This window comes from Myotis daubentonii, chromosome 2 (assembly GCF_963259705.1).
Source record: "Myotis daubentonii chromosome 2, mMyoDau2.1, whole genome shotgun sequence".
Lineage (NCBI taxonomy): Eukaryota > Metazoa > Chordata > Mammalia > Chiroptera > Vespertilionidae > Myotis > Myotis daubentonii.
In genome coordinates this window covers 197944338-198071293 of record NC_081841.1, presented here as the reverse complement: position 1 = coordinate 198071293, position 126956 = coordinate 197944338, and the positions used below count along the sequence as shown (strand labels likewise).

General features: G+C 39.4%; 1 protein-coding gene and 1 pseudogene across 1 annotated transcript; one reads left to right on the top strand and one right to left on the bottom strand.

Moving 5' to 3' along the window:
- Positions 1 to 7510: 7510 nt before the first annotated feature.
- LOC132228623 (A disintegrin and metallopeptidase domain 3-like) lies at positions 7511 to 125015 on the top strand. The gene is given in 19 exon segments (XM_059685343.1): positions 7511 to 7613; positions 8156 to 8238; positions 19376 to 19431; positions 26062 to 26140; positions 40236 to 40312; positions 41013 to 41190; positions 46906 to 46971; positions 64811 to 64882; positions 65349 to 65515; positions 67325 to 67406; positions 75401 to 75537; positions 79031 to 79217; positions 83790 to 83888; positions 90397 to 90592; positions 91082 to 91172; positions 91442 to 91631; positions 102021 to 102107; positions 105389 to 105506; positions 124846 to 125015. Coding segments are annotated over 19 exon segments (2238 nt in total).
- On the bottom strand, positions 21376 to 23493 carry LOC132225925 (hsc70-interacting protein-like; annotated as a pseudogene).
- Positions 125016 to 126956: the final 1941 nt, after the last annotated feature.

Genomic DNA, 126956 nt, shown 5'->3' with positions numbered 1-126956 from the left:
TTAACTATCTTGCTTAGTTTTACATTCTGCCCCCCCCCCTTTTCTTTTCACAGTATTTACCTGCATCAATACTTTATGGTCACATTAAGATCTTGCCTCAAAAATTTGAAATAGGTTTAGTAGCCAGTCCATTAGCAATGGACGTATTTCATAAGTTGATCATATGGTATATTGAAAGTGATTAATCAAATGGGAAATATTAGGGCAATAGGGGTAACTGGAAAAGTTGATGTGGATGAAGGAATTTGATAGCAATTTTTAAAAATATGGTTGACTAAGAAGGTCCTATTGAGCAAGTGATATGTAAGCAAAGAATTGAAGGAGGTGAAAATACCCAGTTTAGATGTTTGAAAGAACATCTCATGGACTCATATGGTCACCTCACATAAGGCTTTTATTTAAATGCAAAGGACACAACACAGCAAGAGAGAGTGCAGGCAGTAATGGAAGTCAGAGAGACACCTCATGTACAAGGACTCAAGGTTCCTTTTAAAAAAATTTAAGTAGATGATCTCACTGCCCTTATCTTGGCAAAATGTGAAAGCAGGCATCTAGCCTTTCCCAGAATTAAAGATAGAGCTTCACCTTTTCTCCCATAATTCAATGCTGTCTTACACAGAAATTCAGCTGGCAGAGTTATACTTGCATATATCTGGGCAGGAACTTTCCTAACACAGGAATGATCCAATGAAGAAAAAATAGAAATCAGGAATGTTTGCTAAATAACAGTGGTATCAGTCTATCTGGAGAGAATTGAAAGTAACAAGGACAGAGTGTAAAAGTGGAGAAACCAGTTAGTAGAGTTTTTAACCCAAGAGAAAACAGGATGGTACCTAAGACCAGCAATAGTAAAAACAGGTTTAGGAATAAATTTTTAAGAAGAACTAACAAAATGAATTGATAGCTTGGATGTAGAGTAAGAAAAAGTACATAAATAATGTTTATTTATGTTCCTGATATAAAGCAGGAAGATAGGAAGGCTAAAATGTAAACCCAAACCTGTTTCTAAATTTATACTCAATACATTTTAAATTTTATTTTAATAGTTATGAACATTGAGAGGTAAAATCTACATAGGTAATCATGAGCCAAGACAATTGTCTGGTGTGCCCTGGTAAGGAGTTTACATTTTCTCATATATGAATGGAAGCATGGGGGAGTATTTTTGAAATAGTACTTGAGGGATTTGACATTGTATGGTTTGCTAGAATGAAGCAGGGGAAAAGTCAGTCAGATTCAGCCAGAACTGGAGATGCAGGAAACAGCTAGGAGAGTACGGAATACACAGGCAAGTTGTGATGAGGGCAGGTTTAGAAGAGAAGGCATGATCAAAAGATTTTGTGAGATAGAATTGAGGTAGTGTTAATGAAGTGGTCAGTGATGGATATATTTGGTGTAGAATAACAAAGAATTATGAAGACTAAAACATTTCTGACAAAATCAAAAATGACACCTTTTACTAATGACGTATTGTAGAGTAGGCTAGAAGCAGTTTGGTGCTGGAAGGATGATGCACAGGGGAGTGAAGTGTGAGCTCTGTTTTGAACGTGTGTACGTAGGACACCTATTGAATACACACAGAGAGCTCTTGGAAGTACTCCTCTTCAGTAAACAAAAAATAGACCAATTAATCAAAATTATTATTTATTTCTTCCCATTTTTTTTTCTTTTCCTCACTGCTTCCTTGCTGATGATTTTCTTTTACCCATGTAAAGCATAGAGACTGTGTAAGAGAGATATTTATAAATGCCAATTTATGATATATTTTTAATGTGGCTATCACAAAAGGTTCAAGAAAAAGAAATGGGTTTACAAATTTCATGGAACACAGGCACAGATTGTGACAGTATAACCAGTGTTTTATTATACTATTTAAATGCTATACCTGTAGATGCATAGTAAAATTAGACAGTTTTATTAAGTAAAAATTTAACCTTTCTGTTTTCTATATTTCTTTCACAGCAGTAACTGGGCAATAATGTCAAAAAAGCCATAGGTTGGAGAAAAGATATTACCAAGAAATTCACTTGATCCAAAAATGAATAAACATCTGCTTTTTTCTCCTTTTGTTATGGATTAAAGCTTTCAGTTTCACAAACCAAAATAAATCCTGTGTGTGAAAGTATATAGGCTTGGGTCCGCTGATTCTTTTACCTGCTGGGATCCTTGAGCGGAAAATAAGTGGTTTTGCGTCTTTTGAATGTGGGAGGCTATTACATCCCAAGGAGGACATTCCTTCATCCACTGCAGCTGCCTGCCTTCAGATACCCAAGGCCATGCTAACTGCTCCCATTTCAACAGAGGACACCTACAGTCCACATCTCTCCAATACCTTGTGATTCCCTTCCCCATCCATTCCAGGCTTGGGATTTGAAGGGTTGCTAAGTAAGCCCAGCCCCAAGCCCTCAAAGAGTCACTAGCATCCCATCCATCTTCAAAGAATTGCTCCATCTCAGTTGCTGGTCATAGGTAATTGTTCTCCCTCCAGATGATACTTTCTTGATGTACTGGAAATTGAGATCTAGGCTATATCTTTGTTCTTTGGGGGCCCCCAGGTTTGCTACTAATTATTTTTTTTTGTTTTTCAATATCTTTAAGCAGCTTCACTTTTGCATGGCTAATAGACTTTTATGTAAAAAAAAAAAATCTCTGTTATTGAGAGTATTGTTGACATCCTCTTTTATTCCCCCAATTGTCCCCCTCCACCCAGTTCCTGCCTCTGACTCTAGTTTATTTTGGTTATTAGATTTATTATTTGTTTATTTTTAGATTTAATTGTTGACAGATATATCTTTATTGCTATTTTCTTCTTCTTCTTCTTCTTCTTCTTCTTCTTCTTCTTCTTCTTCTTCTTCTTCTTCTTCTTCTTCTTCTTCTTTTTCTCCTCCTCCTTCTCTCCTCCTCCTCCTCCTCCTCCTCCTCCTTCTTTGTCTTCATATTCTCAAGAATACCCATCAATATTTCATCAAATACCAGTTTGTTGGTGATGAACCCCTTTAGCTTTTTCTTGTCTATGGACGCTTCATGTGACCTTTAATTCTAAATGATAGATAGGTTTGCTGAGTAAAGTAATCTTGGTTCTACCTCTTGCTATTCATCACTTTTAATATTTCATAATTCTTGCCAATCCCTTCTTGCATGCAAAGTTTCTGTTGAGAAATCAGTTGATAGTTGTACGGATGCTCCCTTGTAGATGACTAACTGCTTTTCTCTTGCTGCTTTTAAGATTCTCTCTTGGTCTTTAACCCTTGGCATTTTAATTATGATGTGTCTTGGTATGGTTCTCTTTGGGTTCCTCTTGTTGGGACTCTCTGTGCGTCCTAGACTTCTAAGTCTATTTCTTTTGCCAGGAAGGGGAACTTATATGTCATTATTTCTTCAAATAGGTTTTCAATATCTTGCTCTCTCTCTCTCTCTCTCTTCTCCTTCTGGCACCCCCATAATGGGAATGTTGGTTCACTTGAAGTTGTCCCAAAGGCTCCTTACACTACCTTCATATTTTTTGGATTCTTTTTTCTTTTTACTCTTCTGATTGCGTGCTTTTTGATTCCTCATATTCCAAATCATTGATTTGATTTTTGGAATCCTCTATTCTACTTATGAATCCCTATAAATTATTTTTTTACTTTAGGTAGTTTATGCTTCATTTCTGACTGGTTCTTTTTCATGTCTTTGACATTCTCACTAAGATCCTTGAATGTCTCACTAAGTCCCTTAGAGCTCTCATTATTATCCTTAAGTTAACCTTATAACCATTGTTTTGAACTCTGTATCCAATAGTTTGCTTAAGTTTCTTTGATTGTAACATTGTTTTTTTTTTGTCTCCACATTTTGGCTACTTCCCCATGCTTGTTTCCAGGTAGAGCTGCTATGTCTCCTGGAATTGGTAGAGTAGCCTTGTGTAGTAGGTGTCCTGTAGGGTCCAGTGGCTCAGCATCCCAAATCACCTGAGCTGGGCACTCTAGGTGCACCCCTGTGTGGGCTGTGTGCATAGTCTTCTTGTAGTTGAGCTTTGATTGCTGTTGGCATCACTGGGAGGAATTAAGCTCCAGACAAATTGGCTGTGAGGACCATCTATAATGGAAGAGCTGCTAGACAGGAGACCATGGAGCAGGACATGCTTCAGAGGGCTTTGTGCTCACTGAGTCAGTCCCTTGAGTGTGTCACTTGTGAATGTATAGAGTTGTAATCTCTTGTGGTCTGAAGCTGTACACCAGGTGAATTGGCTCTGGAACCTCCTGGGAGGTGGAAAGTCAGCCACTGCCGGGAGCCACCTCATAGGAGCTACATAGAGATATGCAGATGGCTGCTACTTATATTGGGCTATAAAGTGCCCAGACAAGGCCCAGCTCTAAAGCAAGGCAGGCTGGTATTAGTGTCAGGTCTTGAGCCTTTTAATAATAGGTTTGAAGCATGCTGGCTCCAGCTGCTGCTTATTTAAGATATTTTAGCAAAGTCTGAAGCTTGACCCAGGACAGACCATAAATATTGAAAAGCTTGGGTGGAGCTGAAAATTGGATAGGGTGTGTCTTAGGAAATCACCAGGATAGAATGAATAGGGTGGGCTAAGCTGATAGAAACTCAGATATGGCTGCAAGTCAGATCTACCACTGGGGACTGGAGAGGTCCTAACACAGGCACAATGTCCCCTGCAAGTACCCCTGTCTGGGAGAAAGCTGCCCCAAGTTCCTGCTCCGATGCCAAACAGTCCAGTTCCTCCCTATATGCCCCTGAACTCCCCCAATGCCAGCAGTGGTGCTGGAGCTCAGAGGAAGTAGGACCATGTAAATTTTGTGCATGGGCCCTTCAAGAGGAACACCTGGGACTCCAGCAGCCTCTGTGTCATTCACATAATCCCAGATGGATTTTACACCGCAAAGTTATGAGGACTTCCTTCCCCAGCTCTGGAACCCTGGGCTTGGGGTCTGCTGTGGGGCTGGGACTTCCTGCTTCTTATGGGAGGCCTTGAAGATATCCCTCCTGATTAAAAAAAAAAAAAAAAAAAAAAAAGTCACACATGGGTTTTGGACAAGCCCGTTCCTCGCCTGCACTTCTCCTATCAGTCTCAATGTGGTTTGTTCTTCTCTAGTTGTAACACTTCCATTCATCAAGGTTTCAGGTGGTTCCTAATGATGGGTCTTCTGTATTTTAGTTGTAATTTTGATGTGATTGTGGGAGGGGGCAAGTACCTATGTTTACCTACCCCACTATCTCAGTTCCTCTCAAATATCTTTACTATTTTATCCCCTTCCCCAACTCTTTATTCCTGAGTATGTAGATAATACTGATCTAACTTATTGAAAATTAAGTTATTACTTCCAGTCTTCACCATTCTAATCCCATCACTCCATACTATTACAAGTTATCATTCTAACACAAAAATCATTCATTTGCATATAAAGTTTTTATATAATTTAAAAATATTTAAGTAAAATGTTCTAAAATGCATCAATGTCCATACAAGTTATTCACTCATCTAAGTATAGTTCACATCAAATGTCACAGCTACTCTTTAGCTTCAATTGATATCTGTATAGAAAACAAAATCATCTTGGCTGTGCTCCCAGAGAACTTTGAACATCCCTCTAACAAGGATTTTTACTTCTAACTGTGGCTTCTACATATCTAGTTTTCTGTTAATCTCTGATGTACTTGGAAATAGTCATAGTGTTACATGTATGTTAATAGCCTATTTTCAGGCTTGTAGTAAACTTGTAAAAAATAATCGTTGTTATAAACACAAATAATTTGAATGGCTATAAGACACACATTTAAAAATGAGCAGTTATTACAAATCATGGAAATTAAGTAATGAATTTATTTATTTATTTTTTTTTTTTTATTTTTTATTTTTTTTATTTTTTTTTTTTTTAAATATATTTTATTGATTTTTCACAGAGAGGAAAGGAGAGAGACAGAGAGTTAGAAACATCGATGAGAGAGAGACATCGATCAGCTGCCTCCTGCACATCTCCTACTGGGGATGTGCCCGCAACCCAGGTACATGCCCTTGACCGGAATCGAACCTGGGACCTCTCAGTCCGCAGGCCGACGCTCTATCCACTGAGCCAAACCGGATTCGGCAAGTAATGAATTTAAACAATGCATACTTACTTCACCTTTTGGTTACTTAACTGAACAACAGAGAATTTTAGTAGAACCATGAATAACCTTTTAATATTCATCATGCCATAACATTCAGTCATGTAGTAAACTTCAAAAAAATGATCAGGTTTTAGTAAATCAGAAAGGCATTTTATCTTAAGATCAGCATAACTAATACTGATATACTGTATTAATAGTCGCATAATTTGGCAAAAGATAAAAATGCTAATTTTTATAGTATATAAAAGTCTTCAAATAAGTGAGTATGATGTATAACATGCATCACAACAAAACTAAATAATAGGGCTATAAATATGTTAGTGAAATACTATATACAGAACTGCCTATTTAGAAATAGATTTTTTTGTTTTATTATTTGGTACAAGTATATACATTTTTTTGATAAATCACACTTTAAGAAACTCATGAAAAAGGATATATATTTTAAAAAGGCTACCCTTATTCATTGTTTTATTTTTGCTTCAGTTTACACATAGGGAAAACACAATTATTTGATTTTGTGTATAAGTATTGCATGTAAGGAATGCAAGCATAAGCATTCCATGGAAGAACAATTTAAGTAAAAACTGCCTGGTTAAAAAAAAATCTTTGCAAAATTAAAATTTTGCAAGACACTAACTTGCATGTTAAGCCATCAAATGAAAGATCTTTTCAAGTTAATTCCATGCCTTTCCACATGTGAACTCCACACCTATGTGGGGAAAAATTTATATTTAACTTGTATTAGTCTGCTTAGACATTACTCTTCTTATACAGAAGAAATAATGAGAATGTAAAGTTGTTTTCATTGGGTCACTTCATACTTGTGATATCATTTTTCAGCCTGACACTGAAATTGTCACTCCATACTGTGGGATTCAAACAAATACATGCACACATTTCATTTTTAGTGTTTCACTTAGTTTGCTTGACCAAAAAATTTTCTAAGAAACAAACTGGCAATTGAGATTTATATTTGTTTTTTCACAACGTCTCTTTATGTTCATGGGTGTGTCTGTATTTGTTAGACCTAAGACATAGTAGAAATCTGGCAGTATCTATGATTAAAACAGGCAGTTGTCCACTACTAAGTATTGTGTAAATTTCTATTGCCTTTTCCCTTCACTATAGTAATTCAGCTATTGTACCAGAAAGCTATGATGTGAACTCTTCATATTGCCAAGAACTTCACCACCAATAGCTGCTTCCAGAGGAGAAAGTGACTTTATAACGGAACTTCAGCTTTGGGGAAATAAAGCACAGGCAGCAAATAGGCGCCCCTGAGCTCCTGTGCTCAGCTGGCCCGTGGGCGGGGTCGTCAGTGGTGGGCGGGGCCGAGCAGTCTCACATTCCATCCTCCTGGCCCAGAACTCAACCCCCTGAGCATGCGCGAGACCCCTCAGTTATGCCACCAACTGCCTGCACTGTGGCGAGGGTCACCTGACTCGCAATGCTGTTTCTCTTGCTGATCCTCTCAGGCCTCGGCAGGTTGACCTTCGCAGACCATTGTAAGTGGGGGAACCTGCGCCATAGGAGGGCCGCCCAGCACAGTGTCCCCGGGCGAGGCCAGTGTCTCCCTTCTTGCTCCAGATCCCAGGGCCAGGCTGGGGGTCCCCAGTCCTGCTGTCAGAGCCACCTAGTTTCAGGGTCCTGCTGAGCCTGGTGGTTGGAGAGCTCAGAGCAGGCCTGGGGCAGTTGGCCCTCACTTACCTGAGTCTGCAGGGGCAGGAGAGGGCGCCCTGCTGCTGGGGCGGTGGGGCCCTAGAGAGCCTGGATGGGGTCCTGAGACCAGCACTTCCTCCCCCAGTCAGGATTGAGGTCAGCGAGTCCTAGGCTCTCTGGACAGTGGTAGGGCAACACTCTCACATGAGATGGACCTCTTCCTGGAGTCACACAATGTGTGTCTGTGTGTGTGTGTGTGTGTGTGTGTGTGTGTGTGTGTGTGTGTTGGGACATGGAATTTCAGAGTGACATGGCAGGAGAGGACAAATAAATGAAGATGAAAGATGCTACACCCTGGGAATGCTCACACATGTTTGTCTTACTGCAGACTCAGAAACAACACATCTGCAGATTACAGTGCCACAGAAGCTTGGAACCACCACCAATGATGTCGATGTTTCAGAAACACAAGTAATTAAGAAATCACTTTATAAAAATGTTTTATTTTTACTGAACTGCATGGCTCAAGTTAATTCATGAGTATCCCTTTGTGAAATGTGGTGTTCTAATTAATGTATCTAAGAGTCATTTTATCTGAATGAGAACAAGTGTTTTGATAGTTTTAATTTCTTGAGTGATATATGAACATTATGAAGTTATAAAGGTACTTACTAATGTGATAGGAATCCAAGGATTGGAACCTCAGTGGCAGGGCCAGAGAGGAGCATGAATTGCCAATTGAAAAACTATTAGACACTGAGGCAGGTTTTACAGACTGAATGGTCTGACTGTCTCACTTTATGGCACTCCCCCCAAAATCCAGTGATTATGAGTTTCTAAAATCTGTAATTCCAAAAACTTAAGTATCCCAAGAGGTCAAAAATCTTAGAAGAGTTTAACACATACCAGGATAATGGGAACAAAACGAAAAGAAGAATGTCCACAAGAACAGCAGAAAAAGAAAGGAAAGCGTTTAGTACACTCAAGCACAATACACACACTCAACATACCGAACATTATGAAGGGTAAGCATTTTTAAATATTCAGTTCACTAGGCACATTTAACAATTATAAATTTGTAAAACTTTGATAAGTGCCTTAAGCGCATTCTATATAATAAAAGGCTATTATGCATATTATCCCCTCAACCAGGAATTCGACCAGGAGGTCAATGAGGAGTTTGACCAGGGTGCGGGGCCAGCCAGCCAACCGCCCGTGGGCCCTCCCCCTAGTAGCCCCACCCTGATCTCCCCACCTGTGCATGAATTCATGCACCAGGCCTCTAGTGTAAAATAAAATCTTATAGCACTAAAGGGAAAAATTTTCAAATTCATTTTCATAGTGAGTCTAAAAAATTATTTCTTCTAAGCATAATACCCTCTAAATCCATCCATATTGTTGCAAATGGTAAGATTTCATTTCTTTTAGTGGCCACGTAATATTCTATTACATATAGTATGTGCCACATCTTCTTTATCCATTTGTCTATCAGTGGAAACTTCGGTTGCTGCCATATCTTGACTATTGTGAATAATACTACAAAGACAAATACCATATGATTTCACTTATATGTGGGATCTAAAGAACAAAATAAATGAAGAAATAAACAGACTCATAGATACAGAGAACAAACTGGTGGTTGTCAGATATAAGGGGGGTTGAGAGGAAGCTGGGTGACAATGGTGAAGGTATTAAGAAACACAAATTGGCTCTTACAACATAGTCATGGGCACGTAAACTACATGTAAAGTACAGAATACGGAATATAGTCAATAATATCATAGTAATTATGTATGCTGCCAAGTGGGGACCAGAATTATTCGGGGCATCACTTCCTAAATTATATAAATATGTAACCACCATGGTGTACACCTGGGACTAATATAATATTGAATATCAACTGTAATTAAAAAATAAAAATTGAGAGAAAAAACATTTTTTTTCAAATGGTGGTGGACAAATCATAAAGATATAAAGAATACTTGAAAAACAAAAATAAACATTTTATTCAGTGGATATATATTAATTGAATGATCCCACGGAGTAAATGCACTGGTTTCCCCTTTCTGCTATTTGTTAGGACTCACTAGACCCCACAGTGTATCACACATGAGGCTTTTTAAGGGCAAAGCACCTGGTGCAGCAGGACAAAGAGAATTCGGGCAAATATCAGGATCCAAGAAACATCCACAGTCAGCTCCTCATGAACCCAGTCTGCTCCTGAAACATGCTGAGTCTCTGGTTTGGAATAACAAGACCTGGGGGAGGAACTTTTGCCTTGAGAGCCTACTCCTCACAAAGCTTCAGTCACTAGGAAGCCAAGCCAGCCCTGTCTAGATAGGGAGGGCAACTAAGGAAGCTAACTTTAGCCAGGGAAGTTTTGTTCCCTAAGTGTGCATGACAAGTCTCACAGTCCTTTTGACTAAGAGTCAGACACATTCAGGCTGGAGGCATCCCCAGAAATAAAGGCAGAGCTTTGCTGATCCTGCTGTAAATCCGCTCTGTCTCCACAGTAATTAATGCTTCTTAAGAATGTACAGGTGGCCCTAACCGGTTTGGCTCAGTGGATAGAGCGTCAGCTTGCGGACTCAAGGGTCCCAGGTTTGATTCCGGTCAAGGGCATGTACCTTGGATGTGGGCACATCCCCAGTAGGGAGTGTTCATGAGGCAGCTGATCGATGTTTCTCTCTCATTGATGTTTCTAACTCTCTATCCCTCTCTTTTCCTCTCTGTAAAAAATCAATAAAATATATTTAAAAAAAAAAGGAATATACAGGTGATTCAACAAAATTGACAAGAGCATGTTAAAGAATTAAAAATCAATCACAGTACAAATCTCCTTATATGGTCACAATTTAAAATTTATCAAAAAGACTGAAATCTCTATTTGTAATTTAAAAATACACATGTATGTCCATCATTCATGAATTGAAGAAGATATCATACATTACAATGGATATTAGATAACTAATGTTTAAGAATTAAAAAACTACAAACCAAAATACTTTACCTTGAGTCATGCTCTTAAGATGATATAGGGAATAATTTATAATTACAAATACCTGCAAAGCAAAAAAAGTTTTGAATATTAGAACTTAAAATTAATTATAACCTTAAATTTTAAAGATATGGCTAAAATTAAGATGTAGAAGTAATGAAAGAGAGAGTTAAACTAGAATAGTCTGGATCCACAGTGTCAAAAGATTATTTCTGATAGAAATGTAGGACATATTTTGGTGAGGTAGACTAAGGAAAATGGAAATGAGAGTAAAAAATATATCACATTTTCCCTAACCGGTTTGGCTCAGTGGATGGAGCATCAGCCTGTGGACTGAAAGGTCCCAGTTTCGATTCCGGTCAAGGGCATGTACCTTGGTTGCAGGCACATCCCCAGTAGGAGGTGTGCAGGAGGCAGCTGATCGATGTTTCTCTCTCATCGATGTTTCTAACTCTATCCCTCTCCCTTCCTCTTTGTAAAAAAATCAATAAAATATATATATTTTTAAAAGTCACATTAGGAATGAGAAATATATAAATGGGTAAATAAATTATCAAACATATATGCATCTATATTTTTTTAAATAGTTAAATTCATAAAAAATATAATAGAGCTGACCTAAGATAAAACAGACAGCACTGATACTTTTTTCCTTTTGAGAAACTAACACATCTTTAAAATCATATGACACCACCCTTCCCACAATCCCAGGATACACTGATTCCATGGTAGGATAAAGAAGATGTGATGTGTACATAGTACTCAACCATAAGAAAAGAGGAAATACTACCATTTGTGAGAACATGAATGGATATTGAGAATACCATGCTAAGCAGAATAAGTCAGAAATAGTTAACAATCTTCTGATTTCACTCATATGTGGGATATAAAACCAAAAGCAACAAATGAACAAATAAGAAAAACAAACAAATACTCGTAGAATTAGACAACAAGCTGTATAGTGGTTACCAGAGGGAAGCAGGGTGGAGGAGGTAGTAGAGGGTAAGGGGTGTCAAATATATGGTGAGGGAAGATGATTTAACTGTGGATGATTTGAAAATACAATATGAAGATCATATATCATAGAAATGTACACTTGTAAGGTATATAATCTTATAATCAAACTAGAGGCCCAGTGCATGAAATTTGTGCACAGGGGGGCATCCCCTCAGCCCAGTCTGAATCCTCTCCAATCCAGGACTCCTTGGGGGATGTCCGATCCTTGGGATCGGGCCTAAACCAGCAGTCGGACATCCCTCTCACAATCCTGGACCACTGGCTCCTAATTGCTCACCTGCCTGCCTGCCTGGTTGCCCCTAACTGCCCTCCCTACCCCGCTGGCCTTATTGCCCCTCACTGCCTCTATGTACCAACCTAATCGCCCCTAACTGCCCCCCCCCCCCATGGCCTGGTTGCCCCTAACTGCCCTCCACTCCTGGCCAGGTCGCCTCCAACTTCCCCCTCCCTGCCAGCCTAGTCACTCCTAACTGCCCCCTCCTCCAGCCTGGTCACCCCTTACTGCCCCCCCTGCCAGCCTGGTTGCCCCTAACTGACCCCACCCCCTGCTGGTCTGGTTGCCCCCAACTGCCCTACCACTGGCCTAGTTGCCCCTCACTCTCCCCCCTGCAAGTCTAATTGCCCCTAACTGCCCTCCCCATGCTGGCCTGGTCACCTCCAACTGTCCCCACTGCTGGCCTGGTCGCTCCTATGGCCCCCACTCTGGCTTCGTCTCCCCATGCAGCCTGCTGTTCAGTTGTTTGATCATTCCACTTTTAATTTGGGGGGAAACTCGGTATGTTTCTACAGTGGCTGCATTCCCACCATCAGTGCACTAGGATTTCCTTTTCTCCACATCCTTGCCAACACTTGTTATTTGTTGGTTTATTGGTGGTAGATAGCCATTCTGGCAGGTGTTAGATTTCCACTAGCAGGGTATGAGTTTCTGTTATTCCACATTCTTACTAATACTTGGCATTTTCAATATTTGTTGTTTGCAATTTTGCTACTTTTATTCCCTTTTCCTATCCTTTTTTATTTATTTGTCATCCCACAAATAATGATGATGAGTGACATGTAGAATATTAATAGGCCAATTGGATATGAATTGCAAGTATCAATCTGTAGTCTGGGGATTGCCTTTTAACATTCTTAATTGTTTCTTTAGATCAGCGGTTCTCAACCTGATATGCAAATTAGGCATATTGACCCCTTTCACAGGGATCGCCTAAGACCATCAGAAAACACATATATAATAACATATTATTTTGTGATTAATCACTATGCTTTAATTATGTTCAATTTGTAACGATGAAATTGGGGGTCACCACAACATGAGGAACTGTATTAAAGGGTTGTGGCATTAGGAAGGTTGAGAACCACTGCTTTTGATGCACAACAGCTTTTAATTTTGATGGTGTTTAATTAATTAACTATTTATTTTATGGCCATTCTTTTTTTGTCTATTTAATAATTATTGACTAACACAAGGTCATGGAAATATTCTCCTATAGTTTCTTCTCAAAACATTATAATATTAGTTTTGACATATCTGTGAACATTTCTAAGATACTTTTATCATATGGAAAGGTGTCAAAAGTAATTTTTTCCTATGGCCTTCATGTAAGTCAATAGATACTCATAGGAAAAATATTATTTTTCCTTTAATTTAAATAGGCACCTCTGTCCCCCCCAAAAAATTATCTTTTGTGGATTTATTCTAAACTCATTTTTTTTTCTAGGTGATATAATTGTTTTTAAACAAATGGCCCACTATCTTAATTACTGTAGCTTTATAGTAAGTCTTGAAATTTAGTATTTAAAGTCTTTCTGTTTTTGCCATGGCTACTGTGGCTCAGTTGTTTGAGCTTTGTCTCATGTACCCAAAGTTTGCTGGTTTGATTCCTCTTAGGGCACATGCCCAGGTTGCAGGCTTGGATCCCCAGTAGGGGGCGTGCAAGAGGCAGCACCCATTGATATTGCTCTCTCACATTTATGTTTGTCTCTCTCTCTTCTCTCCCTCCCTCTCCCTTCATCTTTCTCTCTAAAATCAGTTAAATAAATAAATATATGTCTTTCTACATTTTGCTTTTCTTCAGAATTTTGTCTATTTAAAGTCTCTTGTTTTTATATATATACTTGAAATTATCTTGCCAAAATTTTACAAATAAGTTGTTGGATAACATTCAAACTACAATTAAATTTTGATTGTAATAAAAACTTAATATCAATATTTCCAATTCATGGTATTGATACATCATTTTCTTAGCTCTTATTTAATTTTCTTTTTTATAGTTTGTAGTTTTATGTTGAGGTATGCATATGTTTTTATTCTGATGCTTTCGTAAATGGTATTAATAACATTTATCTTTCCAATATTTTATCTCTAACATTATAGAAATAAAATTGATTCTTATATATTTAACTATATCAATATTTGCAAATAATAAATCACTGTCATAAATAATAGTTTTCTGTTGTTTCTTTTGGCTTTTCTATTTGTTGCATTCATATCAGTTGCAGAAAAGCACAGTTTTTCCCCCAAATCTCTATGCCTTTTTTTTTTTTTTTTACTGTCTAGGAATCCCCTATGATGTTGAGTAGCAGGTAATAGTTCATTTAGTTTATTGATGCTTTTGTGTTTGTTTTGCTTTTATTGTAGGAAGAAGCTATCAATATTTTAAAAATAACTATGACATTTGCTGTAGGTATTTTGCAGTTGTCTTATTGCAATATCTGGTTGATACTGCTTCATTTAAGTAGTTGGGAAGTGTTCTGACTATATTTCATGCATTTTTATAAGGTTAGTATTTTTCCTTATTCAAATGTGTAGTGCAGTTCACCACTGAATGAATATCTCTGGACTTGGAGATTCTTAAAATTTAATTCTTGATAGAGTGGATTTAAACCTATTGATTTTTATTATCTTTGTATGTTCTTTGTTTCTGTTACATTTTTCACTTCTTACCATATTTTCTTTTTCATTGTTTAATCTATTTTTAATTACATTTTAGCTATTTTTTCAATTTATGCACCTGTTTCCTATCAGTAGGGAGAGGAAAATGGTGTTTAGAAGTCAATCTCTATGTTTGGTATGCTAATTATGACAGGGATTTCACTGTTTATATGTAATTCAGTGGCTTATGTCAGAAAATATGTGTGTGTTATGCACAAACATGATATAAGGTGTGTGTGTGCACATGTGTTGGGGTGTGTATAAATATGCATGTGTGTTTATATTAAAACCTTGTTTATATTGATATATCCAATTTCAGTAAAGAAAAATGGGGGGGGGGCAAACATATATGGCAAAAGTAAACAACAACATATTTGCTTTATACTCTAATATACAAATTTCTTTAAAAGTAATAAGTGTAAACTTTCCAACTACATCAGAGATGGCCACTTTGGGCGAAAAAATTAAATGCTATCTGTAAGAAATACTCTTTAAATATAAGACAAATAGATTAAAAGAAAAGAATGTAAAAAATTTAAACTGAAACCTAAATCCATAGTAAATGTAAGTTGATAAATTGATATAAAAGAAGTAGCCTGCAGGACAAGGCTATTAATAGGATAAGTAATTGCATGTCCTAATATTTATCTTAATGATAAATATCTTCCTTTATCAAGAAGGCATAATAATCTTAAAAATATTTGCATCTACTAAGAGTGTATCAAAACATGACTCAAAAATATGTAGTAGTAAAATAGTTGACAAATCCACAATTACATTAGAGATTTTAAAATGATTCTCCCAGTAAATTAAAAAAAATACACCTTAACAGTGATATGGAAAAATTAAAGTGGTAATAGTCTCCTTAATTTTAATTGACATGTGTAGAAGACAGGCAGTGGGTATTGAACTCATATAAAATTAATTTTCTGTAATTATTGATAAGGTTTGTTATAAAACTATCATCTTGATATCTGTTTTCCCCCAAATAGGTTTCTTTTGACTAAAGTAGAAATGCAATATCTGATTATAGATTATACTTACAATCATGAAAACATTTTTATTAATAAACTAGAGGCCTGGTGCATGAATTCATGCATGGGTGGGGTCCCTCAGCCTGGCCAGTGATGGGGAACAATCGGGGAAGTGGGGGTGTGGTTGGCTGGGGGGAAGGACTGTGGGAGGTTGGCTGGCCGTGGGAGGTTGACTGTGGGAGCACACTGACCACCAGGGGGCAGCTCCTGCGTTGAGCATCTGCCCCCTGGTGGTCAGTGCATATCATAGCAACTGGTTGACCAGTTGTTCAGTCGTTTGTTTGATTGCTTAGGCTTTTATAAAGGGTGTCCCAAAATTCACGCAAGAAGTAATTTTGATAGAAAACACGGGTTTATAATTAAAAATTGTAATTTTGTTATTGATTCATAAAGTACACAGTATAAGGTTATGTATGAAATAGCATATCGGGCAAAATATCCACAACGTGTCACTGTTTGGTGCGGATTTTGGGCTGGAGGCATCATCGGACCATTCTTCTTCAAAAATGCGGCTGCTCAGGCAATAAGAGTTAATGGTGCTCGCTACCACAACATGATAATCCAGTTTTTTGTGTCTAAATTGCAAGATATGGATGTGGATGACATGTGGTTTCAACAAGACGGTGCCACATGCCATACAGCCCGTGAAACAATTCAATTACTGCATGAGTCATTTCCCGGTCGTGTAATTTCCCGTTTTGGTGACCAGAATTGGCCGCCCAGATCATGCTATTTAACGCTGTTGGACCTTTTTCTTTGGGGTTTTTTGAAGTCTAAGATTTATGCCAACAAGCCCACTACCACCCATGCCTTGAAGGAGGATATTGAGCACTGCATCAACGAAATTCAGCCACTTATGCAAAACAGTCATGGAAAATTTCAACAAAAGAATGTGTATGTGCCAGCAAAGCCTTGGATACCATTTACCCAATATGCTATTCCATACATAACCCTATACTGTATACTTTATGAATCAATAAAAAATTTACAATTTTTAATTATAAAACTATGTTTTTCTGTCAAAATTACTTTTTGCGTGAATTTTGGCACACCCTTTATATATCGATAGATTTAAATAAGTTGCCCACAAAATTCTACTAGTCAAAAGGCTTTAAGGCTTCAGGCAATATTTAAGAAAAGATAAGTATCTTTTTCAGAGAATAGAACATAAATCAATCCTTCAGAATTTTAATCATTTTAAGAGGCTAATGTAACGTTGTTACATAGCAGACAAATAAAGTGGGAGAAAAGAAAGTTATAGGTTCTTATACTTGCAGAATATTTAAAATTGAAATTAGCAAATAACTGTGAAACATTATGACCAAGTAGCTTTATTCTCTGTGGAAGGATCTCTTAATATTAGAAATATATATTCAATAAACTCACCACACTAACATATTGAGAAAAATAATGACTATATCCAGAAAGAATATTTCAGAAAATTATTCACACATTTGCACACACATACTCACCAAATACTCACACAGTATCTCACTTTAGAAGAGAACAGACTCAATGAGATTTACATGAATCTAAGTAAAACAATAGCACCAAGAGGAAACTGTAACAAGTGTCAAGCTTAATGTTATGAACAGTAAGGCATTTTATTTTAGGGCCAGAGTAAGGCAGAATTTTTATTATTCCCATTTTATTCAATAATTTATTATATAAAAATCAGGGAACAGAAATGTAGAACATGTAGGGTTTAGATACAGGGGTGGGCAAACTTTTTGACTCGAGGGCCACAATGGGTTCTTAAACTGGACCAGAGGGCCAGAACAAAAGCATGGATGGACTGTTTGTGTGAACTAATATAAATCTAAAGTATACATCATTATATAAAAGGGTATGGTCTTTTTTTTTTTTTAGTTTTATTCATTTCAAATGGGCCAGATCCGGCCCGTGGCCTGTAGTTTGCCCACGGCTGGTTTAGAAGGTAAGACAGAGACCAACTATTGCATAGATCAGGCTTCTGCCTTCAATAACTGGATATTTGATCATGCCATTATTTGATTTCCACAATGTAGAAGAGAAATTATACAGATTTATTCTCAAACAATAGAATAAAGATAGGATACTAAAAGAAGTAGTACTCAAAACTATTCTTTTTCTACATACTTTGTGTAGATATAAAAAGAAAGTTACAAAACACATCATGAAATTTGTAAGATTTGGGAGTCATCTTTATATGTACAATACCCTGGAAATTGCTACTTGTTATTATCTTTCAGATGCATCTCTAAATTATAAATAAATATGTAAAATTTAAAAACTACTTCTCTCTATATAAAAGCCTAAGTGACCATTATGAACAGATAACCGGATGACCAGCTGGTAGCTATGATGCACACTGACCAACAGGGGGCAGATGCTCAATGCAGGAGCTACCCTTGGTGGTCATTGTGCTCCCATAGACAACCTCCCACTGCTGGCCAACATCCCACAGTCCCTCCCCCCATGCAGGCCAGCTCTGATTGCCCGATCGCCAGCTGTGCACAAATTTGTGCACCAGGCCTCTAGTATTACATAAAATGGATCAAAAGTTAAAGTAAAATAGTTAAAACATCAACAGTAGATTGGTGTAACTATACTAATATCAGAGTAGAATTTGAAGAAATACTTTCAGAAATAAATGCTACCTTATTATTGATAAAGTGCTCAATTTATCCTGAAGATATCAACATACTAAATCTGTTCGCACTCAACAACATAGCTCCAAAATGATGCAGGGCATAAAACCCTCAGATTGAAAGGAGAAAGAAACAAGTCACGATAAACTTGGAAATGCCAACGCACCTTTTTCAATAGACTGCAGATCACTGAACACTACAGAGTTGAAAATGACAACACAGAAAATTGCATCCAATGACAAAATTCACATTCTTTGCAAACATGGAACCTTTACCAGAATTAACTACTTGCTACCCCATAAGAAATGGATATGCTCGATGCTGATGCTCCAGAGTGTGTTCTCTGAGCTGCAATCTCTGAGGGGATTTCTGTAAATTAGGGTTTGCCCTTGTGTTGAGCATTGTGGGAGGGGAGGGAAATAAAAATAGGAATGGGGAGAGCATCAACTGAGTCTCAACAAGAGGGAAGCTGCATGACCCATGGAAAGATCTGGAGTTGGGGTGAGGGGACTTCTTATTAAACGTGGACTGTCCCTGAACGCTGTGAGGCAAATCCTGGAGAGAGCAGCAAGGTGAAAGGCTGAGTGCAGGCGTTGCTTCTGGCAGTTATGGCTACTCCCTTTCACCTGCATTATAGTCCTCGGATTTTCCATGTATCTGTGCTAGAAGCTGAAAAGTAGAAAAGAAGATAATAAAATTAAAGTTTCTTCAAAGGTTCCTCAGCATTTCTAAACGTAATCATTGTAAATTACATTGATTATGATACGTAATAAATGCCAATGACTAATTCTCTTAATTTGAAATAGATTTAGACTCCTTGAGTTTCTGTCATACATCCTGTGATTAAAGAAAGATAGCAATATACTTCTATATATGAATATAATTTTGGCATACGCATGATATAATCTTAGTTTACATTTTAAAGAAGTATGTCTTTGGTTTGAAGAATTTCACATTTTTAATGATTACTTTCTCTCTGAATACTCTGTTGTAGGTCATTTATGCCATCCAAATTAACAGGAAAACATACTCTCTCCATCTTAAAAAACAGTAAGTGAACATTCTTTTTTCATATAGTTTTTAGTGTCTTAAAATTGTATAGTCAGTACCCTAAATTGTGACTAAAAAAAAAAAACATGAATATTTCACTGTTTAACATGTTATATCTTCTTCATGAATCATGTAAGACTAGAATTTCAGCCTTGATTTTGAGATTTGAAACTTAATTTTCAAGCCAAATTCTAATTTAATGATATCAATATTAGGCATGTTAGATAGATTAAGATTACTCTGTGTAGCTCCTTAAAATGCAACTACAATTGTAACAATTAAGGGTATAATTTTATTTGACTACTAGAGGCCCGGTGCACAAAAATTTGTGCACTCAGGGGTAGCGGGTCCCTCAGTTGGGCCTGTGCCTTCTCGCAGTCTGGAACCCCTTGGGGGATGACCACCTGCTGGCTTAGGCCTGCTCCCCGGGGGATTGGGCCTAATATGGCAATCAGACATCCCTCTGGCAGCCCGGCAGCCCTCAGGGGATGTCCATTTGCCAGCGGGGAGCAGACCTAACCTGCAGTCAGACATCCTTAGCGCTGCTGAGGAGGCAGGAGAGGCTCCCACCACCACTGCTGTACTGGTAGCCATCAGCCTGGCTTGTGGCTGAGCAGAGCTCCCCCCTGTGAGAGCACATGACCACCAGGGGACAGCTCCTGCATTGAGCGTCTTCCCCCTGGTGGTCAGTGTGTGTCATAGTGACCAGTCATTCCCAGTCTTTCTGATGTTAGGGTCAGTTTGCATATTACCCTTTTATTATATAGGATAGAGGCCTGGTGCACAGGTGGGGGCCTGCTGGTTTGCCCTGAAGTGTGTCCCGGATCAGGGTGGGGGTCCCGCTTGCGTGCCTGGCCAGCCTGGGTGAGGGGCTGATGGCTGTTTGCAGCTGGTCACACCCTCTTCGGGGTGGGGGTCCTGCTTGGGTGCCTGGCCAGCCTGGATTACCGGCTGGTGGCTGTTTGCAGCTGGTCACACCTCCTTCAGGGTGGGGGTACCCACTGGGGTGCCTGGCCAGTCTGGGTGAGGGACCGAGGGCCATTTTCAGGCTGGTGGGTGACTAAAGCTCCCAGCCTCTTTTTTTATTATTATTATTTTTTTTTATTCTGGGATTTATTTACCTTCTATAGCTGTCACTGGAGCTGAGAGCCGGCTCCAGCTCTGAGGCTGTGGCTGGCTGAAAGCAGGTATCTGGGTTTGTTTAGCTTCTATAATTGAAACTCTGTTGCCATTACTGGCCACTCTAAGCTCTGAGCCCGCTGGCGGCTGAAAGCAGGTTTCTGGGTTTGTTTAGCTTCTATAATTGCAACATTGTTGCATATGGAGCTCAGAGCTGGGCTGCGGCAGGCGGGGGACCTTGGCTTCCTCTGTAACTGGAGCAAGCAAGCCTCATGTTCGCTTCAGCTTCCTGGCTGCTGGCCGCCATCTTGGTTGGCAGCTAATTTGCATATCCTGCTGATTAGCCAATGGGAAGGGTAGCGAAGTTATGGTTAATTACCATATTTCTCTATTATTAGATAGGATGTTTAGCTTTTTTTGTCTTCTTGTTATTTCACATATATGTACGTAATTTTAAGAACTGTACTTGACATTCTAGAATATTTTTTCTCATTTTGTATGTACTTTTAGCATATTAAGTATTCTGTTTTCTATCTTCACTCTAGGAAATCAATATTAATAACTTTGTGCGTACTTGTCCCAATGTTCTATTTATATTTCATTTTTCTATTAAATAAAACCTACCCACAATTTTGTTTTTATGAAAGTGGAAATAGGGTGTTATTACTGACAGGTATTATTGAGTAATGGTGCTTATTTCCTTGCTCTTTATGTAGTTCATAACTCATCCTTCAATAGATAACATTTAACAGTATGGTTTATATACATATATGAAGGATTTAACACACCCTTTCAATTTGTTTTTAAATATTTTTAAGGTTTAAATATTTTTAAGGTTTAATTTCCAGTAGGAAAACATTATCTGAATGCATACCATAATGGCAAACCACTGTGAAATGTTACAGCTGCATTTGTGGCAGAGGGGTTGGGATTCTCTTCAAGCACCCCAGCTTTTGTCATGAGAAGGTCAGAGGTACACTGGTTTGTATTATTGCGACATCCATTGGGCGATCCAAGTTGTTTTTCCTTCAGCAAGGGCTTTATCTGTCACAAGGGCATTATGCTGGCCCTCCAAATTTGGCTGACAATTTACTGATGAGATTCATAACCTTTGGGTTGCTCTGATATTTTGACATATTTTCTGGGTTCTGAGCCACATCCTGGAAGGCCACCATAACTTCTGGATTCTGCATGGCTGAAAGAACCTCTGGATCACTAAGAATTTTATTGAGCTCAGGCATTCCTGCCATTCCAGGCATGCCTCCTCCCATTCCAGGCATGCCTCCAGGAAAATTACCAGGCATTCCCCCAGGAAAGCCCCCTGGAAAAGAGCCATACTGAGCTCCTGATTGACTTCTGGCTTCTTCCTCTCTCTGGGCTTTCTCATGTTCTCCCTGAGCCTTCTTAACCCTTTCCATTCTTTCTTTGATCTCTTGCTCTTCCCATTTCCACTCATACTTTCTCCAATGTTCTGCAATTTTCTGGGCCTTTGGTTGAACTTCTTTCAGCATTGCAACAGCATCTTCATTATAATCCAACTTACATGCAAGGGCAAGATCACGGGCTGCTTCTTCCCAGTGGCCCAGAAGTCTGTGTGCTTTCCCTCACCACTTGCCAGGCTGAGCTGAATCAGGATTTTTCAATAGCTCTGTCACAGTCTCGATGGCAGCATTTGGCTTCTGTAATTTGATGAAGACACTGGCTCTCTTGGCATACAGAATGGCCAAATGAGGATTCAGCTTGATGGCATCTGGACCCCTCAGGGGATGTTGGAGAGCTGATTTTGCCCGATGGTAGAATTACCAGTCCCTATGATGTTCACTGACCACAAGGGGGCAGACGCTCAATGCAGGAGCTGCCCTTGGTGGTCAGTGAGCTCCCATAGTGGGAACGCCACTCAGCCAGAAGCTGGGCTCATGGCTGGTGAGTGCAGCGGAGGTGGCAGGAGCCTCTCCCGCCTTCGAGGCAGTGCTAAGGATGTTCCACTACCAGCTTATGCTTGCCCCCTGTGGGGAGTGGGCCTAAGCCATCAGTTGGATCCCCTCCCAAATGCATGAACTTCGTGCACTAGGCCTCTAGTATTGTTATAATTGATTACCTAAATCCACACATCATTACAACCCAAAGTCCATAATTTATATTAGATCAATATTTTATGCCTTTTTTTTCTTTTGAATGATAAAAAAGAAATGGATAATTCTGAGAATAATTTAAACAATTAGTGACAGACATGGAAGTATTGTGCCTACACTATTTAAATTGAAGTGTATTGCCCATGGATGGTAATAGTGAAATTTGTTATTTCCTTACCCAGATCTATTTCTCTTACTCCCCAGTGCCAATCACAATTACAATAATGGCAATATTCTTCTGTTTTATCTTCATTCATTTATGTCTAGAGATCAATAAGAATCCTGATGTTTTGAGTGTTTCTTAATAAATGTAATGACTTAATACCATATATTCCATCAATTTATTTATATTAATATGGTGCACCACAAAAGTACACCCAAAACTACCTTTTCCTATATCTTCACTCTTTGCCATATAATTAACTGTGTGACTATCATCAAGAGATGGGATAAATACATTTCCATCAGCCCCCCCACTACCCAGCCCTTGAATCTGAATTCACTTATGCAAGGCCAAATTCATGATGTGTGGTGCCTCAGGGCCTTATGGTTAGAAGGGCCCTGTATTTGGCTTAATGTTCCAGTGTTGCTGTCTGAGATTATTAATAGTTTTAGACAAGAGGCTTCTCATCATTTTTACCTCGGACCCCACACTTATATAGACTATTTGATTTCTTTGGCCAAAATGTTATTACCTGACTTGATTCAAACAGAGGCTTGAGAAGCTCTCATGCTTTTCTGCTTTCTTTCCTGTTTGTCTGCCATCCTCGTGACAATATGCATAGGCCAGCATGCTGAAAGCTAGATACATGTGGACTACAGCCAAGGTGCCCTAATCATTCCTAAATATGGCTGAATCCAGTACCATAGATCAAGCCTGGCCAATTAGCAGAACTTCCATGGCCAGCCACATGTGACAAAGAAGTGTGAGCAATAGATACGTATTCTGTTGTATGTGGTTGTGGTTTTGTGGTTGTTTATTATACAACATTTTACATAATGTTACTTTTCTGAGATTCATATTGCTCTGTGCCAAATGAGTTTATTTTTACTAAGCATACAGCCTTCAAATGAATATTTCTCATTTATTAATTATCCACCCATTATTTATAGCAAGGAAAGCTTTACTATGGATATCTCTAGACATGACTTCCTGGGCACCAGTGAAATTGATGGGTAATAAATAAGAAAATTCTCATTGCCAAATTTTTACTTCAAAGAATTATACCAGTTTTCACTCACACCAACAATTCAAATGCATCCCTATACTCTACATTGCCAACAAAATGAGTATCTTTACTCATTTATTTTGTTAACCAATGGATAAGAACTACTACTTTATTGTTGTTTTAATATGCACTTCACTGCTTCTTAATATCATATAGTATCTTTTCAAATGTTTACTGACCATTCTAATTGAATTGCCTCTCCCAAGATTTTGTTTTTTCTTTTGGGTTTTTATTTTTATTCATGTGTCTTCATTATTTATTTTCAATCTGTGCCTTGTCATTCTGCTTTTCTTTCTTATTTTCTATAATCAGATTTAGAGAATTTTTGTTACTACAGAGCAGTGGTTCTCAACCTTCCTAATGCCGCGACCCTTTAATATAGTTCCTCATGTTGTGGTGACCCCCAATTTCATTGTTACAAATTGAACATAATTAAAGCATAGTAATTAATCACAAAACAATATGTAATTATATATTTGTTTTCCAATGGTCTTAGATGACTCCTGTGAAAGGGTCGTTCGACCCCCAAAGGGGTCGCGACCCACAGGTTGAGAACCACTGCTATAGAGCTTAGCCCTTTATCTGTTCTATATGTTGCAAATATGCCACCCTATTGATTGTCTTCTTACTTTCTTTGTGGAATTTATTGATACAAAATAAAATTTTATCATCATTATATTTTTATTTTCCTTTCTAGGTCCTCAGATTCCTCTCTTGTGCCTCTTACATCTAAATTTATATCGTAATATTGTTACTTTATTTTTTAAATTCTTACATTTAAGATGTAAATCCAGTGCTTTCAGTTACTTAAATGTCTTGTATTTTTCAAATTTTATCACTGTTTTGTATTTTTTTTCTGTTGTAATTTTATGTTAACTCAGATATTGTTCCTGTAGAATACTTTCACATTATATTCTTTAGAGAGAATATGCAGATGGCATGCTTTCTGAATCTGCATATCTGCAAATGTCCCTTTTGTTTTCCTAATTGAGTAACTTGGCAATGTGTAGAATCTGTGAGTCTTATTCTTTTGCTATAAATTCTTGCAATTTGATAGAGTCCATTTGATAGGTTGAATTTTCCAGTATGTTGTCTGTGTGGATGGTTTTATATTAATTCTCCCTGATATATTATTTTCCCCAGATACTTGCACCTGAACCAGCCCAGGCCATTCAGAGATTTTTCCATAAGAGTGTATATAAAATGTGAACTGATCAATATCTGTTTTTCTCAGGGGATCTCTCTAGTTTTGTTATGTGACTTGAGGAAAAGGAAAGGTTATGAGGAATGAGAGACAACGAAGAGGACTGAGAGTTCGTGGTGACTGAAAGTACCCTGCGAATGCTCTAGTCCTCTCAATTCTGGCCTTGAAATGCCTTTTGGTGTTTGGCATCCTTGAAAAAGTCCAGTCCCCCTACAATAAATAATGTTGTTAGATTGTTCCATGATGACCACTTTCTTCCAGGAGAAAGACTTAACTTCTGAAGCATGTTTATATTGGGTTTGTCTACAGAGATCCTTTAGGTTGGCTTATGAACTGTGAGCAGGACACTAGTATCCCGCCTCTAAACAAAGGCTTTGAGAACTATGCTGTGCTTCTACAATTTTTTTTCTCTTTCTGCTAAAAAGAAAGTTGTTTTCCAAGGAGGGGCCAGGCCTTTTCCTGGGTCCCAGAATGAAGGTAGCATTAGCCCAACCTGCAGTAAATGTGTGAACATCCATTGCTGTTTTAAGGCAATGAGAACAATGGGGTTGTTTTAATGGCAAAATAACTGCATAAAAACTAATAATAAAAGCATGTTTTTTGCCTTTATCAACTAATGGCTACTTGTTTGTAAATATTGACTGGCATTAGATGTATTGATGGTTAAATCTACAAGAGAGCTTCGCGGTGGAAATCTAGAAGCTCTGGTTTTGACTACAGGTGAAGCTGTGTCATTGCAGCTTCCATACTGGAATCTGGTTATTCTGCTTATTTTTTCTCTTATGCACACATTATGCTATTAGATCATGGAAATATGAGTACATTTAATTGTTTAGATATCTGAGTTTATATAATTGAAAGTAAATTTGTTTAATTTTATGATTCTGGAAGTTTCTTTTATTGATTAAATTCATACAATGAAGTGTCATTATCTTGGTTGAATTAGGTCATTTTTAGACCCTCATTTCCTGGTATATACATACAACAAGTCAGGAACGTTATATCCACATTCTTCATTTAAAAAGGTAAGCTTTCCTTTTATTCTGTGTAGATTCTATTTTTTACCTGCCATTAGTGAGAAGAAAAAGATTGTTATATACTCCACAGAATTATTGGGCAAACAAATAAAAAATCCAAGTATAATATAGCAATTACAATAAAATCATATAGGATAGAACAACTACTTTTTAAGTTTAAAATTTAGGAGTCACTTATCCAAAAAGGTCATTTAATATCTAGAAGTATTAGTAGGAGTTTGAGAAGAAACAAACAAACAAAAAATAGATGAAGGAGCTAAAAAAGCTAAAAAAAACAAAACAACAACCCCAAACACATTGAGTAGTTTGCATTGATATATCCTAGTCTCTGAGCAGGGAGGTAATGGTGGAAATTGTAGATTGACCACTGAGAAAATGAGGACACAAAAGCATATTAGGTACAGAAACTGAATGTGTTCAGTATGAAACATTGGAATTTCAATTGTATCCTAAAATGCTGGTAGGAGTGAAGAAATTTTTCAGAGTATGTGAGAAAGTTAGCTTTAGTCTGCAAGGTTCTCATTTTGCCAGAATATATGATTTGGAAGAAACCAATATTGACAAATTATTGGTCAAATTCTATTTCCTTATTGTAATTGAGAGAGTAATATAAATCCATATAGGCTCAGCCCATGGACACAGACAATAGTGAGATGAAGGCCTGGGAGAGGGGGGATGGGAGTCAGATAGAGAGGACTTGGGGTGGGGGGGCGAAACGGAGGTCATCTGTAATACTCTCAACAATAAAAATGAATTAAAAACAAAATAAATTGAAAAATGGTATCTGGCATAGCATGTTAAACTCATTATCTACAAGTAGAAAGCACAATAAAATATTGTACATGAGGTACCTGTTTTTAGACATCTGGCAATAGGCAGAGCAGAAGATTTCTCACTGAGAGACAAATCACCTAGAAGGTGAGTCTCAAATTTAACTTGACTCTCTGACTAGGAATAATGTCTTAACCACAGCATAAGGAAGTGGAACCAAGCAGCCACTAAGAGATTGGAGTTCAGGGATGCTGAAGCAGTTGGAACTTGAAGGAGACAGGAACAGAGATGAACAGAGCCTATCAGATATATGTATTTGGGGGGAGGGTAGCTGCCTTAATGTCCTTGATTGAGGATTAGGCTACATATTTGCTGGGTAAGACTCTACTAAAGGGTAGAGAGTCAAATGGAGATAATGCTATAGGTTAGTGATTTTTTAAAATATATTTTTATTAATTTCAGATAGGAAGAGGTAGAGAGAGAGAAAGAGAGAGAGAGAGAAACATTAATGATGAGTTAGAATGATTGATCAGCTACTTCCAACATGCCCCCTACTGGGAGTCGACCCCACAATCTTGGCATGTTCCCTGACTAGGAATTGAATAGTGATATCCTGGTTCATAGGTCAATGCTCAACGTCTGAGTCATGCTGGCTGGGCTAGGTCAATGATTTTTTTGTTTTACCTTTATTGTCTGATGGTACACATAAACTAATTACAAAAATTCTGTGTCACACCCGAAAAAATGTACAGGTATAATTTTGATTCACTGACACTGCATGGATATTGTTGTGTTTGCTGTTGTCATTTTTTTTTTTCCACTTGACAATGTAAGGGAAAAGATGCCTCTGTCCCCAACTAAATAATCCGGTATTACATGTTTTAAAAATTCTTGCAGTACACTGGTTGAAAATCGTTCTTCTGGGTCAAACAGTGTTGGAAGATAATGGATTGTTCAGCCCAGGCAGCATAGTGTGAGCAGGCATTCAGCTGAGACCAGAAAGGCTAATTCTTAGGAGAAGGCATCTAGAGTGATGGTATTTTTATCACCCCATTCTTCATCCCATGGCCTGAAGCACAGCAATGAGCAGAGTAAGGAGGTTACCATTAAATTAATTACCTTCCTCTACAAAATGCAGTGCTCTAGCCCTAGCTGGTTTGGCTCAGTGGATATAGTGGTGGCCTGCAGTCCTAGGTTTGATTCCAGTCAAGGGTAAGTACCTTGGTTGCAGACTCCTCCTGGGCCTGAGTCCTGGTCAGGGCTCATGCAGCAGGCAACCAATTGATGTGTTTCTCTCACATCAGTGTTTCTCTCTGTCTTTCCCTCTCTCTTCCAGTCTTCCTAAAAAAAAAAAAATCAATGGAAAAATGTCCTCAGATGAGGATTAACAAAATGAAATACCCTATAAGGGTTCCAACATTGTAGTGGAAGGCAATAATGCACATAAAAGCAGAAATAAATGATACATATACATGAAAAAGAAAGCATTAAAGCCCAGAAATTAGTTCTTAAATTACTAAAAATTAATAATCCTGTTAAGACTTCTGCGGAATAAGAACTAATTCCATCAATATCAGGGATAAAAAGAGATTTTATTAGTAACAGAGAAAAATAAACATTTGGGAGTATTTTAAAAGCTTTACACCAGTCTGTTCAATGCATCTATGACTCTGATTCTATTTTTGTTCTTCAGTTTATATTGTTCATTATATTCCACAAATGAGTGAGATCATGTGATATTTATCTTTCTCTGATTGATTTATTTCCCTTAGCATAATGCTCTCCAGTTCCTAAGGCAGGGGGTGAGGGGGTAAGAGATCAACCAAAGGACTTGTATGCATGCGTATGAACATATGGGGAGGTGAGGGCCTGTGCTGGGGGGTGGGAGCAGCCAGGGAGAAGTCAATGGAGGAAAAAGGAGACTTATGTAATACTTTAAACAATAAAGAATCTAAATTGGAAAAGTAGCTTTGCACCAATAAATCTAATAGTTTAGATGAAATGCAAATTTTTATTTCTCTGGAACACATACCCAGGTATATGATTGGCAGGCCATATTGTAAGTGTATTTTTATATTTTAAAAGGAATTAATAAAAGGACATAAGCAGGGGAGGAACGGTGGGTTGGAAGAGATCAACCAATGAACTCATATCACATATGCATAACCCATGGACACAGACAAAAGAACGGTGAAGGCCTGGGTTGGGGGGTGGGGCCAGGGTGGTAGAGGTCAAGGGAGGAAACAGGGGACATATGTAATACTTTCAACAATCAAGATTTTTGTAAAAAAGGAATTACCAAAATATTTTCCAGGGTGTTGTACTATCTTACATTTCCACTGGCAATGTATGAGAGATGAGTGTCTGCATTCCGGAGATGGTGATCACAATTCAGTATTAAAATTAATAGACCTTCTTATAGATATGGAGTGATATCTCCTGTGATTCTGACTTGCATTTCCCAGTAACTAATGATGTAGAACATATTTTCAAGTACTTATTTGTTCCCTTTTTGTGAAATATCCCTTAAATGTCTTTTCCCATTTTCTAGTTTGATTTGTTTTTTAATAAATTTTTGAACAACATATACATTCAAAATAGAGATATCTATTATGTGAATATGTATTATGCCAGATATGTGGTATGCAAATATATTCTCCATTTTAGTAATCTGTCTACATTATTTTCAAAAGGACATTGATCAGACATTTTTGCATTGTTCTCTTGGGCTCAGTGAGCATGTTCAGGAGAGTTCATTTTAATTCTCTGTCAGGTAAATCATGTAACTTCATTTCACTAGGGTCAGTTTTGGAGATTTATCTTATTCTTTTGTGTGAGACATCTTTTCCTGATTCTTTATTTTATTAATTCTGTTTCGTTGTCTGCTTCCTAGAAGGCTCTCTCAGCCTTCACTTTGGGGGAGTACAGAAGAGGATCCCACAAAACATCCTGGAAGAGATTTGGGGGCCTCCACTAGCATTTTACCATCTTCTGGGAAAAGCAGGCATCTATTTATTCCTGCGTTCTCTGTGCTGCTCAGCAGAAAGGACCAGTGGCATTTACCATCCCGAGCTTCTGCCTCTGTTCTTTCCCTGACAACCAGAGTGTGCGGGACTCATCAGGGCTCCAGGATTGGTGAGACAGATGCTAGTTCCTTGGGCAATTGTGGTGAAGTGGGAGGCACTGCATGCTTGGATTAACTCTTTCCTATCCCAGGAGGAAGCACTGAGCTGGGATTTTCCATCCACTCACTCTGGGCAGATTTGGGGTGGGGATGAATCAACAGTGGCTGGTAGCCACCGCCTTTATTGCTGCCTGGGTGGCTAGACTGTGCTGAACCCATCAGATCTCTGTGAGAATAAACAAGTCATCTTTTCTGTCGAGGAACAGTTTAGACAGCCACCATTTTGGACTGCATGACTTGGCAGCTGCTATGTTGGCCGCATGGCTTGCAGCTCCCTGGGGGGCCGCCATCTTGAAATAGCAAAGGTCAACCCCTTCCTTTGAATTAGCCAATCATAAAAGAATGTGCACCTGAGCTCCAATCAAGAGCAAGGGACAGGTCATCTGTGTCAGGGATTATAAAGCGGAGCAGCCCACCTGCTAGGTGTGCATGCACTTCCAGACCATGTGTGCACATCCTTCTATGTAGAAGTAAAGATGTTTGCCTTGCTGTCTGGCTCCCAAGTATGTTTTGTATTGTACCAGAACCCCTGACTAGGGTGGCTCTCCTTACATATAACAGTTTGGGGGTGCGTCCGGGATACCATCCATTGCCACAAGGAAAATAGACTCCTCTGCTGAGGAGGTGCACCCCGCTGCCAAGTTGTGGCGGCCTCGGTGAGGGGGCAGAGCCATTACCCTTGGGCCAACTGCAAGCTCAGAATCAAGAGTCAGCCAGCAACGCAGGAAGGGCCCAAGCAAGACCCACAGCAATCAGGTAACCTCATGTATGAGCCAAGGTAGGAAATGGACTGAGTACTACTTTGGTGATTGGGTGTCCTCCGAAGTAGGGCATATGTGACTGGGATGTGTCTTGGACATACAGCGAGTGCGGAGATCTGATCTGTGGTTCTGTTCTCCTGTGAGGGAAGTGGCCAGAGAGGGACGAAGCAGATCTTGGAAAGTATGAGAAACCTCCAACATGGGAGGTTAAGTACATAGTCACAAGCGGCCTGCTGAGGATGAGAAACAGAAATGCTAGGCCTAGGGAATATATTCCACTGAAATAGCCCATTGGGAGTATGCTGAGGTGATGCAGAGGCAAGTTCCCGGACCGGGACAGAGACATTGCTCTTGGTGTAAACTTTTAGTGTTGCGCGTGCCTGTATGAGAATGTGTGTTGATGTTTTATGTCTGTTTTTGTTTGTTTGTTTAATTTGTTTACTTAGCTAGTGAAATTTCTGTCTGTGATGCAACTTTGGCTAACTTTTAGGTACTTTAATTTGCTCTTCCCTGATTTATGATTTTGCTGTGCTGGGTTAAAATTTTAAGATTCGAAGATTGATTTAAAAGTGTAAAATTTGTAAAGATTACAATCCAGGGTAGTTTAAAACAAAGGCCAGGCAGTTCCAAGACTGTTTGTTGTTAACAAAACATTATCTTCTCCACCTGAGGCAAAGCAGGAAGGGAAAGAAAAAAAAAAAGCCAGAGGTTTCCAAGTGGCAGAATGGAAGATGGCACTTGGGTGCTTGCTGAACTGGGAAGGGCGGAGAAATTTGCAAAACCCCACCCAGCATCACCTCCATTAAACATCCAGTTGTCAGTGTTGGTATTAACCAGAAGAGGCTCAGAATGGGACCAGAATGGGACCGGGATGGAAGCGAGTGGCCCGAGATGGGAAGCAGGTGGCCCGCTCCTTCTTGTGATGTCACAAACCTGCACAGGCCAGCCGAGCCAGAACTAAGGCTGACCTTGGGGGCACGCAGCAAGAGAATGGGCAGTTCTTGAATGGGATGGACCACATTCCAAGGGTGGTCCTGGGGGCATAGGACTCCCAGCCAGCTTAGCGTGTCCTTTCTTTGAACAGAAGGGGCAATCATAGTTAACAGCATAATTCAAATCCCTGTTACAAAATTAGTCAAGAAAATGCTTTAGGTAATAATTGGCTTTAAAAACCTCAAAGTTGTTAAGATATAAAGCTTTTCAGTAAAAACCTAAAAATCTAAAAGTGATCCCAGACAAATGGGATCCCTTGAGTTGCCTCGCCCCTCCCAATGCCAGGAGACAACCTGAGGAAACATCCAAGATGGCCGATTTACAATCCCAGTCAGGCCCTTTGGCCATCATGCTACCAGAAAGAAGCTTTTCTAGGCAGCGAAGGAAGTTGGAGCAGTAAAGAAAAGAAAACAGAAAAAGAAAAGAGTTAAAGCCTCTACTGGAAGACCCACAGGGTGTAGCTGGCCAATTAGATCAAGTATATACAAGTATATTCGTGGACAAAGTTAATGTCCATTTTAGGAATCCTATTCTCGGGAGAAGAGAGAGCAGTGATTCGAAGGTCAGCTATGGTGGTCTGCGAGTGAGAGTACCCAACTAGCCCTGGGGCACTTAAAGCAGAGGTAAATTTTTCAAACCAAGAGCCCCAGTGGGACCATAGAGGTCACATGAGAGACCTTAGGGAGCTAATCATTAAAGAAATTAGGGAAGCAGTTCCCTGGTCTCAGAACCTAAATAAAGCCTTTAATATTCAACCAGGCAAAGAAAGGTCTTCCAAATTTACCAAGACTGCTCTGACCGGTTTGGCTCAGTGGATAGAGCGTCGGCCTGCAGACTCAAGGGTCCCAGGTTCTATTCCAGTCAAGGGCATGTACCTTGGTTGTGAGCACATCCCCAGTTAGGGGGTGTGCAGGGGGCAGCTGATAGATATTTCTGACTCTCTATCCCTCTCCCTTCCTCTCTATAAAAAATCAATAAAATATATTTTAAAATTTTTTTACCAAGACTAAAAGATCAAATGAGAAAGTACTCTGGCCAGACTCAGAAGACCTGTTGGGCCAAGAGATACTATAAATTACATTTTGCCACCAATAGTTGGCCTGACATCTCAAGAAAGTGGCCTAGGGAAGGGCTGGCCTGGAAGGCCAGAAACAGGAGCGGCAGCACTAACCTTAGGTAATGTATCTCTAAGGAATAATGTAGCAGTTTATACATAATTTTCCATAGTCTTTGGTAACTTAAAACTTTGGAGTTTGCTGAATTAAATATTGAAATTATTAAATATCTAGGTATTTTAAAATGAAATATTAAGCTGAGTTTGCCTTGTATGAAATATCTGGAGAAAAAATGCATAAAGTATAGAAATTCATTTTTGAGAAAAATAATTCTTTTATTTTCTCTGGAAAAATTAGTAGTTCAAAATATATTATAATCTTTATGTGTAATATGTGTGGTAAAATTTCACCTAAGATATAATATTTTATTGGCCTGATTCAAAAAGGATTAATTGGTCCAAACCAAATTTTTAATATTAAAACTGTTTTAAATTTAAGTAATGTCTTTTAGAATAACTACAAAAAGTGTGTTGATAAATGTTAATCTAAGAAACGCTGACTGTTTACTTTTTAGTAAATTATTGAAAAATTAAGGTTTCTAAGAATGAAGAATTCTAATACATTAAAAAAAAAGAAAAGGTCTGTACAAATTGCTGATGGTGTAACAAAGAGAAAGAATATTGGAATGGAGATGTTTCTGGCCTTCCGGGCCAGCCCTTCCCTAGGCCACTTTCTTGAGATGTCAGGCCAGCTATTGGTGGCAAAATGTAATTTATAGTATTTTTTGGCCCAACAGGTCTTCTGGGTCTGGCCAGAGTACCTTCTCATTTGATCTTTTAGTCTTGGTAAAATTTTTTTAAAATATATTTTATTGATTTTTTTATAGAGAGGAAGGGAGAGGGATAGAGAGTCAGAAACATCTATCAGCTTAATGGAAGGACTGAGGCATGGCTATGCATTTTGAAGGAAAAAGAGGTGGTTATTTCTGGAAATTGTAAAAATGATTTTGGAAGCTGTAAGAATGTTAGTGGAAATTATAATCTATAACAATAAAAGCATAATATGGTAATTAGACCAGACGTCCTTCCAGACAACCTCTGGATGAAGCCAGGGCTGTGAGGGAAGCCAGGGTCCCGGGTGCCGGAGAGAAGCTGGTGCCGGCAGCCAAGGGAAGGAAGGCCTACTCTTGCACGATTTTCGTGCATCAGGCCTCTAGTAAGTTTATAAAAAAGAAATGTTAAAAGGAAATTGATTAAATGATACAGGCCAGTAAGCCAGGACAGAGCAGGGAAATTGAAATATTAAAACAGCAGTTTGCAACCATCTAGAAAACTCTGTCTTCCCTAAACCAAGGACACTTAAAAGTCAGTAATTTACATTTTGCCTCCCTAAACAGAGGGTAAATAGTTTATGCCAAGGTTCTTAGGAAGACTGACGGGAGGAATCCAATTAATGTCATTTGCTGTCCACAACCAAGGACAAATGAAGTTAGAAAATAAGCCTTATTTTGGTCAGTTCTTTTCTAGTAAAATAATTATATTAATCAGGCATTTAATAAAAAGATCATCTTTCAATCATAGGAACTGAAGTTTGCTGGCCTATGTTCCTGTCTAATACACTTTAATATATAATCTTTTGGTAAAATCAAGTTTGACAACTTTGTAGGATTTGAATTTTAAGAAAAGTTTTTTTGTTTTTGTTTTTACCTGGAGTTGACTATAGGTGATTCCAAGAGGCCCTTGAATGCCTCAAGATCTTCCTACCATGGAAAGTAAGGACCACTTTCTTAAGAACTGTGTACTGGGTATCTCTTCTATTTTAATCACTCTCAGGTTAGAAGGCCTCCTGACCCAAGGCCCTCTTGAGTTTCCGGTTCATCACCATCGGCTGGAAAACTACATTTGTTCTAATCAAGATTTGGAAGGGAAGCAAGTTGGAACCCTCCTGGGAAGGACCTTACCTGTCTTGCTTACCTTAGAGACTGCTGTTTGGACTGCAGAGCGAGGTTGGACCCATCACACATGGGTTGAGGGTGGACACACCTCAACTTGGACAGCCATACCAGGACATGTCCCCTTGAAACTGACTCTAAAAACTGTGAGCTGTCTTAATAACCATCATGTACTGGGCTCTATTTGCTTAAGGAATCTGGAAAATTGCAGGGGCTTACAATGTGGGCTGGAGAAATGTGTACAATCTGGATCATGCTTACCCAGTTAAGTTATTGGTTATAGATAACTTGAATGACTTGGATATTTCAGGTCAAAAGATTGGCTAGGTCTAGATTTAGGAGTAGATGTCACAGGACAAGATCCCCTAGACCCGTGGTTGGCAAACTGAGGCTCTTGAGCCACATGCGGCTCTTTGGCCCCTTGAGTGTGGCTCTTCCACAAAATACCATGTGCGGGCACGAGAACAGTGTGATTGAAACTTCATGGCCCAGGCACAGAAGTCGGTTTTTGGCCTGGGCAAGTCTATTTTGAAGACGTACTGTTGATATTTGGCTCTGTTGACTAATGAGTTTGCCGATCACTGCCCTAGACCACTGTCACCACTATGCAAATAGAAGTAGGATATAAGAGAACGAATGCCCAGCTGGAATGGATTAAATATTCTGCACACGCCCTGAGTAAAAGCGATTATTACGCTTGTGTGGCAGGAAGGCTAGAGGCCCAAGGGGTCCCATTCCCATTCGGATGGACCTCAGACAGTAACGGGATGGAATGTGTGCTTGCCTTGTACCAGAAGGAAACCACCTGGGGAAACGCTTCCTGTAAGACTCTCGCCTTGTTGTTCCCATCCACAGAAGTAAAGATCTAGGGCCCCCCAAAACGATCTGGCCCGTCCTCCAAAGTAAACTCTGCCTCTCAAAGGGGGGAACAGTGCTCGGAGTTTATGAGAAGTTTATCCAGATGTGCAAATAGCCAAGCATCCGCCTAAGCCCATCGTGCTGCACTGTGGATACCCCTGCTGATGTCGGGTGGTGTCATGGGGGACCCTGACTTCTGGCCTTGCCCAGCAGTTGGAGTGGAACTTGTGCTCTGATTGGTTATCCCTTTCACGTTGGCATATCGTAAACCTTTTTCAATGGACAGACTAGGAAGAGGAGAGAGAGTCTAGGGGGCTCCTTTGATCCCCATATACACACAGATCCCCTTGGGGTTCCAGGAGGAGTGCCAGGGAGTTTAAGGGTAGAAGTCTGTCCTGTGCTGGTGGTCACTGTGAACAAGAATCTGGTGGATTAATTATATTTACTACCACCAGCAAAGGCTTCTTAACTACACTGGAGACACAGTTAAAGGGATAGTGAAGAGCTAGATGCCAGCAGCAGGGTGACCTGGGGGAACAAGCAGAAAAAGGAGGAAGATGTGTAATGTTGGGGTCAGTGCTGTACACGCATCCCTGACAACACAGCAGACAGACGTCACTGAGGCCCTAATGCATCAACAGTTTTAGTGAGGAGAGAGCCAGAACCGGGGATCGAGGGTCCTTTCTTTAATGCACTAGGGTGATGGTGTCCACATCACCCCTTGGATTAGGAGCTACAGTGATGGGATGTTACATCATCCCATGTATGGGGGGGTCTTACCCAAGGGTTAATTGAAACGGCATTGACCCAACAGCAAATTAGTCTCCTCTAGACACTGCAGAGCATGAAAGTCAATGAATGTTAGCCGAGTTTGAAGACAAGAGTTTAAATAAAGTATAGGGGGGAATTGTGAGCATAAACAGGTCATCTTTTCTGTCGAGAACAGTTTAGACAGCTCCCATTTTGGACTGCGTGCCTTGGCAGTGGCCATGTTGGCTGCAGGGCTTGCAGCGCCCCTGGAGGCGCCATCGGAAATAACAAAGGCCAAACCCTCCCTTTGGATTAGCCAATCTCAAAGACTGTGCGCCGGAGCTCCAATCAAGAGCAAGGGAGAGGTCACGTGCATCAGGGGTTATAAAGCCGAGCAGCCCGCCTGCTCAGTGTGCATGCACTTCCAGACCGCGTGTGCGCACCTTTCTACATAGAAGTGAAGATGTTTGCCTTGCTGCCTGGCTCCCGAGTAGGTTTTGTATTCTACCAGAACCCCTGGATTAGGGGGCTCACCTTATTTCTAACATCTCCAGGACTCCTGACACAGATACTAGTTCTTTGGGTCGGCCCCTCAGAAACGTTAGGGCTCTGGACTTGTGAGCAAACTGCTTCCCACCCATCAGTAGGACGGTAACTAGAGGATGTCTTTCTGATCATATGGCAGTGCTCTGGGGCAGAGTTTTGGTGAAAATGTCTCCCAATCCTCCCTACTGGCTTTGGTAACTGATTTTCCACTCTTCTGTGATATGCAGGAGGCTTTCTATTCGTTTCTGGTTTCTCACAAAGGGAAATTGTCTGTGAAGTGTTGCTGAATTGGTGTGTTTGTTGGGGGATGGAGGAGCCAGGGCTTCTTACTCCACCATGGAATTTAATTTCGATGTTCATTGTAACACATTTTCATAGCTTTTTAAGAATCTTTGTGTGATACTTTCCATACGTGCCTCATGTCAATATTAGTATCAGTGGTTATGTTTTCCCGTTTTTGCTGTGATTTCCTTGTTTGTTGATATAGGGTGTGATTTCCAGTTGCATTCTTTTTTATGTTATTATTTTTTTTTATTGTCCAAAGTTTTACATATGTCTCCTTTTCCCCCTATTGATCGCCCCCAGCCATGCTGCCCCCCTCCCCTCCCCTCCCCCCTAAAGCTCCCACTGCCCCAGTGTCTGTGTCCATTGGTTATGCTAATATGCATGCATACAGTACTTTGGTTGCTTTCTTCATGTTTAAATAATATAGATTTGAAAGCGGTCACCCTGGTTAAGTATAGGTTTAGTGTTTTCTATTGTTCCAATGACAGTTGGCCTTCTTGGGTCCTTTGATGTTATATGGTTGTGCTCTGCTGGAGCTCCTGCTGGAGCTCTGCCTGTGCAGCCTGTAGGGGTAAAAGGCACGTTGCTGTGCCAACCTGTATTGCCAGGTGGGGTTGGATGGTGAAGAACCCATGGGAGGGAGAGCATTTCCTCTGACTTCTCCAGCCACAGGATAACAGTTGTTTCTGCGTTAACTTTTATATATATATATATATATATATATATATATATATATATATATATATATATATATTATTTATTTTTTACAGAGAGGAAGGGAGAGGGATAGAGAGTTAGAAACATCCATCAGCTGCCCCCTGCACACACCCCCACTGGGGATGTGCCAGCAAACAAGGTACATGCCCTTGACCAGAATCTAACATGGGACCGTTCAGTCCGCAGGCCGACGCTCTATCCACTGAGCCAAACTGGTTAGGGCATCTGCGTTAACTTTGCTAGTGTCTCTTGGTTAAGGAAGATCCTAAGTGGGAAATCTCTCATGAGGATCATTTTCTCTAACTGGGTGCAGGGCCAGGAGCTGAGAGTCTGAATTGCCCCCTGCTGCTGTGTAGAGTTTGGGAAACCTTATACTTTATGAAGGGCTTGTATCTACAATGGCTGCTGGCACCAGGGCTGGTGGAGGTAGCTGCAACTGTTGCTTGGCATGGAGCAGGGTGTGTTCAGCTGCTGGTAGTGGGGGGGGGGGTTCAGCTTAGTTTTGGAAAAATCAAATGGTTACTGATGGAGATGTATGAATGGGAACTTAAAATGCATAAGCAAATACATAGAAGAGAATGGGATGCTTCTAAAGTTTTAATAGCACAGGATTAACAAAGGAATAGGACTGATTCTAGATTTCACTAGACTTTTAAGGGAAGAGAAGGAAGTATTTGCTGAAAGAGAATATTGGGGGAGCTTCTGAGAAGACTATTGCTATGAAAGTAAATGGGAAAAAAAGAAATGAAAGTCCATGGGGATGAGAGTTTGAACTAAAGATGATCAATAAGGTGAAATATTAAGGACAAAAATATGAAGAAATTAAGGTACTTTTGGGTAACTTTGAAAAATAAGTGAGATGTTCACAATTGAAGTCAAATGAATGTTGTTAATTGGATGAGTCGGCAGTTACACATCATATACTTAAGAAATGCAGCTGAGAAAAGAAAGATAAGAAAGCTTCCATGAATTACTTATTAATTCATTTATTTATTCATTCATTTATTACTTATTTAGACAAGTATGGTATAAGCACTTGTGTACAAATTTTTTTTAGAAAACCTGTTTTCAATTTCTCATATATATGCTTAGAAATGAAATTTCTGGATCATTAGGATTACTCTACATTTAACTTTATGAAGCCTCCAAACTGTTTTCCAAACCAGCTGCAGGTTTTCACATTCCTATCAGCAAGGTACAAGAGTTCCAAGTTCTCGAGATGGGGATGTGGCTTGGAGGACTGGGTGAAAAATGGGAGGGATTAAGAAGTACAAGTTGGCATTTACAGAATATTCACAGGAATGTAGAGTACAACATAGAAATTATAGTCAATGATATTGCAAAAAGTATTTATGGTGCCAGGTGGGTACTAAAAATATCAAGGGAAACACATTGTAAATTATCTAATATGAAATAATATTAATGTAAACTGTAATTAAAAAATAAAATTTAAATAAGTAAATGAAATGAAATATATGTACTATGAATCATTTCATCTAGGTCATAGCTTGCCTTTTTATTTCCTCAATAATATCTTTTTAAAAGTTAATACACCTTTTTTCCCCCAGCATATTGAGCTTTAAGAGAAAAAGTGGAAAGCACAGAAAATTTCCCTGCATCCTCCCAAATTAGTTACCCTATTATTAACATCTTGGGTAAGAATGTTATTTGGGTTACCATTTATGAGCCAATATTAATATATTACTATTTATTAAATCTTACAGCTTACATTAGGATTTATTCTTTTTTTCTGTTTCTGTTTTGCTTGTTTATTTTATTTTTTTAGATTCAATTATTCATATATATTTATTGCCATTTTATTGTTCATATATTTATCGTTATCTTTTTCTTCCTATTATTCTTGAGGAAGTATTACATTAAAGTATTACACTTCATATAATACTGGTTTGGAGGTGATAAACTCCTTAAGATTTTTTTTTTTTGTCTGGGAAGCTACATGTCCTTCTATTTTAAAAGGTTCTTTCAAAATTATAGAATTCTTTATTATAGCAAGGATTTTCTTTAGTGGGATTTATAGGCAGACAAGTGTTAAGAGGAAGAAATTATAGGTAGATCAAAAGGCAATGGGATATCTTGTAAATAATATTGGTTAATTGGATAAATCTCTACATTTCATAATGTCTAGAAAGTAAGTATAAAACTACTTTAAGTACAGATCATTCATGAATGTACCTTTATGTACTCCTGTTAGAGGCATTGCTTTTACCAAGGATATGCCGCAGAGATTCCAAATTCAGTCGTGACACTAAGCACCTGTTCTGGACTCAGGTAATGGCAACTTCCAGAGATGTGCATGATTGACAATTTTGTGTAACACTTTAATTTTTCCAAATTCCTTGAGTGGTAGAGTGAAAGCAAAGAAAATATGGGCTTTGGTTGTGTTTCTTCTCATATGTTTTCTTTTCCTTGTCCTCCTCTTATATTTTCTATTTTTTAAAAAAATAATTTTATTGATTTTTTACAAAGAGGAAAGGACAGGATAGAGAGTTCGAAACATCGATGAGAGAGAAGCATCGATCAGCTGCCTCCTGCACACCCCTTACTGGGGATGTGCCTGCAACCAAGGTACATGCCCTTGACCGGAATCGAACCTGGGACCCTTCGGTCCCTAGGCCGACGCTCTATCCAGTGAGCCAAACCAGCTAGGGCATTTTCTATTTTTTGTTGTCTCTATCCTAAGCATACAGCCATAAAGTTTATTCAGAAAAAGTCTACTAGTACAAAGGCTATTCATATGGATTAGCTCTACAAGAACCACAGGGACTTGTAGATGACATAACAGACAGATGGTATAAAATTAGGTCAAAAATTAATTTGCGTAAAATAGGATGATTCCTAGATTTAATTAGACCATAAGAATAACTATCAAAATTTGTATAAAAGTTTTTATTTATTTATTATTTACATTTCTCAAAAGGAAAACCTATATTAATTACTTTTATGTTTTTTTATGTATTTAAATATTCAGGGGACTATTGCAGTTGGTGAATGACAGTTATGGAATTGAACCATTGGAATCCTCAGCTATGTTTGAGCATATGCTTTATCAAATAAAGAATAATAAAGCTGATTTTCTCCCCTTACAAGACAATTATCCTATGATCCAATTGGGAGATCAGGCCTACAGGATTCTGGTGAAGTCAGAAGTAAGCCACCATATTCTGAAATTTTCATTTTGCTACGTTTGATAAACTTATCCTCATAGAAATTTGATACATATAGAAAACAAATTTAAACATATTAATTATATTGAAATCTTCTAAGATATTTAAGTATTTTATGAATATATGAATAAGAATATGTTTAGTCATATATAATTTGGAAGTATTCCTTGCCCCAATTTCAAGTTTTATATATATATATATAATATGAAAGCATAGTATGCTAATTAGAGCAGAAGTTCTTCCAGACTTCCTTCTGGTACATAGCTGGGTCTGCAGCTGCGGGATCGAGCCAGGAATTCAGGCAGAGTGGGAGGGATTGAAGCTGCTGCAACTGGGAAGGCTTACTCTTGCAAGAATTTCATGCATCGGGCCTCTTATATATGCATACAGTTGCATTGTTATTGAATTTGCATCCTACTAATGCAATGATACCCAGATTTGCTGATTATTATTTTGTCCATATTTTCCTTGCCAATACATATTCTAACTTTGTATAAAAGTATTATTTTGTTAGAAAATTTAAGAGTAGAAAAATTCAAGATGTTGTCCCAAATATCATCAACAGATAGTGTTCTTAGAATTTTGGAATACTTGGTCTAATTTTTACAATATATCCTATCTAATAAAGAGAGAATATGCTAATTGTCCCTCAAGCCATTACAAAGATGGTGGTGCCCACAGCCAATAAAGAGGGAATATGCTAATTGACTGCCCTTCCCTCAAAGATGGTGGCACCCACAGACACAAGATGGCTGGCATGGGAGGGCAGTTATGGGCAATTAGGCCAGCAGGGGAGGGCAGTTAGGGGTGACCAGGCCAGCAGGGGAAGGCAGTTGGGTGCAACCAGGCTTGCAAGGGAGGGAAGTGGGGTGGGACCTGGCCTGTAGGGGAGGGCAGTTAGGGGTGACCAGGCCAGCAGGGGAGGAAAGTTGGGGGCAACTGGGCTGGCAGGGGAGGGCATTTAGGGGTGATCGGGCCAGCCGGGGTGGGCAGTTGGGAGTGATCAGGCTGACAGGGGAGCAGTTAGGCATCGATCAGGCTGGCAGGCAGAAGCGGTTAGGGGCAATCAGGCAGTCAGTCAGGTGAGCATTTGGGAGCCAGCAGTCCTGGATTGTGAGAGGGATGTCAGGCCTAAACTGGCACTCGGACATCCCCCGAGGGGTCCCAGATTGGAGAGGGTGCAGGCTGGTCTGAGGAACACCCGCTCAATGCACAATTTTCATGCACCAGGCCTCTAGTCTTATAAACGTGGATTTATAAATTTATAAATTCTTTTTTAAACAAAAATTGATCTAACCATTCATGTTTCTTTGAAATTCTTTTTTTGCTCTTCAGAGGACAATGCATTCTTTCAGTTATTAAATTACTAGTGCCCTGGTGCATGGATTCTAAACATTGAAAGGAAATTAATTACAAGGTGGTCAGCAAAGTGGGACTGGGTGAAACCAGCCGCACATGCCCTGGAGCCAACCTCCCCTGGTCCCTCCCTAGCCGGCCACACCTGGGGTGGTGCCACGGATCGAAGGGCATCTTTGGAGTGAGTGGGGTATCTCTGGCAGGTGGGATCCCTCTGCCTGGCCTGCGTGGATTGGGCCAAAACGGGCTCTCCAACATCCCCAAGTGTCCTGGATTGTGAGATTGTGGTTCTCGGGTGACACACTCCAGAATCAGGCTCCCTCTTCTCTGGTTCTAGGGTGCGTCACCCAAGAACCACCTCTGCCAAGTCACAGCAGCTCAGCAGCTCCTGTGTTGAGTGTCTGCACCCTGGTGGTCAGTGTGAGTCATATGGACCAACCAACCAGCCAGTGAGAAAGTCGCTTAGCCTTTTATATATAGAGATTTTATGTGTCTTATTTTAAGTAATATTCGTTAACATTGATTAACATATTATATATATGTAAAAATTGCCACTTAATTCTTGTTAAAATGCAGCATGATCAAATGACTTTAGGAAAAAATCTGGCACTTTTATTTTTCCACAAGGAAACACAGACATGAAAATTTATTGCAGTCACTTAACACATTGGTGTTAATATTTCCCAACAGAAAAGAAAAACACATCTGGACTGTCTCCAGTTTGCCCTCACAGAAAAACCATAATGTACAGTTATCAGAAACTAGTTGGTAAATTAAAATATTGTAACAACTTTCCAGAATCTTCTTTTTCATGATACTCATTAGAGCATCATCTCCATGTCAAAGGATTCACTCTGGGGCTGCTTAAACCTGGTTGAATGACCTCACCATCTTGTGAAGAACCTCCTGGGCCTCCTGGTTGTGTTGCTATGCTCTTCCAGGGTGAGGGGGGACAGGGTGTGAGGACTCCTGTGGCATTCATTCCGGGGGAAGGGGAACAGGAAGGGGCCTGCAGTCTGTCCCTTACAGAGGGAGCACAGTGGCCAGAGACCCAGGGTGCGAGCAGCAGGGGACCATAGGGTCAGCACTTTGTGAGCCTCCAGAGGGCAAGGCATGGAGGGGCTCTCAGCCTTCACATGCTGCATCTGCTTTCTCCACTGCTCCACCACCTCAGCCTCACCTTTGGCAGGGCATAGAAGGAAGGGACCCCACCTGCTATGGGCCCCAGCCTGTTGGAGGGCCCAGCCTGCTGGGAGCAGTGGCTACACCAGGCTGCTCAACTCATGCCCTGCTCCAGCAATCTGGCTCTTTCCTACCACTTTGCACCCCCACAATTACTGTATGACCCAGGAATTCCATTTCTAAATACGACAGAAAAAAGGAAAGAAAAAAATTGCACAAAGACCTGTACATTAATATTTATAGTAGCTTTATTTATAAAAGCTGAAATGGCTACAAATCATCAACAGGTAAATGTACAAGTAAGTTGCAATGGATATTTTCAATGGCACACTACTTAGGAAGATACTAATGAATTACTAATAATCACAAGACGGATGAATCCTGAATGAAAGAAACCAGATAGAAATGAGTACATGCCATATGAGTCCATTAATATGAAATTCTAGAATAGATCATTGTAACCTATGTTGAAAAACAAACAGTAGATCATTGGTTTCCTTGAGCTGTGTGGCTGTTGACTTGGAAGAGGGTAATGAGAACATTCTTGGTCTTACTTATGGAAATGGTTACATGGCTGTATATATTAATAGCAACAATGTAACTGTATACTTAAAATGGATGAATTTTCCAGGGTTTAAGCCACAATGAAGTCAATATAAATACCTAAAAGTATAAAAATGATGAGAGGCAATGTTTGTGGGAAAGTTGATGGGACTTTGTTAGCTTGAAGGTTGGAGCAGGATTTTGGAGGAAGGTTTTGAGAGAAAGGAAATATGGCTTCTCCCTCATTGCAACAACAATTTTTTTGAATATTGTAATTATAAAAAATATAAAGTAAAAGCTTCTGATTGGTGCCTAAAATATTTGTTTGGAATCTCACCTGCTTATTTACTTAGTCGGCATGCATTCTCTTATTTTCCTATTATCTGTATTTTTATGTGTCAACAAGAGGCCCGGTGCATGAAACTGTGCACTGGGGGGGGGGGGGGGGAGTGTCCCTCAGCCCAGCCTGCACACCTCTCGCAGTCCGGGACCCCTCAGGTGATGACTGTCTGCTGGCTTAGACCCAACAGTTGGAAATCCCACTCGCAGTCAGGAACCCCTCGCTCCTTACTGCCTGCCTGCTTGCTGATCCTTACCACTGCTGAGAAATTTGGATTCCTTCCTCTGTGGTCATACAACTGTCACACACCAGGCAGTCACTCAGAAATAAATTGGCATCAATCAACTTATGGAATTCTCCCTTCTCTCCATTCTACTGAGGCGCACTCCAGGAGTTGACTTCGGCATTCTCTTGGTCATTACTTTTTTTCCAAAACGTTACAAAGTTTATCCTATACTAATAAAAGACAAACATGCAAATTGACCATACTTTCACTATACCTTAAGCCATGCCCATTAGCCAATCAGAGCGACTATATGCAAAGTAACCCAACCAAGATGGCGGCCAGCAGCCATGGAGCTGGATCGAGCAGGAGGCTTGCTTGCTCCAGTGATGGAGGAAGGCAAGGTTCCCCACCTGTCGCAGCCCGGCTCTAAGCTCCACTGAAAGCAACAAAGTTTCAATTATAGAAAGTAAACAAACCCCAGATACCTACTTTCAGCCAGCAGTGGCCACGGAGCTGTAGTGAGCTGGAGTGGGTTGTCCCTGGTGATGGAGGAAGCCAAGCTTTCCTCACGCCTCCGCTAAAGGCAACAAACTTTCAATTATAGAAGGTAAATAAATCCCAGAATAAAAAAGAAAAAAGTAAAAAAGGAGAGGCTGGGAGCTTACATCGCCAGGGTGCTTGGCCAGCCTGAAAATGGCCCTCAGCCCCTCATTCAGACTGGCCAGGCACCCCAGTGGGGACCCCCCACCCTAAAGGGGGTGTGGCCAGCCTGAAAACAGCCATCATCCCCTCACCCAGGCTGGCCAAACCTCCATGGGGTGAGGGTCCCCACTGGGGTGGACATCCTCTGAGGGGTCCCACACTGCAAGAGGGCATAGGCCAGGCTGAGGGACCGCCCGAGTGCACAAATTTTTGTGCACTGGGCATCTAGTATGAACATAACATACAGAGATTCAGCCTCCTTTGTAGAAACAGGGAAGGAAGGGTGGTTAAGTAAGGCACAGGGAGCTGCAGCAAGCACCAGCTGTGGGGGGGGGGGGGGGGCAAAGGGGACAGGGAGAGGAGGTTGGCTCTGGGGCTGAGGCCCTAGAGACATTGCTCGGAAAGTAGGAATCTTCTCTGAGTGCCATATTCTGAAGCTGAACTTATTGGTCAAGCTGAGGCAGAGGTGAGTGGCCATATCAGCCATTTTTGGTGCTGTTTACCCTTTCCCACCCCAGCTCTTTTGTAAAACCTAGATCCCTGTATTTGAAAGGTCCCATCCAGAGCAGAGGCCCTGGAAGGGGGTGAGAGGAAGTGAGCAGGGCAAGTTTGAAAGCAGATATGCCTGTGTTCTGAGGATGGCTGGACACAGTGGTGAGAGGTAGCAGAGGAAGGGCTCTCATACATACCCTTCAGGCCACAGGTGAAGAAGGCCAGGGGAGTAGGGTAGGGATGGGGCAACATGGCCCCAGCCTCTTAGGTATCCATGTCTGTCCTCTGCGGTGTAAATGGAGGAAAGGGTTGCCTCTGAGGAGGGGCCAGGTCAGGCCAGGTGACCATCATGAGTTCTGGCTGAGGTGATGGTCCTCACCTTGAGATGCCATCTAACTGGTGATAGCAGAGGGCCCAGTGCCTCTTAACTTCTTGAAGAACATGTAGTCAATGAGGAATGTGGCTTCCAGCAGTACAGCCTTCACTCTCACATCCAGATCCAGCGGGAACTGCAGGCCAAAGTCATCTGCATCTGTGCGGGCTTCTTGGATCAGCCCGGCCCTCAGATCAGAGTCTGAGGGCCGGGAGGAGGGATGAAGAGGTCTGCATTTCAGCCGCTTTCCAGTCACTGCTCGCTAGTCACCGCTGCCACTGATTGATCAGCTCCAGCTCCCTCAGCTCCCTAGCCTGGCATTCGGTTGACCTTTGGTTGTTTTGGATGTTATGGATCCTGGGTTTTTATATATGAGGATATTTATTTATCTATATCTCTGTGTGAACATATATAATGCACATAGTTATAAACCATATAAGAATTTAAAAATGTTTTATTTATCTCATGTCCTCTGTTTCACAGACAAAATCGGATATTGCACTATTAACAAGAACTCTGAAAATACAAATCATTATGGAAAAAGCCTTGGTATGCATTATTGATACATTTCATCATATCTTTGTTTTGTGTTTAAATTCAAAAGGAATAAGAAACATCCTTTCTTTGTAGTGCAGATATAATGTAAAGTGTTCAAAATATGTATTTCAATACAGCAGGGCATAAATATATGTCAATTGCTGCCGGGAACCGGTCCATCCTTGCTGTTTCAAGGGACCTGGCATATATGGCATACTGTTCTTAATATGTTTGCTCCCCTTAGCGCTGTGTGTTTTAACCAAGGTCACCTCTCCGAGAAAGGTTGTTTCCCCAGGTAGGGATTTTTCCTTAAGTTAGGGAGGGAATAAAAATTCTTAACTCATTGCCAGGCTCCTAATTAATCACTTTAACTACAAACAATCATGCTTAAGCTACATAATCTTTACTCCCTGGAATGGAGATAAGAAACGCCCTAACCTTTGTAATAGAGATTGATAGGATTGAATCAACTGGTATAAATACAGATGTAACAAGACAGAAAGACTCAGAACTTAGGAGACAGAACTTAGAAGACAGAACCAAGAGAGACAGAACCTAGGCACAGAACCTACAAAGAACGTTCTCTAGAGACAAAAGAACTTCGCTGGAGAGAACATGGCAAAAGATCCTGGACTGAACTACAGAAATTGGCAAGAGAACCTGACTAGAACCTGGTGACTGAACCTGGCTGGAGAACCTGGACAGAACCTGGCAGGAGAACCTAGCGAGGGAACATGGCTACAGAACCTGGCTGGAGAACCTGGAGAACCTAGCAAGAGAACATGGGCACAGAACCTGGCTGGAGAACCTATTGAGGGAACATGGCTACAGAACCTGGCTGGAGAACCTGGAGAACCTAGCAAGAGAACATGGACACAGAACCTGGCTGGAGATCCTAAGCAGAACCTCTCTGGAGATCCAGACCAGAACTTGGCTGGAGATCCTGGCTGGAGATCCTGGCTAGGCTGCTGATCAACTGCACACTGTCTCCGTGTCCTTCATTCTTCGCTGACTCCGTCTACGCCTTTGGGAACCCCTGGACCTGCTGGGGTTGGACCCCGGCAAATTGCCTCTTCATTTTAATGCGCAGACCAGTAATTATGGTATTGATATCTAAATCAGTATGCAATTCCTGTAACAATGTGTAACTTTGTATGTGTGGGAGGCTTCTACTACACTATAATACATTGGATTATAACTAACAGCAGTTGTTTCCAATCCACCCCAAATTGTGGTGGTGGTGAAATTTTCTGTCTTAAAGTGATTTCCATTTTAAAACAAGTATTTCTTCTATTACTCAATTGGTGATTTCTGTTATTGAGTATTTTCTTTCATAAGATTATTTTATGCTTTTTTAATAAATACTTGTGATGCCTGGTGGAAGTTATATATATATATATATATATATATATATATATATATAAAATTATATATATATTTTTATATATAATTTTATTTATATATAAAGTTTTATATATAAATATATATAAAATTAATAATGGGAAGAATTATTCATTGTAATGTTCATGTAGTTATGGGAATTCTTAACAAAGCCATATAGATTGGAAGTTAAAAAGTTTAATTTGTCTGTTATCACTGATATTTTTACATCAGTCTCTCAATGACTGCCATAATGTTCTATTTTTTTTCTTTTTAGGTTCTTTATTGTTTGAAGTATTACATATGAATACCCCCCTCCCCATTTTCCTCTCCCCACTCATTCCCACCACCCTTCTGCAAATGCCCTCACCCCACCTACTGACTGCCCATGGATTATATTTATATGCATGCATACAAGTCCTTTGGTTAATCTCCCCCCACCCCCCACTTCTTGTCTCTTCCCTCAGAGGTTGGATGGTCTGTTTAATGCTTCTGTATCTCTGGATCTATTTTAGTTCATCAGTTTATTTTGTTCACTATATTCCACATATGCGTTAGATCTTGTTATATTTATCTTTCTCCTAGGGGCTTATTTAGCTTAGCATAATGCTCTCCAGGCCCATCCATGCTGTTGCAATGGTAGGAGTTCCTTCTTTATTACAGCAGCATAGTATTCTATTGTGTAGATGTACCACAGTTTTTAATCTACTCATCTGGTGATAGGCACTTAGGCTGTTCCCAAATCTTAGCTATTGTAAGTTGTGCTGCTATGAACATAGGGGTGCATATGTCCTTTCTGATTGGTGTTTCTCCTATCTTGGGATTATATTCCTATATGTGGGAATACTGGGTCAAATGAGAGATATATTTTTAATTTTTTGAGGAAACTCCATACTGTTTTCCACCATGGCTACACCAATTTACATACCCACCAGCAGTGCACAAGTGTTCTTGATTCTCCACATCCTACCCAGGAATTGTCGTTTGTTGATTTGTTGATGATAGTTATTCGGACAGCTGTGAGATGGTCATTCGGACAGCAGTGAGGTTGTCCTTTTGATTTACATCTCTAGGATGATTATTGACTTTGAGCATCTATACTAATAAAAGGGTAATATGCTAATTAGACCAGATATCTTCCAGATGACCTGCCAGATGTCCTTCCTGACAAAGCCAGGCCAGGTGAAGCTGCCCGCCTACAGTCCCAGGTGCCAGCAGCTCTAGCTGCGGCCCGGGTGAAGCCGAAGCTGCCCGCCTGAGGTCCCAGGTGCCAGCGGCTGTGGCTGTGGTCGGGAAAAGGAGAAGCCGCCCATCTGCCCGCGGTCCCAGGTGCCAGAGGCTGTGGCCAGCCCAGGCAAATCTGGCCCGGGTCCCCGGTGCCTTGGGCCGGCCAAAGGGAGGGAAGCCCGGGTCCCGGGTGCTTGAGGCCGTCTGGATGAGGGAATCCTGGGTCATGGGTGTGGGGTGATCAGGCCAGCAGGGAAGCAGTTAGGTGCAATCAGGCAGGCAGGCATGTGAGCAGTTAAGGAGCCATCAGTCCTGGATTGTGAGAGGGAAGTCTGACTGCCTGTTTAGGCCCGATCCCAGGACATATCCCGAGGGGTTCTGGATTGGAGAGGGTGCAGGCCGGGCTGAGCCCACCCCACACTGTGTACGAATTTTGTGCAATGGGCCACTAGTGTTTTCATATGTCTCTTGGCTTTCTATGTCCTCTTTTGTAAGGGGTCTCTTTAGGTCCTTTGCCCATTTTTGGATGGATTGTTTATCTTCCTTTTGTTAAGTTGTATGAATTCTGGAGGGACGCACATGGATCGGTGAGGGAGGAGCGGGACACCCGCCTAGCCAGCCAGATCAGCCGAATCAACCCTGGCGATCAATGGGGTGACAGATGTCGCAGCCAGATCGCTCTCACATCCAAGTTGTATGAATTCTTATAAATTTTGGAGAGAGATTAAACCCTTATCAAATATAACATTGACAAATATGATCTCCCATGAAGTGGGCTTTCTTGTTGTTTTGTTGATGGTTTGTTTTGATGTACAGAAGCTTTTTGTTTTAATGTAGTCCCATTTGTTTATTTTCTCCATAGTTTCCATTGTCCTAGGAGCTGTATCAGTAAAAATATTTCTACAACATATGTCTGCTATTTTGCTGCCTATGGATTCTTCTAAGATTTTTATGGTTTCTTGTCTCACATTTAAGTCCTTTATACATTTTGAGTTTATTTTTGTGAATGGTGTTAGTGGTAATCTAGTTTCATTTTTTTGCATGTATCTGTCCAATTTTCTCACACCATTTATTGAAGAGACTGTATTGTCTCCATCATATGCTCTTGTGTCCTTTGTCAAATATTAATTGAGCATAATGGCTTGGGTCAATCTCTGAGTTGTCTGTTCTGTTCCATTTGTCTATATGCCTGTTCTTGTGCCAATACCAGGCAGTTTTGAGAACTGTGGCTTTTTAATATAACATGATATCTGGAATTGTGATCCCTCCAACTTTGTTCTTCTTTCTCAGGATAGCTGCAGCTATTTGGGGACTTTTTATATTCCATATAATTTTTTTTTTTGGAGCATTTGTTCTAGATCTGTGAAGTATGTCATTGGTACTTTAATGGGGATTGAATTGAATCTATGGACATTTTAATGATGTTGATTGTACTGATTCATGAGTATGGTATATTCTTCCATTTGTCTATGTCTTCTTCTATCTTTTTTTTCAGTGTCTTATAGTTTTCAGAGTACAGATCTTTTACCTGTTTAGCTAAGTTTATTACTAGGTACCTTAATTTTTTTTTTTGTAATGATAAATGAGGTTGTGTTTGTAGTTTCTCTTTCTGTGCTTCATTGTTAGTGTATAAAAAAGCAATAGATTTCTGAGTGTTAATTTTATATCCTGCTACATTGCCAAATTCATTTATTAAGTCTAATAGTTATTTATGGTATTTTGTGGTTTTCTATGTACAATATCATGTCATCTGCAAATAATGATAATTTTACTTATTCTTTTCTAATTTTGATGCCTTTTATTCCTTCTTTTTTTAAAAATATATATCTTTATTGACTTCATAGAGGAAAGGAAAGGGAGAGAGAGATAGAACATCAATGATGGGAATCATTGATGGGCTACCTCCTGCACTCCCCCTACTGGGAATCAAGCTTACAACCCAGGCATGTGTCCTTGACCAGAATCAAACCCAGGATCCTTCAGCCTATAGACCAACACTCTATCCACTGAGCCAAACCTACTAGGGCTATTCCTTCTTGTCTGATTGCTATGGCTAGCACTTCCAGTACTATATTGAACAGAAGTGGCAAAAGTGGACATCACTGTCTTGTTCCTGTTCTTAGGGGAAATTGTTTTAGTTTTTGCCCATTGAGTGTGGTGTTGGCCATAGGTTTGTCATGTAAGGCTTTTATTATGTTGAGGTATGATTCCTCTATTCCCACTTTTCTGAGAGTTTTATTAAGAAAGGGTGTTGGATTTTTGTCAAATGTTTTTCTACATCAGTTGATATGATTATGTGATTTTTGTCTTCAATTTGTTTATGTGATGTATCACCTTTATTGATTTTCAGATATTGTAACAGCCTTTCATCACCAGAATAAATCTCACTTGGTCGTGGTGTATAATTTTTCTAATGTAATGCTGGATACAATTTGCTAAAATTTTGTTGAGGATGTTAGCAGCTATGTTCATTGGAGATATTATCCTATAATTCTCTTTATTTGTAGTGTCTTTATCTGATTTTGGGATTAGGGTAATGCTGGCTTCATAAAAAGAGCTTGGAAGTGTTTCTTCCTCTTGAATTTTTTTGGAATAGTCTGAGGAGGATAGGTTTTAGTTCTTCTTTGAATGTTTGGTAAAACTCTCCTGTGAAGCCATCCAGACTAGGGCTTTTGTTTGCTGGAAGTTTTTTTTTTTTATGACTGCTTCAATTTCTTCAGTAGTTATGTGCCTATTTAGGTGTTTTGATGTTTCCTGATTGAGTTTTGAAATATTGTATTTTTCTAGAAATATGTCCATTTTGTATAGGTTGTCCATTTTGTTGGTGTAGAGTTGTTTGTAGAATTTTTTTACAATCCTTTGTGTGTCTGTGGGGTCAGTTGTTACTTCACCTCTTTCATTTCTGATTTTGTTAATTTGGGTCCTCTCTCTTTGGTTCTTGGTGAGCCTGGATATAGGTTCATCAATCTTGTTTATCCTTTCAAAGAACCAGCCCTTGGTTTCATTGATCTTTTGTAGTTTTGTTTTGTTTGGTCTCTATGTCATTTATTTCTGCTCTAATCTTTATTATTTCCTTCCTTCTGCTGGGCCTGTTGCTCTCTTTCTAATACTTTAAGTTGCAGGGTTAGATAATTTATTACCAGTTTTACTTGTTTTTTAAGGTAGGCCTGTAGAGCTATGAACTGCCTACTCAAGGCTGCTTTCACTTGTCCCATAGATTTTGGATTGTTGTGTTTTCATTGTCATTTGTTTCTGGAATGCTTTTATTTCTTCTTTGATTTCTTTGGTAACCCAGTCATTAATTAATAGCATGCTATTTAGCCTCCATGTGCTTGATTTTTTAAAATTGTGTTTATTTTAGTTGATTTCTAATTTTATGCCATTGTGTTCTCAGAAGATGCTTGTTATGATTGCTACCTTCTTGAATTTGAAGAGAATTAGCCTGTGTCCCAATATTTGGTCTATCTTTGAAAATGTCCCATATGCATCTGAGAAGAATGTGTAATCTGTTGCTTAGGGATGAAATGTTCTGAAAATGTCAATTAATTCCATCTGATGTAGTGAGTCATATAACATTGTTGTTTCTTTGATGACTACTTGTTTAGGGATTTATCCAGTGGTGTCAATGGGGTATTAAAGTCCCCTACTATGATTGTATTGCTGTTGGTCTCTCCCTTGACATCTTCCAGAAGCTTTTTTTAATGTATTTGTGTGCTTCTGTGTTGTATGCATATACAGTGGGGCCTTGACTCACGAGTGTCCAGACTACCGAGTTTTTTGAGATACCAGCTGTCTCTCAACTGATTTTTTGCATTGAGTTGTTAGAGTAATTTACGTTAACGAGTTCCTTAATGAGCTGCTTAACGAGCTCGGTCTCAGAACGAACTAAACTCGTAAGTCAAGGCCCCACTGTATGTTTACCAGTTATATCCTCATGTTGAATTGCTACCTGTAGTATTATGAAGTGGCCCTCCTTTTCTCTTCATGGCCTTCTTATGGTCTATCTCGTGGGGCCTAGTCTATTTTGTCACATATAAGTATTGCTACCTCTATTTCTTCTCATTTTCATTTGCCTGAAAAATGTTTTTCCCATTCCTTCACTATCAGTCTGTGTGAGTCCTTTGTTGTGAAGTCGGTCTCTTGTATACAGTGGATATATGGGTCATGTTTTCTTATCTGCTCAGCTACCCTATGTCTTTTTTTTTTTTTTTTTGAGCATTTAGTTCATTTAAATTTAAGGTTATTATTGATAGGTACTTGTTTATAGCCATTTTTATTCTTTATTCTTGTGTTCCTTCTTCCCTATTTATTTCTTCTTTTTAGAGAAGTCCCTTTAGCATTTCTTGCATTGCTGGCTTTGTGTTAATAAGCTCCTTTAGTCTTTCTTTTTGTCTCTGAAGCTCCTGATTAGACCTTCAATTTTGAATGATAGTCTTGCTGGGTATAGTATTCTTGGATTCAGTCCCTTGCTTGCATTACATTATATATTTCATTCCATTCCCTTCTGGCCTGATCTGTTTTTGTTGAGAAATCAGTTGATTGTCTAATGGAAGACCCATGTAGGTATCTTTCTGTCTTTCTCTGGCAGCCTTTAAGTTTCTTACTTTGTTTTTGATGTTGCCAATTTAATTATGATGTGTCTTGGTGTGGGTCTTCTTGAGTTCATCTTGTTTGGGACTCTGTGTGATTCTTGGACTTGTGTGGCCTTTTTCTTCCCAACATCAGGGACATTTTCTGTCATTATTTCTTCAAACAGGTTTTCTATTCCTTGCTCACTTTCCTTACATTCTGAAACCCCTATTATGCTAATGTTGTTTTATTTTGTGTTGTCCCAGAGCTCCCTGAGGAGCTTCTCCTGCTTTTTAAGGTTTTTTTTTCTTTTTTTTCCTGTTGCTACTCTACTTGGGTGTTTTTATCTACCTTGTCTTCTAACTTGCAGATGCGTTCCTCAGCTTCTTCTAGTCTATTGTTGAAGCCTTCCATTGTGTTCTTTATTGGAGCTATGTCATTCTTCATTTTCTCTTGATTCCTTTTCATGTTGGTGACATTCTTATTCATCTCCTTATAAATTCCATTGAATTATGTGTATTTGTCACCCAGATGTTTGAGCATCCTTATTACCATTACTCTGAATTATTTCTCTGACAAGTTACTTGCCTCCATTTCATATCATTCCTCTTCTGGTGATTCCTATTTTTCTTACTTTTGGGAATTGTATTTTTGCCTCCCTATTTTTTGCTGTAATGTTTAATTGTTTCTATGTCTTAGGTCCAACTGCTTTGCTACTCAGCTTCTTTTGTGGGTGGTGCTATGTAGTTGGTGATTTTGGGGACTCAGTGGTGCAGTCTCTCAGATCTCCTGAGCTTTGTGATGTAGTGGATCCCCCTACTTGAGCTATTTGTGTTCTCTTGATGTGGTTGGGTCTTGAATGTTAGTTTCTCATTTGTGCATAAAGTCTCATCACGAATTGTCTGGCAATGTGACTCATCCCTGTCCTTGTTATACAAGTTGTTGTAGATGTGATAATGACTCCAGCTCTTATGAAAAGGGTTGCCTGATGTCTCGCTGGTATGTGCTCACTGTGATATCCTGGAGTCCACAGCCTGGGATGAAAGGGTCTTGGGGCCTGAACCTCAGGTACTGTGACTTTGGCCAATGTTCTGTGAGTCTTGCTGGGGTATCGTCGCTCTCCACTCACTACAAGTGTCCTGGATCCTGTGACGGTGGGAGGCAGCTATAGTCTGCGGTTTTGGCAGTGCGACTCTGACCAGAGTGATTTCCCTCTGTTAATCACGAGGGTGTCCAGAAGCCAGAAGCTGGGGAAGTGGGAATCTCAGAGTCTGTGGCTGAAACAGCATGACCTTGTCCAGGGAGTCGAGTCCTCAGTAACTCACCAAGTTGTCCAGAAGCAGGCAGCAAGAGGGGGAAGTCGCAGATCCTGTTGAGGGAGCCATGCGCCCTTGGTTGGAGAGGCACGTGCCCAGTGGCAGCTCACAGAGGGGCCCAGGAGCTGTCTGCCGGGGCTGTGGGCTCATGGATCACATGCTGGAGCAGCGCTATTGTGGCGTCCTGATGCCAGCTGCCAGGGAGGGTAGAGTCAGAGTTTCTTTTTCAGGAAGTGCCTTTTGGGAGCATTTAGATTTTTATTGCTGTTCTTACATGGGAATGATACTATATGGCCCAAAACTAGGACCATAAGCATTCAAATTATCCTATACCACAACCACCCCCATGAAGTTGTTAAAATTAAATCTAGAAAGTTTACTTTCCTCTCTCGAGTTACTATATGCCTTCTTATTGTTCCAATAACAACAGAAGGCATTTTCAATGCAAATATCATCATACAAAGAAAACCTCCAAAGATATTTTTAATAATATTCCCCTTTTGTGTTCAATTTCTCTGTCTTAAATTTTAAAGTATGACTCCATAAACAGTATATTGATAGGTATTTTTTTCTATTCTATCAGATAATTCTTGTCTTTTCGTCAGAAGTTTTAGTTGGTTTATGTTTATCAAAAGTTCCAATTAGTGTTCTATTTGTTCCATCAATTATTTGCTACTTTTTTTCAACATTGCTATACTAGGATCAGTGGGTTATTTTAGCATTTGTTAGCTCATATGTTCTTTTTTTCTGCTATATCCCTCATTCCAGTGGTTTCTCTAAAGGTTCTAAATAAAATTCCTTACTTATTATGATCTAGAATTAATGTTATATCCTCCATATATGATGCAACAGCTCATAACAGTAACATTTCATTAAAAATCTTTGTGATGCTATACTATGTTTTATTCCTCCATGTGCTATGTACCCCAAAATAAAGTTTTTAAATTAAAATTTCAATTTTTGCATAAAGAACTTATGGAAAGTTGAAAAGGAGTTCAGTTTTTATCATTTCCAAAGCTCTTTATATATATGTATATTTTTTGTAGATCTATGCTTCTAATATTTCTATTTAGCGTGTTGCATTCTCTTCATCTTTTGTTCATCTAAGTTAGCTTTATTTCATCTGTACTTTTAAATATTTTAACAAATTATTTGAAAGTATTTTGAAACTTTCAAAGAAGTTTTAAGAATTCGAATGATACAAAGAACACAACTATATTCTCTTTACCTAGATTTATAAATATTGTATCTTATTATTACTTGTGCTTTCTTCATTTGAAAGTTAGTTGTAAATTGTATCATGGAGCTTTTCTTTTCTAGTGTGAATTTATGTAGAAGAAGATTATTAGCTTATATAACCACAATCAAGTTATCCATCTAAGGAAAAATAAAATTGTCAAAATAACTTTTATCAAGTCTAATATAACTTTACTGCATTGTGGTGGATAATATAATATATGTGCTACTATGTTTTATATCCTAAGAACTATTTTTTGTCCTAATATGAGTCAAGAGATATAAACCTTTCATGTATATTTGAAAAATATACATATTCCATTGGTGAATATAAGATTTTATATATGTATATTATTTCAAACTTTGCTTGAGTTTTCCAATTACAGTTAACTGCTGGGGCTTACCAGCAGACACTGAGCGAAGGATGAATGATTACTCTGACACATGTTTCTGTGAAAGAGAGGGCTAATGGACTGCTTGGCTATAGGAACCAAACAGCCACATTCGCCTGTCTCCTCAGGCTTTTATTGTAACAACAGCTTGAACTAAAATCAACTATTAGATACTCTCAGTAGGGTAAGCATCCTTGACAAGACATATGCATAGTATCCTCTAAGCAAGGACGTTTTCAAGTCTAAATATAAAGATTCCAATAAAACACCCGGGGGCTCAGACTTGTTTGGAAAAGCCAAGGCAGGGTCTGCTGCCTTCGGCAAGGGCCCCTAGAAGCCTTTGACCTTTTGGAGATTCCTCTTTACACACTTTCCAAACAAGTTCTGTGCTTCCCCACAGTTAACCTACAGTTTAACCTATTTTTCCCATGTTCTGTGCTCTGCTGCCTGCTGCCGACACCCACCATGTTCTGTGTGTGGCCCCTGGTGGTCAGTGCATGTCATAACGACCGGTTGTTTGGTTGTTTGGTTGTTCCGCTGTTCGGTCTATTTACATATTAGGGTTTTATATATATAGATTATGGACTGTATTTCTGCTGGTGTACAACATAGTGATTAGTCATTTATGTAACTTGCTAAGCAATCCCCTCAATAAATCTATTATCCATGTGAACCATACATAATTATTACAAGACTAGGGCCCCAGTGCATGAATTCGTGCACCTTGAAAGGAACTGTGAGCCGTGAGGGTGTGGTGGGCACAGGGACATCCTCCGTGCCCCTGCCCAACCCCTCCTGCCATGGCCTCTGGTCCCTTGCCTGCCTGCAGCCCCCTCCAGCTGCCACCACTTGCATGCACTGATGGTGCAGGCCTGCTTGCACCTGCTGACCGCACGGAGTGATTGGGGCCAATGCTGTCAGGAGGCGTGAATGGTGGCTGCTGCCCCAATTGCCCATTAAGAGCAGGGAGAGGTGGAGAAGTCCTCCTTGGGGCCAGCAGCTGCCACTCACAACCGCTGATGGTGCCGAGTGATTGGGACCAGCACTGGGCACCAGCAGTGGGTACAAGCGGTGGCTCCGGTACCAGCTGTGGGTGTGAGCATGGCCAGCACCAGCAGTGTTGTGTGAGTGACGGCTCTGGCGCCAGCAGCGTGTGTTAGTGAGGCTGGTGCGGGCATGAGTGCCAAGTGGGACTGCAGCATGCGGGAGCAACGAATTTTCAGTAACCACCTGAGGCTTGCCCCAATGACAGTGACCGGCGCCCTGCCGTGGTCTGCTGTCCCAGCTCACCTGCTCCACCATCCCACTGTGGCCAATGCCCACCATGTTCCGTGCTCTGCTGCCTGCTGCTGACACCTGCCATGATCTGCATGTGGCCCCTGGTGGTCAGCGCACATCATAGCAACTGCTTGTTCGGTTGTTCTGCTGTTTGGTCTATTTGCATACTAGGGTTTTATATATATAGGTTATGGACTGTATTTCCTATGTCAACCAGTGGTTGTTGGTGCCTATTCAACACCAACCAGAATCCCCAATTTGGGGTGTGGTGAAGATGAAAACTTTATTCAGAGCCAAAGAGGTCAATGGTCATAGAGCACAGCTGTAAAAACAGCACAATGTGAGGCAGGCCTGGGCTAGACAGCTCTGCTCTGCTCCTTGCCAGTCTGCATTGCACTGCACTGGTCTGCTCTCCTGGGCTTTGATATGCTCGGTTCTGTGCCTGTCTGCTCTGGCCTGCTCTGGTCAATTGCAGGAAGGGACCTTATGTTTTTTAGCTCAGCCAGGTAAACACAGTCTTCAGTGTTTGGTTGAAGGGGAAAGTGTGCTCCAGGATCCAGAGGGCAGCTGGCTTGTGTAGACAGAAATACATGCTCCTTGTTTCCCGATTATCTCATTCTAGACTCCAATTCCTTGCAGTTTGGCCCAAAAGGCATTGTTCTGATTAGTCGGAATAGAGCTGCTCTGGTTTGTCAGAGTTACACAGCTCTGATTGAATGGGGAAAGCCTCAGTCCTGCCTGTTGAAAGAGGATTCCAGGGACTCCTTTATAAGGACTGGCTCAGATGGCAGAATCACAGTGCATGCTAGTGATTAAGTGCAGGCTTCTCTCTGAAGTGCAGTTTGCATGAGAGGCTCCTGTGTAGAAATGGATGCTACCCTAATTTTTTTAATAATTTGAGCCCTGTAGCCACCATGAGCCCTTTTTAGTAGGTGTCCTCTTTCTCAAGATTCACAGCTATGCAATACAAATTGACAGGTGTTTTTTTAAAAAAAAAAAAAACTGGCAAATTATACATCTTAATCCTACTTCCCATTTTATGCATTCTCCCTTTCCTTTCAACTGTCAACAATCAATTTGTTCTCTGTATCTAGCAGTTTGTTTTTGTTTTGTTGTTTGTTTGTGTATGTATGTATGTATGTATATTACACATGTAAGTGAAATCATATGGAATTTTATTTAAATTATTCACTAATTTTTTCTTTTCTTTCTTTATTATTTTTTAATTAAAAATTTCACTGTTTACATTATTGCAGCTGTTCCCCTCTGCAACCCCCTTTTACCTACCTCCTTCTCCCTTGGTCAACAACAAACTATTGTCTCTGTCCATGCAGTATGCATATGCGTTTTTTAGCTAATCCCTTCACCTCCTTTATTCATAGTCACCCCTTCCCCTTGGGCATCTGCCAGTCTCTCTTATACTCTGTAGGTCCATCCATGCTGCAGCAAATGGCAAGATTTTCATTTTTTTTTATGGCTGAGTAATATTCCATAGCATATATAACACAACCTTAAGCATTCATCTATCAATGGACACATAGGTTGCTTCCATATTCTGGTTTTGTAAATAATGTTGAATTGAATGTATCTTTTCAAATTATAGTACTGTTTTGGATTTATTTGGATAAATATACCTAGAATTGGAATTGATGGCTCATATGGTAGTTCTAGTTTTTTTTTCCAATTAATTTATTGGGGTAACATTGGTTAATAAAATTATATAGGTTTCAAGTGTGCAATTCTATGATAAATTATCTGTATATTGCATTGTGTGCCAGACACCTAAAGTCAAATCATTTTATCACTATACATTTGACCCCGTTTACTCTATACCCCCTTTCCTGTGGTAGCAACCATACTGTTGTTCCTGTCTATGAATTTTTATTTGCTTGCTTTTTTAATTTTTTTGAGGAACTCTCAAATTGTTTTCCATAGTGACTGTTGATCTATTGATGATAGTCATTCTGACAGGTGTGAGTTAATATCTCACTATAGTTTTAATTTGCATCTCTCTGATGATTAGTGACATATCTTTTCATGTGCCTGTTGACCTTCTGTATGTCTTCTTTGAAGAAGTCCTATGCCCATTTTTAAGTCAGGCTTTTGTTTGTTTGTTTGTTCATTTGTTTTTGATGTTATAAGTTGTACGAATTTCTTATATTGTTAGGATATTGACCCTTTATCAGATATATCATTGGCAAATGTCTTCTTACATTTAGAAGGTTGATTTTCATTCTTCGATGGCTTTATTGCTGTGCAAAGCTCTTTAGTTTGATGTAGACCCATTTGTTTATTTATTTTTTTGTTTCCTTTGCTTGAGGGGACATTTCCAAAATTATATTACTCAGAGTGAAGTCAAATAGTTTACTGCCTATGTTTTCTTCTAAGAGTTTTAGGTTTGGGGTCTAAAATTTCAGCCTTTAACCATTCTGAGTTTATCCTTGTACCTTTTTGCAACAAGGAAATGATATAGTTTCATTGTTTTCATGTGTCTGTCCATTATTTGGAGATCATTTATTGAAGATACTGCCTTTACCCCATTGCATATTCTTGCCTCAGTTGTCATACATTAATTACCCATATAGGTGTGAATTTGTTTCTGGGCTCTCTGTTAAGGTCCATTGATCTATGTGTCATGGAGTACCATGCTGTTTTTATTACAATAGCTGCATAGTATAGTTTAATCTCAGGTAACCTGATATTTCCAACTTTGTTCTTTCTTAAGATTACTTTGGCTATTAAGGGTCTTTTTGGTTCCATATATATTTTGGGATTATTCTAGTTCTGTAAAAATGCCATTGGTATTTTGGTAGGAATCTCATTAGATTTTTAGATGCAGTGAGTGGTATGCATATTTTAAGATATCAATTCTTTCTATGGATGAACAGGATATAACCTTCCATTTATCCATATCTTCTTCAATTTCTTTCTTTAATGACATAGTTTTCCAAGTACAGTTGTTTCAACTTCTTGGTAAAATTTAATCCCAAGGTACTTTATTCTTTTAGATTTAATTGTAAATGGGATTGTTTTATTTTTCTTATTTCTCTTTCTGTTAGTTTGTTCTTGGTGTATAAAAATACAAATGATTTCTGAATAATCAATATTGTACTTTGCTACTTTACTGAATTCATTTATTAGTTTTAAACATTTTTGGTTGATTATAGTATCATTTCATCTGCAAATAACAGTTTCACTTCTTCCTTTCCAATTTGGATGCCCTTTATTTATCTTTCTTGTCTGCTGTGGCTATGTCTTCCAATACTATATCTACACTAATAAAAGCCGAGGTGGCCCTCGTGCCCAATCACGACGCCCTCACATCATCACAAGATGGCCACCCCCATGTTGTCACAAGATGGCCTCCTCATGTCATCACAAGATGGCCGCCACAAGATGTATGGCAGCTGAGGGCAGTTGGGGGTGACTAGGCCAGCAGGGAAGGGCAGTTGTGGGCAATCGGACCAGCAGGGGAGGGCATGAATTCCATGCACTGGGCTTCTAGTTTATAATAAAAACTGTCAGAAAAGTGGGGATAGACTAAAAAGACCTCATCATAATAAAGGCCATATCTGAAAAACAACTAATATGCTCAACCATGGAAAGCTGAAAGTTGTTTCTTTAAGATCAGTAACAAGACAAAGTTGTCCACTTTCACCCATTTTATTCAACACCATATGCCCGGTGCACAAATTCGTGCATAAGGGTGGGGTCCCTCAGCCTGGCCTGTACTCTCTTCAATCCGGGACCCTTCAGAGGATGTCTGACTGCTGGTTTAGGCCCTATCCCTCTTGCAATCTGGACTGCTGAGTCCTAACGCTCACCTGCCTGCCTGCCTGATTGCCCCTAACCCCTCTACCTGCTTGCCTGATCGCCCCTAACTGCCCTCCCCTGCCAGCCTGATCGCCCCTTACTGATACCCCCTGCTGGCCTGATTGCCCGTAACTGCTCCCCCCTGCTGGCCTGATCGCCCCTAACCAACTCTGTCTCTGCCCCTGCCACCATGGCTTTGTCCTGAAGGAAGGCAGGGTGACTAGAAGATATCAGGTCAACCCAGTCTAACTAGCATATTACCCTTTTATTAGTATAGATTTATGTTGGATTTTGTCCAATGCTTTTCCTTCATTTATTGATATGATGAGATTTTTTTCCTTCATTTTACTTATATAGTGTATCACATTAATTGAACTAGCCTTGCATCCCATGAAAAAATCCCACTTGATCATGGTATATGACCTTTTTAATGTAGCACTGAATTCATTTTGCTAATATTTTGTTGAGGAATTTTACATTGATGTTCTTCAGAGACAGTGACCTGCATTTTTATTATATTTTGTAACATCTTTGGTTTTGTTATCAGGTTAATGCTGGCATTGTAAAATGAGTTTGGGAGCCTTCTTCCCTCCTCATTTTTTTGGAATATTTGAGAAGACTAGGTATTCATTATTTAATGTTTGGTAAATTCACCTGTGAAGCCATCTCGTCCAAGTCTTTCGTTTGTTGCTGCTTTGATTTTATTAGCAGTTTGTTGTTGTTGTTGTTTTCAGATTTTCTGTTTTTTCCTGATTCAGACTTGGAAGATTGTATTTTCCCAGGAATTTGTCTGTTTCTTCCAGGTAGTCCACTTTGTGGCATATAATTGATCATACTATTTTTATATAATCTTTTGCATTTATGTGGTACCAGTTTTCACTTCTCTTTCATTTCCAATATTTTTTATTTGAAACTTCTCTTTTTTGTGATGATTTTGAGTAAATGTCCATCAAATTTGTTTATCTTTTCAAAGATCCTGATCTTGGTTCCATTAATCTTTCCTATTGTTTTTGTTCAGACTATACTTTGTTTATTTTCACTGTGATCTTTATTATTTTCTTCATTTTACTGACTTTGGTTTTTGTTTGTTCTTTTTCTACTTTCTTGAGGTGTAGTTATAGTGTTTACTTGCGATTGTGCTTGCTTTGTGAGTTATGCCTCTCTTGCTATAAATTTTCCTCCTCGCAGTACTTTGGCTGTGTGCCATAGATTATGGATGATTGTGTTTTCATTTATCTCAAGGTATCTTTTTAATTTTTTATATTATTGTTAATTCATTTCTTGTCCAGTAGCATGATATTTATTCTTTATGTGCTTTTTATTTTTCACTTTTCTTCTGGTAAGTTATTTTTTGTTTCATAGAGTTGTGATTAGAGAAGATGCTTGATGTGATTTAAATCTTTACAGTTTTTTTTAATATCTACACCAGATGATAATTTCTTACTGATTTTTGAGAGAGAGGGAGAGAGAGAGACAGAGACAGAGAGAGAGAGAGAGAGAGAGAGAGAGAGAGAGAGAGAGAGACCCATGTAAGAGAGAAATATTGGGCAGTTGCCTCTTATATGCACCCTGACCAGGGATCAAACCTACAATATGTGCATGTGCACTGATCAGGATATGAGTCCCAAACCCTTTGGTGTACAGGACAACATTCCTATGAACTGAAAGACACATTCCAGGGCCAGTCTTCTCAAATTTATTGAGACTTATTTCTGGCCTAACATGTGGTTTCTCCTACCAAATTATGCATGTCCACATTAGGCAAAATGTCCTGCAGTTGGTCAAAATGTCCTAAAAGTCTCAATTGAATTCATCTGCTTCTCAGGGGTACCTCCTTAGCTTAGATAACCCTCTCCTTGCATAACTGCCACACTGTTGGTATGGGACCAGCCTGTTCAGAGTTTCTGTTTCTCTTCTCCATTTTGCCAGGGCTTCCTCTTTCTGTCCTGAGTTGTGGGCCTTGTGCTCAGCTAGTCTTCAGCAGGTTCCCTTTGATGGCTGTTCTGTAATTTAGTTGTAATTTTTATGTCATTGTGGGAAAATGGGAAAAGGCAAGCAAAGCACTTACCTATCCTGCCATCATGACAGTAAGGTAGCTCAGATTTATTAATAATTAAGGAAACTATGTAAAATCCATTACTATGATACTTTCTATTTATAATTCTGTTAAAGTTTATTTTATACATTTTGTTGTTGGGGGGGCTTAAGTTTTTATAGTAATGTAATGATTATGTTAATTAATATAACTATCATATTATATGACATGCTTTTTGTCTAGTAACTTCCTGGTATATAATTTCATATTTTTAATATTTCTATGTCTTCATAAAGTAGGTGTTTTAATTTTAATTTGCTCATGGTATCTTTTTTTTAGGCTTTGCTATAAAAAAGTATTTATACATTCTTGGAATGTTAAATTTTGATGCTTAATTTTTGCATGTGTGAACAGGAAGATGTCATAATCTCATAATTTTCATATTATTTATTAATATGTAAAGTCTGTATGTTTATTAAGCATTTGATAGATCTTCATCTGATTTTGTCTTTCACTTAGTCACTTATTATAGTATTTCATATCTATTGAAATGTGGTAACTTAGTAATTTTCACTAGTGATTAAGAAATAAAACTTGTCTTTCAGTATGATTATATGGGTTCTGAAGTGGCCATTGCAACTGAGAAAATTGTCCATATCTTTGGCCTCATCAACACTGTAAGTGTTTATGCTTTGTATTCTAAATAAGAAGCATTCTCACCCTGACCAGTTTGGCTCACCGGATATAGCGTTGGCCTGTGGATTCAAGGGTCCCAGGTTCGATTCCAATCAAGGGCATGTACCTTGGTTGCGGGCACATCCCCAATGGGGAGTGTGCAAGGGGCAGCTGATCGATGTTTCTCTCTCATTGATATTTCTAACTCTCTACCCTTCTCCCTTCCTCTCTGAAAAGAATCAATAACATATATATATTTTAAAAAGAAGCATTCTCAATTATGCAATAACATTATTTGTATGAATAGAGTTAACAGTTTTATAAAAGTATAGTCCTACCAACCTGTGTCATTTCCAATGGGTTTCATCTTCAAATTACAGTAAATTGAATATACTAGCATTCTGTTTAGAGATGTAATGTTATATTTGTGATTGTCTAAACTATATATCATGCATCTTCTGTTTTCAGATGTTTTCCCAGCTGAAACTGACTGTTATGTTAACATCTTTGGAGATCTGGTCAGATCAAAATAAGATTTTATGTACTGGGCATGCTAGTGAACTACTACAAAGATTTGTGTCATGGAAAGAAAATAATTTGTTTCAGAGGTCCCATGATATGGCATTGTTGTTGATGTAAGTTCCTTATTGCATTGTTTATAAAATTATTTGATATTTTAGCTATCAAACTACATACAAATGGTAAGTATAATGACAAAAAAGAGTGTATGAGTACAATGTTGGCAAAGTACAAAATGAAAACATCAGACAACAAGGTAGCATAAAAAATCATGGTAGGCCATTATTCTCAGAGTGGACTATTTACCTGTGAAAATATAATGAACTGGAAAATATAGGAAGTCTTGGGATATACATGGGCCTCTGAGGTTTTAAAGATTTTCTTAGATGCAAATACCTGAAACCATCATTTTCACATTAAATAAAATATAATAAGTTAAGAGAATGCAATAATCCTATATAATAAAGAGGTAATATGCAAATTAACCCTCATGCCCTCACAAGATGGCTCCCTATGACCAGGTTGGCAAGGATGTTAGTGAGGGATGACCAAACAACTAAACAAGCAGGCTGAGTGGGGTGATCAGGCTGGCAGGGGTTTAGTGAGGGGTGACCAAATGACTGAACAATCAGGCTGAGTGGGGCAACCAAGCCATCAGGGGGGTTAGTGAGGGATGACCAAATGACTGAACAGCAGGCTGTGTGGGGTGACCAGGCTGGCAGGGGGGGCAGTTGGGGGCGATTAGGCTGGCAGGGGGGGCAGTTGGGGGCAACCAGGCCAGCAGTGGGGGGGCAGTTAGGGGAGACTAGGTAGGCAGAAGGGGACAGTTGGGGGCGACCAGGCTGGCAGTGGGTCAGTAAGGGGTGACCAGGCTGGCGCTGGGGGTGGGGGGGAGCAGTTACGAGCAACAAGGCCAGCAGGAAGGGGAACAGTTAGGGGCGACCTGGCTGGCAGTGAGGGTATTTAGGGGTGATCAGGCTGGCGGGGCATGGCAGTTAGGGGCAACCAGGCAGGCAGGCAGGTGAGTGATTAGGAGCCAGTGGTCCAGGATTGTGAGAGGGATGTCCGACTGCCGTTTTAGGTCCAATCCTGCAGTCGGACATCCCTCGCGGGGTCCCGGATTGGAGAGGCTGCAGGTTGGGCTGAGGGGACCCCCTGTCGGGGACAAATTTTGTGCACCGGGCTTCTAGTTGTATATAAACCTGGTTGCAATTCACCAGGTTAAAATGGTAATGTGCTTACCTATGGTATTCCTGTATTGACCTGAGTTGTAGCTATTTAATTACTTGCAGTATACCTTTCAAGGGATTATGCATAGATTTTTATTTTAATAATTAAATTATTTTAGATTTAAAAAACTCATAATATTGAAGTCAGAAAGAATTATAGAATAAACTTATAAATATTTTGGTGTATCCTGTAGAATCTAAGGTGAGGTTTGGGAATTTAGGAGCAACTTTAAGAACTAAAACGAATGAGTACAGTTTGTACATCCTATTTCTCTTTTTCTTAGTGAATCTGCTGCATATTCTGTCTCTCTATTTGTGCTCCAAGCCAATATTTTTATATACATTAAAGGTTTTGCTATGTGAAAATCATGGCAGTATGCTATCCTGACTGTTACAACCTAGAATTATATCCACCCAGAACTGACAACAGTGTTGATTAAATATTTGGAAGGATCAGACGCTGCTATGTTCTGGGATGTGTATCAAATAATGTTGAAGTGTTTCTTGGAACTTAACTTTGTAGAAACTATATATGGTTACCCAAATACAAAAATGATTAAATGCATTGGAGTTAATATGTAATATTTGCATTTTAATGAAAACATAGCTTCATTGAGGAATCCAATTTCTTTAAAAGTTATTAAATTATTAATCATTTAAAATGCACTTATCCTCATGAAAATTTTAATTATTTAGTTATAGAGATCATCCAATTTACGTGGGAGCAACATATCATGGAAGGGCATGCGATCCAAAGCTTGCTGCAGGAATTGCTCTGGTATGCATTTTATCCCCATCTCTTCAGTAGTTATGTACCCTGTTGAAAGTTAATATGCACTTCAAGGGGGAAAAGTACATATAGTGTATCTACCACACTGTTTTGACAAAATTTTAGAAAGTGTTTTTTTATAGATTATGGAAACTCAAATGGTGTAATACTAAAAAGGGTATTTATTATGGTAAAATACATGTAAGATGTAGTATCTTAACTACTTTTAAGTACACAGTGCAGTAGTGTTAAGTTTATTTACATTGTGTTAAGCTTATCTGCAGAGCTTTTCATCTTTCATAACTGAAACTTTGTACCCTTGAGCAACATGGCCCTATTTTCCAAACCTTCTAGCCCCTGATAACCACCATTCTACTCTCTGCTTCGCTGAGTATGACATTTTTACATTCCATGTATAAGGAAAATTATGTAATATTTGTCTTTTCCTAACTTATTTCACTTAGGATTGTATTACCCTGCTACATCCATGTTTTTGCAAAGACAGGATTTTATTATTTTTATGGCTGAATAATATTTCATTTTGAGTTACCTTTTCATATCCTATATAATAAGAGCCTCATATGCAAATTGACCCAACATGGAATGACTGGTCGGCGGGGGGTGGGGCTGGCAAGTGGGTGCCAGCGGAGGTGTTGGAGGGGCAACTGGGGGAGGAGCCAGCCACTCACTGGCTGGTGCCATCCCCTGCAGGTTGCCTCCCACAGAGGGAGGCCAGACTGCAGCTTAGGCCCGCTCCCCTTGCCAGTCGGATATCCCCTAAGGGCTCCTGGTCTATGAGAGGCGCAGGCTGGGCTGAGAGATCCCCAACTCCCAGAGTGTATGAATTTTCATGCACCAGGCCTCTAGTCTCCATAAGTAAAAGCATAATATGCAAATTGGCCAGACAGCATAACAACTGGTCGCTATGATGTGCACTGACCACCAGGGGGCGGGCACTCAATTCAGGAGCTGCCCCTAGCCCTCAGGCCCAAATTGCCCTATCAGGGGCCTGCTGGAAAACCTCTTTGTCCCTTCTCCCGGCCGGCAGGCTCTTATCGCCTGATGGGAAACAGGGAACCAGGGGTGGGTGGCAGTGGATGTGGGCGGTGCCAGGCCAAGACAGGTGCAAGTGAATGGGGCCCGATCACCCTATTAGTCGCCCCACACACAGAGGGTGACTGGCGTTGGTGGTGGGGAGTGGGGCCAGGTGCAGGCAGCCATGGAAGATTGGCCCTGATCACAGGCAGACCTAGAGGCCCTACCCATGCAGAATTTTGTGTGCTGGGCCTCTACTGGTATAATATACGGGTATATAATTATGCCTATGTGTCTGCGTATGTAATTGTGTGTGTGTGTGTGTGTAATATTTTCTTTATCCATTCATCTGGCAATAGACACTTAGGCTGTTTCCATATCTTGGCTATTCAGAATAATGCTGCAATGAAAGGGCAATGCAGATATCTCTTCTTTTTCAAATATGTTTGATACATACTCAGAAGTTGGTTTGTGGTATCATATGGTAATTCTATTTTAATAATTTAATTACTGCTTACAATAGTTTATAATCAGTAGTTTACAGTGCATCATGAAACATCACCAACACTCATTATTTTCTGTTTGTTTTTTATCCTCACATGACCCGATGACATGTTTAGTTTATTGATTTTACAGAAGAAGAAAGGAAGTGAAAGAGAGAGAGAGAGGGAGGAGAGAGAGAGAGAGAGAGAGAGAGAGAGAGAGAGAGAGAGAGAGAGAGAGAGAAATAGAAATAGATGTGAGAGAAAAACATTGATTGCTTGCTGCCTCTAACCTGAAATCTTGCTATGTTCCCTGACTGGGAATCTAACCTGCAACCCTTTGGTGTATGCGTTGATGCTCCAATCAACTGATCCACTCAGCCAGGGCATTTTTCTGGATTTTTAAATAGCAGTCATCCTAACTGATATGAAGTGATAGCTCATTGTCGTTTTGATTTGAATTCCTATGATTATTAGTGATGCTGAGCATCTTTTCATATGCCTTTTCGATTTTTGTATATCATCTCTGGAGAAAGGTCTGTTCAAACCCTTAGTACATATTTAAACTGAGCTATTTGATTTTTTGTTGCTAAATGGCAGATGTTATTTGTATAATGGTTGTTAACCCCTTACAAGATACATGATTTGCAGATATTTACTCCCATTCTGTACGTTGCTTTTCCACTGCATTGATTTTGGTTTTAGAAACACAAAACGTGCAAGCTGGGTGGAGTACAATTTGCCTATTTTTGCTCTTGTTGCCTGTGCTCTTGGCATTATATCCAAGAAATTAGCGTCAATCTCAATGTCATGAAGATTTTCCTCTATGTTTTATTCCATTTGTTTTGCAGTTTTGGGTCTTACCTTTAGATTTTAATCCATTTAGAGTTATCTATTGCATATGGTATAATATAAGGGTTCAAGTTTATTCTTTTCTATATGGGTATTTATTTTCCCATTGACATTTATTGAAGAGACTTATCTTTTTTCCACTAAGTATTCTGTTGAACAAATTATCTTTTTCTCATTCTGTGGTCCTGGTAACCTTCTCGTAGATAATTTGAACATATATGTGAGGGTTAATTTCTAGGCTCTCTATTCTATTTCAGTGATTTATAGATTTATCTTTAAGTCATTACCACACTGTTTTTATTATGTGTGCTTGGTACTATACTTTGAAATCTGTAAATGTGGTTGTTCTACTTTGTTCTTCTTTTTTAATATTATTATGGTCATTCACTGTCCCTTGAGATTCCATATGAATTTTGAGCTTATTTTTCTTTCACTTCTACCAGCAAATGCTGTTTGGATTGTTGTGGGGATTGCATTGAATATTAAGATTGGTTTTGTTATTAATGACATCTTAACAATATTATGTTTTCCATCCATGGATGGACACTTTTCATTTAATTGTGTTTTCTGTAATTTCTTTCAGAAATAGTTTTCAGTGTTCCATCTACATTTCTTTCACCTCCTTGTTTAACTTTGTTTCTAAGTATTTCTTTCTTTTTTATGATATTATAACTCCATTACTTTCTTTTTAAAAACAGAAAATGATTATGTTTTTGTATACAACATTTGTACAACCAAAAAGAAAAACAATGAAATACTACAATAAAATAATGAAAAAACATGGTATATCATTCACACTGCATGACCAATTGTTGACATCTTTAGTCTTAAAGAGCTTCTAGGAACCAGTAACAAAAACATTAATAATCAAGGAACTGGAAAAAATGACATTATACAAATGACAATTAAAGAATAAAAATGTATGATGATTCAGATGAACAATGACAGAAGAATAATTTGTCTGTAATATCACACTGTCAAAGAATAAAAACATTACCTAATATTTTTTAGTTTTGAAAAGTTTTGTACACTTTCAACACTCTTAAGCAATAACTGAAAGACCAATTGATGAGGAATATCTACAATTAGTGGAAAAGCTACAGTTTTGATTCAAAATATAAATTCAGGATATCCTCAACCATAGGATATCCAATTAATTGAAATTTTTTTAATCAGATGGACAATTTCAAAATGAGTTGTATAGTAGCCAATGTATTGCCCGAAAACACTAATTGGCTATCAATCTGTTTGTCAGCACAACCCAAAAGGATGTGCACAAAAATCCATTAAGAGTAGATGACAGCATAGGGAATCTAGTCCTTGCAATTATGACTGTGTCTGGTGTCAGGTGGGTACTAGAAGTATCGGGTGGAACACTTTGTCAAGTATCTGGTTGTCTAATCACTATTCTGTACACCTGAAACTAATCTTACCTAATAATAGACAAACATGTAAATTGACCGTCCCTAGCTATGCTCACAAGCCAATCAGGAGAGTATGCAAATTAACCCAACAAAGATGGCGGTTAATTGTATACTTAGGGGCGAAGCAGCAGAGCGAAGACTGAAGGCTCCATCCGGAGCAAAGGCCTGGGTCCCGGGTGCCGGAGGAAAACTGGTGCCGGCAGCCAGGGGAACAGAAGGCCTTTTGCACAAATCTTTTGTGCAACGGGCCTCTAGTACAATATAATACTGAAAAAAACAAAAAAACAGTATATAATACGGGGAATAAAATTAAAAGAAAAAAAGTAGAACTATATACTTAACAAATTTCTATATCCTCTAAAATTTCAAAAAGATGATTTTTAATGAATATATATGAATATGTTATAAATTTACCCTATCATAAGTGAAATTAGGAACATGTGCACTTAGTACTCCTGGGAGCACTAGAGTAAGGCCTTGCATGACAAGTCGAAGGCTTCTCTGTAATTATGTCTCCCCCATTCCCTCTCCTGGGATTTAGTCCAACAGCAGCAATGAAAACAGTCATCATAACAGTACAATTCTCTCCATGACACCCTTTAGGTCACTTTCAAACATGTGGTTTCTTAGTCTCATGCTTCTGATCTGCACGGAATGTCCACTGCTTTCAGATTATTCATTTTAAGTGTTATGGATACACAGTAAAGTTTTGATTTTATATCCTGCCATTCATTTATTAGTTCTAAGAGTCTTTTATGTGGGATCTTTTGTGTTTCCTACATATAGGATCATGTCAGCTCTGAACATGGATAATTTTACTTCTTCCTTTCCAAGTTAAAAGTCATATATTTTATTGCTTAATTGCTCTGGGTAAGTTTTTGAATATTAAATAGAAGTGGTGAGAGAGAGAACATCCTGCCTTATTTATTATATTGAGGTAGATGTCTCATATTCCAATTTTCTTGAGGGTTGCTTATCACAAAAAGGTATCGAGTCTTGTGAAATGCATCTTCTGCCTTAGGTGAGATGATCATATGGATTTTACCCTCATTCTGTGAAATTGGTATATTACATTGACAGATTTTTCCTATGTTAAATAATCCTTGTATTTCAGCAGAAAACAATCTCACTTAGTCATGGTGTATGATTCTCCTAATATGATATTGAATTCAGGTTGCTAGTATTTTTGTATCAATGTTATCAGGGATATTGGCCTTTAATTTTTTTCTTGTTGAACATGTTGTTATCAGGGTACTGCTGACCTCATAAAATGAGATTGGGAATATCCCTTCTTTGATTCTGTGGAAGAGTTTGAGAAGGATTGGCATTACATCTTTGTAAAATGTTTGGTAGATATTGCCAGTAAAGCCATAAGTTCCTGGGGTTTTGTTGTTGTTGTTGTTGTTGTTATTCTTGTTGTAAAGTCTTTGAATTCTGTTTCAGTCTCCTTACTAGTTATTTGTCTCTTCATATTTTGTTTCTTCTTGACTCAGTCTTGAACAGTTGTGTGTATCCTTCCCCTCTAGCTTATTAATAACCTGAATGTAGTAAGGTATTGAGCTTTGTCTCAAATGTAATGAATACAGTCATGCACCACATAATGTTATTTAGGTCAACAAGGGACTGCTTCTATGATTTTGGTCACAGAAGATTATAGTGGAGCTGACAAATTACCATCACATAGTCAGGTCATAGCCGTCATAACGTCATAGCACAACACATTAGTCATGTGTTTGTGGTGATGCTGGTGTAAACATAGTTACACCAGCACTTCCGGTTGTATAAGAGTATAGCAGTACAATTATGTACAGTACATAATACTTGATAATGATAATAAATGACTATGTTACTGGTATATGTACTTACTATTTGTACTTTAACATTATATTAGAGGGTACTGTTTCTACTTATAAAAATAAATTTGCTGTGAAACATTATGCCATTTTATACCACTAGCATCCTCCTACATCTTGTGTTACTGCATCTCTTGATTGCATCATTTTCTTTTGTGCTTGACCTAATCTCATCTTTTATTGCTCATCATGGCCCCTGAGTATACGAAATCACTGTTGCTTGTAAGCACCCACTTTGAATAATTGATCTGGTAACAAAATTAAGAGTGATTAAGTACTACAAAGGAGAAAACCAGGGATTATTATGGCTTGCCAGTCAGGCACATTTCATTCTACCATAGCCAGATCTTGAAGAACAAGAACAAAGTGACAGAATCTGTGAAAGGATGGAAGGCAGCAAAACTAACAAAAGAAACTTCCAATGACCTGTAATGAAGACCAGACCAAAATCATAGAAGCTGTCCCTTGTTGACCTAAATAACAGTATGTGGTAAATGACTGTATTCATTACATTTGAGAGAAAGCTCAATACCTTACTATATTCAGGTTATTAATAAGCTAGAAGGGAAGGATACACACAACTGTTCAAGACTGAGTCATGAAGAAACAAAATCTGAAGAGACCAATAACTACAGAAGTGTATCTCTCTCTGCACCACGGTGATCATGGCCAAAACAAAAAGTTTGTTTGTGATGCTAAACAGAATTGGGCCCAATTACAATGTTGGATTTACTGTCAGCTCTATGTGGTTTCCATAATCGTTATTCACTATATAATAATCAAGTAAGTGGTGAGGATGCCAGAGCTGATAGGAAGACAGATGAAGAATTCTTGGAAACTGATTGCCATAGAAAATATTCAAAATTAATAAGACCTCCCTACTCTGGAATAGATGCTTGAAAGGACTTTTATTCATAAAGAGCCAAAGTCAATGCCAGGTTTGAAGACTTTTAAGGATAGAATAATAGTGTTGCTTGGGGCAATGTCACAGGCTACAAATGGAAATCCTTTGTAATCTGGAAAAGTGAGAACCCCTGGTCTTGTAAGCAAATCAATGAGCATGCACAGCCTTGCACTCCAGAAGCAATAAGAAGTCCTGGATGACTCAGCTCCTCTTGCAGGGTGCCCTCCTGAATTGCTGTGCCAGCAAAATGGAGTACTGTTTGGAGAAAAATAAAACACCTTTTGAGATTTTGGTGTTTGTTGATAATGCTCCCAGACATGCTCTTTTAATTGGTGATCTTTATCTTAATGTTAAAGTGGTGTTTCTCCCTCCAAACACCACCTCTTTGATTCTTCCAATGAGTCACAGATTTATAGCAGATGTTAAGGCCTGCTATCTAAGGAAGTCCTTTGCCAAATTATTGCTGCAAGCAAAGGAGCCACTGAGAAGACACTGATGCCATTATGGAAGATTACAGCATATATGACCAAATCAAGAACCTAGCTTGGGCTTGGGGTGATGTCATGAAGGAATGTATGTGTGATATAGGGAAGAAAACACTCAAGAGGTTCCTCCAGCCTTAACCAGTTTGGCTCAGTGGATAGAGCGCTGGCCTGCGGACTGAAGGGTCCCGGGTTTGATTCTGGTCAAGGGCATGTATGTTGGTTGTGAGCACATCCCCAGTAGGAGGTGTGCAGGAGGCAGCTGATCGATGTTTCTCTCTCATGGAGAGGTGGGGTGCACAGGAGGGGGCTGGTGCCCGGGGTTGGGGCCTGTGGGCGGAGATCTGCCTCCCCCGCAGAGTGTGAGGTTCTGTATCAGCCACAAGACATGGGCCCATGGGTCAGCCTGGCTGGGAACAAGGGGCGATGGCTGCTGGTGTGGAAGGATGCCCGCTTGGAGGGGCACGGACCCGCCTTCCAGAGGCCGGGGTTGAGGGGTGGCGCCACCTTGTGGAGGGACACCGCGCTGCTGGGTACCCCCCCCCCCCCCCCCGAGGTGGCCCTAGCCCTGGTGGCTCTTGCCCCTCCTGGCGAAGGCCGCTTCACCACTCACCTTTCTGCTCCTTGGCCAGACCAGTGACTGCCCGGCGCCTGCGCACTTGAGTATTCACTGGAAAAATAATAGTGACTAAACCATGTTTATTCTCAAAAAACATTATTTGGATTTCAAACACTAACGTAATAAAACCACAAAAATCGCGCTAATTTTCTCTGTTTCTTGTCAATTCCATTTGGACTAAAAATACCATTTCTTAAAAAACTAAAACACATCACAATTTACCAATTTTTTATGCTATTTTCTTAAATTTATATTTGCATTTAGGCAGTATGCCCCCAAATTATTAATTGCAATGATCAAAAGGATGGAGAAATAATTTAAGCAATACTTTTTTTTTTTTTTTTGTATTTAGTATCCAAAGAGGATATCTTTAGAGGCTTTTTCAGTTGTGATGGCACAGCTGCTTGGAGTTAATCTGGGATTAAGATATGATGACATCAATAATTGTTACTGTCCAGGAGCTGCATGCATTATGAATCCTCAAGCAATGTAAGGTGTTGTTTCTATAAACTCTATGTAGTTTTTGGTGGAATGTTTGTAGTAGTCTTTGATGTATAATTGCTTGCAATACAACTTATGAGTAAAAGAGATTTTTATGAAATACATATGTTATTTAAAGACTATTAATTACAACCAGGATTCGATATTGTAGAAAACGTACTTACTATTTCTATATTCAATGTTACAGTCTACAGAGAAAGAATTTGTTGTTAGTGACTTTCTGGTGCTTGCTATAGTCTTGAAGTGAAATTGATTGATTCATTTTGAAAATGTAATGGGCATTGACTGTGTTGCAGGGTTGTGTGCTTGCCTTACCAATGGTTAACAAGGTAAGTAAGTCCTAAATATCTAATATTAGTGCATTAGGGACAGGAAGAAAAAGTGTCCATACAATAAACAAAATATAAACATCTAATAATAGGTGCTCAGAAGGAGTAAATAGGGAATTCATAGGGAGAGGAAATTTTCTAATAGTAGTAATGTGGCCTAGGAAATAATTCTGTAGCGACCTGAAGAGAAGGAATGAATCTATTCATCTAGAGAATGTATTGAATACCATTGAGGGAGGGCAGGCGAGTGAATGGCAGCAAGCTTGAGAAACTCAACGGACTATTAAGAGGAGGTTGAGGGGTTAAGGGGATGACAATGAAAAGCAAGAGACATGGCTTGGACTATAAGGACATATATAGAAGGCATATGAAAAATAGAGTAAACTGCAAGGAGGCTAAAGAACAATCAGTCAGGGGAAGAAGTCCAGGAGTAACTAACATGGGGTATGTAGGAAAGAGCCTGATTGTGTAATCATGATGTGAGAGGTGGGATTTTATGATCAATGTAGTAAACCACATTTTAAATTGATTTATACAGTATGGATAATAAAAATTATCTTAAAAATGAATAAAAAATACACAGAGGGAAATCATTATAATAATATTGGGGAGATGATTATCATAATTACATCAATTTATTAAGATTGAGAGAAGTGGAGATGGCAAGAATTATTTGTAGATTTTTGGATATCACAAGTTAATTAAAAGGCAAATGTTTAGTGAAAAAGACAAATGTTTTCGGAAAGGAGAAATTGGGAAATCTTGAGGCAGTTTTAAATGCTATATCGGGGGCCCTGAGTCATTTATGAGTTAAGTGCACAGTTAGGATCTCTGAGGACAAGGGATCTAGAATATGTGAGCCATCTGCATATTGATGGGAATTAAAACCATGGACAGCTCATTTAGAAAGAAGTTGAAACTAGTGAAAGAGGTGCTCTAAGATGTAGCTTTGCGGGCTTGTCATAGAAAGGAAGACAATATTAGAATTAGAGAGGATGGTTCCATACCTAGGGAGGACTATGTTTTAAGAAAAGGGAGAAGATGGAAGTCAGATGGTAATTTAGTCCCCACAAGTTTCTGACAAAATAAAGAGTAAAAGTAGGAAAACAAACAAAAAACCAAAGCATAATCTATGTTTCCCAAACTGGAACACACCAAAGTTACCAGCAGGTGGGTTCAATTCACTGACAAAATAAGACCCGCATGAAGTTAGTAGCTGTGCACGAGGAAATAAAATGAACACAATGATGTCACTCATTTGTGGAATATAATGAACAACATAAACTGATGAATAAAAACAGATCTAGAGACAGAGAAGCATCGATCAGACCCTCAAACCTCAGAGGGAAGTGAGGGGGGTTGGAGGAAGGGGGAGAGATCAACCAAAAGACTAGTATGCGTGCATATAAGCCTAACCAATGGACACAGACAGTAGCGGGGTGAGGGCAAGAGCGGGGGTTGGCAGTGGGGGGGATAAGCACACATATGTAATACCTTAATCCAGTGGTCAGGAAACTGAGGCTCGCGAGCCACATGTGGCTCTTTGGCCCTTTGAGTGTAGCTCTTCAACAAAATACCATGTGCGGGCGTACACGTACAGTGAGATTGAAACTTCGTGGCCCATGCACAGAAGTCAGTATTTTGTGGAAGAGCCACACTCAAGGGGCCAAAGAGCCACATGTGGCTCGTGAGCCACAGTTTGCTGACCACTGCCTTAATCAATACAGAATTAAAATAAATTAACACAGTGGGACCTCTAAAAATCTCACTGACCTGGGCGCTCAGAAATCTTTGACTCATCCACTTAAATAGAACTTTTGTGTGTCAAGCACTGTTGTGTTTTAATATATTCCTAACTCATGTCACTTTAACTTCCTCTACTTACTAGAATTCTATTATATTAAATTACTAGGGCCCCGGTGCATGAAATTCGTGCACTGGGTGTGTGTGGGGAGGGGAGTGTCCCTCAGCCCAGCCTGCCCCCTCTCACACACTGGGAGCCCTCAGGCGTTGACCCCCATCACCCTCCAATAGCAGGATCGGCCCCTTGCCCAGGCCTGACGCCTCCGCCAGAGGTGTCAGGCTTGGACAGGAGACCCCCATCTCCCCCTGATCACTGGCTCTAGACCCCGCCCAGGCATGAGGCCTCTGGCGCAGGAATCATGCCTGGGCAGGGGACCCCCATCTCCCTCTGATCGCTTGCTCCACCCCCCGCCCAAGCCTGACGCCTCTGACCCAGGCTTCAGGCCTGGGCAAGGGGACCATCCTATCCCCCCAATCCCCGGCTCAGCCCCCCGCCCAGGCCTGATGCCTCGGCCAGAGGAGTTGACCCTCATCACCCTCCGATCACCAATCAACGGATCGGCCCCTTGACCAGGCCTGAGGCCTCTGGCAGAGGTGTCAGGCCGGGGCAGGGGACCCCCAGCTCCCCACGGTTGCAGGCTCCGCCCCTGCCCAGGCCTAACGCCTCTGGCTGAGGCGACGGGCCCGAGCAGCGGGGACCCGCAGCTGCAGTGGCCCCGTGATCATGGGCTCCGCTTTAGGCCCAGGCAAGGGACCCCTAGCTCCCGCAACTGCCAGCTTTGACCGTGCCAGCTCCCATCGCTGGCTCCACCCCTACTTCTTGCTATCACTGGCCAGGGCTGCAAAGGCACTTGATTCTCTGATCATGGCTGGGGGACAGGGCAAAGGCGGCCCCAGGGCCGCCTTTGCCCTGCCCCCCATCTCTTAGCTCCCCCCTGGGTTTCCGATCACTGTCAGTGGCAGGGGGCTTCTGCCTGCTTTCCCTTTTGCCTCCCTGCATTGTGCCTACATATGCAAATTAACCGCCATCTTGTTGGCAGTTAACTGCCAATCTTAGTTGGCAGTTAACTGCCAATCATAGTTGGCAGTTAATTTGCATATAGCCCTGATTAGCCAATGAAAAGGGTATCGTCGTACGCCAATTACCATTTTTCTCTTTTATTAGATAGGATAATATAAATGAACTCGTTGCTCACATTTTCTGACTTGTATTAAAAATCAAAGCATTCTCCCCTCCTTGTTTTTCTCTGTCTGAAGTTGTACAGAATTAATATGTAGTGCCATATTGAAGAGTGTTAGTTTGATAGTGATTTTACTCCATTTATCTGAAGAATATAATTTAATTTTAGACGTTTCCATGGTGTAAAGCTGTTTAGCAGTTGCAGCGTGAATGAATTTAAACGTGTAGTTTCACAGCCTGAATTTGAATGTCTTCAAAATCAAACCATTTCAAAAGTGGTTGTCCAAGGAAGAGCATCAGAATGCGGCAATGGAATTGTGGAAGAGGAAGAGCAATGTGATTGTGGCCCTCCAGAGGTTAGTGTCAATCATTAATGAGTAGCTAAAGACTTGTTTTTCTGCTTATAAGATTGTGATACAACAGGGAAGGGCTTTTTGTCAAATGCTGCACCATTTCAACAACTATCTAAGACATGGAGATATTGGGCATGTGAGAACGGACACATTCTGAATTTGAAACATTTGAAGAATTTAAGTATAGAGTAAGTACAGGTAAGTGAAGCATGGATTCAATACGATTTTCTTCATTGTGAAACCATTAACAGCAACACTCACCTTTCTGTATCATAAAAATTAGCACCCTCACACAAGTGAGTACTGGTTCCCAAAGTTATACAATGTGTGTTGTTTACCCCCTCATCTCTTAATTTCCGTCCTTGCATCTGCGGAACTTCATTTATTTTAACTTGGTTGAACAGAATTGAATAAATCATAATGCATCATTCACTATTGTTATATTTATTTTTTGCTATTATTTTTTTTCAGTTGTGCTTGGTAAGATAATTAATTAATCACTGAATTTTGTTGTGACTGTCCTCATATACTTATTCATTGTGATGTCGTGAATGATATAGATTTTCTAGAAAATATGAAGGCTTTCTAATTATTAGGGAAAAAATTCCGTATAACTTGATTACATTACAATTGTAAGTGAATGACTCAAAACCTCTGTATTTTTATTAATTTTGATTTTTTGACCTCTCAGCGCTTGAGAAATTATATTGATACCTCCAATGATACAGTTATATTTGCATCCTCCTCACTAGAATTTACTCAATTCATTCTTTATATTTTAAAGCTGTTTTACATGGTGCAAACTTACAATAGTTATACCTTCCAAGATACTAACTTTGTATCATCAAATAGTGAGTCATCTTATCTCTAATGCTGCTTTCAGTTTTAAAGTCAGACATATCTACCTCTATCTCCATTACTATCTCTGTCTCTCTATCTCTCTGTCTCTGTCTCTATCGGTATGCACACACCAGCTTCCTTTCATTTAGCATGTCCCCAATATTTCTCTATTATCATTTAGTTTTTCTGTACTATTACCTTCAATATCTACATTGTTTTCACTTATTATTTAATCTGTATTTGATTTATAAGATTATCACCTTAGACATTATTGTGATTATTATTTCTATTATGTTTTCATTTTTACCATGCTTATTTAATGTTTAACAATATCTGGGCTACCTTCTCCAAAATAACCGTGTTTCTGACTCAACTAGTTTATCTACAATGTTTGTTAATATTTCATTTCTGTCACCTCACACTTTATAGTAAAAAGTACATTGAAGACTTTATTAAAACATAGTTACCTTATTTTACCTACCATTCCTTTAGTTTTTTATATGTCAAAGATTCCTTCTAAAATTATTTCCTTAAACTATATTTTAGGACAACAGTACTCTTGAAAGGCAGTACTCTACCTATGATTGTTTAGCAATAAAAATTTTCATTCTCATTATTTCCTTGTGATATATAACACACATGAGGTATATACATGAAATATGGATGGAGAGTGTAATGAATTATAAGCACCCGAATAATTTGCACTTAGGCCAAAACAAATTTTACCGATGCCAAAGTTCTTTGTGTGTCTTCTCTCAATAACATGCCTCTTCCCACAAACCAACATATAGTATTAGATGGTAATTGTTTCAGTACTTTGCTGCTCATCATAGTTTTACATCTTATTTTTTGCATCTTCATGCAACTTGGTTTGGTTGACTGTTTACTACCTTTTTACAACTTACAATCATATGGTTTACATCATCTAAGAAATTGGTCTTTCACCCAATATTGTACTTGTCATGTTTATCAGTTTCCTTTAGGTAGGTATAATCCAATTGTTTTCATTGTTCTTAGTATTAATTTTATGAATATTATAACTTATCCTTTCTATGTCCATGAAAACTTAAATTTATTTCACTCTTTGGCTACTAAGATTCATGCAGTTATGACTGTTCTTGCACAGCCCTGCTGCTGTACATGTGCCTGCATTTCTTAAGGGTGTATACCAATAGGTGAATGTGCTATGTCAAGAGGTATATATGCATATAAAACTTTGAATTGAGGATATCTTAATTATTTTGGTTTTCTTATGCTTGAATGGTCTTTTCATATCTTTTACACATTTTCATCAGTATTCACTGCTTTGAAGTGTCAGCAGTTTATCATCAATATTGTAGGAGGAGCATTTGTATGCTGTTTCTCCAGTAAACTAAATTTTCTTGGCATGAGGTGAGTTTTGTAGGGAGGGGTCCTAGTGATCTTATTATTTAGGTAATCAGTAAGTGGGCTACTTCTGGTTTTTGTTTGTTTCTTTGTTTTTTTTCAGATGGAAAGTCTCCTATTTGTGGCTTATCTCTGTAAGAGGCCATTTGGTTTATATGGAACTTTTGGGGTGGTTTCTCACCCAATTGATTTGCATTGTTTCATAAAGGGGACTGTAAACAGAATGGGTATATTTGAACACTGATTTGTTGTTCCACTTACGTACGCATTTATTGGTTGATTCTTGTATGTGCCGCCACAAGGGGTCACACCTGCAACCTTATTGTATCTGGAAAATACTGGAACCATCTGAGCAACCCAGACAGAGCCCTTTTTCTAGTTCTTTAAGATGGAATGCTAAGTTGTTTATTTGGGATTTCACTTGTTTTTGAGATAGGCCTTTACTGACATAACTACCCTCTTATTACTGCCTTCTCTATCGTTCTCTATTTTTTTTTCTATTTTGCTTAATCCTTCAACTCCCAACCAACCTCCCTGAACACCCCAACCACCCCATCACAAGAGATGAATGCCTGCTCTCTACCTATGAATGTGTTTCTATTTTTCTTAGTAGCTCGGCTTGTTCATTTACTTTCACATATGAGTGAAATTATATGGTATTTGTCGTTCTCTCATTGTTCTATTTCATTTAGAATTATGTTCTCCAGGTCCATAGGTAAAATTTTCTTCCATTTATAGCTAAGCAAATAATGACAACAATTTTCTCTGAAACATTTCTTATAATACCAAAATATCATAATTTAAAAACCTCTATTTTGTCACATATTTCGTCACAATCATACCTTGTTATACATTTCTAAAATTATTTCTTGAGAAGACTTGATATGGAAATATAATAAAAGAGAAACATGCAAATTGACCATACCTTCACTATGCCCCAAGCCACGCCCACCAGCCAATCAGAGCGACTATATGCAAATTAACCCAACCAAGATGGCGGCCGGCAGCCACAGACCTGGAGCAAGCAGGAGGCTTGGTTGTCCTGGCGATGGAGGAAGCCAAGCTTCCTACCTGCCCTGGCTGGCTCTGGCCTCTGCTGATGGCAACAAAGTTTCAATTATAGAAGATAATTAAACCCCAGATACCTGCTTCCAGTCAGCCTCCACTGGGAGCTTAGGTGGCTGGGGGCCATGACTAGCCTGCAAACAGCCATCAGCCTCTCACCCATGCTGGCCAGGCACCCTAGCGGGGACCTCCACCCTGAAGGGGGTGTGGCCAGCCTGCAAACACCCATCAGCCCCTCACCCAGGCTGGCCAGGTACCCCAGCAGGACCCCCCTCACCCTGAATGGGCTGTGGCCAGCCTGAAAATAGCCCTCAGCCCCTAACCCAGGCTTGCCAGGCATCCAAGTGGGAACCCCTACCCTGATGGGGCTGTGGCCAGCCTGCAAACAGCCCTCAGCCCCTCACCCAGGCTGGCCAGGCACCCTAGCGGGACCCCCACCCTGATCCTGGACACCCTTCAGGGCAAACCAGCTGGCTCCCACCCATGCACCAGGCCTCTATCCCATATAATAAAAGGGTAATATGTAAACTGACCCTAACAGCAGAACGACTGGGAATGACTGGTCACTATGACACACACTGACCACAAGGGGGCAGACACTCAATGCAGGAGCTGCCCTCTGGTGGTCAGTGTGCTCTCACAGGGGGAGCTCTGCTCAGCCACAAGCCAGGCTGATGGCTACCAGTACAGCGGTGGTGGTGGGAGCCTCTCCCGCCTCCTCAGCAGCGCTAAGGATGCCTGACTTCAGCTTAGGCCTGCTCTCCACTGGCAAGTGGACATCCACTGAGGGCTCCCGGGCTGCCAGAGGGATGTCTGACTGCCAGCTTAGTCCCAATCCCCTGGGGAGCGGGCCTAAGACAGCAGGTGGTTATCCCCCGGGCAGTCCCAGACTGCAAGAGGGCACCGGCCAGGCTGAGCGACACCCGCTGAGTGCACAAATTTTTGTGCACCAAGCCTCTAGTGTATTTGATAAAAAAATATAAATGTAGAAATTCATTGGTATGTATATGTTTACAAAACCAAAGGGGATTGAAATTAATTGCATAAAATAAGTAAAAGTTCAATTTCTTGAGCATGTAATTATGCATAATTTATTACCATCGTTTTCTATATTGAAAATATCATAATTTCAAATGAAGCAGTGCTATAAATACTAGTAAATACAGAAGTAAAAATTATACTGTAATTGTATTTAACTTAGAGACAAACATTAGTTTATTTTGACAAATAAAATCTATTTGATGGCAAATTCTAATTATTTAATTTGATTGTATTTGCTTTTAGGAATGTGATTTTACAAAATGCTGTAATTCTGAAACTTGTACACTCACTGTAGCTGCAGAATGTGGCAGTGGACCATGCTGTGACAATAAAACTTGTCTGGTAAGCTTTCTAAATATAACCTTTTTACCTCATGAAATTGTTGTTTTCTTGTGCTTTCTCTCTGCTTTAGTTTTTTAAAAACTTGTTTGTACACATCTTTCAAATATGCTACTTTATGTACCCTATTCACGCACTGTTGGCTTTAGAATTTAGATGATGTCTTTAGGTCTTTTTCTACCTACTATTTAGCTCCACTACTCTCTGTATTGTTTCATTTTCTATTCAAGATCCATCTAGTTATTGCACTCAATACCAATTTTAGGTTATTTGGGTGCTATGAATTCCTCACGGTGCTGCCTGAGTGAAGCTCTTCAGCATGAAACAATTTACGACAAAATTATAAATGAGCCAGCTAACACACAGTTGACATGCAATGCTCCAATAAAAGACAGTACTTTTAAAAACCTGATTTTGAAAATACTAGAAAAAGGAATCTATGTGGAATATGTTGCATATAAAGTAGTGAAATTTGCCTTGGTCAAGGACTCCTGGCCTAGAAGTGGAGGATTGAATTGATTTCTCTTGGGAAGTTTTCCATTCATGTTTTTCTCTGTAGCCACATCTGAGAGGGGATTGGTTAGGTTTTGTCTTCTGTGGTTTGCATCATTATAGCACCTCATTTATTGTCCCTTTCAGGAGTCTATGACAAACATGAAAGTGGATTAAAGAGAGATATTTTCTGTTTCAATGAAATCTCTCACAACATTATTCTGCTTTGTTCTATATATGTTCATTTTTACTCTGTGGGTTAGTAATTAGAATCAATGGTCAGTTGTACTTAAGTCACATGAATGTAGAGGCCAGTGTAGGGCTTCTACTTCTTAGCAGTAAATCTTGTTCCTTTTCCCTTCATTAGAGCTCTCATCCTGACCTTTGTCTCCAAACCAGTGCAATACAGCTTTTCTAAACAGTCCAATGCCATTTACCTACATCCCAAGCTCTTTAAAATGGAGATAATCACTACATTTGGTTGAGTGAAAATCCACAGTACAAGCTGCTAAAAGCTTCAGGGCAAGAGCTAAATGTACTTTGTTGGTTTTCATTAATTTTATATGTGTTAGAATAGAACTTTGCTTTTGCTCTCATTTAAGACTGCTCTCTTTCTTTATTGGACCTAAGGGTAAAAGTCTTCCTTTTTTCTTCTCTTTTCTACTTTCAAGTGGGCTAATTACACCAATTCATTTTCAAATTTTAACAATTTTATCTAACTATACTAATAAAAGCTTAGGTGGCCTTCGTGTGCGACATCGCCACAATATGGCCACCACAAGATGGCTGCCACAAGATGGCCAAGCACACAGAGGAGGCGTAGCCCGCTCCGAGCGGTGAGGCCTAGCAGTTCTGCGGCTCTGTGTGGTGCAGAGGAGGCCAGTCCTTGTGTCTCTGCTGCCTCGCACGGAGGAGGCGGGTCCCAGCGGAGAAGGCAGGTCTCAGCAGAGGAGGGCAGTTGTGGGAGTTCGGGCCAGAAGGGGAGCAGTTAGGCTTCAATCAGGCCTGCAGGGGAACTGTTAGGGGGAGATCAGGCTGGCAGGCAGAAGCGGTTAGGGGCCACCACACAGGCAGGCAGGCGAATGGTTAGGAGCCAGTGGTCCCGAATTGTGAGAGGGATGTCCAAGGAGTCCCAGATTGGAGAGGGTGCAGGCCAGGCTGGGGGTTACCCCTCCTCCCCCCTGCACAAATTTCATGCACTGGGCCACTAGTCTCTATAATAAAAGGCCAGAGGCCATAGTGTCATGACCAAAACTACCGCTCAACCAGGCGCCATCAGGTGGCATTGACCACCTCTCTGTCCCTAACCCCCAGCCCGCGACCGGCGGCGGAGTTCAACTGGGACTGGTGAGCAGGCTGAATGGCTGACCTCTTGGTCCCTGCCCCCAGCCAGCAGGCTCTGATGGATGAATCAGTGATGGTGAATGGGGGAATTGGGGTGGGTGACGGGGGACTGGGTGGCTGTCAGACTGTTGGGATCACCAGCTCATTCCTGGCTGCTCGGGAGCTCAGGCCTGTGGGAAAGCATGCACTGGTGACTTCACCTCCATGCGCATGTGCCACCCCAGCAGCAGTGGTGGCGGTGCCCGCGTAAGTGGCCCCGAGCAGGCAGTGGGTTCCATCAGCAGCTGGCACACACTCATGGAAGTGAAGTCACTGGCGCACACTTTCCCACAGGCCTGAGTCCCTGAGCAGCCAGGGATGAACTGGTGATCCCAAAGGCCTGACAGCCCAGCGATGGAGGGAGCATATGTCTTGGGGACTGGTGAACGGGCAGAGATGGCCCTGATCACAGGAGGCTAGGCCTAGGGACCCTACATGCATGATTTTGTGTGCTGGGCCTCTAGTGTTTTATAAATGACATTTCTATTTAGATAGAAATAAATCAAAGTGCAAAGATATGGAAGACAATAATTTAACCAACTGTATTGCCGATATATAGCAATGAATAACTTGTTTCTAACCAGTACACAGACAATTCTATATGCAATTTAAAAAAATGTAATTGGTACTGTATAATACATGTTATGTAGTGGTCAGTTGTGTCTTTTTAAAAAATTTGTACAATATGATGTTTATTATGAATTTCTTACATATACTTTATTTATCTGTGAAATTTTTAAAGATATGAGTATTCTAACTATATGTGGACTTTAAATTCAAGCTTACTAAAAATTGAAATAAGGCTTGTTTCTGATACTATTTTTTAACACCTTAGATATAGTATAATTTTAATGTTATAGTTGAACAACAAAGGTGAAAACTTCCAGATATACAGCTTTTTTATTTAAATATCAAGGGACTAAAATATCATTTGACTTTACATGACTTCACTTTTTAGAAGAATAAGCTGAAGAGTTCTTTTATTTTCTAAATAGTGGTCGAAAAATACTATTATCATATTCTGGAATTTGTTTTATAATGAAAATCAATCAAACCATAACCACCACTTAGCACTTTAGTAGTATTCTATTCTATTACTAGAGGCCCGGTGCACAGAATTTGTGCATGGGGATGGTGGTGTGTGTCCCTCAGCCCAGCCTGCATCCTCTCCAATCTGGGAACCCTAGAGCACTGATGACGAACCTTTTGAGCTCGGCGTGTCAGCATTTTGAAAAACCCTAACTTAACTCTGGTGCTGTGTCACATATAGAAATTTTTTGATCTTTGCAACCATAGTTAAACAAAGACTTATATTTTTGATATTTATTTTATATATTTAAATGCCATTTAACAAAGAAAAATCAACCAAAAGAATGAGTTCGCGTGTCATCTCTGACACGTGTGTCATAGGTTCACCATCACTGCCCTAGAGGGATGTCCAACTGCCTGTTTAGGTCCGATCCCACTGAGCCTAAACAGCAATCCAGAACTGCTGGCTCCCAAACTTTCACCTGCCTTCCAGCCTAATCACCTCCTAACCACTCCACTGCCAGCCTAACTGCCTAACTGCTCCCCTGCCTGCCCGATTGCCCCTAACTGCCCTCCCTTGCTGGCCTGGTCACCCCTAGCTATGCTGCCCTGCAGGCCTGGTCCCTCACAACTGCCCTCCCCTGCTGGCCATCTTGTAGTGTCCATCTTTGACCACATGGGGTGGCCATCTTGTGTGTTGGAGTGATGGTCAATTTGCATATTACCTCTTTATTATATAGGACTAGGGGCACAGTGGAGGAATTCATGCACCTTGAAAGGCACTGTGGGCCACGAGGCTGCAGTCAGCACAGGGGCAGGTCTCAGCCCATCCTCTGCGCCTCAGCCCACCCCTCCTGCCATGGCCCCCAGTCTCCTGTCTACTGGCAGACCCGCTCTCATTTGCTGATGGCACTGGCCCTGCTCACACCCGCTGATGGCACGGAACGATTGGGGCTGGTGCCAGCATTGGGTGCGAGCAGCGGCTCCAGCAATGGCTGTCGGTGTGAACGGGGCCAGCACCAGCAGTGGGTGAAACTGATGGCTCCTGCACTGGCAGTGGGTGCAAGCAGGGCTGAGCTGGCAGCAGTTGCAAGAGGCGACTACTGGCACCAATCATCCCTTTAGAGCAGGGGGTGGTGAAGAAGCCCTGAGGGGCGAATGCGGCCAGTGGCCACTGCTCACACCCGCTGATGGTGCCAAGCGATTGGGCTGGGCGCTGGGTGCCAGCAGCCGGTGTGAGCAGTGGCTCCAGAGTCAGCAGCAGGTGCAAGCAGGGCTGGTGCCGGCGGCAGCAGGTGTGAGCTCTGGGCGGGACCATGGCATGCGGGAGCAAAGAATTTTCAGTAATCACAAGAGGCTTCCCCAATGACAGCAACTGGTGCCCTTCCTTGGTCTGTCACACCTGCTCACCTGCTCCATCATCCCACTGTGGCAGATGCCCACGATTTTCAGTGCTCAGCCACCTGCTGCCGACATCTGCCATGTTTTGTGTATGACCTGTGGTGGTCAGCTCACATTATAGCGACTGCTTGTTCAGTTATTTGGTTGCTCTGCTATTCGGTCTATTTGCATATTAAGGTTTTATAGAGAGAGATCAGCCAGAGTTTAAATTTAATTCCATTCATCACCAGTTTCAGATGGAGAGCAAAGTGGTCAGACAACCATGCACTTCATAGAGTAGACTCCCTGTGGCCCACTGGCCCCACACCCAGTTTTCTCCACATTTTTTACTATATACCCCATGCTGCAAACTGCAACTCTGTGGCTATTCTGCAGCTACCAGTTTGTACTGTTTAATCCCTTCACCTGTTCTAACCAGTGCCCAGCACCTCTACCCTTTGACAGCTGTCAGTCTGTATTTATGAGTCTGTTTCTATTTTGTTTGTTTCTTTAATTTGTCCATCGGATTTCACTTACAAGTATGTGAAATCATATGGTATTTGTCTTTCTCTGACTGGCTTATTTCAATTAGCATAATACTCTCTGCTGTCACAAAAGATTGTATCTTGATAATGGCCAAGCAAAGGAGAACAAACAAGCACTTATGAAACTTAGGAAAAGATGAGTATTACTTAGTGCTCAGGAGAATATTTCAAACAGGAACAATAGAATCCTTATTCTATTGCATATCCTTGCAATTTCATTGACAGGTCTCGAACAAGGTTTCTGCTAGTGTAACAGAGATAACTCATTACATCTCCTGGCATGTCTAGTCCACAGTACAATATTTCAGAAGAGTAGAGAGATCCTTTCTTTGCCAGCATCTGCCTCTCTGCTTGCTAATAGAAGAAACCATGACTGATCCTGCTGAGTTCAATTTCCACCACTGATCCTTTCCCTGTGTCTAGGGAGAAGTTTTCTGATTATCATCCTGAGTCAGAGCAGATTTAAAATTCATAATCCCTCATGGTAGAGATGGAGTACATCTGAAAGAAAAATTGCTTGAAATGAAAATGCTATCCATTCAGCCATATTTTAGAAATATGAGTAAGACTAGTATCTGAATTAGGACAGAATTTCAGGAGTCTAATTTGTCTCCAAGAACCCAAAGTTGAAAAACAATTATGCAAACCTTGATATAACATATATTCTATTGATCTTGAAGTAAGTATTTAGTATAACCACAGCATTACAACTATGAACGCTTTCACTAACTAGATCCTATTAAAAATTGAGGTGAAAATTGATGGTCATTTGGATTTTTTCTGATCTAGTTCTCTAGAGCTTTTAAGTAAATGTATAATTTTATTTAAGTAGCTAAAAATGTAATAGAATCTAAATCAGAGTTACAAACACAATGCTCTCACTTAATCTTTTTACATTTTTGGTTGATACTTTACAAAAATATTGTTTCAATTATATATATATATATATATATATATATATATATATATATATATTAGTAAAAAAAAGAAAGAAATCAACAGGGTCCTTTGTTTCAAACAGTTAGGTTCAATCATGAAACCTGAGCAACAGCCTTGTGAAAAGACTTCATCCTGAACCTCTGCTTTGGTAACAGCCTCCTCCTGCCCCTTACTCCGTCACTGGAATCCACCTTTAATTGACCATTGTTCTCACATTTGAAGTTACTAGGAACAATGAGAGAGCTCAACACTACTTGAAAGGCAATGCAGCATTTCCAGATGGGAAAAAAAGACGCTGACTTGTGTGTTTAACATTTCCGCCTCTTTCAGAACATCACATACATACTTGCCTCCGAATATGGTGTTGGGTGTGACCTGATGCCATTATGCTCATGTTCACTTAAACTTCATTGTAGGTTAGCATAGAGTAAATTATTTCAAAAGAAGGGTGTCGTACTCAGTGGATAACATGCACAGTGGTTGTGCTTAATGTCAATAGCATCAGTCAGGAATCTGAGTTATATCACCCCTGTTCCTGTACTGAGTAGTATGTGATCTTTGACATTTCATTTAGCCTCTCATGATTCTTAACTATAATGACAGCTTATGTAAATTATAATAGCAGATAATAATACCTTGCTTGGAATAGTGTGGTAAGAGTTGATTCATTGCCATGTGGGAAGCACTTCAAATCATTTGAATAAAATGTATTCCTTCCCCCCAATTTTATTTTTCCCTCACAGCTACTCCCAAGAGGACATATATGTCGGAGAAGCATTGATCCATGTGATTTTACAGAATTTTGCACTGGAACATCTCAGAATTGTGTGACAGACATGAAAGCTATCGATTTAGAACCATGTAACAATAAAACCGCCTATTGCTATAATGGAGTATGTCGAGATCCAACTAGACAGTGTGCGGAGTTATTTGGAAAATGTAATAGCTGTGTGTGATTTTCAGGGGTTCATTTTGGGACTGTGTTTTTCTAAAGTCAGCAACTCACCCTAAAATCCACAAAAATATATTGTTTATTTAAATCTAAATTTGAAAATAAAATTGCAAATCAAAATACCTTTGAATTATGTCAAGAACAAAATAAGCTTAGTAAATATAAGACAAAGAGAACAGACCGTTAGGCAAATTTCATGAGATTGGTATACAGGAAATAGATTACGAGAATTGTATATCAGAAAATAAATGACTGACTTTTAAGTCATTTCTGGAAGATGATACCACTTTTTCTCTTCTCAAGTGGGTAGTTTTTTGGGAGTGTTTCTCATTCTGGAAGAGCCAGTAGGTAACATGTAATACTTGCAGTAGACGCCATTGATTGGATATTGCTGCTGTCTAGATGTCTCTGTATTAATGTACCATACTTTAGTTTTAATTTTTGTAAGATGAGTAATTGGAACTTTTTATTTCCAGTTGCTAGAGGTGGAACGTATCTATGTGCAGAAGAAGTGAATTATCTACAGGATGACTTTGGAAACTGTCATGAAATTCGATGTGCTTTTTAGTGTGTATTTTAAAACCTACCTATTTCCCAAATGCATGTATGTGTTTGTGTGTATGTGTTTTCTGCAATAAGTCACTTAATTCAAGTGAGAGATGAATTTAGTACATATGGATGAATTTATGTGTTGTACTTAATAATATGGAGTATGCTCTGAGTAGCTTGGTGTTATGTCCTGAGTAATGTTTTATTCTAATATTTTATTGTTATTTACCTAAAAAATTGTGTCCCAAAGTGACATATGGGGAATTTTCTCTTCTTTATATTGCCAGTAACACCTTGTGTGCAAAGCTAGTTTGTGACTGGACAAATACACGTATAACGGAAACGAGAAATTTTGATGTTCAATATACTTACCTGGGTGGCCATATATGTATGTCAGCAGCTACAAGACCCGATTCAAAAGTCACAGATCCAGATAATACCTATGTAACGGATGGCACTATATGTGATGACCAAAAGGTAAATGTAAATTGTAATTGATTCTATATATGAGGTGTATGTGAATGTCTGTGTGTGTATGTGTATGAAAGACACACACACAGAGAGAGAGAGATTAAGATTTTTTTTATTTACAATTTTATAAACTAGTTCCTGTATCTTAAGATTCCAAGATCATAATTTCTGTTGGTCAATGGAATACTTGCTTTCTTATCCTTTTTATTATGAACTTTGCTATAGATATTTAAAATGGTTTTCTCACACATGAAGCTAGAATTTGGTCTGCAATAGTTTGTGTAAACAAAGGGCAAAAAAGAATCAAATAATACGCTAAAAGGGTAGAATGGAGCAATCTGAATACTAAGAACAACAGTAACAAGAACAAACAAATATTTAGTCTTGCAGTAATGATGAGAATTAATTTGGTTATAAGAAAAGTAAAACACTTATTTGTTTATTAGCTTAGTTCTTTCTCCAAAGCATAATGTATTTGTTAAAAATTTGGCCCTTTCATAAGACACAGTAATAAAATAGAGTCTAAGCTTTATTTAATTTTTCTTAAAATTTTAAAGAAACATTATAGAAAAGTGATTTTGAAACTATTACTACTAAAACTAGTTGACTGAAGAAAAAAGTGCATAATTATCTTACACTGTTTTTTGATAGTCCTCACCCCAGGATATTTTTCCATCGATATTTAGAGAGTGGAAGCAGGGGGAGAGACAGAGAAACATGGAGGTTAGAGAGACACATCCATTGGTTGCCTCCCCACTTGCCCAGACCAGGGCCAGGGGTTGAGCCTGCAACCAAGGTAAATGCTCTTGATCAGAAATGAACTCAGGATGCTTCAATTGCAGAGCCAAGGCGCTATCCGCTAACCCAAACTGCCTAGAGTATTATCTTATATTTTGATTAAAATGGTTTCTATAGAGAAACAGTATTTTAAAAAAGGAAAAATAAGCAGATAAAGGCAATGAGTAAACATTTTAGAATGACAGAAGACATTTTTACATAAAAATAATAATCACAAAGGAACATATTGGTACTGAATACATTGTCCACAAGAGGGTGTCTAGTCCCAGAAAAATAATCTTATAAGAGTTTATTTGAGGCAAACTGACAACAGTTGCTGGGAAGCAAAACCTAAAAGGATGGATACAATGCTCTGGGGATTAGTGGTTTTATTGCTGATTTATGCATCAGAATCAAAGAGAGACCATAGGGGTGGTTACCTGGAATTCATTGGTAGCCTGGAGACAGCAAAGCTGGAAAATCTCTGAGATTGGATGAAAAGTAATACAAATAGACACACCCTTGCTTTACCCTGGTGGGTATAGGATGTTTGATAATGAACAGTTAGAGCCCATAGAGATGGTATGCGGGATCAAGATAGCATTGAGTTGTTCTCTGCTGGGGTCCAACCCCAGCAGGTCCAGGGGTCCCCAAAGGTGTGGACGGAGTCAGCGAAGAAGGAATGACACGGAGACAGCGTTCAGTTGATCAGCAGCCTAGTCAGGATCTCTAGCCAGGTTCAGTAGCCAGGTTCTAGTCAGGTTCTCTTGCCAATTTCTGTAGTCAGGTTCAGTCCAGGATCTTTTGCCATGTTCTCTCCAGTGAAGTTCTTCTGTCTGTAGGTTCTGTGTAGGTTCTGTCTGTAGGTTCTCTCTTCTAAGTTCTGTGTTCTAAGTTCTGTGTCTTTCTGTCTTGTTACATCTGTATTTATACCAGTTGATTCAATCCTATCAATCTCTATTACAAAGGGTAGGGTGTTTCTTATCTCCATTCCAGGGAGTAAAGATTATGTAGCTTAAGCATGATTGTTGGTAGTTAAAGTGATTAATTACCCGCCTGGCACTTAGTTGAGGGGTTTTATTCCCTCCCTAACTTCAGGGGAAAATCCCTACCTGGGGAAATAACCTTTCTCAGAGAGGAGACCTTGGTTAAAACAAATAGTGCCAAGAAGGTGAGCAAACATTTTAAGAACAGTATGCCATATATGCCAGGTCCTTTGAAACAGCAAGGATGGACCGGCTCCCGGCAGTTCTCTGGTCTCTAGCTCTGGTGCAGTAGTTGTGCCATGAAGGTTCTGGAAAAGATTATGGTGACATTCCAAAGGTATGCTATTTTAGATGCAAAAGGACAATCTACAAGCTCAGTTAAGATAGACTGACCATTGTCAAGGAAGATACTAGCCTAGGACCTGAATACATACCAAGACTCCCTTTTAGTTAGACGTTTTAAGTTTCAGACCTTCTTATGTGGTTACTTTATGTCTCTGAGTTTATAAGACCGACCATGTATGCCTTCCTTAAGCTTGTCAAGTTTAGTATGTGGCTCCCGTTTTATCCACAACATTATAAAGTAATATGTATTCCCTTCAAAGGTAATTTAAAACCAAGTGAACAAATGCTTGCTATAAATAAGTCAGAGTAAATATATTAACTAATTTAATCATTCTTTAACTAGAAAAAGGCAATAAAATGGTACACACACACACACACACACACACACACACACACATGCTTGTATGCATCATATAACACCAAAAACATTAATTAACACTAAGTTGACATTGATGTTAGAAATACTCTTCAAAGACTCTAAAGTGGTCATCATTAACATGTTTCAATGAGCACTTGCAAACATGCTGGAAACTAATGAAATGATAGAAAGTTCCAGCAAGGATGTAAGCAGATATAAAGAAGAATTGCTTTGAAACCCTAGAATTGAAATATATAACAATGTAGAGTGGGGCAAAAATAGGTTTACAGGTTATGGAAAATAATACAATGCTGCTATGTAATAAAAACCTAATATGCTAAGTGTCCAGTTGTCACATCGGGCGTTCAACTAATCAAAGCATAATATGCTAATGATATGCCAAGGCTACTCAACCGCTTGCTATGATGTGCGCTGACCACCAGGGGGCAGACAGTCGACTGGTCGACCAGTCAGTATGATGTGCACTGACCATCAGGGGGAAGATGCTCCAACTAATAGGTGAGCTTGCTACAGTAGTCCAGCTGATTGGGACTGAGGGAGACGGGCCGGTCATGCCTAGATCCCTCCCATGGTCCCTCCCTGGCTGGCCAACCTCCTGCATCCCTCTTGGCCTCCCTTCATTCACCGGTTGGGTCCCTTGGTCTGGCCTGCAACCTCTGACTATCTGGGACCTCTCAGGGGATGTCAGAGAGCCAGTTTTGATCCCACGCACAGGCCAGGCCAAGGGACCCCACAGGTGCATGGATATGTGCACTGGGCCTCTACTTAATAAATAATAATACAAAAATGAACTCTGTGTTTCCTGTCCTCACAACTGTAAACATACTTGTGCCCCACCCTGTATATAAAAACTCAATGATGGTCTCAGCAGCAGAATAGTGGGGACAACAGAAAAAATCAGTGAAGCTGAAAAATACCCAAATTGAACAACAGAGTGAAAATAGGATGAAAAAATGAATAGAGCCTCAAGGATATGGGGAGTTATAGGAAAATATATAATACCCAAGACATTGGCATCCTAAAAAGTAGGAGAAATAACTTAAGGTTGGAAAAGTATTTGAGGAAATAATGCCTGGAACATTTAGAAATTTGGCAAAAGGCATAAACCCACAGATGAAATAAGCTGAAAGAGAATTATATAGGATCAGTCCAGTGAAATTCATGGTGGGATACAGCATAATAAAATTTTGGAAAAGACAAAGAAGGAGAATCTAAAAAGTAGTGAGAGTGAAATTATATCTATGTACAGGAAACACAGCTACAATAATGGAAATAAAACAATATAGGAACTAGACATACAAATGCTACAGAAGATTGCCATTAACTAGTCTTTTACCATCCTATCTAATTGACTCTCACGCTGTTGCAAAAATTGGGGCAACCACAAACATGGGGGAAATGTGCTAATTGACTGCTCCAACTTCAAAGATGGCAGCACCCACAGCCAATAAGGAGGAAATATGCTAATTGAATGCCACATCCTCAAAGATGGTGGCACACATAGCCACAAGATGGTTGGCAGGGGAGGGTAGTTGTGGGTGATCAGGCCAGCAGGGGAGGGTAGTTAAGAGTGACCGGGCCAGCAGGGTAGGGCAGTTGGAGGGGACAAGGCCGGAAGGGGAAGGAAGTTAGAGGCGACCGGACTGGCAGTGGAGGGCATTTAGGGGTGACCAGGCTGGCAGGGGATGGCAGTTGGGGGCCACCAGGCCAGCAGGGGAGGGCAGTTGGGGGCGACCGAGCCAGCAAAGGAACATGTCGATCAGGCTGGCAAGGGAGTGATTAGGGGGTGATCAGGCTGGCAGGCAGAGGCAGTTAGGGGCAATAATGCAGGAAGGCAGGCAGGCAAGTTGTTAAAAGCCAGCAGTTCTGGATTGTGAGTGGGATGTCCAACTGCCAGTTTAAATGGACAATATCCCAATGGAAGGAAAAGAAGAAAGAAAAGAAAAAGGAGGTGAAAGAAAGGGAGGAAGGAAGGAAGGAAGGAAGGAAGGAAGGAAGGAAGGAAGGAAGGAAGGAAGGAAGGAAAGAAGGAAGGAAGGGAGGGAAGAAGAAAGGAAGGAAGGGAGGGAAGAAGGAAGAAAAGGAAGGAAGGAAGGAAGGAAGGAAGGAAGGAAGGAAGGAAGGCTTTGACTTTACTTTCTTCCTTCAGCAGGAGCTTTAAACTGGCAGTTGGACATCCCCCAAAGGGCCCCAGATTGAAAAGGATGCAGGCTGGGCTGAGGACAACCGCCCCCGCCACCAGTGCACAAATTTCATGTACTGGGTCTTCAGACCTATATAATAAAAGGCTAATATGCAAATCGACCAAACAGCGGAATGACCGGTTGCTATGATGCACACTGACCACCAGGTGGCAGATGCTCAATGCAGGAGCTGCCCCCTGGTTGTCAATATGCTCCCACAGGGGGAGCACCACTCAGCCAGAAGCTGGGCTCACAGCTGGCAAGCGCAGCAGTGGTGGTGAGAGCCTCTTCCGCCTCTGAGGCAACGCTAAGGATGTCTGACTGAAAGCTTAGGCCTGCTGCCCATGGAGTCGTATGTTTTTCCATAGGACTCTGGGGTTGCAGCTCCTCTAGAGCACTGTGAGAATGATCATCTAGGTTCTCTCCTTTGCTACTGCATTGGATGTGGTTGCCTTCTCCTTCTTATCCATCAGTGGACTTCATTTTATTTCAAAATCCCTGTATGTCCTTAAAGCCGTCAGACATCCCCCAAGGGCTCCTGGACTGGGAGAGGGTGAAGGCTGGGCTAAGGGACCTCCCACCCCAAGTGCACCTGTTCTGTGTATCAGGCCTCTAGTCTTACATAATAATGGAATTCAACTAATGTTCTGTGGGAATTTCACCAAGCATTTGAAAGTCCTCTGGTTTGTCCCAACAGCACTATATGGCTTTACAGATTTTTCATTTCCCTAGCAGTGGTTCTCTGCCTGGGAAAGTCTGATCATTAGCCCATGCCCAATAGGACAATATCCCCATGGAAGAAAAAGAAGAAAAGAAGAGAGCAAAGAAAAAGGAAAGGAAGTGAAACAAAAGGAGGGAGGGAGGGAGTGAGGGAGGGAGGGAGGAAGACTTTGACTTTACCTGCTTTGTTCAGCAGGAGCTTTAAGCTGCCATGAGTTTCTACTTCCACACCGTTTTGTATGATAGAAAACAAATTGGCAACTTTGCCTGTGTGACTGGGTTTGTCTCATGACAGCCTTTATTTTGAAAGCTGGCTTTTAGTCCATGCAATTTACAATAGTTTAACTGGATAAAGCCTATTCCAGGGCAGATTACTTGAGAAGCCTGAGTTCTGTAGTCACCATTAACTCAATTGCTTTAGAAAAAAAATACCCTTCTAAATTTTGACCCTGGGAATAAAAAGTATTGTGCTGAATGCATTGTGTCATTGAGAGGAATAGGTGTGTAGTGAGGGTTGAGAGCTAACTAGTTCTGTGGTTTTGTGGACAGACTTCCATTAATAATAGACATTTTAGCCACTCTTCCCAGTCCCACCCTTTCATCTCTCTCCCTGCTTTTCCACATGACTCTGGGGTTGCAGCTCCTCTAGAGCACTGTGAGGATGGTCAGCTAGGTTCTCTCCTTTGCTATTGCATTGGAGGTGGCTGCCTTCTCCTTCTTATCCATCAGTGGCCTTCATTTTATTTCAAAATCCCTGTATGTTCTTAAATCTCTCATCTTCTAATTGCCTCTTTCTGATTCTCCTTAACTCTTATTTATTGGGGAAAAGGAGGCTATTGTGTGTCAAATCCTGCAATCATTCTGAAGGTATTTAATTAAAATTTTAAGCTATTTTTATTTATTATCCTGAATTATTCAATTGATTTTAGAGAGGTTGGGGATTTAAGGTGTCTTTACCTCACTCTCATATATTGTGATCCTTTGTGAAAATTATCAATCATTTTATACATTAAATGATGTTTCTGTGTATCTTGAGTGATCAATCAATACAAAAAGAGAGATTTTATTTCTTATTTATCGACATGAAGAAATGTATCTCTCTCTTCTCACAAGATAATGATTTTAAATAAATCATTTTTAAATTTAATACTGTAATTCTAAGTGAACAATATACTGCATGGATTTAGACATTATTCCAGAATGCAAGTTTGCTTAATATGGGTTGTGATTCAGAGTGTCTTTGAGTTTTTTATTGATGAGATATAGGAGTATGGTTTATCAAAATGATCGTAACCACATGGGTATTCTAGAGGAGATAAGGACATCTCAGCACATGCATGCCTTTGAAATTTCAAAAAGATTATGTTTGTGGTACGTAAATGTTGCTAGTCAATTAATAAATAATATTAACTGTTTTTCTTATCCATATGAATACACAGGACTATAAGAAAATATGCTTACATAAACATGCATTTCCCCTAGGAAAATGGTTTTAGTTATAGTAGAGATTTTTTTTAACTGTGCTATGACTATTTCTGGGATATTCTTTGTCTCTCTTTTTCAGAGAAGTAAGTCTTATATGCTAGTTTATATTCAAAACATCATCCCAGCCATTGACCAGAGTTTTCTTTTATGGTGTCTTTTGCTTCTTTTTTTTTTCCTTACAAAAGAGCCAACTTACAGAATGATCTGTTAAGCCTGGGTCTTAACATTTTCTCATTTATTTTCCCCTAAAAACAATCCAGGGAAGTGTGACTAGTTTATTATTGCCTCAGTGACAATGTTTAAGGAGCACGGAATGAAAATACTAGTTCGTGGACAGGTAACGCTGGTTTGTCCAACATTTTATTATTCCTGCTGGCTTCATTAGAGCAATTTATGTTAATGAACAAGCTGATACCTTTTTCCCCCTTTAATGCCAATGGTATTAGGCGATAATTTATGTTTTAGACTATTCATCACATATTGGATATTCTATTTGATAACTTGATAAAAGCAAGGAGATAATTTGAGAAGTTGCCCCATATGTATTCAAATTAAATTAAATTAAATTTGGATAAAAAAATATTAACATAAAGTCTGCATGAAAATCAGGTCAAATCAATAAATAAAGTAAAACTGGTATTTAATGATCACTTACTATGTGTCATACATTCCTTTTGTTTATTTATATGTATCAAATTATTTCACCTTCATAACCTTTACGTATATTTTTTATTCATTTGGGTGTAATTACTATTTCAAATTGCATGATGGGTAAACTGAGGTATGAAGAGATAAATAACTTGCTTAAGGTCACATTGCTAATGTGAAAGATAAGGGATATTATCACTAAAGTTGGAAAAAATGTAAAAATTATAAGAATGCTGGTATTTAGCACTGATCATTAGAATCAGTGAGTAGAATACTTATTGCATTGAATATTGGCCTAGCCAATAACTCATTGAATGGCCTTAAAATTGTAAAATTAATTCTTGTCATATATGATAAGGATGAAAATATTACCTTCACAGGTTCAATATGTATATCCTATCTAATAAAGATGGAATATGGTAATTGACCCTCATGCTGTTGCAATAGATGGCTGCACCCACAGCTAATGAGGGAATATGCTAATTGACTGCCCCACCCTCATAGATGGCAGTGCCCACAGCCAATAAGGAGGGAATATACTAATTGAATGCCCTGTCCTCAACGATTGTGGCATCCAAAGCCAATAAAGAGGGAATATGCTAATTGACTACCCTGCCCTCAAGGATGGTGCCACCCAAAGCTAATAAGGAGGGACTATGCTATTTGACTGCCAACCTTCAAAGGTGGTGGCACCCACAGCCACAAGATGGTGGCGCCCAGTCCCCTCGGCCCTGCTGCTCCATGCGCCTGCCCCCAGAGTCCCCCAGTCCCCTCAGCTTTTCAGGGCTGGCCCGAGGTCAGGCCAGCCTCAGATGGCAGCTGCCCAGCCGCCCACGGCCACCCAAGGCTCTGGTAACCAGGGCCAGCTGAGGCTTGTGCTGCCAGCCGTGGCAGCAGCAGAGGTGTGATGGGGCGATACCTTCCCCTGATCCCTGGGTAGCCTCCCAGCCCTGAGGGCTCCTGGACTATGAGAATGGGCAGGCTGGGCTGAGGGACCCACCTCCAGTGCATGAGTTTTCATGCACTGGGCCTCTAGTATTTTATAAAAGTGCATAGAAAGTGTTAAGACAGATCCTACCACATTATAAGTGATCAGTACAAGTTGACTATTTTTGTGCTTATGCCAGTTAGTATCAATAAACTAACAGCACTGCTCCTCAAGGGAAAATAGTATCTAATTCTCAATATTTTATATTCTATCAAATACTAAGTTACTTTATTGAATGATTAGATGTCATAAAATCCAGGTTCACATGGTGTTCTTATAAAAATTTTTTATTGTTGACATTATTGCAGGAGTCTCCTTCCCCCTATCTTTTATCCACCTCCAACCCTAATCCCCCAACCTTCCTCTTCCTGGATTTTAATTTTTTTTTTCATGTACCAATCCAATTTTCCCAACAGCATTTATTGAAGAGACTCTCTTTACTCCCATTGTATGCTCTTGCCTCCTTGGTCAAATATTAATCAACCATAAAGTTGTGCGTTGATTTCCTGGATCTCTGTTGTGTTGCATTGGTCTAAATGTCTGTTCTTATGCCAATACCAGGCTATTTTGATTACAATGGCCTTGTGGCATTGTTTGATAGCTGTATTGGGATCCCTTCAAGTTTATATTTCATTTTAAAGATTCCTGTGGCTTTTTAGTGTCTTTTTTGGTTCCTTATAGAATTTTAAAATATTTTTTTCTAGTTCTGTGATATATGTCATTGGCATTTTAATAAGAATTGCATTGAATCTATAGATTAGTTTGGGTAGTATGGGTATTTTAATGATGTTAATTCTTCCAATCTAAGAATATGTAATATTCTTCCACTTGTTTGTATCTTCCTTAATTTCATTCTTCAATGTCATATAGTTCCCTGAGTAGAGACCTTTTACTTCCTTCCTAGGTAAAATTCATTCCTAGGTTACCTTGTTATTTTTTGATGCATTAATAAATGTGGTTGTTTTCTTAATTTCTCTTTCTGGCAGTTTATCATTGGGGTATAAAAATGCCAAGGATCTCGGTGTGATGTGGTTGTTTTCTTAGTTTCTCTTTTTGGCAGTTTATCATTGGGGTATAAAAATGCATAGGATTTCGGTGTGTTGATTTTGTATTCTGCAGCTTTACCAATTTCATTTATTAGATCTAGTAGCTTTTTGGTGGAGTCTTTAGAGCTTCCTATATATTACAATGTCATGTCTTCTGTATACACCGACAGTTTTACTATCTTCTTTCCAATTTGGATGCCTTTATTTTTTCTTTTTGGCTGATCATTATGGCTGGGACTTCCAGTACTATGTTGAGCAAATTGAATCCAGAAATACATTAAAAAAAATCATAGACCTGATCTAGTGTGATTTATTCTAGGGGTGCAAGGTTGATACAATATATATGATACATCACATAAACAAAATGAAAAATAAAAATCACATCATATCAATAGATGCAGCTATTTTATCTTAAATAGTACACATTTAAGATAAAAACCCTCAAGAGTGGAGACAGGGGGATCATATCTCAACGTATTAAAGACCATGTATGAAAAAGATACAACCAACATCATGGGCTAAAACTAAAAGCATTTCCCTTAAACCATGAACAAGACAATGATGTCCACTTTCACCACTCTTATTTAACAGATTCATATGTTTTATAAAACTTTGGTGGGCCTATGCAGGTTTACAGTTGTGTGTACGCAAAACAAAGTAAACTATAGGAGTGTGTAAATAATGTAAATAATCATAACTTGCATGTCTTTTTCCATTGTAAATCTACTTTTGCCTTCTTCTGTACATATAAATTTTGTGCATTGTTTTGTACCAACAACAATTGCTCATCTCTGCATTTTCTGATTTTCGTTTTTGATGCTTGTTTTTAAAATTTTAGTTTTGTCTTTCTGGACGTTGCAATTTTATTACTGATCACAAAAAATTAGCATCCTGTAATGCTTCAAAACTGTGCAATGGACATGGCGTAAGTAATGGCTACTCTATTTTTATGTATAGTTATTTTTTAAATTCATGTTAATAACATTTTAAAGATAACAATGAGATTCACAATTATTTGATGTGGAAATTTCTTATAAAAAATTGCAGTCAAATAAGGAAATCCATTTTCATTTTTAAAAAATATATTTTATTGATTTTTTACAGAGAGGAAGGGAGAGGGATAGAGAGTTAGAAACATTGATGAGAGAGAAATATGGATCAGCTGCCTCCTGCACACCCTCTGCTGGGTACGTGCCTGCAACCAAGCTACATGCTCTTGATTGGAATTGAACTTGGGACTCTTCAGTCCACAGGCCAACGCTCTATCCACTGAGCCAAACTAGTTAGGGCTACATTTTCATTTTTATACATATGTACATGAATTATGTGTTTAATCAGATTTTTCTAGGTCTCTGTCTCCTGAGTTAGTAACCTTTGAACTCTACACAAAATGCTATATAAGGCATCAGTCAGCATCAAAAGCTCTGCTTCCTAGGCAGCCATTGGTTCCTCACACCTCACCCAGATTTGGTTCTGATTTGTCAGTTTTTATGCCAGTCAGCATCAAAAACTCCACTTCCTAGGCAGCCATTGGCTCCTCACACTTCACCCAGATTTGGTTGTGATTGGTCAGTTTCAATGACAGTCAGCGCCTCTGGGCCTGTCAACAGGACCTGATCAGAATGGCGGGGCTAATCAGCAGCCCCGGTTGAGGCCTGGAGAGAAATGGAGGCACAGCTGCTGGAGAGAAAGAGAGAGGCAAGTGCTGATCAACAGCTGCCACACATGCTATGGATCAGACCATGCTTCTCTCTTCAGGCCTCTCTGTGGGCCTGATTCATAGCCCACTCAGCAGTCAGTGCTGGGTCACCATGCCTGCAGCTGCAGCAGTCAGTGCTGGGTCTCCATGGCAACCCAGTGCTGACTACAGGACTGACTTCCAATTGGTCGAGCCTCTGGTCATGACAGACCCAGGGCTTTTATATATTAGGATATGTCAACCATGCACAATATATTTTCATTACATGTAATACTTATCCTATATAATAAAAGCCTAATATGCTAAGTGTCCAGCTGTTAGTTTGACCATTCGACCATTTTTTATGACACACACTGACCACCACAGGGCAGACACTCCAACAGGTAGAGTAGCTTGCTGCTTAGGTCGGGTAGATTAGGACTGGGTGAGGCTGGTCGGACACACCCTGGAGACCTCCTGTGGTCCCTCCCTGGCCTCTAAAATATTTCTTATAATTAATTTCCTTTCATTGTGCACAAACCCATGCACTGGGCCTCTAGTAATCTAATATTTTTGAGTGAGAGCAGGATGTTTTGTGTATTCCAATCATTTATGCACTTTAATGGCTTCAATGTGTTGTTTGTATGTCTGTCCCACATTATATTTGAAGTCATTCACTATTAGACTTCGGTAGATTGTTAATTTTAACTTAACTAATAAAGGCTTGGTGCATGAAATTTGTGCATAGGAGGGGGTGTCCCTCAGCCCGGCCTGCACCTTCTCCCATCTGAGACCCCTTGGGGGATGTCTGACTGCCAGTTTAGGCCTAATTCCTCCCACATTTCCTATCATAATTTGTAACTGCTGGCTCCTAACTGCTCACCTGTCTGCCTGCCTGATTGCCCCTAACTGCTTCAACCAGCCAGCTGATCACCCCATCACTGCCCCCTGCCTAATCGCCCCCAACTGCCCTCCCCTGCCAGCCTGATCACCCCCAACTACCCTTCGCTGCTGGCCTGATCACCCCTAACTTCCCTTCCTTGCCCTCCCCTGCAGGCCTGGTTCCCCCCAAATGCCCTCCCTGCCATCTTGTGGTGACCATCTTGTGACGCCATTGTGTAAGGGCGTTGCGCAACACCACCTAGGCTTTTATTATATAGTACATTGGTTCACTGGACATTATTGTACATTCATTTTTGCATGTTTATCTGATTTCTTAAGTTGTTATCAATAATATCTGATGGGTCAAATGTATGCACCATTAAACTTTTCAGTAATATGTTGTCTTAAAGAAACAGTGTACCAATTTTTGCTCCCACTTATCATGTATGAAAAGGTGCATTTCCTCTAATTCTGGCCAGTGCAGTTTCTCAGTTTTTCAGTCTCTTCTAACATGGTAAATCCATTGTTAATTTGCATTTATTTAATAATTAATAATACAGTTTTAACTATGTATGTATGTATACTCATATTTACCATTTGCATTTCTATTTTCTCATCCATGGCGAAATTATCTATTATGTTATAGAAGTTTTGTAAACTTTGGAAGGTTTTCAAGCATGCCTTTGGTTTTAAATTTGTGACTAGTGTCTTCTGCCTTATTGATCCTTCATATTTTATCCTGTAATAATTCATAAAAAAGTGACATTTTTAAAAATATATTTTATTGATTTTTTACAGAGAAGAAGGGAGAAGGATAGAGAGCTAGAAACATCGATGAGAGAGAAACATTGATCAGCTGCCTCCTGCACTCCCCCGACTGGGGATGTGCCTGCAACCAAGGTACATGCCCTTGACCAGAATCGAACCTGGGACCTTTCAGTCTGCAGGCTGACGCTCTATCCACTGAGCCAAACCAGTCAGGGCAATAAAAAAAGTGACATTTTTATGTGTCTTGGTTCAAAATGTTCTCCCAAATAACTTAAATGTCCTATTAATTACATTTAATTTCTGTTTCTTTCCGTCTTTATTTAATTTTAATTAAATATTAGCATGCCCCTACTTCTAGATTCCCTCATCTACTTCTGACCCTTCTTTCAATTCATGTACCAGCTCACATTTATAGATATTTTCTAGAAAAATACTTTCTATATTTGTGTATGTTTAAGCAAGTTCTTCCGTGAGTTTGTCCATAATGCTTTTTGGTAAATGTTTGCCTTTCTCATAGCTATTTTTTATATGACACAATTCATAATACATTTAAACTCCCACAAGTTTATGACATCTAGCCTCATAATTTCTATGTCTTTCTAGAATAAGCTATTTCAGTTGTATCAAAAATGTTACCTGTATTTTAAAATACAAGAGACAAATAATAGTGAATCTCTGTTTTATGAAAAGATAATGCATGGACATTTATTTTGTAGAATTTTATTTTAGAAATTATTTCCACATTAAAATAAACACTACCTCTAATATACTAAATTATAATACTTTAACAATGTGTATTGAAGAATAATGACAAATGTTGCATTTAATTTTTTATTGTACATATAGTATTCTTATTCTTCATTTGGTTTTGGTTTTAGATTTGCAATAATAACTTCAATTGCCATTGTGATGTTGGATATGCTCCTCCAAATTGTGAGGAAACACCGTCATCACCAGGAGGAAGTATCGATGATGGGTTTTGGATTTATGACAAGGGTTAGTATCTCAATCAGTATGCTCCAACAGAACTTTCTGCACTTACAGTAATGTTCTACATCTCACTCTAGCCATTTTGGCTCAATGTATTGAGCATCAGCCTGCAGACTGAAGGGTCCTAGGTTAGATTCCGGTCAAGGGCGCATGTCCAGGGTTGGGGGCTTAATCCCTAGTACGGGGCATGAAGGAGGCAGCTGATCAATGATTGTCTCTCATCATTGATGTTTCTATGTTTCTCTCCCTCTCCCTTCCTTTCTGAAATCAATAAAAAGCATATTAAATAAAAGAGAAACATGCAAATTGACTGCACCTCTGCTACACCCAAGCCACGCCCACCAGCCAATCAGAGTGACTATATGCAAATTAAACCAACTAACTCCCGGCAGCCATAGAGCTGGAGAAAGCAGGAGGCTTTGTTGCCCCAGTGATGGAGGAAGCCAAGCTTCCCGCCTGCCCTGGCAGGCTCTGGCCTCCACTCAAGGCAACAAAGTTTCAATTATAGAAGATAAATAAATCCCAGATACCTGCTTCCAGCCAGCCTCCACTGGGAGCTTGGGTGGCTGGGGGCCATGGCCAGCTTGCAAACAGCCATCAGCTCCTCACCCAGGATGGCCACACCCTCATGGGGTGAGGGTCCCCACTGGGGGGCTTGGCCAGCCTGAAAACAGCCATCAGCCCCTCACCCAGGCTGGCCAGGCACCCCAGCAGGACCTTCCACCCTGAAGGGGGCTTGGCCAGCCTGAAAACTGCCATCAGCCCCTCAGGCTGGCCAGGCACCCCAGTGGAAACCCCCAACCTGAGGGGGCTATGGCCAGCCTGCAAACAGCCATCAGCCCCTCACCCAGGCTGGCCACACCCTCATAGGGTGAGGGTCTCCTCTGGGGGACTTGGCCAGCCTTCAAACAGCCATCAGCCACTCGCCCAGGCTGGCCAGGTACCCCAGCAGGACCCCCCTCCCTGAAAGGGGTGTGGCCAGCCTGAAAATGGCCCTCAGCTGCTCACCCAGGCTGGCCAGGCACTCCAGCAGGATCCCCATCCTGATCTGGGGCACCCTTCAGGGCAAACCAGCTGGCCTCCACCCATGCACCAGGCCTCTATCCTATATAATAAAAGGGTAATATGCAAATTGACCCTAACAGCAAAACGACTGGGAATGACTGGTCACTATGACAAACACTGACCACCAGGGGGAAGACTCTCAATGCAGGAGCTGCCCCCTGGTGATCAGTGTGCTCCCACAGGGGGAGCTCTGCTCAGCCACAAGCCAGGCTGATGGCTGCCAGTACAGCAGTGGTGGTGGGAGCCTCTCCCACCTTCTCAGCATCGCTAAGGATGTCCTACTACAGCTTAGGCCTGCTCCCTCCTACCAGAGGGATGTCTGACTGCCAGTTTAGGCCCAATCCCCCAAGAGGTCCCAGACTGCGAGAGTGCACAGGCTGGGCTGAGGGGACCCCCCCACCACAAGTGCACAAATTTCTGTCCACTGGGCCTCTAGTATATTATAAAAAGAAAAAGAAATGTTCTACATCTCCACCATTGATGTGGCTGTTGAGCACCTGGCATGTGGATAGTACAACTAAGGAGCTAAAATTTCCATTTTATTTTACTTTATTGAATTTAAATTTAAATAGCCATTGTGGCTGCTCTATTATACAGTACAGCTAACTCTAAATTATACTTTTAATCAAAACATTGTATACTCAAGTCTAGAAGTGAACATTTCAATAGACTTCTCCCGATATTAACCATGGTTACTCAAACATTTCTATTTATACAGTAGAGTTTTCTAGATTAGTATTATTAAATTATAGAATAGGTGATAGTTTTAGTATATGGTTTATATCTCAAGTATTAGCTATTGTAATGTGCTAGTTCAAAACTAAGTTGCTTCTTTAAAGTTAACTATACTAGAGAAAGTTAAAAATAATAAAATCTTTCATAACCATCCCATATGAATAGTAGGTAGTACAAAACATTTTTCCATATAATTGGTGAATGTTCACAAACAAATGTAGTGTATTTTATTTTTCTAAAAGTCATGATCTATAAATCTCAGAAGAGTTCATTTCCATTAATGTCTTTCCACCATTGGCACTTTTGTTGTTATATTTTTTTTATATATTATAGTATAACACTGACAATACATTATTATTGGCCTTAGGTAGCTGATAGATTATTAATTTTTTTAATACAAATATTTACTTTTGTCCACAGATTTACTGTTTTCTAGGGCTTTTCAACTCTTCCAGCACATTGACATTTCCCTACAGGTCATTTCCTTTCAACTCTAAGAAACTTCCTTTTGTATTCCTCTGTTTTTGTGTCTATCTTGCAGTCTTTGTCTTTAAAGTGTTTTTATAATGTCTAAATTTGTGAAGGGTATTTTCACTGGAAGTAGATTTCTACATTGAGAATTGTTTCTCTCAGATGTTCAAAGATATAATCACATTGTTCCCTGACTTCCATTTTCTGATGAGAATACTGCTATCATTCTTCTTATACATCTCAATAATATAGTGATTTTTTAAAATTCTTCATCTGAGTTTCAGACTTATTTTCTATTTTTGATTTTCCAGTTTCACTATGATATACCAAGATGCGTTTTGTTTGAATTTATCCTGCTTGGATTGGCTGAGAACCTTGAATTTATAGCTTGTTGTATTCTTGGAATTTTTTTGGGAAAAAATCATAGTCATTATTTCCTTTTTAATATTTATTTTTATTATACATATTTGGCTTTTAAGAAATTTATGCTCTTTAGCATATTTTCTCTGTGGTATTTAATTCTATGGGTACAGAAAAAAAATGAGCAGACTTCTTATTAGCCGTCATCATGATACACAATAGACCTCTCACCCCAAATCCTCTCTGACGTCTTCTTTATAGTCATCTCCTACTGTTAATTCCTGGAAAGATATTACCTGTTCTCTGTTCCAGATATTTCTCTTTTTTGGAATGTCATACGCATTTTTGATTCATTGCTGTTGTCATATATTTAAAAAATTCATTTTTTTAAATAGCCTACTATGGAAAAGATGTCCTATGGTTTGCTTATCAATTCACCCTTTGAAGACTACTTATGTTTTTTCAAGATTTTAGAAATAAAGAATAAATCTGACATATACGTGCATGTAAAATTTTTGTATACATATATAATATATAGAATATACGTGTTGAATATACATATATTATCTCTTTTTGATGGGTAAATACTTAGGGGTAAGATTGCTGGGCCATTTACTAAGTGTAATTATTTTAGTGAGTGCACTTTTAATTTTATAAGAAACATTCAAACTATTTTTAAAAGTGGCTGTACCATAATCCTTTCCCTATTCATCAGTGAGAGGTCCAGTTTCTCTGCACAGATAGCCCTCACTTCACAAGGACTTAGATATTATTTTTTCTTTGTTTTATTCAACTTTGTCTTGTCAGTTTTAGATATGTACTAATATCCTATTGAGATTTTATTTAACTTTTTATGTTGAAATAATTTTAGATTCACAATGAATTGCAAAGAAATGTAGACGGAAGTTTTGTGTACACCTCAGTCAGCTTCCATCAATGGAAACGTGTCACAGTACTATAGTACAATATCAAAACCTGGAAGTGGACATTGATAAAATACATAGATCTTTTTTAATCTACCAATATATATGCACTCATTTGTGCATATGTTTGTGTGTTGTGGTTGCACCTGTGTGTGTATTTGTTTCTGTGCAATTTTGCCACAGGTTAAAATTGGTGTAGTCATCACCACAATTGAGATGCAGAACTGTATTATCACTATATACTGATCCCTTCTTTCCTCCTTTCCTAACTCCTGGCAACTGCTGAACTGCTCTGTCTCTCTAATTATGTTATTTTATGAATGTTATATAAATGCTTTCATACAATTTGTGTCTCCTTAAGATTGACTTCTTTCTCTTGCATAAATTTCATGAACTGAATATAGTTGTCGAATATATGAATACTTCATTTTTTATTGATGATTGGTATTTCTTTGTATGGGTGTATCAAAATTTCCTTAATTATTCACCCATGAAGGACATATTTGGTTGTTGCCAATATTTAGCTTCAGGTATCATGATTAGATCTGCAATGAATATTCATGTGGAAGATTCTGAATGAAAGTAAATTTTTAATTATCTGGGAAACATGCCCTGGAGTAAAATTGATGGGTTAATAATAAGCCTTTTACAGTTTTAAAAGTGACTGTTCGAGAGTTGCTGACTGCCGGGGTCCAGCCCCAGCAGGTCCAGGGGCCCCCAAAGGTGTAGACGGAGTCGGCAAAGAAGGAAGGACACGGAGACAGCGTTCAGTTGATCAGCAGCCTAGCCAGGATCTCCAGCCAAGTTCTGGTCTTGATCTCCAGAGAGGCTCTGCTTAGGATCTCCAGCCAGGTTCTGTCCAGGCTCTCCAGTCAGGTTCAGTGTCCAGGTTCCAGTCAGGTTCTCCTGCCAATCTCTGTAGTCAGGTTCAGTCCAGGATTCCTTGCCATGTTCTCCCGCTAGGCTCTGTCTGTAGGCTCCGAGGCCAGTCCCGGTCCAGGATCCTCTGGCATGCTCTCGCCAGCGAAGTTCTTCTGTCTCTAGGCTCCGTGTAGGTTCTGTCTTCTGAATTCTGTCTCCTGAGTTCTGAGACTTTCTGTCTTGTTACAACTGTATTTATACCAGTTGATTCAATCCTATCAATCTCTATTACAAAGGTTAGGGTGTTTCTTATCTCCATTCCAGGGAGAAAAGATTATGTAGTTTAAGCATGATTGTTCATAGTTAAAGGGATTAATTACCCACCTGGCACTTAGTTGAGGGGTTTTATTCCCTCCCTAACTTCAGGGGAAAATCCCTACCTGGGGATTCAACCTTTCTCGGAGAGGTAACTTTGGTTAAAACACAGCGCCAAGAAGGTGAGCAAACATATTAAGAACCGTATGCCATATATGCCAGGTCCCTTGAAACAGCAAGGATGGACCAGCTCCCGGCAAATTCCCCCTTTTTTATTTTTAAAAAGCAAGCATTAAAAAGAAAAACCTGAAACGCTCTCTTGTATCCATTTTAAGAGTAGGATTGGCGCTTTCTGCTATTACCTGAGTCCTGATCTATCACCCCAGGGAGAGCTTGCCAATCCTGCACTTTCCCAGGGTGGAAAGGCTGCAGTGGGGTTAAGGATAAGGCTCCTTGGGCCTACCTTCTCCCATGCCTCTACATTTACCTTTCCGGCACCTTTCCTTCCTCAGAAAAGCATGGACGTATTTCTTGTATAAAATGTTCTGTCTGACTGGGAGTAACCTTAATTCCTCTGCTAACAAGCATATATGTTAAAAGATCAATACGGAGTCTTTTTTCTTTAGACTCAGTATGGCACATCTTCTCAATCTAAGAATCAATACAGAGTCTTCTTTCTTTGGACTCAGTATGGCACATCTTCTCAATCTAAGTTCTGTACTATCCACCTTCTTACCCTACTTATCCTCTATAGGGGGGTCTGTAGCACCCTGGTGGAGTCCTATCCGTCCCGAGTGTGGGGGTTTTCAAGGGGGGGGGGCTTATCTAAGGGAATCCTATTCCAGGGATTCCCAAAGGTGTGGACGGATTCAGCGAAGACTATCTACCCTCTTCCTACGGTGGAGTCTGATCCGTCCCGAGTGTGGGGGTTCTCAATGGGGGAGGGGGGCTTACCTAGGGGAATCCTGTTCCAGGGGTTCCCAAAGGTGTGGACGGAGTCGGCGAAGACTATCCACCTTCTTCCTACGGTGGAGTCCTATCCATCCCGAGAATAGGGCTTACCTAGGGGTCCCTGTTCGGGCGCCAGATGCCGGGGTCCAGCCCCAGCAGGTCCAGGGGTCCCCAAAGGCGTGGACGGAGTCGGCGAAGAAGGAATGACACGGAGGTTCTGTCTTCTTGATTCTGTTCTAAGTTCTGAGTGTTTCTGTCTTGTTTCTGTCTTGTTACAACTTATTTATACCAGTTGATTCAATCCTATCAATCTCTATTACAAAGGTTAGGGCGTTTCTTATCTCCATTCCAGGGAGAAAAGATTATGTAGTTTAAGCATGATTGTTCGTAGTTAAAGGGATTAATTACCCGCCTGGCACTTAGTTGAGGGGTTTTATTCCCTCCCTAACTTCAGGGGAAAATCCCTACCTGGGGATTCAACCTTTCTCGGAGAGGTAACTTTGGTTAAAACACAGCGCCAAGAAGGTGAGCAAACATATTAAGAACCGTATGCCATATATGCCAGGTCCCTTGAAACAGCAAGGATGGACCGGCTCCCGGCAGCTGACCATTTGACACTTGCATTAATAATAATTCAAAAGGTGCAATTAATAATCTTGAAAAAATGTCTTAATGCTGTGAAGAAGAATAAAAATCTCAACATCTATCTATCTATCTATCTATCTATCTATCTATCTATCTATCTATCTATGAATGATCCAGTTTTCTGGCATCCTCACCAACTATTTTTAAGCCATTCAAGTAGGTGTACAATAATATCTCATTGTGGTTTTGTACTTCCCTAGGGGTTAATGATGTTAAACATATTTTATGTGTTAATTTGGCATCTGCATATACTTTTTAGCAAAAAGTCTGTTCTTCTTTTTTTCTGCATTTGTCTGATTACAGATTATAAAATACCTTCCTCCATCAATATCCTTTTCTTTATCACTATGAGTAGTAAAATAAAATTTCTGAATTGTCAGTTGTCTTCAATAGAAGTGAAAATAAAGAGACTGAAATGGACCCCATGGCTGTTTTGTACATTCTTGGAAGTTGATATATTACTTTGGCCAACAAAATCAGAAAACTTCAATTTTGCAATAAAAGAAATTGTGAGACCAGACATAAATTCTCACTCATGTGGCCTAATAATTTTCTATAATTATACCATGGCCACTCAATGGGGGAAAGGACAGCCTTTTCAACAAATGTTGATGGGATAGTAGATATCAACAAGCAAAAGAATACACTTGGATATTTACTGAAGCCATATGCCAAAATTAACTACAAATAGATCCGAAATTAAATGTGAGAGCTAAAATGATAAAATCCTTAGAAGAAAACAGGGGAAATATTAAAAACATTGGGTTTTGCCATTTTATGGGTATGGCACTAAAAATACAGAAAACAGAAGTAGAAAAATTTGAATACATAATAATTAAAAACTGTTTTCTAGCAAAGAGCATTATCAGCAAAATTAAAAAATTGCCCATGCTATGTTAGAAAATGTTTGCAAATTATGTATCTGAAGAAAACTTAATATCCATAATATGTAAAGAACTCATACAACTCAATAAGAAAATAGCCCAATTAACAAATGAGTAAAGGACTTGAATAAACATTTCTCCAAAGAAGTTACCCACATGATCAATAAGTACATGAAAAGATGCTCAACACCACGCACGGTTAGGGAATTGTGGTCAAGTGTACAAGATATTAATTAACAATTAGTAGGATGCCTGCTATCAAAAAATTTGAGAAAATATCAAGTGTTGATGAGAATTTGCAGAAATTGGAGCCCCTATGCCCTGTTGGTGGAATGTAAAATGATGCAGCCTCTGTGGAAAATAGTATAGCGGTTCCTTAGAAGACTATACATAGAAGTACCATATTATCTGCAATTCCATAGTGTGGTATACTGTATGGCACAATGCCTAGAAAGCATGGTCTCAAACAGATATTTGTACAGACAGTCACTTTCATAACAGTATTATTCACAATAGACAATTGGTAAAAATTCCAAAATGACCGCTGACAGATAAATGGGGAAACAAAATGTGGTATGTTTATACAATGGAATATTAACTAGCTTATAAAGAATTAAAATTCTGGCACAGGTTACAACATGAATGGAATTTGAAGCCTTATGTTAATTTAACAAACCAGTCACATTCTGGATATGATACTGAATGATTCTGCATTTATGAGGCACTTAGAGTGATCAAATTCATAGAAAGTAAAATGGTAGTTTTCAGGGCCATGGGGAGGGAAAAATGACAAGTTAAAGGGCAAAAGAGTTTCAGTTTGATAGAATAAAAAGACTGGAGTTTTATGTTGGTGATGGATTTACAACAATGTTAATGTGCTTAATGCCACCAACTGTACACTTAAAAATGTTTAATATATTATATGTTGTACATTTTACCATAATAAAAGTTAAATTAGGAGAATTCCATTTTTTGATATCACCAAACATAATATAATATTTAGAAATAATGTTATGCAAAGAAGTATAAGTTATACACTGAAAGCATACATTTATATTATTAAAAGATCTAGATAAATGTAAAGACATCTAATGTCTATATATTGGAAGTCTCAGTATTGTTAATACAGAATTATTCCACAAATTGACATAAATATTCAACACAATCCTTAACAAACTCAAGTTGTCTTTTTTGCAGAAATTGACAAGCTGATACTAAAAGTCAAGCAGAAATTCAAAACTATGTTTTCAATTAAAATTTGAAAGTGGAAACATACTTCTTTTCTTTTAATATATTTTTAATTTAATTCAGAGAGGAAAGGAGAGGGAGAGAGAGATAGAAACATCAATGATGAGAGAGAATCATTGGTTGGCTGCTTCCTGTATGCCCCACACTAGGGATTGAGCCCACAACCTGGGCATGTGCCCAGACTGAATCGAACCATGACCTCCTGGTTCATAGGTCAATGCTCAACCACTGAGGCATGCCAGCCTGGCAAAAACATATTTCTTAATTTCAAAACTTATTACAAAGATAAAATAATCAGCAGTATAGTACTGTCATAAGAATAAGGATGACATATAGTTCAACAGAATAGAATACAAAGTCCAGAAATAAAGACTCATTAATTACACTCATTACTTTTTGACAAAATGTCAAGACAATTAAATGGGGATAGAATGATCTTTTTAAAAATGGTGTTGGGAAAAGTAGACATCAAACATGCAAATAAAGTAGTTAGATTGCTATATTGCAACATCACAAAAATTAACTTAAAATGGATCAGATGTCTCATTGGAGGTGCTAAATTTATAAAACACCTAGAGAACATACAATAACAATTTTGTGTCCGTGACATAGACTATGCTATAGAAGACACCAAAACACAAGCAAAGAAAGAAACAGGAGAATGATTGAACTTTATCAAAATTAATAACTTTTGTGCTGCAAATGATACAACCCAGAAAGTGAAAGACAAACTACAGAATGAGTGAAAATATTTGCAAATCTTGTATCTGATATGCAACTTGTATATCCGGAATATATAAAGAACTCTTAAAGTCCATACTAGAAAAACAACCCAATTAAAAATAAGAAGAAATTTAAATAAACATATATCCATAGAAGATAAAAAAAAATAGCTCATAAACCCATGAAAATGTGCTAAACATTTTAGGAAAATGTAAAATAAATCCATATGAAATACTGGTTCACACTCCTTTGGTTGATTATAATGTAAAATAACAGGCAACATGTTACTAGTGTGGTGTAGAGAAGCTGGGATCATCTTAGTGCTCTTTTTTCCAGCAGTGCTCAAGCTCTGGTATCTTATTTTCAATCTCAAGCCAGTAAGAGCTGCCTTTGATTAGCTTCAGATTAGACCTCCACTAAGGACACCTGGGAGGCTATTACAACACTTCCGGGTCCCTAATCTACAGAGTAACTGTGCTGCACCCTGCAGATCCAGCCATTTCTGTGCTGTGAACTCTGTGCTTTGCCTCCTTAACTCAGTGAAGTGCTGCACTTTGCCTAGGACTCCAATTCTCTGATGATGTCTGCAAATTCTCCATAAGTAGAGTAGAATTTTCATAAAATCAACATCATATTTTCCTACCTTCTGACATTATAATTTTGCATATTCTGTTGATTTCCAGAAATCACTTTCCTCATGTAGATTGTCTTGTTTTATATTTTTATTATAAGAGGGCTAGTCCAGCACCATTCAATGGCAATATTTCATCAGAGCTGAAGTGGAAGCCTTACCTTCCTTAGGACAATGGGTATCTCTCAATCCAGTAAGTAGGTGCAATTTCTTTAATTAGCCTTTAGCACATGAGAAGAAAGATCCACTTCCAATATGATATTGTGAGTGAAGATGGACTAATGAAGAATTGACCTTTTTTTCTGATGGAGGAAACAGGAAAAGGAGAGTTTAAAAACTATTGAGCTCTCCCATAATGTATGACTGTGGCATTTTTGCATGTTTTCAATATTTTACATGTATTTTCCAATTTATTTCCTAGTCACATGGAAACATTGTGAATCACTTTATTGCTATTAAGTCACTTTTTATCAACATGTAATTGGATTGTGTTTCTAAGTTATTGAACTTCTCTCTTTTGCTAGGGTGTGGCATTACTTTTATTTACAATTAATATTATCACAGTTACATTTAATTATCACAGAATGTCAGTAGTAATACTGATTACTTAATTTTCTGTATTTTAGTTGTCTGGATTATTTTTTTGTTGTTGTTAAATTGAACTGCGTTTCCAAGGATTTAAATTTTTTTCTGTAATGTATTATATCATCTAGAGCCGTGGTCGGCAAACTGCGGCTCACGAGCCACATGCGGCTCTTTGGCCCCTTGAGTGTGGCTGTTCCACAAAATACCGACTTCTGCCACGAAGTTTCAATCGCACTGTACATATGCGCCGGCAGGTGGTATTTTGTGGAAGAGCCACACTCAAGGGGCCAAAGAGCTGCGTGTAGCTCGCCAGCTACAGTTTGCTGACCACTGATCTAGAGGAATATCTATTTTTCTACTTAATATAATCAAAATTAGAACAATATAATTTTATACAGATACTATGGAACTTTAATGTAGGTTACCATTATTAATTCAGTTACAACATTCAGTTACATCAATAATTTTTTTTATTTTTTATTTTATTTTATTGTTTAAAGTATTACAAATAGTAGTACATATGTCTCCTTTTCCCCAATTTACCTTCCCCAGGCCTCCCCAACCCCCCCACCCCAAGCACATGCCCTGAACTCCCACCCCCCTGTGTCTTGCATCCATTGGTTATGCTTATATGCATGCATACAAATCCTTCAGTTGGTCTCTTCCTCCCACTAATCCTCTCCAGCCTTTCGGCTATAGTTTGATAGTCTGTTTGATGCTTCTCTGCCCCGTATCTATTTTTGTTCATCAGTTTATAATGCTCTTTATTATCCACAAATGAGTGAGATCATGTGGTATTTTTCTTTCACTGACTGGGTTATTTCACTTAGCATAATGCTCTCCAGTTCCATCCATGCTGTTGCAAATGGTAAGAGTTCCTTCCTTTTTAGAGCAGCATAGTATTCCATCGTGTAGTTGTACTACAGTCTTCTAATCCATTCATCTGCTCATGGGCATTTAGGCTGTATCCAAATCTTAGCTATTGTAAGTTGTGCTGCTATGAACATAGGGGTGCATATATCCTTTCTGATTGATATTTCTGAATTCTTGGGCTATATTCCCAGAAGTGGTATTACTGGGTCAAATGGCAGTTCCATTTTTTAATTTTTTGAGGAAACTCCATACTGTTTTCCACATTGGCTGCACCAGTCTGCATTCCCACCAGCACTGCATGAGGGTTCCTTTTTCTCCACATTCTCACCAGCACTTGTCATTTGTTGATTTGTTGATGATAACCATTCTGACAGGTGTAAGACAGTACCTCATTGTTGTTTTGATTTGCATCTCTCAGATGATTAGTGACTTTGAGCATTGATTTCATATGTCTCTTGGCCCTCTGAATATCCTCTTTCAAAAAGTGTCTATTTAGGTCCTTTGACCATTTTTTTGATTGGATTGTTTGTCTTCCTTTTGTTAAGTTGTATGAGTTCCCTGTAAATGTTGAAGATTAAGCCCTTATAAGAGATAACATTGGCAAATATGTTCTTCCATGCGGTGGGCTTTCTTGTTGTTTTGTTGATGGTTTCTTTTGCTGTGCAGAAGCTTTTTATTTTGATGTAGTTCCATTTGTTTACTTTCTCTTTAGTTTTCATTGCCCTAGGAGCTGTATCTGCAAAGATATTGCTACGATAAATGTCTGCTATTTTGCTGCCTATGGCTTCTTCTAAGATTTTTTATGGTTTCCCATCTTACGTTTAAGTCCTTTATCCATTCTGAGTTTATTTTTGTATATGGTGTAAGTTGGTGGTCTAGTTTCATTTTATGCAAGTATCTGTCCAGTTTTCCCAACACCATTTACTGAAGAGACTTTCTTGTCTCCATTGTATACTCTTGCCTCCTTTGTCAAATATTAATTGAGCAAACTGGCTTGTGTCAATTTCTGGGTTCTCTGTTCTGTTCCACTGGTCTATATGTCTATTCTGGTGCTAGTACCAGGCAGTTTTGAGAACAGTGGCTTTTAGTATAGCTTGGGATCTGGTATAGTGATCCCTCCAACATTGCTCTTCTATTTCAAGATTGCTGCTGCTATTTGGGATCTTTTTTTATTCCAGACAAATTTTTGGAGAATTTGTTCTAGGTCTTTGAAGTATGCCATTGGTATTTTAATGGGGATTGCATTGAATTTATAGATTGCTTTGGGTAGTATGGGCATTTTAATGATGTTGACTCTACCAATCCATGAACATGGCATATTCTTCCATTTGTTCATGTCTTCCTCTATCTCTTTTTTTAGCATCTGAAATTTTCTGAGTAAAGGTCCTTTGTCTCCTTGGTTCAGTTTATTCCTAGGCATCTTAAATTTTTTTTTTATTTCAATGGTAAATGGGATTGTTTTTTTAGACTCTCTTTCTGTAAGTTCACTATTGGTGTATAGAAATGCCTTAGATTTCTTGGGGTTAATTTTGTATCCTGCTACATTGCTGAATTCATTAATTAAGTCTAGTTTTTTGATGGAGTCTTTGGGGTTTTCTATGTACAATATCATGTCAACTGTGAATAAGGACAGTTTTACTTCTTCTTTTCCAATTTGGATGCCTTTTATTTCTTCTTCTTGTCTGATTGCAATGGCTAGTACTTCCAGTACTATGTCAAATAGGAGTAGTGAGAGTGGGCATCCCTGTCTTGTTCCTGTTCTTAGGGGAAATGGTTTTGGTTTTTGCCCATTGAGTATGATGTTGGCTGTGGGTTTGTCATATATGGCTTTTATTATGTTGAGGTATGATCCTTCTATTCCCACCTTGCTGAGAGTTTTTATCAAAAATGGGTGTTGGATTTTGTCAAATGCTTTTTCTGCATTAATTGATATGATTATATGGTTTTTATCTCTCAGTTTGTTTATGTGGTGTATCACATTTATCGATTTGCGGATACTGTACCATCCTTGCATCCCTAGAATAAATCCTACTTGGTCATGGTGTATGATCTTTCTAATGTAATGCTGGATTAGATTTGCTAGAATTTTGTTGAGGATTTTGGTGTCTATGTTCATGAGGGATATTGGCCTGTAATTCTCTTTCTTTGTATTGTCTTTATCTGGTTTTGGAATTGGGGTAATGCTGCCTTCATAGAAAGACCTTGGAAGGATGCATTCCTCTTGAATTTTTTGGAATAATCTGAGGAAGATAGGTTTTATTTCTTCTTTTAAAGTTTAATAAATCTCCCCTGTGAGTGAAGTCGTCTGGTCCAGGGATTTTTTTTTTGTTGGACGTTTTTTTATTACTGCTTCAATTTCCTCCATAGTTATTGGCCTATTCAGTTTTTTTGATTCATCCTGGTTGAGTTTTTGGAAGTTTGTATTTTTCTAGGAATATGTCCATTTCTTCTAGGTTGTTCCGTTTGTTGGAGTAGAGTTGCTCATAGTAATTTTTTTATGATTCTTCATATTTCTGTGGGGTCTGTTGTTATGTCACCTCTTTTGTTTCTCATTTTGTTTATATAGGTCCTCTCTCTTTGCTTCTTGGCGAGCCTGGATATAGGTTCATCAATCTTGTTTATCCTTTCAAAGAACCAGCTCTTGGTTTCATTGATCTTTTCTATTTTTTGTTTGTTTGTTTGTTTGTTTGTTTGTTTTTTGGTCTCTGTGTCATTTATTTCCCTTCTGATCTTTATTATTTCCTTCCTTCTGCTCACACTGGGCTTTTCTTATCGCTGTCTTTCTAGTTCTTCCAGTTGCAGAGCTAGATGGTTTATTACCAGTTTTTCTTGTTTTTTGACGTAGGCCTGTAATGCTATGAACTTCCCTCTCATAATTGCTTTCACTGTGTCCCAACAATTTTGGATTGTTGTCCTTTCGTTGTTGTTTGTTTCCAGGATGTTTTTTATTTCTTTTTTTTTTTTTATCTCTTTGGTAATCCACTCATTGTTTAATAGTGTGTTATTCAGCCTCCAATTGCTTGAATTTTTATGATTATTTTTACTGTAGTTGATTTCTAATTTTATGCCATTGTGATCTGAGAGGATGCTTTATATGATTTCAATCCTCTTGAATTTGGAGAGACTTTGCCTGTGTCCCAATAAGTGGTCTACCTTTGAAAATGTCCTATGTGCACTTGAGAAGAATGTATATTCTGTAGTGTTGGGGTAGAATGTTCTAAAGATGTTGATTAAGTCCATCTGATCTAGTGAGTCATTTAGGATTAATATTTCTTTGCTAGTTTTTTGTCTAGAGGATTTATCCAGTGATGTTAATGAGGTATTAAGGTCTCCTACTATGATTATGTTGCTGTCAATATCTCTCCCCTGATAACTTCCAGAATTTTTTTTATGTATTTGGGTGCTCATGCATTGGGTGCATAAATGTTTACCAGATTTATATCCTCTTGCTGTATCAATCCTTTTAGAATTATTAAGTGGCCTTTCTTATCTCTTGTTATGGTCTTCACTTTGAGGTCTATTTTGTCAGATATAAGTATTGCTACCCCAGCTTTTTTTTCATTTCCACTTGCCTGATAGATATTTTTCTATCCCTTCACTTTCAGTCTCTGTGAGGCCCTTGTTCTGAGGTGTGTCTCTTATAGACAGCATATATATGGGTCATGTTTTCTTGTCCATTCAAGTCACGATGTCTTTTGATTGGAACACTTAATCCATTTATGTTTAATGTTATTATTGATAGGTACTTGTTTGTAGCCATTTCTGTATTTTATGCCTGTGGTCCTTCCTCCTTTTCTATTTCTTGTTTTTACAACATTCCCTTTAGCATTTCTTGCATTGCTGGCTTGGTAGTGATAAACTCCCTTAACCTTTTTTGTCTGTGAAGCTCCTGATTTCCCCTTCAATTTTGATTGATAGTCTTGCTGGATAAAGTATTCTTCTACTCATTCCTTTGCTTTGCATCACTTTGTATACTTCCTTCCAGTCCCTTATAGCTTCTTGTGTTTCTGTTGAGAAATCATTTGATAATCTGATGGGGGATCTTTTGTAGGTAACTCTGTCTCTCTCTTGCAGCCTTTAAGATTCTCTCTTTGTCGTTAACATTTGCCATTGTAATTATGATGTGTCTTGGTGTGGGTCTCTTGGGATTCATATTGCTTGGAACTCTCTGTTTTTGTGTAACATTTTTTCTTCCTCATATTAGGGAAGTTTTCTGTCATTATTTCTTCAAATAGGTTTTCTAATCCTTGCTGTTCTTCTAGTCCTTCTGGCAGCCCTATTATATGTATGTTACTTTGTTTTGTATTGTCCCAAAGCTCCCCTGGGCTCTTCTTCTGCTTTTTAATTTTTTTCTCCAGTTGCTGTTCAGATTGGGTTTGTTCCTCTACCTTATCTTCTAACTCACTAATTCGATCCTCTGCTTCTTCTAGTCTACTGTTGAAACCTTCCATGCTATTTTTGATTGTAGCTATATCACTTTTGATTTCTTCCTGATTTCTGCATAGGTTGTTGATTTTCTTGTCCATCCTGTGTATGACCTGTATGACCATTACTCTGAATTCCTTTTCCTGTCATGTTGCATTTCTCCATTTCATTTATTTCCTTTCTTGGCTATTCTCTTTTTCTTTCCTCTGTGGATTGTTTCGTTGTCTCCCCATTCTAACTATCACCAGAAGGTTCAAATGCCGAGTTGCTGGGGCCTAGGCTGTGTGCAGTGAGAGCTTCACACCACCCAAGTGTCACTGAAAAGCTCCAACATCAAGACATGTGGCTGCCGTGGGTTGGTGGAAGACATGCTCACCCAGGGTCAGGGTCACCAGTGCTCAGTGTAGCCTCATGTGCACACCTAATATCAGGAATCCTGCCTGCGCCGCTCTGAAAAAGAGACCCCACTGGTGTGTGCTGAAAATCAGAGTCCCCTAGTGCATGCCAGGAGTCAGAGTCCCTCTGTGCCCATGCTGAGAATTGAGTATTGAAGTCTTGCTTGGTGCAGCCTCACGCTGAGAATCAGGGTCCCTGTGTGCACATGCACCGAGAATTGGAGTCACTGGCTCTTAGTGTGCATGCACTGGGAATCAGGGATCCCAAGTGCATGTGATGAGAAACAGAGTCAAGTCACTGGTGCTCAGTGCTGCCTCTCATTCAGAGAATCAGGGTCTCTGGTCTGCTTGGGGGACCAGGTTGCACAGCCTTCCTGTGTCAGCAGAAGGTCCACTCCTGCACTGCAGAAAATAGACTTCCATGTGTGCTTGTCCAGAATCAAGGTTAGGTGGCACTGCTGCCTTGTGTGGTGCTGGGGTCTAACCCCAGCGGGTCCAGGGGTTCCCAAAGGCATAGACAGAGTCGGCGAAGAAGGAAGGACACAGAGACAGTGTTCAGTTGATCAGCAGCCTAGCCAGGATCTCCAGCCAGGATCTCCAGCCAAGTTCTGGTCTGGATCTCCAGAGAGGTTCTGCTTCGGATCGCCAGTGAAGTTCTGCTTAGGTTCTCCAGCCAGGTTCGGTCGCCAGGTTCTGTAGCCGGGTTCTTCAGCCAGGTTCTGTCTAGGTTCTCCAGCCAGGTTCAGTCACCAGGTTCTAGTCAGGTTCTCTTGCCAATTTCTGTAGTCAGGTTCAGTCCAGGATCTTTTGCCATGTTCTCTCACTAGGTTCTGTCTCTAGGTCCTGAGGCCAGTTTCTGTCCAGGATCTTTTGCCATGTTCTCTCCAGCAAAGTTCTTCTGTCTCTAGAGAACGTTCTGTGTAGGTTCTGTACCTAGGTTCTGTCTCTCTTGGTTCTGTCTTCTAAGTTCTGTCTCTAGAATCTTCATCTAAGTTCTGTCTCTTTCTGTCTTGTTACATCTGTATTTATACCAGTTGATTCCATCCTATCAATCTCTATTACAAAGGTTAGGGCGTTTCTTATCTCCATTCCAGGGAGTAAAGATTATGGAGCTTAAGCATGATTGTTTGTAGTTAAAGTGATTAATTACCCGCCTGGCACTTAGTTGAGGGGTTTTATTCCCTCCCTAACTTCAGGGGAAAATCCCTACCTGGGGAAACAACCTTTCTCAGAGACCTTGGTTAAAACACATAGTGCCAAGAAGGTGAGCAAACATATTAAGAACAGTATGCCATATATGCCAGGTCCCTTGAAACAGCAAGCTTGGACCGGCTCCCGGCAGTGTGGGAGTGGGGTCTGGTCATGAGAGTGCACTCTGCTGAAAACAGATTCTCAGTGTTTGTGCACACAGGCTCAAATTCAGGCAGTGGAGCCAGAGCCGCCCTGTGTGGGTAGGCCTGCTTGAGCGGGGCAGGTCCAACAGTTCCTATGGCACTGCAGTGATCCTGCAGGGAGGGGAATGGGCTCTGTGACTCACAAAAAATCTGTGGTTGGCATGTCTGGATTCTTGGTGTCTGTGGTTCTGCAGCTGTGGTCACAGGTCTTTGTCCCCAGTGGCTGTAGGATCCCAGTTTGCGTCTGAGGCCAGATGGGGTGGTGGTGAGGCTAGGATCCTAGTCTCAAGCAATTCTGTTTTTCCAGATGGCATAGTCTCTGGGCCCACTCTGGCTGTCCCTGGAGTGTCTGCAGTGGCAGTGGGGTTTTTCTATCTAAGACTGCCTGTTTTGGCAGCCCCTAGGAAGACCTGCAGGATCTAATTGTCCCTAGCTCACACACACATACGTACTCCACATACATCCACATACTCCTCTATTGCTCCCTCATTCTCTCACACACTCTCCCTCCCTACATTCTTGACAGTCACCATCTTTTTTCTCCCCATCAATAATTTTTCATTAAATCACTTTTTTAAAACAGTTCTTTTGTTTGCTCTGTATTTAAAATGGAAGTATGTATTAGGTAGTAATATCAATTTAATGTGTCCTAAGTAGCATTTAACAGATGGGAATATGATAAAAACATTAGGATATAAAGAATAAATAAAGAGTATACATTGTCCCCTCCACCGCCTCACTCATGCCCTCACTCCCCCTAGTGTCTGTTGGTTATGCTTATACTAGTATGCATGCATGCAAATCCTTTGATTGATCTCCCCCCAATGTCCCCACTCTCCCCTACCTTCCTTCTGAGGTTTGACAGTTTGATTGATGCTTCTCTGTTTTTGGATCTGTTTTTTTTTTTCCCATCAGTTTATGTTGTTCATTATATTCCATAAATGAGTAAGATCATGTGATATTTATATTTCTTTGATTGGCTTATTTTGCTTAGCATAATGCTCTCCAGTTCAATCCATGCTGTTGTAAATGGTAAGAATTTCTTCTTTTTTATCACAGTGTAGTATTCTATTGTGTAGATGTACCACAGCTTTTTAACCCACTCATCTGCTGATAGATACTTAGGCTGTGTCCGAATCCTAGCTATGGTAAATTGTGCTGCTATGAACATAGGGGTGCATATATCCTTTCTAATTGGTGTTTCTAGTTTCTTGGGATATATTCCTAGAAGTTGGATCACTGGGTCAAATATGAGTTCCATTTTTAGTTATTTTAGGAAAAAAAAGCTCAGCTTCAAGAAAGAAAGAGTAGCAAACCCGGGTCCCCAAAAGAACAAAGATATAGCCTAGATCCCAAGTTACATGAGGCCAACAAAGTGTATGTGTGTGTGTGGAATGCTCACTGGTCAGCATTCCTACCAGCAGTGCAAGAGGGTTCCTTTTTCTCTGCATCCGTGCCAGCACTTGTCATTTGTTGATTTGTTAATGATAGCCATTCTGACAGGTGTGAATGGTACCACATTGTCACTTTAATTTGCATCTCTTGGATGATTAGTGACTTTGAGCATGTTTTCATATGTCTCTTGACCTTCCTTATGTCCTCTTTCGAAAAGTACCTGTTTAGGTCTGATGCCCATTTTTTGATTGGTATTATCTTCTTTTAAATGGTATTGATATCTATTGAATTACATAAATATATAATGCACTTTGTGGCATAGTCACAGAATATTGGAAAGACACTTTAACACTTTTAAATTTAAGTTCATTTATTATAATTGGAATTGCAAATTTTTATAAATAAAATTCTATTTTGCTTTAAATATCACTTTTGAAAATGTTAAGAGGTACTCTCATGTTTTCAGGGAAAATTTTAAACTGGCCAATAAAAAGACAACATGCTGCTCCTAAAATAAAAGTCCTCTTGATCAGTTTCTTCGTTTTTCTACTTTTCCTTATTTTAATTGCCATCATTGCTCTTAAGTGGAATAAAATGAAATTTTGGAAAAGAGAAGAAGCACTAAGTGAAGGGTAAGTAAAATTATTATTTCTTATATTTATATTAACATGCATTTTGGTAAGAATTCAAATGTAACCAAGAACATTACAAGTAGGAATTCTTGGATGGATTGGATTGATGTGTAGAAATACTGAGTCTTAGTATATAAGTTCTTTTTTCAGATTGTAGGTAGGTAGGTATTCTTCATGTGCATAGAGGCCCAGAAAAATCTGAAGCCACTCAGTAAATCCTCACTGCCTTTCAAATAGGAAGCCATTTAGGTAAAATTGCTTTAGGAGGTTTTTGGTTTTTTTTTCTCAAGAAACCCCACATTCAGATTAATAGAGATAGGTATGCCAATTTTGTGAACAGAATATGTAGAAGGTAAGAAAAACATAAGATAGCAAAGAATAAGGGAGAGAACACAGAATACCACCCATTTTACACATAATTAATATTGCTTATGTGTTTCGAAAGTTAGAATGAAGGTACTTGTACAACTTTATTCTGTAACAATAACACCAATACAAGCCACAATTTTCTTGGGAAATATTCAGAAAAATTAGAATGCAGAATGAAAGATAAACAAGTGGGTCTCTTTATTCCATGCTAAAGCACAATGATTCTCATTCTTTCTTATTTTAAAATATGTGTTTTTTTTTATTCCAGAGAAAGAGGAGAGTAGAAGGGGGTGAGGGGGGGGGGGAGACAGAGAGAGAGAGAGAGAGAGAGAGAGAGAGAGAGAGAGAGAAACAGAGATGTGTGAGAGAGAAACATCGATTAACTGCCTCCCACACACACCCTGACCTGGGAAGACACTAAAACCTTGGAAAGTGCCCTGATCAGGAATTGAGCAAATGACCTTTTGGTGTACGAATGATACTCAACCAACTGAGGAACACTGGCAGTTCTCTTTCCTAATTTTGCAGAAATAACTAAAATAATTATAGAAAAAAATGTATCAACACATCTATCTCCCAAGTTAGTTATTTTTATTTATAAACAACATAGCAGCAACTAATTAAATTCAGTGTATTATTCTGCCTGATTTATATATACATTACATAATTAAAAAAAACTATTATAAATGGACTTGAATGGATATCTGGCATAAGTCTTCTTGTGCTGTTAACACACCTTGGACAAATCTGAATAATTGCTGGGAGTAAACATGACTTAAAAGAGATGTTATAATGGGGAAATATTGATCATAACTAAAACTGGTCTTGGCAGTCTAAGTTTTAGAGCAAAACCAAGGAGCTTCAGGGTTGCAAGGATAAGTAGTTAGGTTAACATTAGAAAGACCAAATATTAAAAATAGGATCACTGACTGGAATATGGGAAGCAAAGTGTATCTTGGCTTACATTGTTTGAGTAATTAGTACAAATATAGCTTTGTTACTTTTCTTGATGTTGCTTAAGATTGAAATGTTTCCAAACCTAAAACTAATATTATTTATTTTATACAGGTCTATGTCAGAAAACAGCAGCAGTAACAGCTACATGACATACACAGAATTAAAGGTGAAATGGAGGAATCAAATTATTGACAAAATATCATTTCTGAGATATTTTTTAATCTTTAACAATATCTAAGTATGAAACATATTTTTTCCATGTTTCATAACCATCATTCCTATTTTCCAGTATCTTAAACTAATTCAAATTTTGTTTTATAATCTTCAGAAGTAGTTAATGTTAACCAGTATTAGTCAGTGATTTGTCAACCATTTTTTTTTTGAAAAAAAGAATGACTTTGAAGAGATTTAAATATATTCTTAAAATAGTTACAAATTGTCATGTATCCTGCTCACTCACTTAATGTGTTCATTGGCAAACTTATATGGGTTGTTTTCAAATATTTACATTTCTTCCTCAGTAAAATTCCATGGTTATGGTTATTCTTGTTTCATAAATGAGAAAACAGACAAAAGAATTTAAATAATTTCCCATGTGTATAGAATTTTAGTAAGTATT